The sequence below is a fragment of the Homarus americanus genome, unplaced genomic scaffold (assembly GCF_018991925.1).
Source record: "Homarus americanus isolate GMGI-L3 unplaced genomic scaffold, GMGI_Hamer_2.0 scaffold33468, whole genome shotgun sequence".
Taxonomy (NCBI): Eukaryota; Metazoa; Arthropoda; class Malacostraca; order Decapoda; family Nephropidae; genus Homarus; species Homarus americanus.
The window spans coordinates 1882943-2008250 of NW_024714177.1; the positions used below are offsets into that span (position 1 = coordinate 1882943).

At 37.2% G+C, this 125308-nt stretch overlaps 8 protein-coding genes across 21 annotated transcripts; 4 read left to right on the forward strand and 4 right to left on the reverse strand.

Annotated features, from left to right (window-relative positions):
* Window positions 1-5037: 5037 nt before the first annotated feature.
* LOC121876546 lies at window positions 5038-18223 on the forward strand. 6 transcript variants are annotated; one of them, XM_042381784.1, is made up of 4 exons: window positions 5038-5758; window positions 6790-6984; window positions 16056-16233; window positions 17061-18223. In XM_042381784.1, exons 2-4 carry the CDS (start codon window positions 6798-6800, stop codon window positions 17257-17259), a joined length of 564 nt encoding a protein of 187 aa, XP_042237718.1. In that variant the 5' UTR covers window positions 5038-5758; window positions 6790-6797; the 3' UTR covers window positions 17260-18223. The 6 variants fall into 6 exon arrangements, with proteins under 6 accessions (XP_042237718.1, XP_042237704.1, XP_042237681.1 ...); XM_042381770.1 differs by lacking the exons at window positions 5038-5758; window positions 6790-6984 and adding exons at window positions 9813-9901; window positions 12759-13407; XM_042381747.1 differs by lacking the exons at window positions 5038-5758; window positions 6790-6984 and adding exons at window positions 9835-9933; window positions 12759-13407.
* A 909-nt stretch (window positions 18224-19132) lies between these two features.
* On the reverse strand, window positions 19133-37871 carry LOC121876532 (progranulin-like). 3 transcript variants are annotated; one of them, XM_042381728.1, is made up of 11 exons: window positions 37721-37871; window positions 29699-29810; window positions 28268-28374; window positions 26841-27002; window positions 26005-26183; window positions 24212-24341; window positions 23585-23760; window positions 22437-22640; window positions 22038-22172; window positions 21596-21721; window positions 19133-20561 (listed from the first exon to the last, which is right to left on the reverse strand). In XM_042381728.1, the coding sequence occupies exons 2-11, from the start codon at window positions 29791-29793 to the stop codon at window positions 20382-20384; spliced, it is 1494 nt and encodes a 497-aa protein (XP_042237662.1). In that variant the 5' UTR covers window positions 29794-29810; window positions 37721-37871; the 3' UTR covers window positions 19133-20381. The 3 variants fall into 3 exon arrangements, with proteins under 3 accessions (XP_042237662.1, XP_042237652.1, XP_042237669.1); XM_042381718.1 differs by having other exon boundaries at window positions 37685-37861; XM_042381735.1 differs by lacking the exon at window positions 37721-37871 and adding an exon at window positions 31721-31866.
* Window positions 37872-39983: 2112 nt separating this feature from the next.
* Window positions 39984-55861, forward strand: LOC121876587 (probable serine--tRNA ligase, cytoplasmic). 3 transcript variants are annotated; one of them, XM_042381800.1, is made up of 13 exons: window positions 39984-40182; window positions 42357-42427; window positions 44067-44336; window positions 46154-46264; window positions 46486-46617; window positions 47709-47823; window positions 49025-49203; window positions 50249-50376; window positions 51350-51440; window positions 51616-51805; window positions 52281-52378; window positions 53035-53164; window positions 54210-55861. In XM_042381800.1, exons 2-13 carry the CDS (start codon window positions 42386-42388, stop codon window positions 54302-54304), a joined length of 1581 nt encoding a protein of 526 aa, XP_042237734.1. In that variant the 5' UTR covers window positions 39984-40182; window positions 42357-42385; the 3' UTR covers window positions 54305-55861. The 3 variants fall into 3 exon arrangements, with proteins under 3 accessions (XP_042237734.1, XP_042237728.1, XP_042237743.1); XM_042381794.1 differs by lacking the exon at window positions 39984-40182 and adding an exon at window positions 40773-40990; XM_042381809.1 differs by lacking the exons at window positions 39984-40182; window positions 44067-44336 and adding an exon at window positions 40774-40990.
* A 1755-nt stretch (window positions 55862-57616) lies between these two features.
* On the reverse strand, window positions 57617-80006 carry LOC121876602 (kinesin-associated protein 3-like). 5 transcript variants are annotated; one of them, XM_042381821.1, is made up of 17 exons: window positions 79912-80006; window positions 76906-77023; window positions 76094-76256; window positions 75688-75876; window positions 74734-74870; window positions 73324-73500; window positions 72926-73153; window positions 71443-71605; window positions 71217-71317; window positions 70494-70715; window positions 69842-70007; window positions 69126-69251; window positions 68663-68847; window positions 68000-68192; window positions 67304-67391; window positions 61283-61405; window positions 57617-59401 (listed from the first exon to the last, which is right to left on the reverse strand). In XM_042381821.1, the coding sequence occupies exons 1-17, from the start codon at window positions 79944-79946 to the stop codon at window positions 59344-59346; spliced, it is 2472 nt and encodes an 823-aa protein (XP_042237755.1). In that variant the 5' UTR covers window positions 79947-80006; the 3' UTR covers window positions 57617-59343. The 5 variants fall into 5 exon arrangements, with proteins under 5 accessions (XP_042237755.1, XP_042237787.1, XP_042237765.1 ...); XM_042381853.1 differs by lacking the exon at window positions 61283-61405 and adding an exon at window positions 65133-65199; XM_042381831.1 differs by having other exon boundaries at window positions 72926-73114; window positions 79912-80005.
* A 2286-nt stretch (window positions 80007-82292) lies between these two features.
* LOC121876610 lies at window positions 82293-89810 on the forward strand. Its single transcript, XM_042381881.1, has 9 exons — window positions 82293-82534; window positions 83786-83929; window positions 84458-84511; window positions 85884-85982; window positions 86395-86556; window positions 87028-87161; window positions 87842-87980; window positions 88635-88764; window positions 89005-89810. Exons 1-9 carry the CDS (start codon window positions 82346-82348, stop codon window positions 89094-89096), a joined length of 1143 nt encoding a protein of 380 aa, XP_042237815.1. The 5' UTR covers window positions 82293-82345; the 3' UTR covers window positions 89097-89810.
* A 3793-nt stretch (window positions 89811-93603) lies between these two features.
* Window positions 93604-105446, reverse strand: LOC121876615 (leucine-rich repeat-containing protein 45-like). The gene is made up of 14 exons (XM_042381893.1): window positions 105275-105446; window positions 103990-104083; window positions 102571-102737; window positions 101567-101745; window positions 100886-101014; window positions 99796-99967; window positions 99030-99243; window positions 98282-98359; window positions 97257-97368; window positions 96841-96947; window positions 96000-96149; window positions 95388-95561; window positions 94965-95101; window positions 93604-94345 (listed from the first exon to the last, which is right to left on the reverse strand). Exons 1-14 carry the CDS (start codon window positions 105358-105360, stop codon window positions 94171-94173), a joined length of 1974 nt encoding a protein of 657 aa, XP_042237827.1. The 5' UTR covers window positions 105361-105446; the 3' UTR covers window positions 93604-94170.
* An 842-nt stretch (window positions 105447-106288) lies between these two features.
* Window positions 106289-111948, forward strand: LOC121878319 (galactoside alpha-(1,2)-fucosyltransferase 2-like). The gene is made up of 9 exons (XM_042384441.1): window positions 106289-106693; window positions 106803-107371; window positions 107542-107724; window positions 108012-108090; window positions 109016-109135; window positions 109369-109454; window positions 109907-110005; window positions 110574-110733; window positions 111068-111948. The coding sequence occupies exons 1-9, from the start codon at window positions 106639-106641 to the stop codon at window positions 111271-111273; spliced, it is 1557 nt and encodes a 518-aa protein (XP_042240375.1). The 5' UTR covers window positions 106289-106638; the 3' UTR covers window positions 111274-111948.
* A 2378-nt stretch (window positions 111949-114326) lies between these two features.
* Window positions 114327-120618, reverse strand: LOC121876623 (clotting factor B-like). Its single transcript, XM_042381905.1, has 10 exons — window positions 120571-120618; window positions 119638-119855; window positions 119179-119237; window positions 118272-118373; window positions 117028-117456; window positions 116158-116315; window positions 115803-115966; window positions 115629-115727; window positions 115344-115504; window positions 114327-115232 (listed from the first exon to the last, which is right to left on the reverse strand). The coding sequence occupies exons 2-10, from the start codon at window positions 119789-119791 to the stop codon at window positions 115008-115010; spliced, it is 1551 nt and encodes a 516-aa protein (XP_042237839.1). The 5' UTR covers window positions 119792-119855; window positions 120571-120618; the 3' UTR covers window positions 114327-115007.
* Between the last annotated feature and the right edge of the window lie 4690 nt (window positions 120619-125308).

Consider the following 125308-nt stretch of genomic DNA (forward strand, 5'->3'; position numbering starts at 1 on the left):
ATGCAAAAAGAAAAAAAGACGTTATCACGATTGATGCCAAGGACGAATTTAAATCGCTCTAGCACATTCAACAGATCGAAAATTGCGTTGTGTTAGAATAACCTGTTAGTAGTGTCAGTTATTGTTCGACAGTAATGAGCGGCAGCAGGAGGTAGGGGGGTGGGTGCGCCTGAGGGGAGGGCAATGTGTGCATCACTGTTCTCGCTGTTGTGTTACTGTGTGGTGTTTTTTGTTATGCGTGTTTCCCCTTAGTGTCATAATGCATTTCTATCACCGACATAATTATTATTCTTTCAGCCATAACTGATTGTTTTAACTAACTACTGGAAATGAAGACAAGAAAACCGAACTGTATACAACAAATACAGTAATAAATCCAACCAAGAGTTATAGGTGCGTGTTGAGGAAGAATCAAGAGTTTACAAGCATGTCTGGAAAAGCAATTAGTGAAACGTATCATTGTGTCTCGTAAATCAATCTTATATATTCATTGTTGTTCCTAATCTAGTTGCACAGAACACCATCCAAATCTCTTAGACGAAAAACACGTATTGCCACGATCAACTCCTTATTCATATTCCTCTTCTGGTTATACTTTCGATTATATACTTATATGTTAAAGTAATGGGAATTTAATTTTCAACTTGACCTTTTGGACTTTCAATATGAACACCTACAAGGATAGCTATTTCTAAGATAACATTTTAGTATAGTGTTATTTTTCCTCTTGTAACCAATCGCGCCCCGAATAAACTAAGGTTGAGATTATTCTGACCTTGACCCTGAACCTTGACCTTTGTTGTTGTTTTGATGTATTTCTGGCCGCCGTTCCTCGATTATATTTTAAAAAATTTGGTAATAGCCCCTGCGTTTAGATAGTTTATTATTTCTATTTTAAGCAAATCCCTTCCGCGGGTTAATTCCCATCACATTACAGTACGCTCAGTTATTTCTTTAAGTTACCCTGAAGAGTAGTTTTCTTTTTCTTACCGAGTTTCAGAACATCTTCCCTGAAATGTTTCTAAAGATTATTATAAAAGTAAAATAGAACAATATATTTTTATTATAAATAATTAACACTGCGGTAAGTTTCTCTTAAACTATGGCAATAATTTTTCATAGCATTAAAAAAAATTAGGTTCAATAAATGTACATCGCAACTTGGAGCAAACTAACACGTTACAGAAAACGTTATATAATAAAAGGCAGACTAATAAAATGTTCTTCGATTACAGATAAATTGATACTCATAATTTCCGTTCCTTCCACTATAGTATAATAATGGGTAAAGGCACGCTCAGACTATTTCAACCGTCAGATTAACACTTTTACGCTTATGATTTTTTTTTAATTTACATTTTAGTGACGGTAGGAAATTGTGTAGAGTATCTGAACTTACCAAGTGACCTGACTTACAATTTTGTTTGACAGGTGTATGGATGAACAAGAGATTCCTAATGACTTGAGATCAGCATAAGTGATCCCCGGGTCCCGGAGGTGCCGGAGTGTAGGCACCAGTCTGGTGGCCCTCCTTTCGACATTTTCAATCAACTGATATCCTCTAGCATATCTTGGGGACCAGACGGGGTGACGGTACTCCAAACGGGAAGCACCTCACCTTTGAAGACCTTTATGAGAGATGGACCATCTAGGTAAATGAACGACCTTCTTATAAGAACTATTGCCTTATTTGCTTGAATTGCCTCTTCTCATAACGGCCCGAGAACTTCATATCGTTGTCAGCATACACATCCAGGTCCTTTTCACATGTCTCAGTTAATGTTTCTTCGTCCGCCGAAATATATGACACGACCTGAGTATATTGTAGGGGTATCGTGATATATTAATGTTGTCTAGCACTCAGGATGGAAGGAAACTCTAATGTGGTTTTCTTGTATAATATAAGTTATATGATAGACAGTCTGGTGCTGGAGGTGCTTGTGGTGAGGAGCTGCTCAGTAGAAGACGTTCGGTGAGTAGCGTGTTGAAGCGTGTTGAAGGAGGTAGATGTGCAGGAGCTTCGTTAGAGAAGATGTTGCCTGTTGCTGGCCTCCTGGTTGAATGAATGCTGGACAGCTAGGAGCTTGCTGGGAGGAGGTGTTGCGTGTTCAGGAAGATGGGCCAGAATGAGAGTTGGTTGGTGAGGAAGCTCAGAGAAGGACATGCTCGCTGGCGGGAGCGAGGACCGCCAGGCAGGCGGAGGAGAGGCGAGGGTCGCCAGGCAGCGGCAGAGGAGGAGGTGTTGCTTGTTCAAGAAGATTGGTCAGACTGAATCTCGATACGATACGAAGTCTTTAGTTAAGAGGTGAAAGAAGATTATTAGGGGTTGAAGGAAAAGTGGTGAAACTGAAATACAGTAGGAGTAGAAAGAATCTGGGCTCAACCAGATCGCTTCATCTTTCTTATTGGAATCTCAAGGGAGAGACAGAGCTTATATACACGCCGCAGCAGCCGCCAGTCCTCTATGAGTCATGTTGGGAAAACCCGAGAAGTAGCCGGTGACTAGTTTCGTTGCTAAGATACGGTAACATCTGGGGACAGCTCTCGCTTGGTTGCTAGGGGAGGCGGCACATTGGAATGCGATACGCAGTTTGTAGGGGAGACGTCCACTACAATATCCTTTTGCTTTTCGTAATGTTGAATCTTCACGGCAGATCTTAATACCAGATCCAGGCATCCAGACAAGCTCCCATGTTGCAGACAAAACAAGCAATTAAAATAAAATCACAAGAACAGAAAGTTCTCTCATTAATTAAGCATTCTCTCCAGTGTTCAGTGGACGAGACGGTCACGGCTGGGAACCTCCCCACTAAGGGTGCATCAGTCACGCCAGGTTCACGCTGTTGCTCTCGCTGTAAGTGGCTGGCTTCTTCCCTGACAGTGAATTATCTAGTCCACGGTACTTTTTGGCTGTGTTAAGTCAGCCCAATGATCACCTTTCCTGACCTGTCTGATAATGTTTTACGTGGGTGAGGGGAGTTTTTACAAGAGCGGATTAACGCAGTTTGTGACTAATCACCCCGTTGCCCTTGTTCCTTTAATGGAAGGATAATATTTGTATATAACACACGGTACATAAGGTCCACCTAGGGTATTCTCCTGTTTAGATGTTATACTTGGTGGTGATGATCACTATATCTACAATGGTGTTAAGTGGTGTCAATGGAGACAAAAATTAAAATATTACTCACACTGATCGCGACAAAATTAACAACAACAACATTATTAACAGCAGTACGAGCAACTGCAGAACCTGGATACAGTACAAACTTTGAACCAACATATAAATATATTATTTTTCACCTGAACAAAAACAAACTCACTTCTGACTTAACTGTGTAGCTAATAGTGAGTCAGACTGAGTTTAGGTTGAGCGGGTTTTATGCCAACTATAAACCAAACAGTGGAGATGAGAGTTTGTGGTACAGTGATTCGAATGTAATTTAACCTTATCACTGTTTCTTCCCCATAAACAAACGTAAATAACGAGAAAGAAGAAACATAAAATAATCCGCGCTTGAAGTAACTCCCTTAAATTGTAAAAGAAAATTTTGTCAGTTGGGAAAGTCGGACATTGAACTGACATAACGGTGAGCAGCTAAAAAAAAAATCCCTGAATTACTTTACCTCATGATTAAATAACTAAAACCGGTCAACACAGCAAATAAAACAAATCTGCATTTATCACAACTCTTCTGAGAAAGCCACAACAGAACACGTATCATATTTATCAATGTATAACCTTTAAAAATAATAACAATAATAATATCTACCCTAAGATTAACGAATAAACAACAACAAATTATAAAGAACACCAGACTAATAAATAGAATACAAAAGACAAGATATTATTGTATTATAACATTGATGCCAAGAGTAAAATTATTCAGATCTTATAATACCGACGAACAGTAATTAAGATCTGCATCCCAGTGGACATTTAGGAAGCAGGATACAGGGAGCTGATGGCCACGAACGGTAAGGTATCTCAAAGTAATTTTTCCACGTATATTTTAGGTAAAAAGAAAAAAGAAGAACAGAAGGTGGCAAGAATGGCGGGGTCCGGGAGAGAGAATAAAGAAGACAAAGAAAGACGGGAGAAAGTTTGTGACTCGGGAAGGTGTGTTGACTTAACCGCCTTCCTTTCTTGTTCTTGTTGCTGTTTACCCATTCCTTCCTCAGTTTACTTCCTTATATTTGTTATTTACACCCATTCCTTGTACTTGTTGACACTCTTTCCCCCTCAGTTTACCTCCTTCCTTCACTTTCGACACTACACCATCTTCAGCAAATTATGAGTAGCCTAGTCATCCTGAAAAGATACTTTACTTGAGCTAAGACAAACGTTTTATAATACGGAAAACTATAAAAAATAAATAAATAAATAAATAATAAGTAGATAATTATTTAAATAATTTGATAGCTAAATAAATAAAAAGTAAATACATAAAACAAAATATCCATGAAAAAATCTATGATATTGTAAAGTAGAAAACTGCGTCGCTTTCGTATTGTCAATTGAACAGCCCACAATGAGCCGCAAACACGAAGGTTAACTATAAAATTAACTTCGGTCAGTATGTACTACACAAAATGACCTACTTGTTGACTTGATGTTGTATTACTATTATTAATTACGATATAGTGAAGTTTCATGATTATCTGACCAACAGCGTCTGAGTCGAGGCAGTTTGTAAAAGACGTACGAACACACGGTTGATTTATTTGTCGTAGATGCGTGGCGAGGCAATAACATGATAGACGAAAAGGAATAGGATTTGGGTTATGTTTCGGTAACTAGATAGTTCACCGCTGTACAGTCCCCTCCCAGTGTTCCTGTTAGCGAAAGACAGCATAGTACAGTATTTTAAAATCAGTTTACTTTTTTATTGTGTGTGTGTGTGTGTGTGTGTGTGTGTGTGTGTGTGTGTGTGTGTGTGTAACCAATAAGAATGGGAGGGATCAGCCAACAGGGGGTGAGATGGGTGGGGGTGGTGTAGTCTACTCGAGTCCTTTTAGGTCACAGTGGCTAGCCGAGCGCTGAGGTGTCCGCACGCGTTCCTCACTCCTCCATCTCTATCACCGACACCCATACATTTAAGGTACACCCACATTTCACCAGATCCACCCATACATCACCAGGTCCACCCACATATCACCAGGTCCGCCCACATATCACCAAGTACACCCACATTTTACCAGATACACCCACATATCACCAGGTACACCCACATATCACCAAGTACACAAACACACACCGACAAATACACCCTTGGATCACTAGGTACACTCAGGTACACCCACACACTGACAGGCATATCAATACACCACCACATACATCAAGGAACACACACACACTAAAAAGTGATCGTCCACCCCCGTCATTAGCACTAAAGAGATCGTCGAAAGATAACCTATTTGGTTCTCTCTGACTTATTGTGTAGTGTTTCAGCGACGTCCCCTGTGCTCTTGTTGTCTCGTAGGGCGTGTCTTAGGGCCTCTTGGACGTCTGCTATGGACCTCAGACGATGGCTGTGTTCTAAGACTTCAATAGTGGTTAAGACGAGTGTATCTGGAGAAGTCTCTTGTATCGAAATATCTCCTTGATTGTGTGTAGCCCTCTTGATATCTCTCGTGCTGCGCTGGAGTTCGTCGTGTTTAAAGCCCCTCTGTGGTGTGAGTGACCCAGTGAAGTACCTGTGGCCTATGAGACAAACGCCTGTGTGAGGAGCCACTCTTCAGCTACCAAGACAGACAGGTGAGGAAACACACGAGTAGAATATATGCCGTTAATCAGGTGTGTGTGTGTGTGTGTGTGTGTGTGTGTGAGACTCCTAGAAGCACTTGGTAATAGACACAATCATAACGCGTCATTTCCGAGAAAGTTGGTAGAATTGTAAAATATCTTCTTGGTGGAAGATAAGGCACTTCTACCCGGCCGCTGAAAACTGCCCAAATTACAGTGGCCAATAATATTCTCAACAATTCCGAACCTGTCATAACACGCTCTTACCCCTAAACTGAAGTTAGTCCACCACTTCTACGAAACATTATCCATCGAAAGTACAATTAATAAAGGTAATAAAAACGTATTAACCAATTGATAATTCACTGGTAAAAATAGTCCACGATTCTTACTCCAGACATTAAGAAGTATTAAACATCTTAACCCAGAACACATTGTACTCAGAACCCTAACCCCCCTCCTCCTCCTCACCTTAATATTTTTACTTTATACAGGTAGTTACAAACTTAAATCTTCTCATTACTATATCCGCTTCAACATGCTCGGCTCGTGTGTCATGCAGTTTCTTTATTTAGACAATTAAGTTAAAGAAAACTCTATAGCCTAGGACTTTCCATGCCATACTATCATATATTTTGTTATTCTTGTGTCGTTGTCTGTAAGTTGGACAGTGGAATAGTTCAAAACTCTTATCATTTATCAATATACACGTTAATCAAAATTAGTAAACAACTTCATTATCCTCAGCACTAAAAAAATTAAATAAATAAATAAATAAAAAATAAATAATAAAATAAATAAATATTGAAGTGATAACCGTGGTAACATTATGAGATGTACTTATTACTACCATGCTATTGTACTATTCCAGATGATACCAGATGTTACATAATACTTCCTTGAGATAAATGTATAGTATACATCAGGTGCCTCAAAGAGAGCTCAGGTTCTCAACTGGCTCAGCCATGTTAATATTGTTATTATTACCCACTCTGTATCTGTATTTTTCTGGTTAAATAAACTGTTACAATTCAATTCAACAGGAAGAAGGATGAGGTGGGGTCCTTGGCCGAACTGTGTCCTGCTGCTGCTCCTCCTCCTCCATCTGGCGCCCTCCGCCACCACCTTAGGCCTAGGACTCTCAGCTAAGAGTGCCTTCTTCGGCTTCTCCTACATTATGTCCTTTCTGAGGACGGCAGAGAGGCTGTTTGCACTCCTAAGTCCCACTACAGGCGTCAGTAAGTGCCAGTGTCTCTTTACTTTGTATTTGCTTGTATTGTTTGCGCCATCACTATATTACAGAACTACATAGTATTGTTACCATGGTATTATGTACTCAGCTGGACCTATGGGTACTTGCATATCCATTTTCGTTTGAGTCGTTATTCCACTCCTACATGTCCGTTCCCCTGGAGGCGCAGCGCTGGATCAGAATTAACACAGTCTCCCCCATAATTCCCTAATATCCATTCTTTCTAACTGCCATTGTGGTTGACTTTGAAAACGGACACTATAATTCCCATCCAATATTCATGTATATAATCCATGACTATGTATACACCACAAATATAATTTGTGTATACAATTATAGCCGAAAATCTACTGAGGTATCATTGAGATAATTACAGTATTTATTTATGAACTGTAATTATATTTATAATATCATGATTAATTTCTACGTTAAGCCACGAGCATGTTATTTATGTGCATATTTTACCTGTTAAATAAATAAACTATTATCTGGTTGTTGACACTTGTAGTTATTGACTATAGCTGCGGGCGCTTCAGAACGAGTACATGCTGTCTACTCGTAGGACAATAAGTTTATTTCTTAACAAAGCTTTGACACCCTTCACTTGTTAACTAATGTTTTCTAAAAGTGGAGAGAGAGAGCTTGTCGAGTGCATCAGGGCGGCTCTCTAGCTTGTCGAGTGCATCAGGGAGGCTCTCTAGCTTGTCGAGTGCATCAGGGAGGCTCTCTAGCTTGTCGAGTGCATCAGGGAAGGTGTATGAAAATCAGAAGGATGGAAGGGATTAACAGCGTAGAGATAGACGGCAACCTACAACGTTCAGGAAAGGTAGGGACGGTGTAGGTTATGTATGGCAACACAACAATATCCTCATATGAAGAAACGTATGCTACATGTGGCATTCATATAAATGTAAAAGACTTATTATGACAAAGCAGACTTTAGTGCATCGGTGTGAAAGTAGGTCATATAAACCTGACAAACTGATTACTAGCTTCTGTACACATGGAGACAGTGTGGTCAGCACTGCAATCGTCCAACTTCGCTCCCCAACAAAACTCAGGTACAGTACCCATTCACTACGACAACTGGGTCGACTGTAGGTGCCCCCGGCGCGAACCCAGTCACCTTTCAGGCAGTCGACTGCATCCCTGCATTAGGTCTGGAAATTAACGGCGAGAGTTATTGTATGCGATAAAACCCAATGCGTATAAGTGGCTGGGAGACGATGTGAAAACTCTGAAACAGGAGGCTGAAATATGTAGATATGGGTCACGCACGTGAAGGAAAAGCCAAAGACCTGAGGTGTGGGTCAGGAGGATGAAGTGTTTAGTGAAGGACAGCGTAGAGGAGTCAGACTCCAGGATCCTGGAGGAGTACACTAAAGGGACAGGTCTTGGGAGGGTGTGAGGTGGGACAGTGGAACAGTTTAACCTGGGTAGCTTGAAGGTTTTTCTGTCATAATCACCTCCTCAAGTGGAACAGGGGTTTCAGATACACATAAACAAACAAATAAACTAATCAGTCACCTGTCAAGGATGTAAATAAGAAGTATACAAACAACAAACACAATAAACACAAGGGATACAAAAATCACCGAGACAAACAGATAATGAGCCGAGCACAAGCACACAAAGTCTCACCTTAAGACAGTCAGGCAAGGAAACAGAGAAGCTAGCATGGCCTGGAGCAGCGAGGAAGAGAGAGTAACAACAGCGGCGGTGGTCCGGGCGGTGACCCACATCCTCGCGGCCAACCCCCTCCCTCCTCTCACCTGCAGGTGTTGACTGGCGCCCTCCCACCAACCTTGACTCATTCCTACCCCGAGAAGGATGACTGTGTGAGTGATCTTCTCTTTAGTTATGAAACAGTGTGGAAGTGCGAGTGTGTCCGGCTCAGCACTCTAACGAAACGACCTCAATGCACTGGACAATACACAAGTAGCAACCTGGAAGATTAAGGACAAACCTCTATATTTGTAAGCACAAGCCTGTAAATTTAAGTATTATCTTATGAAATTAATTAAGTACAGGCCTGGAAATATACACACATAATTTGTGTTTTTTTTTTTAGGTATTGTCTCTAGTTAGCTGAATTTAACAGACACGAATCAGTAAACTATATCCTGAACGTTTGTCGCACGAAAAACTTGTCTGGTTAAGTAGGACGGAAATTGGATTTCAACGCAGCATAAAATCAGCCGGCAGTCGTTGATGGAGACATTGTATTAAACTCAAAAAGTCGTGCGTCTGAAGAACGAGAAACATTTTGTAAACGTTGATGACGGTGCTGTACCGAGGTTCACGGTCCAACAGATACTGAAAGCGGTACACCAGAGGCTTGCGGGACGACAGGTGTATTGAGGCGGTGGGGACGACAGGTGTATTGAGGCGGTGGGGACGACAGGTGTGATCTGGATGGACACAGATAATAAGTTCAAATTATCACACAGCTATATGTTTGTGTGGGGGAGTTTTTTAATTTGGTCCCGTATAGTGCAGCTTGAATACACCAACCATATTGTAGGCAAATCCATTTTTTATGCGCAAGGAGGAAGTGTGGGCCAACACTTCCCCAGCTGTTAAGTTAAGTACCCATTCATAGCTGGTTGGACTGGTGGTACCCTTCTAGGAGGCGAGTGTTGTAACAGTCAAGAATAACCCAGCCACTGTTGGTGAAACAGTAAATGTACGGAAGTGGTGGCGTCAAGCTACTATGGAATGGAACGGATACATCAGAAAATATGTCGCAGGGCAAAACAAAAATATGTAAAAAACTAGTTTACAAAAACTGTGGCCCACAAACTCAACTTTCACAATTACTTATCAGCTGGATGAGGAGATGGTTGTGCCCCGGTGCTGTGGGAGTAGTGACCAAGCGGCGCGGCTAGATTGTGGAGTTGTGGGTCAGTGTTGTGTTGCCTGGTGTTGCGAGAGGGTGAGCGGCAGCTCCGGCGTGAGCATACATTGCGTGATTATAACTACATCACCTCTCACTCCTACTGTTTCTGCAATTCATGATCTCCCCCATACAAGGATGTAGTGTATATCCTAAAGGACAACGTATCATATGGTTCTGAGTGTGTAGTGCGTGTGTGTGCAATACATTCCAATAATTTGCACTTCAGCAACATCAAACTGCTATGCAAACAGAATGAACTTGAAGTGAAAAAACGAAATGTGTCAAGTTTTGTGCAGTATCGGAGACGTCGAAACATGATAACTGAAACTATAGATGGAAGATATAACTATAAATTCCTGAACATTTTGTAATTACTAAACTTTCTTCTTGTAGATGCTTTATACGACAGAGATGTGTACAACGCCAAACAGTAGTGGTGTTGGAGATATTAACTATGGTTTATCGTTTATTCATACATTAGTCAAATATATGGGAGGAGTAATAATTAAAGCGCAAAGAATATGGAGGCTGTTTCTCACGATTCATACATCAAATGGACAACATAACATATGGGCGGATATTGTGGCTCTAGACGTCCTGTGGGGGGGATGACGTAAAATAAAATTTGAAAGATGCAGAACTTTTGTGAAAATAGGTTTAATTTCGTCCTAGTGTAAGAATAAGAGGCCGAAGCGTCCTACATATCAGAGTAGGATATGTTCTTGCCTGTAAGGATACAAGAACTATCACCCCAAGGGCGAGCACAGTTCCGACCAATGATACAGTACCTGACTTTACTCATCTACTGTGAAACCGGAAAAATGACCGAGATACGGTAAGAAGATCACCTGCCGGCAAACAGCGACATGATGCCTTTACCAAACAAACGTGGTGGTGTCTTCCAATGCCGGGCACTCCGCTCAGCCAACCTTTGCGTGTAAAAATACTATATATCTATTTTATTACCGCCAAACTAGACTCAACATCACCTTATTAAATGTAATTTTTAGTGTCAAATAGCATTTGTGTTTTCTGACCAAAATTATGCACAATAATGAAACATGTAAATAATTCTCTCGCTAACAGTAAGAGAGAGAAACCTGTGTCACCACCCAACTTTCTCTCTCCACTCTCCACCTACTCAGGGCCAGGGTCAGGTAGCTACAGACCGGTTTACGGGAGATAGTGGCTTTTTTAGGGTCGCTACAGGCTGCTTCTCGGCCGACGCTTTTCAGCTAAACACAAGTTTTTTTTTATCCCGGTCATAACCCTAAGCTCTAACCCCTTAACCCCGTTATTTAGACATCCATGAATGGTAAGAATAATTAGTCACAGAAAATAAGACTTTGACCACTGTATCACAGACTGTGCGCTAGTATTAATCTGCTTTTGTTAGAAAGTGGAGTATCAGTATTACGATACTGTCACTGCCACTGTATAACCTTCATCAGTTGGGAGGGGAGGGTTTTCATTTGCGGAGGCTGTCGACTAGAGGACATGAGATTCAACAGGTGTCTATAGACAGGAAGTTCAAGCTTTTCTTTATAACCAAAGGCTGGAAATGACAAGACTCAACCAACTCTTTAACCAATATTTTTTTTTTTCGTAAGAAGATCCGCCCTATACACTATACAGTAAAAACTTGCCTAACAGCCTGGCGACAACGGTAAAGATTACAGTTTAACGTGGCTTCTACGTGTGGAGAATACACAACACTTTTTTTTAATATATGGAAATGAAATCCTTCGTCAATAAATGGGTATGGCAGCCTCGGCTATAGTATAGAAATAATACAATGCAGACGAGCAGTTAACTAGTACGCATCTACTGACAAGCCAATCCTACTTTTCATGATCAATTTCCTCACTACGATTTCAGTAAAGGCTTCTTCAAAATAATGACTGCCACTGACTCATTAATCCCCCATGATCACCCGAGCCTTTCTCCTGAACCTGATCTTTATGAGGGGCATTCTAACCAGTTTTTGTCTCCTTCATGCCTCGAAACTTAATTTCTTTTCTCAAACTGAATCTTGAAAACATGCACCAAGAGCCATTCATGTGTTACCTCTAAACTAGGACACTTGGCTAGTGGGTGTTTTTACGTTTTGTAGACAACCCGTGCGTAAACAAGTGAATGAATAACTTAATAAAGTTCGGGAAGTAAAGGTGGTCTAGTGGGGCTCCGCGGTCTCCTTGTACTGTACTGTATTCAATGTTTTATACGAACTGCCCGGGTTTCCCACCTCCAAGGATTTTCGAGTCCGGAGATTTTACCTACATGGTCCGTATATTTGTTAACTCATGTTTACTATCGATCGATCGTTAACAAAACATGAACATGAAATAGTTAATCATTGTAAGCCATTACCTGATATTAAAAGAAAAAGAGCAAAATATCGGTAATAAAGACATTTAACTGTTGTAAGACAAATGGAAAATCAAAAGCTGTGAGTAAATGAGTAAGAGTAAATGAACTCGAAGACTTACCTTTATTTAGTGCCTTTAAATTGTATACTGTACTGTACTTTGGTTCTTTTCAGCCTTCACAAGAAGGTACACCATTTTTTTTTCCAGATGACTGTTTTAGTGAGTGGCGAAAATATTTACAGTAAGACAAGTCAGCTCATAGACGGTTGTTGTGATGACTGCTAGGTAGATCTCTGTGTGTTTCATCTCAATACAGGAGAACGAAGTACAGTACTTATACCAGTAAGATTTCGTTCACGGTATACCATTTATCACATTACAATACCGAATGTTACCAATTTTCGTAATAAATATGCAATCAGCAATGCAATACGTAACGATTTCAACACATGAATCAATATAGTGAGTGAATATCGTATCCTTTACTTGCAGAATGATCATGGAAAACGTCATGACAATTACATGAATCCCAAGAAGCCTCTAGTGAACAGAAAAACATGCACAATTTGGCGAAAAAAGTTGGTGTAGACATTCAGCTCATCCTCGCTTAATGCATCACTCCTCAACATGTTGACCAACTCCTTAGTGAAGATGGTGGTGGTTAGTGTGGTGCTACTGGCATTCGCTGCCCCATCACACTCATTCTTCTTAAACCACCTGTATGACAGCATCTCTAATAGCTTCTACGACCACTTCGTCGAGCCTATTGTGGAGGTTACAATTGGGGGCGGCACTGGCATAGTGTACAACGCCCTCACCCATAACTTTCTGGGTCTTCAGCCACATATAAGAAGGGTTTGGAGGACGGTAGTGGTGGATGGAGGAGGCTTCGTCATATCTGGAATCGCAAGCGGAATCTGGGACATCGCAGTCGGAATCGTAAGAGGAATCGGCAGGATAGTTAAGACGTTTGCTCAGAATTTATGGAATATGCAGTACAATTTAATTTACTACGGCTTCAGGCTCTTGAATCCGTTCTCCTTCGTCCCAGACGTGAATGTGTTGGTCCTAAGTGACGTTGATGTCGCCAAAAATATCAAAGTGGCGAACGGCAGCAACGCAAAGTCCAACCGAGAAGGAGGTAAGTGGCAGTGTGTACAATATGCGTGAACAAATTCATCAGCAGGACAGGTAGCTGGGCGAGAATTATGAACTGTCTTCCTACGCTAAAACTTGTTATGGTTTCTCTGCTAACTGCTAACACAATCAATTTCTTTTTGTACTATTTTATGGCAGTGAAGTGAGTAACAAAACTCTTGCTTGAGACGGCAACCTAGTCAGTCCATAGGTAGTGACAGTCGGCGAGCGTTACACTTTTACATTACGGTAATTTAGTCTGAATTAACAAAAAGAAACAAAAAAGCAAAAAAAAAAAAAGAAGATATTTAAGCGTCAAAGTTTTTCAAATTGAAAAACGCATAACAGCACCAGATATTAGAATTTATTGGAAATGTCTCATTTGGATAGTACACTCTCACCAAAAACTTCTCGAAAGCTATAAGCACTATGCAATCTGAAAAAAAGAACGAAGAATCTGCAACCCTTCCGAGATGACAAGCTCCATTTTGCTTATTCTCACATCCATCGTGCCCAGGTGTTCGAGAAGTTTTTGTTGAGAATGTAGTCTCGTCCAAGATTCTTCAAACACTGCTGGAGACAGTTGGCAACTCAAGGCCGTTTATTTACATAGTAAAAATTATGTGTGAATGAAAAAGTGATCGGTGATTGGTTACTTAGTTCTCCGTTGCTTAATTAATGGTTATGATTTGTTGTTTCGTATTATATTATACTACGTGTTCAAAGAATCTTGAACGACACTGCACGTACTATACTTTACCGTAGATTATGGGTGTGATAATGTATAGGAGAATTTTACCACAAATATAATAATAAACCAAACATAAATGGCACAGGCGAAAAGTGTAGCAATATTGCAATAAACAGCAACCACAGAATTCCGGAAATTTACTATATACCCAATCGATAGAACTATTTTTTCTATGGTCATTTCCATATATTACACTACCGTCGCAAATTGATAATGAGGAAGTTACTGAATTTTAAAAAGAATAAAATCAGGGCACCTGTTATTTTCTTGTGAAGGCTGACCATGCGACACTGTTATTACATAGTTGTTGGAGGTCCGTTCGGCTAGGGGGTTAGGTAAGGTTTAGTTTGGTTATACTGTATAAGTTAGCAAGCACAGAGTACCGGGAATTTAGAACATGCAATCGATAGAAACAACATAATGTCTGGTGTGTAATGTGTTCTTCTAATGTTTTCTTGTTGCGATTCGGACAATTTTGGGATTCGCCTTTACCACAAATCACTCATTTTGGTTCTCCCCCACCCAGAACCCCGAATTCCCCCATTATTGTTAGAGGGGGGGGGGGGGCTAAATCCAAAACGAGTGATTTCCAATAAAAACGAATGTCAGATCAAAATCCACCAGGAAAAAAAAATCTATTTATAATTCTTTGGTTGCTGTAATCTGCAATTTTACCAAAAGTGTATTATAATCATCACATTAATGTTACTAGTATTGTTACATAGGTATTTCTACTAACACTTACAGTGACTGCTGGTGCTCGCCCGGTTGTAAAGTGGTGGGGGGGGATGTTGGTGATGAAAATTAGTGCCTGTCCAGGATGCAGCTGCATTTCACACCATTTGAGCTCACAAGCTTAGAGACAAGCACTTTGGTGGTTGAAGTCCCCTACAGCACAAAACTTGTCGAAAATAACTTCAATTTTGTCCATATCTACATTATTGTTTTGTCACAAGCACACCCGTTCCATTTTCTTTGTTTTCATATCAAACCAGCCCTCCATATCATGCCACCTACATTACCATATATATCCCGACACCACTGGCTGATTATCACTACCTGGGGAACTTATTATTCACGAATATTAAGCACAATTTACATACAACAGAGAGCAGAATAGCTAACACACGATACGTAAACACCAACCACGTACCAGACACAACCAGAGGCTCACACTGGACGGTCATTGACTGTCTGCACATCGAGGCTGATTGGCTACTGGTGTATGAGAGGGACACTCCCACCCTCTCTTTACAGACTTACGAAGTTACTCCTTATACTATTGGCGTAACAAAGTTTAAGTGCATTACTTCCTGCTTCCATTTAAAATGGTTCAGAAAATTTATACACCAGTTCAACTCTTTAAATCCAGAGAACGAATTTACACCTCATTCTCAGGCTCTTCCTCTTGGTTGGGTTAGCAACAAAGTAAACGAACGGACAGCGATTCTTAAAGATTGAATACTTCACGGAAATAATTTGTGCTTCAGATTCATCTGATGAAGCATGTTATTAAAAATACTTTACCACAAATATATACAGCCACTGATTAAGTAAAATAGTATTGGTTACCTTACCTTACTGCTCTTCGCATATGGGTCGAGGTTTTGGAGCAAACCGTTTCTAAACGAGATTTTGATGCATAATCACCAGCTTCCACACGAAAAGCATATAGCTGCTTTACATTTCCTTTGTATCACAAAACATGTGGCCGCAGTTTTTGTACATCATTGTCGGCTCACCCAACATTTTTTTTTTAATATAAGGGGGGAGGGGGGCAAATGCCCCTCTTGCTTACTGGTGAGCTCTCCCAGTCAAGTGTTATGTACAATGTATTACTAACTTAATGTGTATTAAAAAGCATCATTTTTTCTAATGTTACATTTTCTTGGCGCCAACAGTAACAGTGCTGAGAGGTCGCCGTGCGGTGGGCATCGAGTACCAAAACCTCAGGTACGACTTCCTGAGTGCAACACTTCATGACCCGATGCAATGCCTCCCCCTCGTGCTCTGTGCCATACATGCTGACCCTGATGACCTTATCACTGCTAAAGAAGCAGCATTTAGAAAAACCTTTAGGTATAGTGACATGGCTGATTCTTGTCTGCTAGGCTGGATTAACGTAATTTATGAGGCTGTTTAGTTATGTATTGAGCAGCAACCCATTTTATTCAGCCCATTCATTCAGCATTCATAAATATGTTCCAAAAATATCTCAAGATGAGGGTTCCATGTCTTCACCCTCAAGCATCATTGGTGCCTATATTGTAACGCTTCTAAAAAAAGTTTTATATTTCAGGGAATAAGAATGGTATTTACAAGTACAGTATATTAGCAGATGAAATAACCGACACTGGTATGAGTGAATAACACTCCTCGATAGTTGCACTCAGTACATATCCACCACTCTCTAGTCTTTGCGAGATATATATATATATATATATATATATATATATATATATATATATATATATATATATATATATATATATATATATATATATATATATATAGAGTAGGGTCATTACCTAATACCTGACCATTGTGGACCTGGTCTCACCCTCCTCTGTATATGTACACCTTGGTTTGTATTTCTCTCTCTAGTCTGTACTCACCCCTTAAGATGTGATTACACGAAAGCGCTTGGGAACTTCGTGTTTTCTTCTTTCCTTGTGGTTATCATATATATATATATATATATATATATATATATATATATATATATATATATATATATATATATATATATATATATTATTTTTTTTTTTTTTTTACTTTACCTTTATTAACTGCAACCAATACAACAAAGGCCTTTATGGAAGAGTTAGGAATTATTATCTATCTTTTTTCGGGTGAAGATCTTTATTTTTTTTAATTAGTGGATCTTAATCAAGCTCTTCCAACAGACCATACTTCACACAGCAGCCAATCCCAGACTGGGCAGAACAGTATGTCCATGCAGCCGACATTGGAGCAACTACAAAATCTACGGACTCCTGCAGAGAGGCATACCCATTCTGTGGTTTCTCTCAATACTATCTAAGGAAACTCATTACTCAAGCCATGAATAGTGAGGGCAGAAGCTTACTGCAGACATATAAGTGATCCATGGAGAGATGAATGTTTTATATCCTTAATCCAATGGAGGAATGCTGTGAGCAATTCAGTACTGGGTATTTGCAAAGAGTATTAATCCCACAAGTGACATGGAGAAAAAATTTGGATGATATGTCCTATGTCTAGCACAAAGGACTTACCAGTAACTGGAGGGCTATACAGAAGTATTTGCAATCACGTTTTACCAAATAAATTAATGTTCTACAATTTGCTCAACGAACTTCATTTATTGATAACACAAATGTAAATATCAACGGCACTTCCAGTAGAAAATGCCCAATTTAATGTGCATCTTACCAGTTCCCTGAATACCGTACAGTCCACTTAAGAGATTTACATATCATGCTACAGTATATTTTAATTGTTCGTTACTAAATATTTTTTTTATTGTCTGGAATGAAGTTTGTATGAATTCAATATTTTGTTTATTGACAGGAGTAGTTCAGCTTAGTTTGGTTCAGTAAATCATCATATTACTTTACATTCCTTCAGCATGTATATACACAATACAGGTTCTACTGTATTCAATTCAGCATGGTATCAACACCTAATTGAGACAGGCTCCATCCTTTTGTCGGGCAGGGGTCCTCCCAGCTGAAATAACCTCCGACAATCACCAGAATAAAATACTAAAGTGCACCGCTGCCCAACAAAGGTTAGAGGCAAAATTTGGCAAGATTTTCTATTATAATTTTTGTCATGTTTCATTACTGTATAGGTTTCCAATACTTGTATCTAGTGTGAGGTAGCAACATTCTCAGCACTACGATTTCCAGCCCCTTATATTGTTTTCCGGTTTCAAAAATTCACTTTCAATGTCAGAAAATGTAAACTGAGGAGTCTTTGATTACCACTGGTTGTTGCCAATTCAGAATTCCAAAAATACATCTGAATTTGTTTGATATACTACTGTATTATAATTTATTTATTAATAATACTTTATATTTGTAAATTGCATTTCCATATCCTACCATAATTGACGTACCTTCTCAGTAGACTCATAATTTTAACAATTCTATTGATAATGAAGTGAATTAACAATGGTCATAGGTACTCCATATTTGAAATAATTACATCGTGGAAAAGTTTCTTCATAACCACAATAACAATATCCCAAACATCACTATCAGTTGGACGCTCGGAAGAGATTTACAAAAAACAACAATTTTACAATGCAAAATTTACACATTATTGAATATGACCACAACATCGAGACTTGCATGAAAAAAAAAACTCCAAATAACTATGGCAGTGACAGTGGAACAACACAGGTTGCCAGCATTAGGGCCCAAAGTCTCTCTAAATACCTGTAAATCTACCTCTTCCTAGCTGACATTTCGTAAGAGATACCCATAGTAAACTCCCTACACTTTATACTGTACTTCTATTTATCTCGGCCATTGATCCATTTTAGACTATGACATCATACTACAGTAGTCTGGATTACTCATTCAAGTATCTTTAGTGTCATGCTACTCTGAATTACTCATTTTTGCATCATAAATCTACCGATCTGCCATTCTCATTTGTATATCATTAACCTATCATACTTGTCTAGGTTAATCATTTGTGTATCATTAAACTGTCAGGCAGCAAGACACATTCTCACATGCAAAATTTTTTAAATATTTCTTTTCTTTTCTCAGCTAATCCTACATAAGTGTGGGATAGTACAGGTACAGAATATCTTTGAGATATTTGTTTTAATTAGATTCCATAGCAATTTTATCATTGAGTTTTTCCTTCTGTCCAACGTAAACAAAACACACGGCTGCCACACTGCACAAAACCTGATTAGCCCCTGTAAATGCACTAGTGAAGGGAACTACCTAATATTAAAAGATTACACTGAAATGACTAGTTACAGGATATCTTTATTTGCATATAAAACAGCACCTTCTTTCATCTTCTATGTTATCAATAATTTCAATATACTGTACCAATCTTTTACAAACTTAAAAGTACCGTACAGTATAGTTAATGATTATGGATACAAGCAAAAATCTCCATCATGCACACCTTACATTTAAGTGAAGAAATTATGGAAAGAATAAATGTGTACTAAAAAATTACAGCCAGTTTAAGAACATGATTGGTGTCAAACTGGTGGCAAGATAACTTAAGGTAGAGAAAATGTATGGCTCTTCCTGCAACTTCATGAGTGGCCGACACAATTAATGCTTCAAAATCTACAAATCCTTTTTTCAAACAATTCCCTAAACAGTATGCAAAAAGAGACTTGACATGCAATTATGGTTTATGAAAAACACAAATAAAAAATTCTAAGACTTGATATTCCTCTGTATATTTTTCGAGTGTAATAGTGGCATTAAACTGAATATACATACATACGGTGAAATACACGAGTGAACCGAGTTTCAAAACTCAATAAAAAAAATAAAAAATTCATACATTTATAACCAGCAACAACACCCATTGATTGTAATATAAAAGCCCCGAGTTTACATCCTTATCACTAGTCGGTACAGTACCTTATACTAGGGTATGGAACAAAACAAAACTTCTCAAAAATATAATGCCAAGGGGCAAACTTGTCTCACATAGGAGGTTTTAAAGTGTGCACATTGTTAAAAATTTAATTACATGTATAGTTAAAAATTTCTGATGTTGCTGACAGCTAAGATGAGCAACATCTACAAACATGATTGTAAGCAATGATCAGCAACCCCCTAAAACCTTGCTCACAAAATGAAATTATTTTTGTGTATTATATATTGTACTTGACACTTCAAACATTATACAGATGAGATTCATCATTAAATTCTATGAACATTACAGTAATCAATATTTTTTGTTCCATCTTCATTCACTGTTAATTTTGAGAAAATATATATTTACCGGTGCTAGTCAAAAGCTGTGACCCAAGATGCAAAGTGAAAAATAATTATTCGTCTACCATACATTAAGTCAATGTACATTATTAGTTACAGTATTCTTTAAAAATACATTCTAGTAATTTATGACAGCAGAATTCTTAAATCCAGCCAAATGTGGTAAATGGGCATTTATACCCTTTCTGTTTTGTGGCTATTGTAGGATAACAAGATGTATACAAAATCCTCAAGGAATAACAAAAACACTCAACTTTACTAAGCTCCATTCAAAATCACTCCTTTGGGATCTTCCTCATTATCTGCAACACGAGGAGAAATACGAGTCTTGCTCAGAAATGGCAAATAATTTGAAGTGGTTCTTGATGCTCTGTCACAGCTGTCTTCAGCACACCAGTACCCATGGGGACAGCAGGTGTCATTGTCACAGCATGTTGCCTATTGTAAGGACCACAACAGCATGTAAGTATAATTGTATATCATCTAAATTTCAGTACTGTATTCATTAAAAGATATAAAATATTATTAAAATACTGTAGTAATGTAAAAATTTCATAACCACTTGTTATGGTCAAAGGAATGATTTAGGTTGCCACTTCTTTTCCCAGGAAAGATTCCTTGGAGTTGAATGCTATAGATTCTAGAATATACCCAGGTAGTAAACTGTCAACTTTTGCATCCCTAAATTTTGTGGTTCTTCAAATTTTATTTTAAAAATAAACTTAGTTGGAAAGGATACAAGTTTAAAGAATGGCAAGAACTTCACTTGAAATCACTAATACCCACTGCTTTACATTTAATACTGTAGCATTTAGTTTGTAAAATACCGATATGCTATATCTGAAAACCTTAAGTTTTTTTTTATGAACATTTTTTTTTTTTTTTAAACAGGGATTAGCCCACCCAGGCATAGATCACTGACCCACATTGGGGCCTGGTGGGCAAAAATGTAATAGTAATACTAATTATAATAATAATTATTCTAAGTGAATAAAATTTTTAAAAAATACACCAAAATAAAATAATAATGATAACAATAATAATAATAAAATATAATAATAAAATTCTTAATAACAATAACAATAATACTGTACTGTATTAAAAAAATAATAATAAAGAAATACAAGAATGAAAAAAGATAAAATGAGAAACACGACCTAGACCTATAAATTATTATTATAATTATTAAAATATTTTCGCCTCCTAGGCCCCAACGGGGATCAGTGACTTGTGCCCGGGTGGGGAGAGGAGGAGGAGAAGAAAAAAAAAATTAATCATTCTGAAATCCGAAAAATTCTGAAATGCCTCTGGCCCCAAGGATTTCAGATAAGGGATTGTCACCTGTACTGCACAAACCTGATGAAAATATCCCTAAAATGAAACGTTAAACACAGCACGTACTTGTAGGTGAAAAACTCCCGATACAAACAGTATTTATATATATAAATTACATTAGAAAATTTAATGCTTACACGAGTCATGGGGCAACATCCATAACCACCACTACTAAGTGTGCAGCAAGTGTTTCCATCAGGGCAGACATTACCATCAGGGCATACCACAGTCCTGACTTCTGGGATTGTTAATTTAGAGCTGGCCTGTTGAAATATAAGTAGAGATTACATTCTATACATTCTTAAGCTATGTACTTAGTATTCAATATATAAAACTGCCACTAACTGTAACATGCATGTATTTTCCATAATGACAAAAGGCAACTGAGAGTTCTATTAAGGTGTTGGTAGCACGAGGCAATTTAATGGCATACATGATGCAATTTATTAAAGCTAAAATAGGTGCTCCATTAAAAAATAATGGTTTTTCTCATGTAAAGGTTATAACAGCCAATCACAAGAGGAGTTACTGTACTTATACACCACTATTATAAAGACATTTACATAACACTGCCTTCACCTCTTCATTTCTAATGGCAGATGAGAACTGAATAAAAGGTGGGAGATCGGGAGATCCTGCCCTCCTCTGGCACCCACTACCAATGCATTCATAACCATGGGGGCAACAATGTTCACGGTCACTGCAGCAAGTTGCCTGTAAATAAAATAGAAAACTGCGCTGAGTTTATTAAACACATCCCTTTGTGGCTGCAGATATAATATAAGCCAATCAATCCATGACTAATATGTTTAGTGGTGCACATAAACTACCTGTACTTAAGATCAGGGCAGTGAGGAGACCCCTAGAAAATTTCAAATCTAATGCTAAAACAGATCAATTATCTTTCAGCCAAAGTAGAATACCGATTGGTTTCAAAATATTCCTCACAGAGTAACAAGAATTAGGTAGAAGACTTACGAGAGGCATGGGGCAACATCCATAGCCACCACTCCTAATTGGACAGCATGTTTGACCATCTGGACAACGGGATTCTCTATCAGGGCACACAATGCCAACTTCATCCTTTTGCTCCGCTTCTAATCTTGCCTTTGGTCTTGACACTTGCGACAATCCAAGAGTTTCAATGGAGTGGGCAGGAACAGACAATTTCAAGTTCTTTTGCTGAAGAGATATGATAATTATGTTTCATCCAATTTCTTCCTCTTACAGCATGGTAGCCTAAGTACTGTACAGTAATGGCATTCACAGTGCAACACGTGCACATTAAACCATAACACATTATATCCTACTAATCCTTCCCAGTTCTTCCAACTCTCTCTTCTTGCATTCTTTCCACTTATATGAATTCATCTTCTCTACATTCATTCCCTGATGTTCACATCAATTTACTTTCATCATTTCCTTCACCAATACTTTCTGAAAATTTCTCCAAGTCTCCCATGTCTTGTAAGTCACTGTTTTCTCTTCTTTGCATAAGTTTCCTCAACACATAAGCATCCCTGTCCAACTAAATCATCCTTTCTCTCTTATAACTAAAGTATTTATATGCACTTTGCCACTGTAGTCTGTACTGTACACACATTGTCTTCAGCCTCACCCAAAGTTGTAAGCAGCATTAAGAGGAAAGTATCCCAAGTGAGTTATCAATTTATGATTACCAATTACATTTTCCTACAATCTGATAATAGTAACGGTGGCTGCTGCATCTGTACTGTATTTTGTAAGACTTGCTTGTACTCTGAGGAATGTGTTGTAGCCAAATGAATGAAAAGAGCCTAAGAAAAAAATAAATTCATGGATAAAAAATACAGATTTAATTAAGTTTAACACTTCCTCTTGAATTCAATTCACAACAAAATGTATCTTGATACAGGCATGTCTAAACACATATTAGTTATAATGTAGTCCTACTATTATTATTCCATTTATGTTGATCTTTGTAAAATAAGAAAATTGGGCTATTGTATACACCTTAATGAAATGTCAAGTCTTTCACCATCACCTTTTCTGTCTGAAGTCAAACCATTTCTTAAGCAGTATTTATATTTTAATTTGTATCTATGCTTTACAAAGTTCTCAGTAACATTGAAATATACTGTACTCACCACATCACAGGTTCCAAGGGTGGTGTTGCAGGTGGTTCCTTTAGGGCAACAGTGGATATAGTCTGTGCAACAAACAGCATCAGTATATGGGCAGCATCCATATCCTTGGTCCATGACCTTGCAGCAGGTATATTGCTCTTGGCAAGGGTGGCCGTCAGGACACTCGCCTCCTGGGTCTGTCAGAGATGGATCAAGCCCATTTACAATCATACTTGAGGTAAATATACAATATACACTAAAATCACAAAACATGTAAGGTAAAGACAAGTGTTCCTAATTTAAATGAATAAAGATGCAAAATGACCAATGTATTTGTTCATTAAAAAAATATATATGAACATCTGACTTCTTATTTTTAATTTGACAGTCAGTGGGGGTGGCCATAAGAAAAGAGCCTGCACAGACAGACGCCTACATGAAAACTTGTACATGTACCCATCATTCACTAGAATAAACCCGTACCACTCTAATTCAAGAATTACTGTCACACCATACCAGTACACTCTGGGGAAAAAATTATAGCACAAACCTTTGAGAAGTTGAGCCCTGACCCCTGTATACATTTAATGATGATGCTGCTGCTACTGCTACTACTACTACAAAATTTACATTCTATATAAAACATACCGGCAATGTTCTCTCGAGCTGGCTTAATTAGTGGCGTTGTCCTTGCAGTTTGAACTTTTGTCCTGGTTATCTTTGGAGGTTTCTTTGACTCCATAGGATAAGCATTAATAGAAAAATTCATGTTCTCATGCTGAAATTAACAAACATTTTTAATTATATATTTGGTGTGTATCACCACATGAACTAAGCCATAAAATAAATTGAAATCTGGTGCCAAGAAGTTATTTTTTTACCAAGATGCATATTCTCTAGCTGCTGATCTAATTTTGCAAGAAGGGTTAAATATCCAGTTTTTGTTAATTTTGTTACTAAAGAATGGATTCATCACCACCGTTTTACAGCCATTTACCACACTTACGTGGGTCAGCTGTACGAGTGGTAATACTTGATAGCAGCTCTCCAGGTTATATAGTTTCTTGCAGCTTCTCTCATTAACTTCTTAACTCTCTTGTTATTTCTACAACCTCTCCACATGAAATTCTTGGCTTATCCCTAGCTCCCCTCACCTCCACAAATACCCCTTGCACCTTTTGACCCAATTGGTCTCCTTCATTCTTCCCACATGCCTAAACCATCTAAGAAAGTGAAAGCAAAATTTATATCAAGGGTAGGTGCCTTCACTTCCTAGAGTAGTAATGTACAGTACAGTATATACTTTAGTATCTTTAATATATGATCCATTTGGTTTCTCTACACAGTAGTGTATAGCCCATATACTGTACAGTATTATCATTTAATGTTTAAGAATTTCTTAAGAACACTGTACTACAGTATTACTCAAGATATGTATGTATGTATGTATTGTTATGCATAGCGTAATGCATTGCGTTATGCATCGTGAAATATTTGATTCAAGTACAGTATTTAACAAGCAATTCCCTAAACTAGTTTGGGGAAGTGCTCGTTACCCTCCCCTTCCGTGTGGTGGTGGCATTGGTGTAGGGATGACTACGTGTCATGGTGGATTGTATGTAAAATATTTTATATAATTACGTATTTGTGAGCAAAACTGGTACTTGATACCTAAAATTGTCCTAAAATGTATGTATGTTTAACTATTTTTTCAGCTTAATGTAGAGTTGTTTTATATTAAGTGTTGTTTAGGCTTCGAGTTCACCGGTGCGTTTTGGGAAGTCGAGGCTGGGCATTGGTGCCGACAGGACGTCTGGGGTCAGCTAAGTATTGTATATTCAGTGCTGCTCTATTGTTATGTATTGTGTTTATTGTATAGTGTAATCAATTATTGTGTTGTAATGTGGTTTATGGTTTATATACTGTGCACATATTAATTGTTTATTAAGGATGGAAAACCAAGTGCAGTTTAACTTGGTAGGGAGTCATTACTTATGATGGTTTGTCCTATGCTAAATATTTCCAGTCAAATAATCATGCATATTATTTATTCTCATGAATTCAATTATCCATCAATTATTTAACCAGCACATTTATTATCGTAAACTTCTGTTATTAAATTATTTTAAATATTTCGTGTCGTGTATAATTCCAAACCTTCACTCCTGAATTGATGTGATAAAGCAAGAGGGGTGCGATTGAAACCAGGACGCACCATTTAGTCCTTATTTGTGTTTTTAACTTTTGCATTTTACCATTGTTTGTCGTGTATTGAAATAACGTTAATTTTAAGTTATAAATATTAAAGATTAAGCTGTGCCGAGTTGCCAATTAGTTTTTTGTTGTGCCGTATGTGCTCTCATTATTATATTCATCTTTAACTTAACTAAGTTGCTAAATTATGGCATAACAGTGTGTAAATAAATCTTGGTAGCACGTACATAGCATCCTCCAGTAGTCGCATCACACTGAGACCCTTTAGGGCAGCAGTGGAAGCCATCAGAGCAGCAGACCCCAGCATCATAAGGACAACAACCATAATCCCCACTGTACATCCTGCAGCAAGTATATACTCCTGGGCACCAATGCTCATCGGGACATTTCTTTCTTTCGGTCAAGCCTAAAAACATTAAAATACGGTTATTCCACTAGGCAGTCTAAAAACATGAAATATCATTTCTCCAACAATGTCATCTACCACAAAATACTAATATTCATCATCAATGAACTTTTCAACAACTTAGCTGCATACACTGTGCAAACTGTAAGGTGGAGTAATGCCAAAAGACTTTATTGGGATTTGTGTACTGAAAATAGTTTTGGCATCTTTTCTAAAGTTTTGTTGTTTTAAGTTAAATCCTAACCTTAGAAAATGCCTTTCACTATCAAGTTTTCATTTAAGATGCCAGTTTTAAGGATTGCATTAGACATTCTAATAAGGGATGCCTTTATTATCTAAGGTCAACAAAATAAACAATTATATCTCTTTTGCCAGAATATCAGCATGTATTATATTATGCTGCATGTATTTAGTTTGGCAAGTCTCCAAATTTTTTCCACAGCATAAATATGTTCGCTTGCTAAGCACATGCTCATGGGGCAGCAGCTGGTCTGATGCAGTGTTTTACCAGTTCTATGCTTGCCAATAAATTGAGTTTTGCACCACTAAAGGTGCCCACTGTTAGATATTTCAAGAATTATATTTGGAATATACAGACAAAAAAAAACGGATATCAACATATCAATTTAAAGTTTATATAACTATTATCTGTATTACCTTCAGACAGCTCCACTTCATTTGTCTCTATCTGCAGTTCTTCTACAACAGTTCTTGGTTCAATCTGCTCAGCGAGTTCTTGGTGCACAGGGACTTTCCAGAAGAATTTCACAGGAAATCCATTCTTTAAACAAGCCTGATAGACTACATCACATTGCATATCTGAAAAGGTACCGGTATTAATTTTCATAGTCTCCCACGCTGTGCACTTAAATCAGCATGATGTACAAATTGGAACGAGTCCCAAGATACAGTAATACAGTATTGTATACACCAAGACCCCTTTTGATAATGAACATTTATCTCCTAACACAACAACCATCTTCTCCAAAATTGTCACTTCTTTCTTGACCAATACCAAACACATCTGTTATGTGACATAAAAAATTATTCCTGCAGATTTGAGATATTTTGCTCACTTACACTTGAAACATTTAATTTACTAGTGAAAAATGGACAAATAAACAAATTCAAGGTCAACTCTTGAACAGACACCTAAACTCTTGTAATTACCTTAAAAGAAATGGTTACAACACCAGCATCAGGACATATTTTAGTATCCATAGATGCTTTAAGGAAATAAGTAAAGGACCAAGCAGATGTGCAGTAACCATACCAGTCATGAATACTGCAACACTCACTCGAACATCTATAGTATGTGCTTCATTACATATGCAGTACTGTACTCACATTACAACATTCTAAGACTAGGCTAAACTTTACACAAAGACCTCAACCCCAATTGATGCTATTTTACTACTTACACCCCTTCCCACCTCTAGCATTTTAGATATTTTTACATGTAAACATGACTTCACTTCAGTAATCTTTCATACTTTAGGTTTTAGTAATTTTTAGTTTGATTTACTGTCTTTGCACTGTAAATTTTGGGAAATAACATTTCCTCATCCACTAACACCACTGCTTCTTGACATATAATTGTTGCTCGTTGAGTTGTGTTTATATACTTTAGGATATTTTTGCAATAAGAATGACTTTGGTTATTTCAAATTTAGCCAAAATTGTAGCAGTGATTAGTGTGAAAACAGAAGTTTGTGTGTTACAGGTTAAGATGAGTGGAGACTGCAACAGACAGGGCAATTGACTGGCCCATCCAGTTGTCTGCAGATGAAATTGTAGTTGTCTCACATTCCTGGTCACCCCACAACCAGATCTTACATGTTGCTCTTATACTAACACAAAGTTTTTACCCAGAATTACGACGCCTGACAACTTAATTGTGAAGAACTCGTATATGAATTCGTACTCACATCAGTTCAAAAAACTTTTGAACCTTTGAAATTTTTGGACAAAATTTCCTCGACCTTTTGTAAATTGATAATTAAAACATAAGAGGTAAACCCAAGCTCCTTAAAATTCTTTCTTATGACTATGTTAATAAAACTGGTGGCGAGTAATGTACTTACCATGAGGACAACAGTGTACACGATCCGGGCAGCAGACAGCAGATACATATGGGCAGCATCCATACTCCTTATTGGCCAGTAAACAACATGTCATGGTATCTGGACATCTGCAATAACTGGTGTACTGTACCTCTAACTAATGTATTAAATTTCCTAATTAACAAAAGTTACCTGCACTACCTGTTATATTAGCAGGTACTGTACCCGACTCACACAACCTAATGACCCATTACTTTGGGTAATTTATAATCACAACTTTGAGAAACATAACACGGAAACAGAAACCAGTTAAAACACTGAACCGTTGTCAATTCAATATCGTCAGGGTTCTGGGCGATCAAATATTCCCCAAATATGAAGAAATTTTTTTTTCCAGTGCATTGGAGATATGTTCAGTGCAATGTTATATTAGTATCTCAGCCTACCTCATATATACTGTACTGTAAAGAACAGTATAATAAAACTAGCCTTTAAATGACCTACCTTCAATAAATGTCAAAATGAACATTGTAATAAGTGATAAACATAAAAAAAATGAATCTTACTGTATAAACATTAAAGATTCTAATAGTAGTACTGTACATTAAAAGCACAGTACTGTATAGTAATAAATACACTTTTAAGAGTAAATAAATTTATCTAAAATAACAATGATGATAAGTGGAGGATACAATAACAATGATTTAAACCCTGGAAGCCGTCTAAAACTTATTATATTGTATACTGTACTGAAAGTTCTCTAAATACAAATGGATTTCATACTTCAAAATATGTACTGTACCCATAATTGAAAAAATAAATATTTGTGTATAAAGGTTGTATTGTTATTTTATACAGTATGCAAATACAGTACAGTATTCTGTAAAAATCATCACAAATTGTGCTTAACGAGTAATTTATTGTACAAAAAATAGTAGGATCACAATTACCTAGTATATACTTATTACTTGACTATACTGTACATAAGTTAATCCATGCCTAAGGAATGTGAAATTATGGGCCAACTGTTAAATACTTTTGGGGGGTTGAAATGTGAGACCGTAGCTTTCAGAGACCAAAAACTACGCATATAAGACCGAAATCAAGACATAAAATAAAGTTCTTGATACCTACATCACCAAAAAATTGGGTGGGAGAGATGACTGAAACGGCAATGGAAGGAGGAAGAGGAGCATAGGGATGGAAGGAAGGGGGATGAGTGAACATTTATGTAGATTAAATTTTAGAGGAGGGTGGAGAGAGAGTGGGAATAGGAAGATGGATGAGCAAGATGAATTAGCTGGGGGAAATGATATACAGAAGGAGAGGGAAGGAGAGGGATAAGCCTTTGTAGTAAAACATGGCAACTGGAAGAAGGATGACAACCATAAAAGGGAAAATACAATAATGTGAGTACAGAGCAGTACACAGAAATAAGATAGATTAACTTACTTAATCAATCCACCAGGACAGAGGACTGCATTAACATACGACACTAGCACGGGTGTGATGATGATCACAATGTCCAAAAATCTTTGACCCATCATTTACTGTAGGTTCCAATCTGCAAATAATAACTTCATTAGTACAGTACTGTACAAATATTATACTTATGCCATTTCTAAAAATAAACGGTTTTAGGGGGGAGATAGGAAGGAACTGGTTTGCAAATAGGGTGGTGGACGGGTGGAACAAGCAGAGTTGCCAACTTAGCGACTTTGTAGCTAGATCTAGAGCTTTTTGTTTTTTTCTAGCGACATTTTAGAGCGATTTGCGACAAGTCTAGAGATATCCACAGAAATCTAGCGACTTTCTGGATACTTTTGGACTGTCCATGAAAACTCGGTTTTCCTAATTTCGAGCCATAATATATAGCAACGGGGTTACAGGGACAATGCATTTGAACGGGTTGAACTCATAAAACAACTTCGTCAACGCTTACCTGACAACATTCGTGTGCTGCAGTCGATTTCTTTTCTGAGTGCCGATGAATGCTTGAAGCCTATTAAATCAGATATACTTGGTTTGGCACACTTATTTACAGAAGATTCCAGCACCCTTACCAAGATTGATTTCCAGTGGAAAAAACTGCATCACACAATCTGGACAGAAACATCTAACACCCTAAAATTGTGGTCAGAAGTGGCAAATTACAGAGATGCGACAGGTGAAAACCCTTACCATGATCTGGTTGAAATTGCACTCGCTGCCTTATCTCTTCCGCATTCAAACGCAGATGTAGAGCGCACATTTAGTAATATGAACTTAGTGAAATCAAAATTGCGCAACAAAATGAAACTATCGACATTAAAGGCAATTCTTACAATAAAGTATGGGTTAAAAAGACAGAACACCTGTTGTGCAAGTTATGAACTTCCTAGTGATATTTTAAGAAAGATAGGGACTGTGGAGGCATACAGTTACAAGAGAACCTGAACCAAGCATGCCAAGCACTTCACATACTTCCAGCTCTACAGTTGTTCACACTACGAAGAGGACTGGGATGCAATTACTATTGAATAATAGGTAAGTGTGCACATTAAACTTTAAAAAAAAAAATATTTTTATTTTTACATAATGCATTTTATTTATACTCCGTCCATTATAGTCGGCATTATGAAAATATAATTTGCATCAAATTACTAAAGGGGGGGAATAATAGCTAGCGACTTTCCATGGAAGATTTAGCGACATTTAGCTACTTTTAGGTACCAGCCTAGCGACATTTGAAAATCCGAGTTGGCAACCCTGAGAACAAGCTTAGCAACCTTGTAGTAAGTGCTGGAAAGTTGGAAAGTTTCAAAGGGAGGCTGGATAGATTCATGGATGATAGGGTGGTAGTAACTCAACAGGAGCTGCCATGCACAGGCCAACCGGCCTATTGCAGACTCCTTATTTTCTTATGTTCTAATAAGCATTTTTCATGTAGGGTAATTATTGACGGCTGACCCACCTGTTAATGATGTAAACAAACCTGCACGAATGTACGTGTCCTGCACGGGTTGCATCTGGGGCTGCCAGACCAGCAGACGCCTGCCACTCCCTACTCGCACGTATAATACGAAATGTAACGATTTATTGCCCAAAACTGTTTGAATTATTACAATGCACAATCAAAATATGTGTCAAATGTAATACAAATATAGAATGAATTGTCAGAAAATACAAGTCAGTATGGACCTTGACTTGGTAACACTGCCTTAACGGCTTGATGATGCTTAACTTGTTGTGAGGGGGTTGGAGGGGGTCTTAAGTTGATCGTCTACACGTAAAAGTTCGAGAACAAATCTTCTATAATCGATATGATATAAATCGTCGAATTACAAAGGGGTTACAAAGATAGTTGAAAGTACAAACATTATTCTGACTTCTTACATTTTCTTACGCTTCACTTCATTTACAATACGTTAATTAAAATCCCTATGGTTTATGTATTATAGCTTATCAAACACCAGTGCACGTAATAATAAATACCTGCATGTGAATAACAGACAAATGATAACACATCAAGGTGATGACGGTACGACGTCAGCACGCAAAGGATGAACGCCAACTAACCAGAACACTAACGTCACGTTTATATAAAATTATCCACCCTCTCTCCCCCAGCTCACAGGGTTTCTTCCAGTACAGAACAGGTCCCAGACAGTCTGGGCTCCTGTTATATTGCACCATACGTATCACTCGTACAGGACAAGAGCGAAGTCGACGAAGGACAGGCAATTTGTCACCACTTGCCTTATTTACTTTGTCCACTTCGCCACTGATTACCTATTAACCACTACGGCGCGGTCATATATATATATATATATATATATATATTATGTGTGTGTGTGTGAATATACGCCAAAGTAAGTGTTGGTCAAGTCTGGTCTTAAATAATACAATTCTCACACCCTAAAATATTTGCCTAAGTTTGGCTGCGTCATAAATTCGGACAGGATACACTAACACGACTGGTAAATGTTTAACAAGAATTGAACGCGTCTAAAACTACAACCAACACACGACATGAAGACAAACTCGTTTAAACTATTTATAGCCCCACGGTATGATGTTCTTAAAATTTAGAATTTGTTTTTAATTTCGTTTATGCCGATTCTAAGTATGCAATTTTTTTTGGCTGAAATAAATTTTTAATATTTTATTGGCGTTTGTTTGCTGGAACAGTGTTTTTGACCTAACCTAATAAACAAGCCGGTACTCATCGCCAAATCTTGGATAGGTACCTGTGCGAGTTTACCGGTATGTGGCGCCAGCGTCACAAAGGGCAAAATTTATACGAGCTTATGATTGATTGATTGATTGATACGTTTATCGAGATACAAAAAACATTAATACATCTCAAAGGGATTGCATGTGTTCTGGGTATCAAGTTCTATCTACAGAAGCGAACACAAACACCTGTGGAGTTTTCGTAGGTTCTATTGGATAAACAGAGGTACACAAGAGGGGTGGCACTACTCACTCTGTCTGGGGGTCAACTAGCCTTTCGGGGACATGTGGTAAGTGATACATTAGCAGCTTCCATATGTCGCCAGGCACATTAATTAAGCGTGTGGGACATGGTAAATACATTGACACACGCTGCTAGCTAGGCTGAATAAATAGTGTATATAAATGGAGCACATACATAATATACATACAGCATACATAATATACATACAGGGATGAAGTGACATAAGTCATCCCCACCCCAGTCCAGGAATGTCCCTCTCAGGACTCGCATAAATCCCTAATATTTCATATAATCAGTTATATACATACATAGTTATATTCTAGATGCAAAATTTCTATATTTCATCTATTTTCCTATTTTTAAACATCCACTCTATTTGCTTGGAGACATTATTTATATGGGCATTTCTATATACATTAAGCAATGGGCATTCCAGTATATAATGTGGCAGGGTATGGTATCTGGGTGTTCTACAAACTCTACATTCTTTATCCTGTTCACTTCTCTCAGCTCCAAGTTCCCAATAATATTTATATTCTAATCTTAACCTCATATACACTGAATCTTTCCACCTACTCCTATCTTTCCCATTTGTAAATTTTGTGTTCATGAGAACATGATGGTAATGTTTCATTGTTTCACTTTTCTCGTATATTTCATTCCTTTTGAAATAATCTTCTATTGATTGTATTTTCCGTAATTTGCTCCTTAATTGTTTCAAGGTTTTAGTACATATTATGACGATCTCGGCCTTTTCCGTGGCTCTTTTTGCTATAATATCTACTGCTTCATTAAGACCAATGCCTACATGTGAAGGGACCCATACAAATTGAACATTATGGCCATTTTTCCTTATTGTATTTACTAATTTTCTACATGAACCAATAATGTGTTCAAAGACTGGACTCCCACTGTTCAAAGAATCCAAAGCTGCTATACGAGCTTATGTTAAGCACCATTGGCAAGCACTTCTGATTCATAGACCTGTAAGTCACAAATAAAACATTTCCACAAAACACGAGTTTCACATTTAAAATCAGCATGAAAACTGTATCTTTAATGCAAGTTTAAAAAATCTGGAACACAGTCCAATCTTTTAAGAAGACCCGTCCCACGTCAAGAGTCACCATCATGTAGCACACTAGAACAGTTTTAGTATTGCTCTGCTGTATTTACTATATTTACATTAATATTTGCCACCCATAATGGTATAAAATTATGTGTTCTCAAAGCCCTCTTCCCGATCTTTGCAAATTGTGTAAAATAGCCAGTTAATCTTAAAAACGAAAGTAAAAAGAAGCACTATTTAGGATTTTCTTTTTACTTGGTCTCCACCCATATGTCTGCTCCATGGGCGGGTAGGAATACAACAATCACCAGTCTCGCCATTATCTACCTTCACTTGCACTTCTAATTCCTTCTTTGTCACTTTCCCTATTACAGTACTGTTACTTAATTCATTGCCATCTCTTAAGAGTTCTTACAGATTAATCCAGTAACTATCAAAGTTACCAGAAAGTATCACACTTGTTGATGGAGAAGCCAAAGGCATAAAAAAAAAAAAAACACTGCACATTGGACAAAGAGCAATAAAATTTTGTTCTGACGATATATTACTAACTTACAAAAATTTTAATGCTAACCTAACCCATCCCAACCTAACTTAACCTATCTCAAACCATTCCAGCCTAACTTAACCTATCTCAATCTGACTTAACCTCTCCCAACCCATCCCAGCCTAATTTAAGCTAACCTACTGGTATGACTAAAAATCTCCTCCAGGAAGTGTCTAACTGAAGAATCTCCAAACCCCCCTCCCGCACTACCTCTCACCAAGACCTGGCCTGGGGCATGCATTAGAAGAAGTGTGATCAGTGTGAACCCCCACCTCCCAAAAAATGGTTTCCTCCTTTACTGCCAGTGGACAATAAAGCTCATAACTAAGTAGCAGAACAGACCGACCTCCCCAGGGCCAGTAAACTGATAAGCGATGAAAAGGTAAATTTAATGAAATTACAGAGATAATTAAACTATGTTCATTATACTGTATACTAAATTGTCGTCCACATTTCTCCACTCCTGAATAAACTTTGCTGATAACTATGAGAGCATTGCAAATTGTACATAATAACATAAAATATTTTAACCCGTTCTTTTTGGACACACTGCGTTCCACCACGGGCAGCCTTTGGGTAATAAACTGTACAGTACTGTACTTGATATCACAAACTGTCTCATTAAAAATTTTATACATTTACACCTGGATACTGTATTGTGAAAACAAAATTTACTGTATACAAAGTACTGCACTTCCATGATTTCACATGAAGAGGTAAATCCTAACCTTACAAGATATTGTGGATCACCTGAAGATTAGGCACCTAAGCTTATTTCACATGAAGATTAACCACCCTAATGCTAACCTAAACCTCCCCTAGGCAGACGTCAGGGGAATCGGTAATCTTCATGTAATCTGATACTGTAATCTTTGAGGTATCACTGAATTTTTCCACTGCTTGAGAATATTTCTCCTGAGAACACAGCTAACCAATACAAAGATGGGAAAAATGGAGAGAATCATTTAAATTTTACACTATAGTCTGTTAGGAGTATTTCATGATGTGTAGGTCTGTACTGTACTCCATATGGCAGGTACAGTATCTGCCATATAGTTTTTTTTTAATTAGAGTTTACTACATACTAATTAAGAAGATGTAATGACAGCTTTTACTAAGAAGAAAAATACTATAGGTCTTTCAGCACAAACCAAGGTTAGTAATTACTGTACAGTACCCTAGTCCATCACAATAAAATATTATAGAGAAATATTAAACACTGACAAAATTTTATCAAAGCACACCTTAATGAAGATGCAAAACCAGATAAAACATATGACTGTTAATGTCATTTAACCATGTAAACAATATTGGAAAATGCCCTGATATCAGCATCGATTTTGGTGTCCAAAATTCTTGATGTCAAGTCTCGCTCACTTTGGACTCACTGACCAGTACAGTAACTTAAAATCCCTCAATTCTGTGTCCTAAGATTGGTTGCTTTGTCCATGGAATTTTGCAACAGTCTGGGGAAAGTACGTTACAGTACACTTAACAGATTTTACTATAACTGGGGGTATGTTAAACTAAAATATTTTTCTTTAAATGTACTAAGTTGGAGCAAAAGTTGTAAATATTATGTAATGACCAGGTACAGAACTCTATATGTATTGATTTGTATACAAAACTGTCTAGGGAGAAAAATACTTTATATCTAGCCTTTCTGTCGAAAATTTTTTGTTTAAATTTTGTTTTACTTTAAGAAATGCAATTTTGATCACACTAAGTTGGCAGGGCTTTGAATGAAATGGAAGTTGTGGGATAAAAACATACAAAAACTTAATAAAACAAATTTAATGACAAATATCAGTAGACGTACAAGTCTAACCTAACTTAACATAACCAGAGAAACAAGAAGGACCTGAACTAACCACCTTTCCAGACCCGCTGGTGTGTAAATCTAACCTAACAAGAAAAAGGAACCTTAAGAAACCAAACTGAAATTGAAGTAAAAAAAAAATCATAAAATATAAATTTCCGACAAAAATGCAAGCAGGTGCACAAGTATTATATAACTAACACATCTGCCGATTGGCTGAGTAAAAATCAAGCAATGTATACGCTTACGAACTTGTACTCTCTTAAGTGAAATAATATTAACCAGAAAACTATAAATTTCAGGCAGAAATGCTATAAAGTACTGTATATTCTACTTTTTTTTTATCTCCCTATATGAATCAATATGAAGTTCCATGCATGGTCACTACAGAATATTAACCAAGTTGCTCAAAATGAAAATACTTTCTAAAATGTCAAAATTAAAGAATGTTACTGTACTTAAGGTTCTCAAGTATATTTACTTCACTACTTTACACTTCTGCCTATAATGAAACAATAGTTGAATAGGTTAGGTTTGGTTGGCTCATTGTCTACTCTTTATACAGTACAATATTTGGATTTAAAACGATTTTCCTAGCTCTATGATCAAATTTGCATTCTATACATTTAAATATTCATACTGGAGAAGATCCCTGAAAAAAAATAACTGGAACCAATCATGAATGTTCCACTTGAATAACAAATGTTTTATACCGGTAATAATTATTTTAGTTGTGCACTTTCATTAACAATTACCCAATAGTGACATACTTCGAACTTCACCTCGATATTAAAACCAAGACTTATTCAAAGATTCTGAGTTTTCAAGAAAATACTTTAAACTACAGTCATGTGCACTGCGGAAAAAGTTGTGTGTGTGGTAATAGGGGTTGTCAAGTACTGTACCAATCTCTTTAACTCTTATTTTGGACGTCTCCTTTTAAGCTTTCTTTCCACACATTTATTGTGGGGCTCCAGTGATATAATTGTGTAATGTCAGTGTTTAGGTAGGGGCTCCAAGAGGCATCATGTATCTGCTCAAAAGTTATCATTGTGTGTGTAATGATAACCTATCAACACATCTCCACAACTCCATAATGATCATGTTCATTCTCTTTTTATTATAAATATAGTTCAACCCAGCAATATCCTACGACACATATTCTTCACCTACCTACCAGGTGACAATTAAATTGTTATCTGTAGTCAACAAATCTAGCTTTACCTTGAATAAATAAATTTTGCTACGTACAAAATGAAAACAGTACAGAGACCCTGACTATATTCGGGAAGTGAGTCATGCAACAAGCTGGTCATGTGCCTTGTTGGGGGTGGGGAGTAATGGTGCCCGAATACACGTCCTGGACAGTCCCTCAAGCACCAAATTGTCACTGATTCCCCCTGCCATTTACTGATTCTAAACCCAAACCCCCGGAATTTTAAGCCAAGAGTGCCTATTTCAAGTGACAACCTTCATAACTGTCCGTATTAATAAATTGTCTGTACAGAATAATGTTTTAATATATCATACAGGTGAACACTTACAAACTAGGGTGCAGGATAAGTTCAGTAGTGAAGTACCTCTGTCAAGGCATTAGATGCAGTAGTCTTATAACACAGAAGCAATAGTAGAAGCCTGTCAAGCTGAGCACTCCACACCACACACTGACACAGCCGTCAGGTCGGGTGCACCTCTCAAGGATTGGTAAACAATCTCTAGCACTGCCTCGGCCCTTGACTGTAATAAATCTATAAATATAAACTTGTTGACTGTACTTATAAAGAAATTATCCTAAAATTCAGTTATTATGTACTATATAATATGTGATAAATACGAATCGTATTTATATGATAAATTGAACTTTACATAAAGAAAACAATGATGTACACACACGAATCGCTTAAGGACGAATAATAGGAAAAATGATCGTGTCTGGCAATGTTTGTTACCAAATTCTGATATTATATTTACTTTAATAATATAAAATCAGCATTCCATTTAACTTATTCTCTAATATATTATATTTTCAAATAATCAATTTAAGTAATGCCAGTTGAATTAAGAGCTAGAGAAAGAGACAACAACTGTTTAAAGTACAAAGGTACTTCAACTTGGTATTTTATTTTGGCACCGGTTACCTTCCAGTGTCATTTTTTGCTAGGAGAGACGTTATAAAACACAGACTTGATATCTTTGCCGAGTATTCACGAATTTAGAAAATACCCTGTACTGTAGTTCTTGGAAATGTAAGTAAGAAAGTGCATGCAACAACATAGTGGCTTTTGGGTAAACATGAACTCGTCAGGTCCACTCTTGGGTAAGGATGTGGTGGGCGGCAAAACCAGATAGCCTTGAGATATGGAGGTCCCGCCCCCTTCCCGCCGTGTCCAGGCTAGGTTACTGGGTGGCCGGTAATAAAGTCACAGGGAAAAAAGTCACAGAAAAAAAGTCACAATTTTGGCTAGGGAAAAAAGTCACAATTAATTTATGGTGGCCGGTAATAAAGGTTAGGTTAGGTTAGGTTAGGTTACCATCAGTTCTGCATATTCCTTTACTGAAACTGATTGACATTGTGGGGTATGAGATGTTTGGTTCACACTCAGGATGGGATGGAGAAAGGAAACTCACAATGTGCTCTCTATATACATGTTGTATTGGATGTACAATGCAGCTTGGTGCTGGGAAGGCAGCATGGTTACAAGCGTGATGTAGAGAGAGCTGGTTGGTGAGGACGCTCAGAGAAGGACAGCTTGTGGGTCGCCATGCTCGCCAGCGGGAGAGAGGACCGCCAGGCAGGCGGAGGAGCGAGGACCGCCAGGCAGGAGGAGGTGTTGCTGGCTGCGGCTGTAGGTAGAAAAAGAGAGATCACCACGAGGTCAGGTCTTAAATAGCGGGGGTAGGCGTGGCTTAGCAGTTGACCCCCGCTCCGTGGTGTATGGCGGCGCTGGTTGACCTAGACCACGAGGCATACACTGGGGAATTGGTGGGGTCGGCTAGGCAGCGACAAACAGCGTTTGTAGGGGAGAATTCCACTACAACATATTAACCTTAAAAAATGTGAGAATTCGATAGTTAACTTTTCTTTTTTTCCTGTGACTTTTTTCCTGTGACTTTTTTTCTGTGACTTTTTTACTTGGATTCAGGTGCTGCTACCTCCTCAAACCTACAACCCCACACCACGCAAGTTGTGTTAAGCAACGACATCTGTCCTCTCCCACTAAAATCCTCTCTTTAAACTTCACTGAAACTCCTCCTCCCCCCGATAGCCAGCGAGCCGATCAGTGGTGAAGAGGAGGCGAGCGCCTTGGAAACAATGACATTTCTAACCACATCCTGCAAAATACAGTGTACTTAGCAAATGCTGAAGCTCATGAGAATAGGGGGGGGCGGCGGGGTTACTACTAAGAGCAGAGACGTTACCGAGAACAAATTCGGGCGTACCATCGGTAAGGAGGCGTATCACATGTCCCAACGGGATGAAGAAGCTGCACTATTTGAGACAATTTGAGAAGGACCTACCTGTAGGTGTGTATGTTGATAATGAGCTGAAGTTCTCGGGCCATTGCGAGAAGAAGGTAAATCAGGCAAATAAATTATTAAGTCTTATAAAAAGGTCATCAGATATCTAGACGGTCCGTCCCTCATAACGATCTTCAAGAGTCCCCGAAATATGATAGGGACTGTCACTTGGTTGAAAATGTTCAAAGGAGGGCTAGCAGACTGGTGCCTCAACCTTCCTGAGAGATTGGAGTGCCTGAACTTGCCTAGCTTATACTAGACGGGCAAAGGGCGACCTAATTGAGGTGTTTAAGCATCTCAAGGGGCACTACTCAGTCGAGTGTCCTTACTTGGAGCTGGCGGACGCTCGCCCCACAAGGGGTCACAGCTCAAGATTAAGGAAGCTGCAAGTCCAAGAAACTGTGAGAGCAAACTTTTTCGGAGTGAGGGTTGTGAACTCTTGGAACAATCTACCAGAGAGTGTTGTGACGGCACCGAGTGTGAGCTCTTTCAAGACCACAGGACTTGACCAAAACTGGAGCAGGTTAGGATTGCTCGTGTAGCTTGATACAGTTAATTGGTTCTGTTCCTATTTTTTTAACTTTGGACTGTGTGCACTGTTAGTATACAGTAGGTTGTCGGTTTGCAAGTTATTTTGCACAATTACCAATTCCGCAAAAAAAGTATTATACACACATATATATATATATATATATATATATATATATATATATATATATATATATATATATATATATATATATATATATATATATATATATATATATATATATATATATATATATATATAACCAAGGCCTTGGACATGATGGTATGTGGTGGTTGTTATAGAGGCTGGTGAGAGTGTTCGCCAGCAAGGACTGTATCGCATTAACTCCTCACATCGTGTTGTCTTGCGTCAGCCGCGTGTATCTCCAAGTGAACAAGACAACTGATGTTATTTTAATACCACGAAAATTTACCCTAAACACTCTAAATTTGTCATATTTTTCAGTATGATATAAATAATACAATAAAAATCAATAAAAAAAATCTCAAAAGAACTTGATTAGTGTAGTTGTTTTTACTAATTTTTCGTGAAAATGTAAAGGGAGTTAGCGACTATCTTCGTGGTACTCTTTAAACATTAGCACCTCTGTTTGGTTACGGGTGTACGCGGCGCTGCATCAGCTGGGCCAGTGACAGTGAACCGGGGAATATGTTGGATATTGTTTTATTTCGCGTGGATCAAGGGGGCAACCCTGATATTGTCAGAGAATCACAGAAAAGACGATACAAGGATGTATCGACCGTGGACAAAGTAATTGAACTAGACACAAAATGGAGAGCAGGTAGAATACTTGTTGGTCTTATAATTTCCTCATGTTCCCAGTTATATTGTCTAGTTAAACCTGGCTTTGCTTTTTACAAATAATTGTGGGTGAGGCAAGTGAAATACTATTGGTTTGCATAGTTTAAGCTAGTCGTGAGAATATTTACTTCTCTTCCCAAAATTTTGAGCACTAGAATATAGTAACGTACAGTATCGTGGTGTTAATGTGAATTATGCATGGAAAAGGGGAACGCACTCTTAAGCTTTACTTTAATTTGTAATTATACCACAAGACGATGAAAGACTCCAGGGAACTGAGGCTGAAGCTTCATATTATAGAGGAGAGTTCTTATCACAGCTGCTGCTTGGGTTTTGGCTCTACCATTTAATTTTTTCAGTATATGTTGAAAGGGTTTGGTGTTGGCTATTTTCTCACTTGTGTATTATGTTTTACTTTATTATATATATATATATATATATATATATATATATATATATATATATATATATATATATATATATATATATATATATAACCAACAAACACACACAAGTACAGATGTACAACGATGTTTTCCGTGCCCTCATTGAAATGTTTTATACATTTAAGTGTTTCTAAATGTAAATTGAAAAAGTCAAAGTCATGGTATATACAGATATTTATTATGCAGGACTTTCAGACTTCATTGTAGTCGTGCTCGGTGGTTCATTCGTGTAAAATCACATAATTAGTGTATGACAGATTGTTTTTCTATTTACATTTAGAAAAAACTTACAATAACCCAAAATACAACAGTAATGCAAAAAACACCATTGCAGTGACACTGCCAAACATCACAGGTTACCTCTGGGTACTCCAATTTCTTCCTGTACCGACACAGGACAATAAAATTTGTTACAAGGAACAGACCACCCATTTGAACGGCTAGTAAGGTGATAAATGGTGAAATGATAAATTAATTTAAACATTCAAGTGTGTATTATTTATTTGGTGTCACATTTCTAGACTTGCAACATATATTTTCTGAGGACATAACACATTTTATTAATTAAAAAATGTCATAATACAGTGGATGGTTAAGCAGTGCAGCTTTTGTAAATACTGTACTGTAGTTACCAATAAAAGGTATAGTTCAGTACGTATTACTGTACTGTACCTATCGGGTAAGTATCACATTTCTTGTCCTGTGCCTGAAGTAAAAATTTGATTCTTTGATTTTTAGGTTAAGGAAAAGTTAGTCTAATTTAAAAGAAATTGTTGAACTGTACAATGATTGTGTTATTTTTTGTAAGAGATTTTTGTATAAATCTCATCGGTGCCGAGTGGGAGAAGACGTATTGATAGATATCATTGTTATAAAATGTTAATTAATTTATCTCCTCAGCACGTCACAGAGGCGACCTCCTCAACAGAATGGGGAATGTCATCTCCAAGACTGTTGGGGAAAAGAAGAAGGTGAGAACAATAACTGGTAACCTAACTCCTTTTTACAGTATCTTTATTACTTATTTACTACAGTACAGTATACTGTCACAAATGTGTACTACCTCTTAATAGTTGATCATCATACTGTATTTCATTCTAACAAAATACGTTCTTGTACTCTACTATTTGCTTCTTATCTACAGTATATGTTTTTGCAATCCAGTTATACTTTATTTTTACATGACTTCAAAATATAACACAATGTTTTCATCCAGTGAACGTGGAACATTTTTTATATCCTGGCTCAAGGAGTGAGCAATGTAGCAGTTATGGTACATTGCCTACGTGTCTCCAGGGACATTATTTTTGCTAGTCTTTTCTACTACAAAATGTTAGTTTCCAGAATTTATTCCTAATCAGACATGTAAGTGGTCCTGGGAAGCCTGGCTGTCAGACTGTAGACTTTTTGGTTGTACCAGAGATGTCTGATCTAGGCTCTTAAAAAATTAGATTTCAAGATCAATCCCACATTTATGCTGTAAACTTTTAAGATTTTTTACCTGTTTACCTTCCTATGAACAACAATGAACAACACCCTTTCCATCTACTGTATATTGTTACAATACTAGACTATTATTTGACCCACCCAACAAAATTTATTCTTCAATCTAGTTCCCAGATATCATCAAGTTCAGTTATCTGTTAAAGGTAATGAAAATTATATTGAAGTTAAAATATAAATGATATACTGAACTGTATTACAAAATTAAAATAGCTGATGATTTAATTTTTTATTCAAAATCTATAAAAACCCCATAACTCAAAAATTTTAATAAATAAATAGAGTGCTGTAGTTCAGTAAATCCTCACTTAACAATAAAACCTAAACACAACAATATACTGTACTACTTGATCACTCTGGAGCACTAATAATACAATCACAAAAGATACTTATGGTTTGGGAGGCAGGGGATAAGATGTTGACCTCACAGCTTTTACTCTTCAACTAACTATGAAACCCACCAGTCTCCCACCTCATTACTAGGACCAATCACAGAGATCCACATACTGTACATAATACTGTACTTCTATACTAGGAATGCCAAGTCCTATACACCAGATATTAAACTCTGATGGCCAGCGCCATCTATTGAACAGATTTTCCCCTTTACCAAATCTACCTTACAGAACTCATGTAGTTCATCATAGCAATAGTACAGTATTAGGGATTATACAGGAATGGTAAGTTTCATAAGGGGAAAAGTCAGTGTAGATGTAAACATCTTAAATATCAGTTAGCATATGAATACTGTAAATAAATCCATTACTGCATCTTGCCCTCAATTTGATTGTAAGAAATAATTACAGGTTCAGGTATTGGTATTTATTTTTTCCTTCTTCATACTTATACAGTACAGTACTGTACATGCATATACATACTTAAATTCTTGAGAAGGAGAAAAAATGCTTTAAAGAATTTTCTTGTGTTTTTCATGCACACAGTAGAAGCCAGATTTTCCCATTGTCACAATTTAAGGGGCCAAGAAGAGTATTCCTAGCCAAATATTTTATTCAGCGGGAATTACTGTGCTTAACAACTATCAAAGTAAATACCATGTACAGTACAATACTGTAGTTAGGACTGAGGACAGTTGTGGTCTCATGTCAGGCATCGAGGGGAAAGGGCGAACAAGAGGTTGAACCATTGTGTGTGGCACCGGACCTGGATGCTCTGGAGAGCCAGCTGACTCAATATAGCTACGTTCATGGTCATATGCCATGCCAAATTGATCCTCTGTTGGCAGGGCGGCTCTCAGTATCCCCAACCCCCGAAATACACCCGTCTGTGTATAGATGGTTCAGCCACATGGCCTCTTACACAGCTGGAGAAATTAAGGCCCTGCCAGAGCCTCAACAACTTCCCTTCAGGGCTCCACTGGTAAGCGAGTGGCCCAAGTGAGTACAATTTAGCAGTGCTAAAGATAAAATTTTGGATGTGCAGAATGCTGAACTTTAGATTTATGGATATTTTTTTTTATCAACACCACACAATAAAGAGTGACATTTGAAAGGATAGAGTGAGAGCAAATACTTTATTCTTGAATCTTGGTAATTGGGTTAAAAAGGATATTGAATTTAATCAGAATTACAGGAAACTTATGGCATTCATATTGTACATACCGGGTACGTACTGTACTGTATAACCTGCCATCATTCAATGTGCATCATCATCTGTCGCTCTCCAATTTTGATTTGGTTTGTTTTTTCTTTTTTCCAAATGTTCTGCAGTAAATTGAAGTATGTGTTGTCCTTCCTTTGCCATATTTAATTCTAACTTTCCTGCTTTGCTTTATTGCTCTTTCCATTTTCAAGAAAGGAGTTTGTTACTAACCATTTGAAATTTTGCATTACACTTCCTATTTTTACTGTCTTGTGCAAGTGTAACTTGTTATAATCCATATTCAGTAACTCTTTATTGTCCCTGTTCATAGATTATTTGGTATGACACATAGTAGTCACAGTAACCGTGTTTTGTCCCTTCAGTTACCTTCTTCGCTCTTTGACTTGTACTGTACAGTATTAGATCTCTCACTCATCATACTATATTGCTTAGTTTTCAGTACTCATTTACCAAATTTGCTGACACAATAAATTACTGTAGTTTTTCTATATTTTTTTCAGTACTGTACGTAGTATTTTTATTTCATTTGCACGACAAAGCCATTGAAGTTATTTATTTTTTAAATCTTGATTTTAGAATTTCACACTGCAGTACTGTACTCTACTGTGTTTGACTCTCTTATCAATCAATCTCATTTGTTTCTTAGCATGAGATATTCAGTCTTGCATTCCCGTTGCACTATTTTCATATTAAAGCTTCAAAGTCGATATCCTTGTTTTTGTCTCTTTGTTTATTCTATCTCATTGAAGGCAGAGTTACTGTACTGTATATACATACCACTGATTAGTTTGTAATACAGATTGTGTTTTGGATGCAATACCACTGTATGGAACCACCAATGCTATAAACTGAGGTTCCTCACTACTGTTTATAGTATCATTCTTGCGTGCCTCATCACTGCTTTCATAACTCACAATATAGTTTGAGTCAACCTAACAGTTGTTGTGCTCATACCAGATTAGTGACTGGCATACTGTACTTTACTTGGAGATCCCTGCCAAACCATTTACTGTACCAATGTTTTTTATAAGCTCCAATGTGTCTACAAACTTTTACAATAAGTTTCTACCGTCCTCCAGTCTGTTCTGTGTATTATTTGTTGCACAAGTTATTAAAGACAATTAATTTGACAAATACTTTTGCTACACCAGCTGTGTCCTAATCCACAATAAATTAATTTGAAAATGTACAGTGTAACCAATATACCAGTAACTAATGCTTATGTAAATTTGCATATGGACACTTCTCTTGATATGAAGAATTATTTTATTTTTTGCATGTATGTCCAGTACTACTGCAAAACAGTGTTGTAGCCAATAAGAAAAGATTGGAACATAAATTCTTGTTATGCATGACCTATGAGACACCCTATACTATGCATTAATACTGAGTATGTTTTGCTTCATAATAAATCTTAATTGAATGCCTGAGCTCATCATTTAAGACTTACTGGGTGACTATCATGTTAACTAAATGTTTTGTAATAAGTGTTTATCATTCATTTAGATGTATACTGTATTATACATACTACTGTAACTAAAACTCTTGATCATGGTTTCTTTTACAACTTTTAGGCAAAGGAAGCAGAGGGCACTGACACAAAAATTCCTGATGAAATAAAAGAAAAGTTAACAGAACTTACAATGGACCTACTCCGGCCACTCACAGTCTCACAGCTGAAGGAGGTAAGTCACTACTGTATTTCTAATTTAGTTAATTTAGTACAGTACAGTTAGTCCATTTAACAAAGCATTGTGTACTGCATTAAGATTATTGGATAAAATATTAGTTCTCAGATGTTTTAGATTAAGAGAATCTAAATACTGATATGAAAGTATTATGCTTTGGATTCATATATTTTATCATACTGTTGTGTTTCATATAATGAAATCTGTCTTGTTATTAGGTGAAAAAGCTTGTAGACGAGGCTATGAACCAGAACAATGAAGACTTAGTAAAGACGGAGAGTGAGAGGGATGCTGTCTTGAAGGAGATTGGAAATATTGTATATGAGGATGTTCCTGTCAGCCAAGATGAGGTTAGTTTTCATTTGGATTACTATAGAAGGTTTTGATTTAGATACAGTAAGGTCCTGTTGAACGAGAATTTGGCTAAGTGTTGTGTTGTATTGTATGAAAATTCATTGATTTGTCTTCTATTTGATTTAATGAGTAAAATTCTGAGTGAACCAGCTTGCATTATCATTCTTGGACTTGGGTTAGGTATCTTTTGTCTGACTGGCCAGCTGGGCTGGTGCAATTAGGGTGATTGAGGCTTGGCTAGCCAGGGAGTCTAAACAACATGTTATCATTTGTTTTCTGGGTGCAGTTCAGTATTACCTGTGCACTCTTGTTGTCCACAGCTCTCTTTCCTCACTCGGAAATCTTTGTGGATTCTGATGAGGTGTGCTGCTCTTAATGATTTTCAAAACAAACACAAAAGTAATATTACTGTACTGAATGCAGTAGTGCTAAATGAGGACATAAAGTGCTTAGAGTCAAAGATTGTTTTGCCTTCGACATGGTCGTAGCTTCGCATGCCTGCCAACTGACTTGACCCTCCACTTCTTTATATTTCTTTTTCTTTCAATTCTTCAGTTCTAAGTAAATTAGCATAAATCATAAATAAAGATTAAGAAAGTAGCATATTACTGTTGCATTTTGTTTTTTTGTGAAAACCTTAATATAAATTTGGAAAAATTGGGCTTTGTGTATCTGGGTGCTTATGTCCTGACTGGCAATGCATGGTAGAGTAGGTAACTGCATTGTCTATCACTCACAGGGCGATTGTAATTACAGCACTTGGTGAGTATTTAGAGAGAAAATGCTAGAATTTATTTAACTACCCTTAAACAGCGATAGTCTTCATATTATTAGATGACATAAATTGCTGATTCCGTAAATTAGTGGATATAAGTTATACTGTATCTCGTTTCAAGAATTATCTTTACAACTCTACTCGCTAAGTCCTGAGTATGGATGATCATAGTTATCCATGGACTCCAGATTAAACAACAGCTTTGTAATATTACGCTACAAAATAGTAATTTAAAATATTTTGTCTACCAGTGGCATAAAATTAATCAAATTTATTGTATATTGAATGTAATTATATTTCCTTTGATTTTAGGACAATAATGCAGTTGTGAGGACATTTGGAGAAGAAAGTAAAAAAAAATATTCTCACGTAGATCTGATTTCCATGATTGGAGGATCAGACTCGAAGCGTGGATCTGTCACATCAGGTTTGGACAAGTTTGTTTTTGAGTGTAATGTGTTGATATATAGTATGATAATGAGTGATGTTTGTCTTCACCAAAACTGGTAATCATGGTGAAATTAAACTTGAAATAAGAAACTTAAACCTTGGTGAAATTAAATTCCTCTAAAACACTACAAAACAGGTACAGGTACATTATGTCAATGCTGTTGAAACCTGAAGAAATTCAGTTTTATATTCAGAATAGGTTTATGGTTAATGCATGTTAACTCCATTGCTGATTGAACTTCCTAAAAATTTCACCTTCCCTTTTGTAAAAATACATTAAACCCTTGTAATATCAGACAAATTTGGGATAAGGTTGCTTCAAAACGAATAAATTTCAAATTTTGGACAGGGGTTCCTGTGAGAACATATTGCTTTTGATTAATGCAATGTTACTTGTCTTGTGCCTCTCCCCCATGCATGAGTATGGTAACCAGCCAATACCCTGTTAAATAATTATACTGTATACAGAAATTAGATTCCTGTGCACCATCTTCATATATCCAAAATTTTTGAAATTTCATTTTATTTTATGAACATTGTTTGAATGTCATGAAATACTGTAGTGGTTAAATATAGTTATGGGGCAGGTAGCAGAATTTAGAGTGGAACACATAGCAAATTTTTTATTTAAGAGCCTATCTATTAGAGACAATGTAAATACTGGACAGGCTTGAGCCAGTTGGGTTAGCATTTTAATACTTAATAGTTTCTGAAGAAAAAAAACCTCAGCAAAGTGCCTAAATTTAGTTGGTAAATTTGGACACTTTGGATAATTCTGATCCTTTGGGTAATTTAACAAGGGTAGTAGACCTCCAAAGCTGTCGAACAATAGAGGTTTGGGTGTACCTGCATTGGATTTATTCATTGTCCTTGAAGTGTTAGAATGAATCCAAAATAATGTCTGAAATTGCAAGGTTTTTCTGTAATTCATCATCCTGTCTTTGCTATCTATCCATATGGTGAATATTTTGTTATGCTATTGATTTTTTATACAATGAAAGTGAATAGTGTGCAAAGTGTTTTTTTTTTACAATCTTTCAAGCCTTTTCTAGTTATTAGTGATGATGGCAAGGATCAAGAGCAACACAGAGCATGCCTTACCTGGTATTGTGTGTTGGAAATAATTTATTGGGTGTAGTCTGTGAAGAAGAATAATATCCATTAATTTATCCTACTAGGGGGTCGTGGATACTACTTGATGGGTCCAGCAGTGTACTTGGAACGTGCTATTGTTGAGTTAGCCCTAAGTGTCTTGAACAAGAAGGGCTACAATCCCATCGTTACTCCATTCTTCATGCGTAAGGAGGTTATGCAGGAAGTGGCGCAGCTCTCTCAGTTTGATGAAGAACTCTACAAAGTAAGATAATGAAATTTATTCTTCATTGACTGATTCAACAGATTGTATGGGTGACACTTTTTATACACCTACATAATGTGAAGGGTATAATTGTATGCCTCTGTTTGTTCATATGTTAACATTTTAAATCTGATCCATAACTCAAGTTCCAGTGTTCCTTTGGTGACAAATTGTTTCATTTTAGGTTTAGGGGTAACTGCAGATAACCCTGTGGATAATATCACATTTGTAGTAAAGGGTATTTATTATACGCATACAGTAAACCTTCGATAACCCGGGCCTTGCCGAGTTATCCCAAATTTCGACTTATCGAAGCACTTCTCCCTTCTACAAAAATAAAACAATAAAAAATTATTGACCCATATATGTGTACATGTATTTACTAAATGTAAAAAAGTAACACTTACCAGCACTACAGGTGAAGAGTGAAGCATCATAGTAGGTGATACAGAGGCATAGTAGGTGACACAGAGGCATGGTAGGTGACACAGAGGTATGGTTGGTGATGCAGGCAGCCAGATATCTCAAGATTTGCCCATATAATTTTACATATCTCTGCATTTCCTGAGTTATAATAATACATTCCGAGACCATATCCATGCCAAGTTATATGAAATTCTGAGTTATCAAATGCCAAGGTATCGAGGGTTTACTGTATATTTTCTTTGGTGATTCAGACTGTGTAGTGGTTGTGTTGTCTATCGGTAAAGGTGATGGTTAATGTTGTGTGAGAACTGCTGGGGAGTCATTATGTCTGTCTTGGAGGATATATAGGCTGGTTGAGTATTGTATGTACTGTATGTCATTTTATTCTTAAAGGCCTTTTATTTTTCAGTCCTTCATCCTCAACAACATTGCTATTGCTCTCTCCCATATCAGTATTTTAAGAATAACTATAACATACAGTATGCACACACCCACTTCTCTCTCTCTCTCTTTCTGTTTTAAAGGAATCCTATTAGATTTTAATGTGATTACAGTATCTTGTTGGTTGTCCATATTCCTAAGTAATTTGCAATTTATTGTTAACTTCCATAATGAACAGGTACTGGGTAAAGGTGATGTACCAGGCTCAGACCAAGTAGATGAGAAGTATCTGATTGCAACATCAGAGCAGCCCATTGCTGCCTTCCACCGTGATGAGTGGATACCAACTGACCAGCTGCCCATAAGGTGAGTGCATTAATTATTTTTATTTTATCTCTATTACCTTATTCATTAAGTGCTTTAGTAGAGGATTATTATGTTTAGGCCAATGATATAGTAATCAGTTATTTAGTTGTTTGTTAACTTTTAAGTTGATTGGTGGCTTTCTTTCAGAATTATACATCAATGTATAGGATTAATGTTGCTACAAGTATTGAGATTTGTTTAAACTTGCGGGATGGAAAAGATATTTAATTTTCCAAAAAACAAAGGTGAGTTAGTATCCACAGCAGTAATTGCACCATGTTGCTTCACCTACTGCATGGCTCCTGCTAATGAATCACTGTATCTAAATTAAGTTTGATGTTTGTTTGTATTTCTGCAACTCTTAGCGGTTTGTTACTGATAAAATCATAATTCATGGATGGTTTGTTTTCATTCGTCAGAGCCTAGGCACACTACAGCTGTGTCACAAATCCTGAGTGAAATTAAGAATCCACACTTAAATACTTCACCCACTCACCAGTCTATCTGCAGTAGATTATTGTCGAATCTACCACACCTGGACATTCCAGAACATACACCCATTCATTCTGTCTCCAGCTAGAATGATTTAAAAACTCAGAGAGGTGTCCAACTGGCCTTACAACACATTACAGGCCACCATTCAAGGCATGCTGAGGGTGGTGTGGCACTAGATTTTGGGGGCATGGTGATATTGGCAGGAACCTCCACAAGACATATTTGGGCCAGTTAATACATTTGTTATGATTAAATAAACCTATATGTTGTATTTTCATCAATCAATCTTTTTAAAACTCAGTCTAACGGCTGTGGATGCATTAAAATCAGGAAATTTAATTTTAAAAACTTCCATACATCTGTCGTCATATTTTGCAAAATTACAGTATACTGTACAGTGTTGTAAAATACTTTATTGTGTTGGTGTAATGGTCAGTTGTAGTCAATCTTCAATTATTCTGTCTCTTTGGTATTTAAGATACGCTGGATTGTCGTATTGCTTCCGCCAAGAAGTTGGATCACATGGACGTGACACCAGAGGTATCTTCCGTGTACACCAGTTCCAGAAGGCGAGAAAATTTTTATACAGTATTTGAGATCTATGATATTTAGCAATTACCGTTAATAATTTTATTTATTTAGTAGTTACATTTATTTCATCTTCTGCCTCCCCTCCTTTGATTCCTACACACCAGTACATCCCCATAGCCATACTTTGACCTTATCGCTGGTATAATGTTTTAGGTGGAGCAGTTTTGCCTGACGTCCCCTCATGATGGTGCCTCTTGGACTATGATGGATGAAATGATCACAAATGCAGAGGAATTGTGTAAAATGTTGGGTTTACCGTATCGTCTGGTCAATATAGTGTCAGGAGAACTCAACAATGCTGCAGCTAAGAAACTTGATCTTGAAGCTTACTTCCCTGGTTCAGGTGAGTTTATAGTTCAGGTGGAATTCAATTAAAAATGGGGGGGGTGAAACTTAATGTGCTCACAGAAAAAGGCAATCTGTAATGTTTATAAATGTTCTTTGTAAGTAATTGATAAGGTGTAAGGGTCCCAGTTGATGTACTGTATATTAGTAAACTTTGCTTGCCTAGGCAAATAATACATATTCATTCCTTACTCTATTGTTTTTCAAATATCCTGTAATGATTTTCAAACTATCCATCTGTACTGCTTCCAGTCTTGACATACTGTACCAGTACTCTATAACACACGAGTTTCACATTATTATGCAGGTGTTAGAACAAGCACTACTTAATGCAGTCTACATGTACACTGTATTCTCTGATTCATGCATGTAAATAGAAATTCTTTTGGTTTCATTGTTTTAGAGAGTACAGTATACAACTGTCATACGAAATTTCATTTGATTCGACTTCATTCATCTGACAAATTCCTCAGGAGCGTACCGGGAACTGGTCTCATGTTCGAACTGTCTTGACTATCAGTCCAGGAGGCTCAAAGTTCGCTATGGAGCAACTAAGAAGATGAACACAGCTGTAAGTCTGCCATTTTGAACATTATATATTTGCAATATTTACTGTTATTCATCATTAATGATTAATAATTATTGTATAATGTACTGGTCTATACAAGTTAGTGTTAATGTAGAAAATGTATGCATGTATTTAGAGAAGCTTGTGTCTGTTACCTATATGCATGGTGCTCTTGGGAGATGATCAGTATCACACCTGAGGCTTTAAGAAATATTTGTACACTTTGCTCAAGCCTCATATAATTGATTGGCTTTACGTCTTCACTGGTTAATGCAATGCACTGGAGAGATTGGGTGAGAAGGTGAGGTGAGGTGAGGTGTTTGGGAGCTTGCATGTGTATGTTTGTGAAGGGTTGTTAATGCTTTTTTCAAAATTTTTGCCAGTTTATTATTTGTGTGAATATTTTATACATTTACCTAATGTGTGAAGTAAAAGTAATAGTTTTTTCAGGGATATAAAAGAATATTTTACTAATAATAGCCCCTTGTGTACGGGCACTCCTCTGAGTAGAATAAAATTGTCTGGCATTAGCCAAATAAAATATTAAAAGTGGCATCCCCATAGAGAAAGGGTTAGACATTATCATAATTTTAAGTTGTTGGTGTAGGTACTTTGAATGCTGCTAAGAAAATCCTTCTTATTATGTATTTGTTCCTTAGGTTGAGTATGTGCATATGCTTAATGCTACCATGTGTGCCACTACCCGAGTAATTTGTGCATTGTTGGAGAACTACCAGACAGAGGACGGCATCACTGTGCCAGAAGCTATCAGGCAATACATGCCCAATGGTAGGACTAATTTCTGATTATTATTTTTATCATATGAAATGGGATGTAATACAAAAGCCACTTACTTTATATGCTCACTTACACATATACTGCACATAAATTCTTAATAATTTGGCATGCTAGAGGCTTTATATATTTAGCCAGTTTCTCAATTTTTGCCTCAATTATGGCATGATGCTCATATATTGTACATACCTACAACCCAAAACTTCTGTTTACACTAATCACTGCTAGGTTTTTAGCTGGTCAATAATATAAAATTACCCAAGCAAAATCATGTTGAATCTAAAGATGTCTTTAACGATATATATAAGGTACACAGCTAACCAGCAACAACTGTGTGTGGAGAGACAGACAAACCTAAGCACTAAAGACCAAGACCTACATCACTGTTGTGCGAGAATTTCAGTAATGTCAGATGCTTGGGACTTAACCCTTGCTGGTTTTCCAAATGGATACTCTCATAATAATAGCAAAAGCATATCTTATATTGATATGATTACCAGATTTTTCAACTCAATATTTGTTGTAAAAGATGATACTGTACTGTACTTATTTAAATACTGTATAGAGTACAATGAAGAAATACATTTATGAAATGAATAATACAATATATGCACCTAGTGTAAAATAGTGCTAAGCTCCTTTATAGAGACTCCCTTGTCAAGTTCATGTACTAGTTTTGCTGTGTTAAGTGACAGGTATTTGCATTTTGCAGGCTGTGTCCTTTTTGAACCACTTGATGAACTTTTAAAAGGCACAATGATGATATTTGAGAAATAATGTTAAAAAATAGGCACAGTTAAGGTATACCAACAGGAAAATGAACAAACAAAAGTTGGGTACTGTACTTGGGTAAACAGAGATGACAGTTCCAGCTGATTTGGGGACCAAAACAAATGCAGCACCAATACAGTCAATTATTCCAGGATTCTGTTGATATGAGAAAAGGGATTCAAATTAAGAAATAACCAAAGCCTGTTAAGATTATTAAATTTTTTTATGTGTATTTTAGTTATTAATATTCAGTCTTAATCCTTTGCAGATTACAAGGAGTTCATCCCCTTCAAATTTCCAGCACCAATTGATGAAGAGGCAAATAAGAAAAAGAAAAAGGGGAAAAATAAGCAAGAAGAGTAAGATCTTAGTGGGGGAAAAGTACATTTGGAAACTGCTTGAGTAGATATTAAATCGGTCATTGGTTTTTCGTTTAGGGTTCAGTATATTAATATTTTCATTACACATAACTTTTCCATTCCATTTCCATCACTTGCAATTTTAGAATCTTCCTTGGGTCATTAGTTACAGTTTTGTAGTAATTTCGGATTTAGATTTTTTAATTAGCAACAACACTCAAAATACCTTAACCAATAAATAGGTACTCTGTTTTTCATCCAGATTTACTTCATACCTAAAAGAATGTTATATATGGTAAAGGTGACATCTTCTGCATTTACCTCATCAACTTGTTATTTCCATTTATTGCTTGGTGAAACATATCTTAATGTTTAAAATATTTTTATTAATCCCAGTTTGGGCATTGATTGGAGTGGTTCATCATGTACTATCTTGAACAAAAGTTCACCCTTTCCGTGGTCCTCCTAAACCCTAAATGAGATAGAACAGTACACTCGCTCCAGATGACAGTCAGGGTTAGTTCAAAGACTCGGTCTCACCATGGGGTGAACTTTGTTCACTGTTGTGCTATAGAAATTTTTAGCCTTTATAGTCCGAGACGTTAAAAAGTTTACACTTTATCATGGCTTCAGCATCTTGCAAGTTCAGTGCATAAGGTTAACCTTCAGACTTTTTCCTGTTATTCAATCATAATGAATTATGGCAGAAGAACTTGAGATAAAAAAGTACAATATAAACTTTTGACTGAGTGAGGAATCCTAAATGTCTGACGTATGTAAAGAAAGGACAAGTTATGGTTTGAGAATTAGAAATATACTCTGTATCTCATAATGGGTAATGCTTCGAAGGAAAAAATGCAGCATCTTACGTTATTTTCGGGATGTCGCATGAAACGTTCAAACACCTTTACTACCTCCAGTGCATAGTACATGACATTGAGATTAATGACCAAGTAATGTCTGTGAGAATATGACGTACCAGTTACTTAAAAGTATTATATTACATTTACAGAAATGAGATACAAAATAGAACAAGTAATGATAAGTTATAGTATTTACCATATGAGACTTTTGGGTGTTAAAGCGGATCAAGACCTCATAAGTAAATTAGAAAATTTTTATCAAGTGCTATACTGTACAGTATATACTTAATATATACATAATTGAACATCCTTCTTTGTATGAAAAATTACTCTCTAGTTACTGAAACATTAAATTTACTTATGTAAGTACACATTTCTTTAATTCAAAGTACTGTATGGGTACCCATGAAACAAATGAACTTTTTTCCATACTGTACCTACAACTTCACAGAAGTACCTATTTGTTTCATAGCTGCTCATTATGCCTTTCCTATTTCTCATACTCTCACAATCCTTTTTTCTCTAATTTGCTTCTGGTTTCTATCTCACTGTAGCTACTTATGATCCACAATTTGAATATAATAATTCTTATCAGCATATTGTTGATTTTAGTATTTGGTACATAGGCAAGTTTGGTACAACTATGACCCCTGTAATGTTTATACCATTTAAAAATAAAAAAAATGCTGTAATGGTAATTTGCATTTTTCTAACCTATAGTTACTCCCAGCAACAACGGACTGTATTGAAGAGTGGCTGGAATTAAGAGAAAACAGACCTGCTCTTCATTTTGTTATCCATTTACTCTCATCCCCATTAACCACTTAACCACTATACTGATACACCTCTGCTTCTGTGATGTACTTTCAGATCTCTCTTGGTCTTCCATTCTCTCCTCTATCATCCACCTGAGAATTATGTACTCGGCCAGTTTTTCACTTCATTTTACTCATCACATCATTTCTCCTACCCTATTGTAAAAAAAAAAAATTGAATGTGACCTTTGTCCGAGAGACTCAAACAGTTGTGGATGCTTTCCGAGTCAAAAAAGACACACATTATGTATGAGGCAATGTTAGCTGATTCACAGCACCAGTACCTGCCAAAGTAACATGAATTTTTAATTAATGAGGGTACAATGTGCTTGCTCCTGTAGTTTTTAAGCGGATTTTTGGGTATTTTATTTTTTGTTACTTTGGGTGTACAGCCAGTCCTCGCTTTATGTTGTGGTTATGTTCTTGTAAACCACAATGTTAACAGAATAAATTTTTCCCATAAGGAATACACAAAATACACTATAGTTATGTTCCCAGCCTCCTTTCGCACCATAAAATACATTACAAATACAGTATATAAATTCAATGGAATTTTTATAGGAAATACTGTACTGTGTATATTATACATCCAAAAAGATAAATACATTAGAAACTAAATTAATGTTTAATTAATAAGATAAAACAATTATTTTGTACTGTACAGTACTCACCGATGGGCCTTAATCTTGTCTGTGTTGGTCTGGATACTACACACTGTTGTGGGGGTTAGGCCCAACACTACTCCAATGTCCACAGCACGTTCACCTTTATTAAAACGGTTTAAAACATCCATTTTTGTAGCAAGGCTAATAGTCTTGCGTTTCTTCTTCACAACACAAGTATTACTACCACTTGATGGGGGCTTGGAAGCCATTTCGATGGGTTACAGTACTGTGTTTGCAGCTCAAACACTTAAAACATGTCCATACATTGCGGAAGCTCATGAAAGACTGGGAAGAAGATGCTTGGGGACACCAGGATGTTCCTCTTCCTAGTCCATGAGAGAAAGCGTAGTGTGGCGAGAGGCCATATTCTGCATACCATACAAAGCAGCCCGTGCTGGGTGAAGACATTATAATGAATCTGGCAGGTTGTAAAACAATGTTGTCGTAACCATGGGTATCTAATGAGTAGGAACGTTATAATGAAACAAAGTTGTTTGGGACAACATTAAGCAAGGATTTATTGTACTTTACTTTATCCTCATTGGCACTAGCCAGTCAGGTGGTCGCTGGTCGGACATTTCTCTATTATGTACTGTAACTATAGGCATGTGTTGGCTATAGAATTCAACTCTACCTGCACCAGTGTTGGTCAAATTTATCATTGAAACTGTGCCAAAGAGCCTTAGGACATAAAATCAAGTCAAATTGAATACTGTAGGCAAGAAAGAGTTCCATCCCAATAGTGACTAGAGGCATACTGGTACCATACCTTTCCATCACAAAGTTCCCGATTGTCATGACGAGCCTCAGGAAATGGTGCAATTATAGGTAAATTTTTTTGTGGAATTGGACAAGAAAAAATAAGTTCCTTTATGTATCATATGTAATCTGTAGGAGAGATACTTTACTATAATACTGTATAGTACAGTGCAGTACAGTAGAAGGTATATTTTTAGGTTAGTTAATAATTGAAAATAGCAATAAAATTTATTCCATGACTAGCTATAAGCACTTATATCATAGGACTTAAACATATTATTGTGAAATGTAAGCATATTCAGAGCATAAGTGAGATTACTGAAACAATATTTGAGGTAACAAACTAATATAAATTAATTCAAATGTCATGATTCACCTTAGTGAGACTGTTGAATGATACATTTAGGCTGACAAATACGGTGTTATGCAGCTTACAAGGTAAAACTTTGAAAACTTAACTTGACACTGATTTGGAGGGAAGCAGAAAAGGTGCAAAAACATTTCATAAATTACTGACAGTGTCCAATAAACTCTTTACAAAGGCTATCTCACAAATTAAATCTGAAGGTCCAACAGGTAACAGTGTTAAGTTATATTCTTTGTTAAAAATCCCAATAAATGACAAAATAAAGTGTGCCCTACCCAATAATGGAAGAAAATACAGTAAATGGAAATACATCTGAGAAATGAATCAATGAATAACCATCTGGAAAAAATACTGAACCTCCAACAAATGAGCAGATAATGTGTACAGTAGATCAGTAACTGTGACCACTATGTAAATTAGATCCGTAAAAATAAATGGAAAAGAAAAAAATGGTCCCAATCTTAGAAAAAATATTAAGGGAAATACTGAAGGCTCTCTAGAATGAGAAACATACTGCAGATACTGTCCATAAACACTTTGCATCCATGTTAACACTGGCTAATATCCCAATTCCAGGAGTGGAATATGAATCAAGAGGTACAGTACACCAATCACAGACAAAATCAAGAGGAAGACCACTGTTTTCATTTGGTGGAGAAAGAAATTAAAACTTTCAAATGGCTAAGGTTAACAATAGAGGCTGTTCTGAGGGTCCATTATTATATGTGATGTTTTAGGCCCTAAGGTACTGCTGTACATCTACCGATGAGTACAATGAACTAAAAAAGCCAACAGAGACAATTAAGTAACAGTGATGACTCGGTCAAACAACTGAAATAACAACCTTATTCTTTACCTGTTATGACATGTAATACAGCCCAATTAAATTTCCCTCCTGTTTCAGTGTCATATATATATATATATATATATATATATATATATATATATATATATATATATATATATATATATATATATATATATATATATATATATATATATATATATATATATATATATATATATATATATATATATATATAACAATAAAGCTGCCCTACTAAGATAAGCAACATAAAATTATGAAATTTACACAAATAAGATGTCTGGTGCTAGAGTTAAATTTCATTAACAAATTAAATAATCAAATTTAATGCACCCACCTGTAACATAATCCTAAACTTTGGTCCTTCAAATTGTGAATAGTTCACCTTATCACATGGAAAATAATATCCACACAGGAGAAAAGGGTCTTACTTTAAGGAAATAATTGATTTTGGATAATTTTCCATGGTTAAATGCTACAATAATATAATGGCACTTGAATTTTTATATGGATTCTTGCATGTAAACAAAATCCTCATTGTGCAAAGGAAATGTTATCATATATTGTACTAATGAAAAAATAAATAAACAGCATAATATCAACAAATGATCCTGTATACAAAGCTAATGAGAATTCATGCAAACCTGAAGGGATTCAAGCAGTTTCAGCCAACTCTGTATCACGCATGTCTGACTAGATTGCCACTGTTCTTCTCATGTACATTACAGGAAGAACAAGTCTCTGCCTCCTAAACACCAGCTTTCTTCAAGAGCTCATCAGCAAACTGCTCCAAGTCAGCGCTAAATCTGTTGACAGGGTAGAAAAAGAAAAAAATTTCAAAACATTTCTTAATGAAAATAAGTTGTGTGAAACCATTACATTATGGTTCTTATGCAAAAATGTCCATGAAAGGATTAAGATTTTTATATGTCCAAGATCAGTAAGGAAACATGTCCAATACTGCACAGAGATAATAGGAATGAAAAATAATAATGGAAATGACCCTCTTATAATGCTACAGGTATTAAAATACAGAAGATGTAAATGACATGTCACAGAAGAACAGAGTTTGGAAATGCTTTACATAAAACAGAAAATGGTTAAAACATCACAAAATGAAGAACTATATACAAGTGATTACAAGTTAAACTGTTAGTTCAAGATCCATTCTCTACTCACAAAAGTCGTCAAATGCTTAATCTATGTCTACAATACAGTACTGATAAAACAGGGATGGCGGGCAACTCTGTCATAAGAAAAACAAATTGTGTTAAATGGTAATCACCTAATGTATTCAAAGACGGGAAATAGAAATCTTTATCGTGCAACTTTAATCTTTATGAATCTATCTATTTTATAAAGAATCAATACACTACAGAATATTTAAAGTGAGATAAATATTTAGAGCCATCTGTCCATTCTAGGTCACAGTATTGAATGAGCAAGCATAATCTATTACCTTTTCTTATTTTCAACCATGAGAAGGCTACCTTAGAATGCTGAAAACATATGTAAAATGTGTGACTTTCCATCCTTAGAAAATCATGCTTAATTCAACTAACTAAACATGAAAAGGATGAGAAGCATAAGCAGAGAAGCATTTATTCAGTATAAGATATTAATCACAGATATTGATTTAATTTTCAATATAATAACACCACCGAATAAAATTGTTGCATCACTTGAGAGTCATGGTGCACTTTATTGAACTTGAACCGAGGGTCACTGGATTTATTTTAGTTTTGTGCACTAATCTGTTTTAGTGTACTTAAATTAATATAAAATATTAAGGATACATACAAGACCATGGACGTCTACAATATCAACCCAATATATAACTGATATATACAGGTAGTGTCGAAACATTCCCCCATTGATAGTAATTGTGGTATTCTGTATTCTCTCCTATCAATGATGAATGTCTCTCAAAACAGTGCATTTCCCAATAGAATTCGCTATGTCCTAAAAGCATAAAAAGAAATTCAATAAGTATAAAATACTGTTCATTAAAAAGAGGAATGACAGGTTCTTAAGGCTGTGCAGCATTATGAGGTAGAACAATGAGATAAGATGATGACGAAATGTATTAGAACAGGATAGCTTAAAGGACTGAATAGGGTGAAAGGAAATATCAGATGAGGTGCCACAATGAAGGATCAAAAGTGTATGGAACATTTGTAGTGAAAAGAGAAAGCTATGTAGAATGTATCCCTCCCCCTCCCCCCCCAAAAAAAGAGGTCAGATATGCCATGTATAAAATAAAGTAAAGCAAAAACCTAATACAGGTAATAAAGACAGACAATACAAAAATAAACGACTGTTATATAACTGCTCTTACATCAAAGTGAGGAGCATTTTACAACTGAAGAAAAGCAGATGTAATTCAGAATGAAAATGTGATGGAGTACACCTTATTCAATAAACTAAAGACAACAGACATCTTCAAGGTATGAGTGTAAGGGTAAAGCCACTTGATGCGGGCTGAAGAACAAGCGCTGGGTTCTTTATGGTGCTGTTTATATTTTTATACCAATATTTAATATGAAGTGGGCCTTTGAACACAAGTTGGTGAGTACATTAAGGCTGAGGAGAAAAATAAAACACTAGGTTATTTAGCATATGTGAGATGTAAAAGTAATGGGTTGTTGAAGCTGGAGGTCAAGCATGAGCGCACTAGAGTGTGTTACCTTGCAAGGTCTCGTATTTCTTGCTCAAAGTACTTAGCTCGTAAGTATCCTTGGCCATACCTAAATAGTGCAGAGGCTGTCATGTCACTTGTGTTCTCACTCAGCTTTTCATGCTGTGACCACCTGAACAAGATGCATTATATTCCATTAACATGTGTTTTTTTTCTTAATGCACAAAGAATGTAGACTGACTCAATTTGTTTGAGGCAACTACAGACAGTGGTGTTAGGTGATTCACTGTTACAAAGTAATTTTTGTAACTCATGCACAAATTTCAGGATACTGTACTTTTAACTACAACATGGACTAGATTATGGAGAACTTAAGGGACCAATACTTCAGATGTAAGAAGTGCCAACATCGAGGTGCAGTGCTATTTACTGTGAGGTGCCTTCTTCCTCCATTACTGTATAAGCACAAAATGTTAAACAAAACATTATATACAGTACTCATTGTTAATACCCAAGAAACAGATGAAATATATTTAATCTCCAATCTTATTAAAATGTAGAGAAAGTTTAATGTTTTTCAAAATTCATCTCAAACAAACTTTCTTCACATGATTAATACAGTTATACTATATATATATATATATATATATATATATATATATATATATATATATATATATATATATATATATATATATATATATATATATATATATATATATATATATATATATATATATATATATCAAGATATTAAGCCTTGGATGGTAATACAAATACTGTATGAAAGCAATCATTGACAGTTAAGTACTTGATGCAGTTATAAAATGCATTGCATGTCAAAATATGATTTTGCTTAAGCAGTAATTACCAGTATCAAAGACACTGCATATCGATACCTTAATTTTCATACTCAATAGACATTCCTCTAAAGTTAGTACTGTACTGTATACATATTTGTCTTTATCAACCTTCCCTTTGTACAGGGGAACTATACATGCTTTCTGCTACTGTATTCCTAAGGTACATTTCTCTCTGCCATACATTATACACCTGTCATCCATTCTATTAGTTTTTCACTTCTAATTCTTAACATTTCAATGATGATTCCACCCATTCTTTGTGTACCTTGAGCTGACTTACAGCTAGTCTTGCCTCCTCCTCACTTATTACTCCCTGCTAGCTAAGCTGGGGGGTTACTCTTCAAGGGGCTAATCTGACAGTCAATGATCAAGGAACTACCATATATATTTTATGCAATTCTCCCCAAAACCTTATAGAACTCAAAAATACTTCCAAATGCACACAAACTATAGCAAATGGATAATCACTATCGGTTAATGATATCATGCACTTATGTAAGATGCCTTTCAAAATAACAAATACAAGGGGCCCCCTAAATTCGTGGATTTTTATTTTGCGGTCCTCTATTATTCGCGGATGACACTCTGGATGTACCCAAGAATGTCTGTGGGTTGTTTTAAAGTTGCCGGCATTTTCGCGGCTGGGACAGGGAGCCATTCGTTCTAGAGACAGTAAATTTCCTTTATCTGTATTGTATATATGTGTGTGTGTGTGTGTGTGTGTGTGTGTGTGTGTGTGTGTAAAAACACACACACAAAACACACACAAATAAACAATAATGGGAAAATACTCTCACGAATAATCATAAAAATTTTATTAAAAATGTGAGTCTACCCTCAAGTCCGTGCTATATTTATTAATGCATGGACTTGAGGGTAGACTGTCTCATTTTTAATAAATTTGTTTCTGATTATTTGAGAGTATTTTCCCATTATTATTTATTTGTATGTGTTTTGTGTGTGTCTACACACACACATATATACAATACAGGTAAAAGAAATAATTATCCTAAGGGCAAACACATAAAGGGAATATACATTTCTTTGTACAATGAAAGACAAAAGTCATGTTGTGAAATTTGGTGAAAACATATGCCGAAGGGCTAAACTTTTTGTGTGCTCTGCCTTGTGGTAGTGGGCTCTCATAATGTTTCACGAGTTATATTTAATCTCCGGACAAAACCGCGACACGACTTTTGTCTTTGATTGTACACAAGTAAAAATGTTCCCCCTGGTTAGCAAATGTTATTCGCGGGTCTGACGATTTGCAGCCATTTTGAGAACCTAAGTCCCGCAAATTTTTTGGGACCCCTGTACTGTGTTTGTACAGTGATTTAATTAACACAGTACAATTTACATTCCTTACCAACACCTAAGAAACTTCTATCGATTAATTACCAGCATACACTGTACAGTGATAAACCAGGGGTATTATTCCAAAGATTGATATGAAGACAGTTGGCAAATTTCAACAAATCCCACTTAGTTACAACAAAATATAAGTTGCTTGTGACAAGAATGCTACCCAGTGGTAGGTATTTACTTTCAAATACGTACAGTCCACTGCTACTATTACAGTATGGCTATGTATATCTGCTCTGACATTACATCACAAAAACAAATACACCTGTACAGTACAGTCACCATTTGATGGCCATTTTCCTCGCTTGCTTGGATGATTACCTGATGGCATGGTGTCCCAGTTGTAATTTGGCAAATTTGATGTACAGTATATATTTTACAGTTGGATGCCAATTTACAGAGTGGGAATTGGGAATTATATGTTGACCTCCAAGTGCCCCCTTAGCTGGCAAGGCAGGGTAACAATTCCCTGAGATATGTAATCACAGATTACCTGCCTACACTTAGTATATTTTCTCTCATCTCTTCAACTTGGGATCAACTTGGGACCTGGTGACTATCAGGTCCCCAAAGACTGCTTAAACTGTTGACCAACATGGTCAGATCCCTAAAGGCTACTCCCAGAGCTTGACCAACATGGTCATAAGTTTTTTATTCTAACTCATCAATATATAATGAATCAGTTTTCATTCCATGATAGTATTTATGAATTATGGCAATGGAATATTATAAAAATTAAGTGAAGAGTTTAAAATCAAGTGAGCTGTCTAATTATCACAGACGAGTGAAGTGAGCAGAGCAGGCTGACATGCAAGGCTCCTGAGAGGGACGATACTTTAGTCTAAGGTAAGAATTGGTTAACAACGGTGTGAGCAAATTCCTATTCCTGTACAGACAATAAGACAAAAGATGTCTTCAGTTAATTGCATTAAATGATGGGACAAGTGACTTATGTGATTGTTCAGTTTAATCATCTGGCTTGGTAAGACATTCCACTTAAGTTGGATTTGATAGACTGCTACCAAATTGCCTCCTTCTTGTATCCACAATGTCTCTAATGGGCAGTCAGTCTGACAGAACTCACCATTTTTACTTTTGCTATAATGAGGCACTGCAGTTAAGTTATGTTAGAAAAGTTTAGTGGACTATGGAGTGCAAACTTTGGGCCTGGAATACATACATTTATTTCCTATAATATTATATTTTGTAGCATTTTCTGGGAACATAACATTACAGGTTTACCCTATTTATCTAACTATATAAAATGCTCTAAAATACCCTGATATCGTTTGTGGCATTTTCCACAATTTGTGAAATGCCATCCCCCTCCTAGCCACTAGCTTAGCCAACTCAATACAGACCACATCAGAACTTCTTTACTTCTAATTCACAAGTTCAGTATGTATCTTGGTAATGACTTTCCTCAAACAACTTTTGCCTAAGTTACCTTATTTTACATACTGGATAAAGAGGCCACTGCTGACTTATAATTTTTACCCATATGTAATTTTAGATATCTGTAACTATTAACACCAGACATTCATATGTTTGTCACCGAGGAGTTAAAAATAAAGTTCAACTCCAAGGAGAATGTATGAGTGTTTATATACACGGTGCTGTGAACAAACAGGTGATGTGTTGACTGTGCTGTGCTGGTCTACTCTCGCTACTCACGGATACGGAGTCAACACTTAGGGCGCTACTACGACTTCGCCTCTTTCTCTCACAAAACCTCATCTCACTATGTATGAAAGAAATAAAATACTACAACCTGTACTTAATACATAAAACAAAATATCAGGCTTCTTATATGTTACTACAGATATTCTAGCACAAAAAAAAAAAGTCAACATACATAAATGAACCTACTGAAAATACTACTAACAATCAATAAAAACTTGTGCCAGAGAAAGAAAAAGGGTGATCAAGAGTTGGTTAAAAGCTGCGACAATGGGGACTGGCCAGTGTGGTAGGTGCAGGCAGGGAAACTATATTTCCCAAAGTTCTCAGAGTCAGCCTGTCTGGTAGGAATGACATTCTCATAACTGGCTAACACAGCTAAGAATCTTATTACTGGGCTAACAAGACATAGTTCCAATATTGTACTGCAAATAATTCTGCCAGTAAAAATGTAAACAAACTTGAAAATTCTAGGAGAAATTAACCAAGCTGAAAAACCTAAAAAATAAAAATCATCTACATTTCACATTTAAAAATTAATGGTACAGTACTGATTTTAAGAGTGAGAAAAATTTACACATTATACCTATTAATGAGACATATTGCACAATAATAAATCAGAAATACACTGTATGGTCTCAAAAACATCTCTCAACATTGTATTTATAGATAAGACAGTAAACAAAAATATGTAAAAATCAGTAAATATTTTACAGTAGATTATGAAAATGTTGAATGCTTTAAATATTTATAAATATTTAAAATGATAATCAACAAACTCCCTTCTTATGGTGATGTTTTCATTACATTTACTATTTGGTATCTATAATATTATAGCTATCCTAAAATAAAAATCTGACCACTTACATAATGACTAACTGCACCTAGTTCACCAAGGAAGTGGAGGATCGGGGGGATCCTCCTCCCAGGTGCATGAGTGTTAAATAAATTTACCCTGATATATGGCCTAAAAGCTAAATCTAGTATATTAGTGATGATTGACTTGCACATGTGACAACTTGCACACAATGATGACTTTCACATCGTAAAAGGGTTGCATTTGCCGGCAGGCATTTTCATGTTAATAAGTTAACAGTTCCTTTTCAACCTCCCCAAATTCTCAGCCCTTCCCTTATATCTTCACAGTATGTGGTTGGCTATGGGGAGGTCTGGAAAGTATGGAGCATAGATCAACAGTTCTAAGGGAATGTCAAAGCTGGGTTTGTAACATCAGAAGCAAGTGCTCCATTGCACGGTTTTTTTAAATTTTACTAATACTGTACCTTTATTCTCAGTAAGTCTTCAAGATGACAGTATATATCAACAAGCAAAATTACAAAAATGCATTTAAGGAATTTGAACTTGAATTTGTATTTATTAAGTAGTACAGTACAGTACAAAAATACATGTTCACATACCTACAGCACACTTTCATCAAATTGTAAGATAATCATTAAACGTGTTAATTATGTATTCACTCTAAACCTCTCAACTGTGATCCACTGATATGGCTAAGTCAAAGGAGATGCATTACTGATGATAATAATGATGATGATGATGATGATGATGATGATGATGATGATGATGATGATGATGATGATAATAATATCAATACTGGTAATAATAATAGTAATATCAGTAGTAATAATAATGATAATAATAATACAAAGAAAAGTCATTAGAACTACAGAGAGAAGGGGGTTCCATGCAATGTACTGCACCTGTTTCCAAGCTCATGCATTAATTATTCCAACATTCTGGGTTTACAGGAGCTACTGCTAATGTAATACAGTAATACCAGATGAAGGAGCTCAAGCTGTCTGTGATGCTGACACACACACATACATACACACATATATCATTGAAGTCATGTCTGTCATATTAGACTGAATTCCATGAAACACTGAAAATATCATTCTTAAACTGAAATTAAACAATACGTACTTTAATTATCAAGGTCATTAATAAATAGCAACAAGTATACCAAATATTGTAGTGAAACACTGAAGTGATTCATTCACAACAAATCCAAAAACTGATAATCATCCCCAAAAAACTCAAGGGCTTTATGCAATTTCTATCACTGCCATTACAAAAGTCACAATAACAAAGGTACTGAAGGAACAATACACTAATTTCTGGAGAGTGTAAGAGGAAAGTCTCACCGATTAGTGTAGTTGGATGAGGGACGGGAACCTTCACTGTGACCATTCATGCCTGGATACTCCTCACTTTCAGGGGAAGATAATCCATCTGAAAAAAGGTAATTTATTAAGGTTAGGTCTTATAATAATAATAATAATAATAATAATAATAATAATAATAATTAACGGTTTATTGAAAGAGCTTGGCAGCCAGAAGGCTGAAAATATACAGTTACATATTTGGGGAATGGGTTTCGAATAACAAATAATATAAAAGTAACATTGCCTGACATCATTATCTGATAGAGGAATGCTGGGGCTATGTCCTGACATGAAAAGTGGGTAACTGAGAAACTCAGTGATATGCCCTTGCTGTTCTAAATGCCTCATATACAGTACACAAGAATTTTGAATTTCTGAAAATAAAAAGGATGCTTTGAGATTACAGTATACACCATACAGTACTGTACTACACAGAGTACATAAAATACTGCCAACAAGCTGTCAAATCCCCAACAAGTGAAATTACATTGCAGCCATTTAAAAAAATTGGAGCTAGATTTTTTTTAAAAGCACACAAGGAATGATGCACATACAAGCACCAACACATAAAATGAATCCAAAAATACTGTAATAATTTCAGGGAAAACTTGCCTGACACTTCATGAGGGAACAAATATTTTCAATTAAAATAGAATACATATTAAATATAAGAACCTGAATATAGTCCTTGGTGATCCAATACATCAGAATGGTGAAGGTAAGAATGTCCGAGGCCTTCCCCTCCAGCCATTTCTTCACCACCCATGGTATCAATGTTTTCTGCTTCCTCCACCATATCTAACCACTGACTGTTGTACCATCTGAACTTGTGGCACTGTATTCTTACTGCCCAGTCGTCATCATTTTCCTGTGTTGAAATATAAGAACAGTACTAATTATGTGGACATAATTTAATTTTTCCTTAACTTAACCAAACTCCCACAAACAACAATAGAGTACTAGATTCATTTACCTTTTTCCACCAACTCTCTCTCATTTGACTCCTCAGTTCTTCTCCACAGTATCTTGTCATTTTTCAGGCACACTAAGCTGACAGTTTTTTATCGCCATTCTCTAGTGAACTCAACTTGACTTATATTTTGAAAGGGCAGTTTCTGAATACACCTACCTACTATAGTCATCCCCCATATAATGGATATTCAGGTTGGGAAAATTTGAAAAATCTAAAATTGCAAATAAAGAAGGCAAGTTAACCTCATCTATATCTTTATTTGATTCTCAATAAATTCCTGCCCTTTCACACACATATTAACTTCCTTTCTTGCATTAGTATCTCTTAAAACAATAATATTAAATTAGTTCTAAAAATTTACTCACCCCAATAATATCAAGCGTTGTATCACAGACTCTGCGGATTTCTGTGTTCTTGTCGTGCATGAGATCAATGAGATAGGCTGGAACTTCAGTAGTGGATATGACCTGAGGTCGTGTTACCTCATGTCGAGTTAATTGGTAAAAGACATACACTATCTGCAGGACGACTTCATCATCCTCTTGTTTAGCTGGTATCGGAAGGTAAGTGTTATGTGGCTAACTCTACTTACTGAAAATGTTTACTTATAGTATTTCAAACTTAAAGCTATGTGGCATGATGGGTTCAACAACATCAGTACAGCTCAGATTTCAACTTTTATTTGTTATGTTTAAAAATGTTTCTAAGAATAATTAGCCCAGTGAACAAGTCCTGTATACAACAGGTATGTTGTCATGCACAGAAGAGACAAAGGAAAAGTGTTACTTTAAATATAAAAATGGTTAAGGTGTTTTGGAATTATCTTACCATTAAGAAGATTAACCAGAGAGTGGAGTATGCCAGAGTCAACAATAAGCTCTGCAGCAGCTTGGTCTCCTGCCACTGTTCCTAGTAGTACAACCACCTCAAGGGCCAGATCATCCTCAACTGCTTCTGTGTATTTACAAAGTATATTAGTTTATAGAGTTAATAAAACTGTGTTTAGCAGTTTCTCTAATTACTGTATATTACAGAATATGACACATTTTGTCTAAAAAATGGCTAAAAGAATCAGCCTGCACCCTAGATGTGAAGTTGTGATCTCCCATAGGCTAATGAATCCCCCAGTTGCTGCCCCCAGTCGGCTAAATTCTACCTAACACAACACCAGAATTAAAAATATGTTATTGTTTACTTGAACACAATATTATTACTTTTCACTATGTACTAGTACAGTAATTAGATAATGTGCAATTCAATAGTTAAATATTTCAATATGTTCAACAAATTTATTTGCATGACAAAAAACAAACATAATTTAGTTACTGATTATATTATCCAAACAGCTTAAAAAGTTATCTAATGATTGTAATAGCAAAAAAATAAAAACAAAAGTTTTTAATCTAAAACCAAGCTAAGAAAACATTTAGGATACAAAGCAAATAAACACTACAGTAGTTTATTTAAATAACACTCCATCATTTTTCTAATGGGGAAGTAATTAGAAGTACTGTGTCTTAGAAACATGAAAAAAAGTATGTTACCTGGTTGAAGACTCTCCTTGATCCAGTCAATAAGGTTATATTTGGTGAGCAGCTGGCAATAGTCCAAATCAGGCAAAGAAAGATTACCCAAGACACCAACGCACTCTAACACTAATTCATCACTTTTGCCACTGCTCACTACTTCACACAGCTCCCCAACAAACTCCTGAAAAATATGGTCTCTATTAAAATTTTATTATTCTAAATGACTGCTTTGATAATACATTACAGTATACATATCAGCACTTACAACATCCTCAAGCCTAGTTCAAAATGGATGTAGTAACTAGTATCCTATGTAAGCAAAAAACAATTACAGTATCAAGTAGTATCAGTATGCAGGAGTACAAACACATATAATGTTTTGAGCCAATGAGGTTGCTGCTACCTTTTATCGGGGTTAAAGTGGAGGCTGAGGTCAGAACTCATCTGTCAACAAATGCTGCAAGGATGGGTACAATATTTGGTAAAAATAAAGTTACTGTGAACTAAAATTTTTAAAATGGGATTACATGTGGAGGATAAACATAACTACAGGGTACATGGAAAATCATACAACCAGCAGCCTCAATCACAGGTCCTAGATGAAAGGCGACTTAAGTATTTGAAAAGGCAGAGTTATAATGTCAGTTAACAATGCAGAGTTACATACAGTAAATAGAGCTCTGGTTGGTCCTTCGTGCTGGGCAATGTTTCTAATCATCTTGGTGAGTAAGGGATCCCTGTATTTAAGTGCCCTTTTCAGTAACAACTTGAGTCCAGCTCCTTCACAGATGAGCTGGGCATTACGCTTATTAGCTGCCAGGTTTACTGCCAGAGACATCAGCTCCAGGGGGACTTGAGGCCCTGGTGAACTCAGCACCAATTTCATTACCTAAATTAAAACAGAAGTGAAAGACAAGCATTAATCATATTCATCAAATATCAGATTCCATGATTTTAAAGATTTTCGAATTCCACTACGTATTCCTTCTCCTACTCCTCTTCAAGGTGACCAGAATCAAAGAGCAAACACCGATTCATTCTCTCTGACTGCTGCAACAGATGTGTTCTACTTTGGTGCTCCCTTTCCACAAGACCCAAGATATATGTCGAGTTCAGCCTTATTGTTCCACCCTTGATGGCATTCTTTCTGATAATTGAAGTAAACATCTGCATTTCACCTCAGTTATTATAATTACCCTTCAGAAATTTATGCTTAATTAATCACAACAAACCAAACCACATCTGGCTAACACAAAGACACATACAAATGCTTTAATACAGTAGCTGCATTCCTAAACTATTTGAATTTTAGGAATGAAGCACGGGAAATAGTGCCAGATTTGGAATATGATAAAGAAATTATAAATGTTAATACTTGTGGGTTACTCACTGTTGGAATACAATCAGTGTAGGTAAACATGGACTTGCATTTGTCATCAACACTCAGGTGGTACAGGACTGCTAAAACTGCTTGTTGATGACGTTCTTCCGCTAAACAAAAAACACGTCAGCGTTAAATTTCATGAATGACAAGGAAAAAAGAATGTTTCAGAATACAAGAAGCAAAAGGTAAACTACAAATATATGAATAGAAAAAACCTTGATTGATAACTTACATATTAGGGCAACCAGTTTGGGAAGGAGGCCTACTTTGATCATCTTGGCACGCATACCAGCATCAAATGACAAGTTTAGGAGCAGCCGTACAGTGACATTCAGGAGGTCACTGTTATCTGTGGCCACTAGACGACTCACCTTCTCGACAATGTTCAGATCAGCCTAAAGAATAGGATACAGTAATTCAGTAATCTTTACTCCTGTGACCCGTCCCTGTGTGGTGTGGATAGAGTACAGTACGTACAGTAATCTCAAATATGGCGGATAATAATGGGAGAGGAATGGTGTATGAGGAAGGGGCCACAACATACATAATCATCCATATAGTTTTGTTCATATCTTCAACTTGTATATGCAGTATACAAAAGAAAAGTAATATGTGACCATTCTTGTACATACACCTATTTTAAACTTTTGAGCTAAAGAAAAAAATTTCTTACCTCAAGAATAGCAGAGAAATAATTTACATATTACAGTAACTATATTTTTTATCATAACCATTTGTGCAACCACTACTACACTTGCACTGTTGGTGTTCAAGGAGAGTTGTCATCTGTCTCAGAAGTTATTATTACTGTCTTTAAATATTCAATATTATTCAAGTTCAATACAAGCTTCTTTTGTCAGTTGGCAGACACTAAGCCATTACTAAAGATGACATGAACCAATTAAACCTAACAATCTAAGAATACTGGTACTTTTTAGATATGTTATAAAAACTTAGGTAGGTTAAGATGGGTTTGTTTGGTCTGTTTTTTTTAAAGAAGTTCACTTGGAAAATGTCTGGGAGAAAACCAATGAAAACCAAATTGCATTAATTATAATGTCTGGGCTGGACAGGAGCTATTCCTGAGTTAAATACCTTTTTTTTTTATCTATTTTTTTTTTTATTTTGTTCAAAGTCTCTAAAATATGCACTTTAGTTATGTAAGAATGACTAAGTATTAATCATGTGAATCTTTATCACTCTCTCATCCCATGTCAATATAGTGTACTGTACATTCAGTCGAGTCTTATGGGAAGTAAAATTAAGAAAGTTCAGCACAACACAAGAAATTAGGATAAACTGACATTGCTGAAAATTACCAAGTACAGGTACTGGTATACTGTACATAATTAGTTATGAAAGTCAGAACACTCTAGTATGAGGCCTCTATGATGAGTTCATACAAGAACCAAAAGTCACAGTCAAATGTTTATCATCATGTGCCACACGTCACAGTTTAAGGGCCAAGAAAAAACTTTTGATGTAAATTTAGTTGTGTTAGCTAATCACTGTGACCATTTTAATTTCTTGGGGACTCCGTGTAAACCACAATACAGAAAAACTTTCATAATTCAAAATAATTAGGAATCTAGCCCTTACAAATTATGAGTTTTTATGAAATACGAGGGACACCTTCGAATCTGAAGGGTACGATTTATGGTTTTTTTACTGTGCACTTTAAACATAAAACAAATACTGTACAGTAAAGAACTCACCATGTCATCCTTGTTCTCCATGTACACGGAAAGTTTTTTGAGGAAGGACACCACCAGAAGAAGCAGATCCGTTGATTCGCGCTCAAGCATACGAACCAGGAGACCCACAATGTTTTTCCTCCGCATTTTTTCCTCTACACGGACGTCTTCCGCAATATTCAACAGAAGGTATGTGCACACCCGTAATACCTGATCAACAAAGAATAAACAGGTGTAGGGAACCAAATTCTGAAATTAATATCAGGGGATAGTATTAATATTCTTAAGAAGCAAACAAAATACAATGTAAATCTAAATCCTATAATACTATAAGATAAATCAAACCAAAAGAAAAAGAATAAAAAGTCAAAAGATTAATGCTAAGTAAATTACAGTATTTACAATGTAAGCATAATCACCTGGTCTTGCTTCTCTACAACAGTCTGATATTTCTTTAGGTTGCGCTCATAGTCCTGCTGAAGCTTAGCTGGGTCAATGGCCATATCTCCACCTTTTTTCCTCTTGGTAAGTTGTTCTCGGTATTGGTCAGTTCGCTGCAGTTCTCCATCAACAATGTCCATACACAGCGACCCAATCTGTGAAATGCACATTCAGTACTGTAATTGCATATGATCATTTAATTCTCTATTTAATGAGCAGAAAAAGTAGGCTTAAAACAAATGATTCTGGAAGGAAACTAAAACATCTGCAATACATCACAAGTCCATTGTGATATTTGACCTTTGACATTTTCCTATAACCTGTGGCAAATATGTACACACATTCCAAAAAGCATCTATACGATTTTGTGTCAGACAATTTGTCACAACGGACAAAGGATTTTGACAACCCTACCGAGAAAACATGAGTTGCAGTGTTCATTTTGGAATTCATCGGACCCCTCTGAGAAGATACTTTTAAAGTGTGTGTACAATACTTATGTTTGGACCCAAAGACCATAAACATATCACATATATAAAAGGTATTACTGACCTTAAGATCCCATGTCAAATACAATTAAAATGTTAAAAAAGGAAATAAATATAAAAAACAGTATAATCTACACTCACCACTCAAGGAGCTGGTCCATTTAAGAGAGACAGTTGAAAACATGGATATACTGTACTGTACAAATATAGAACCTATTTAATCTAACTAAAAAAATTTTGAAAACATCCACAAAGGGCAATTTTTTATTAAATTCTGTAAAATTCAGTTTCTTTCTTCCACTTATTTGTCATATCATCCAATTGTGCTGGAATGCCAACAATGTTATAAAATTTTCACAAATCTAATTTTTAAATCTTCTGATGTGTAGTTCATCATGTGCTAAGAATGTTTATTATCTGATATGCCTTAAGTTTTTCCTTATTCTATTTGTTTACTTAGATGGGAAAAATATGTTTAAGTTATTAGGGACCAGACAAAAAAAATGAAAATCATGAGCTATTTGGTGAATTAGTGGTCTGTAAACAATGCCAAGTATGGAATACTACTGGCTGTACCAATGCTGTTTGGAGTGACCACTTCTGAGAGTACAACAGCACTTTTGGATGACAGGCAAAATATCAGGTACCCAGTAACAGAAGAAAAATATGAATCTGTGATCTTTTTGGATATTGAATGCTTTTGGGTATCAGAATTTTTTATTAATAAGGTCCTACTGTGCTATAACTATCATCAAGTCATACCATATATATTGGCATTAAGTCTGGAAAAGTACTTAACTACTCATACATTCTATGTTAGCTCTGAGGTTCAATATTCATGTCTAGTTTAAAATTTCATGCCAAAAAGTATAAAATTAAACAATTCTCTTATCCACTCACCTTGAAATGAGATATGACAGTGTGGAAGTTTGAGAAGACAGAGAAACAGAAGAATGTGTACACAATGTTGTAGCTGAGATCGAGACTCTTTTTCCAGTCTTCACGCAAAACCCGTGCTAGCGCTCCAAGAACTGTTTCTGTTGGTAGAAGATACACATTAATTCTTATGTTAAGAATAATTACACGTACAGTATGAGTATAATCTTACTAATCAAATAAGACATGCATTACCTGTATCATACCGCATTAAAACTAATTTCCAGTTAATAATACAGGCTTGAACCGTGTTGAAATAAAATAAATTCTGATTTATGATAAAATTTATACAATGCCACAACGAGGGTGGCCATCTGGGGTGTGGGCAGGTGCTTGAGTCAAGCTAAGAGGAGGCAGGTGACATAATTTTCCAAGTACAGTACAGTAAGTTTATAATCTTAATTTAACTTATTCAGGTGTTGAAAAAAAACCTGAATTTTTTAATTTGCTAGTGTATTAAGGTGTGCAAGAACACTTTTTTTTTCTTCAGTCGTGGAAGTGGTGGGAGCTGAACACTCAAGGTCAGGTGTACTGTCAAAGATTAAAAAAGATCTTGTGAAGTGGTAACAAACTCTCCAAAAAATCAGCTTTGTTTATGCAACTGTGCCTAGGAATTGAACCCATGACACAGTAGTGAGAGATATTCATGTTTGATGTTTGTTTTGTTTTAGAAGGTGTGTTGACATGGGCAAACTCACTCAATGACTATTAACTCATTATTCATCAACAACTTCCAAAACAGCAATTCAGAGTATCATTACCTTCCCCAGCCCATTAACCACATAATTGTAGTTTATGGCAAATACCTGTACATCATACTTTAATAGATACAAAGTAAACAGTTATTCTTGCTCAAATTCCCTTTTCCTGCAATAACATTCAGTAAGGTTGCACAACAATCTCATGACCTCAACCTACCATTTTGACATAGTTCTTCCAGATAATCAGGATTTCTTGCAAGCTGTAGGATGAGCGATGCCCCTCGTACTTTCTCAGGAATATCTTCATACAACATCTCCATATATGAGTCCAACTCATTTAAATTAGCTGGTTCAGACATGCCATTGGAGATTCCTGCAGCTGGGTGGTCTAGGGATACCTGCCCATCTGAAAACAAAGAATGTTTAAGATAAAGGAGTAACATATACAGTACCCATAATGATGAGATTATTAATGTGGAGTAAGAAGAAGGAAGGAGTAAACATTGGGTTACAAGTCACTCCAATACTGATAGGAAAGCAATCACACCTGTATGAATATAGCAGTTACATTCCTGGACTGTATTCAAGATATTCCTACAAGAGAAAATGTGCCAATGTCAAACCTTTTCCAGCATCTTTCCTTGAGAGAAGGTAACTGATGAGGTGTTGCACTTCATTTAGTTTGGAAGGATGAATAAGTTTACACTTATCTACCACTTCTCTTGCCAATGCTGAAACATCAGTGTTGTTGTCCAAGCTTTTTAACCGAATGATTTTTTGGCATTCCTGAAAATTTGAACACATACTGTACATGAATACAAAAACAAAGAAGGAACCATATTTTTCTATTCAACAAAGAAGTAAACTAATTATTCACCAACTCCTACTAAAAGCAGAGTCAAATTAAGGTTAAAAGTATAATACAGGTATCCCTCACTCTATGAATGGGTTAGGTTCCTTGTAAACCATTCACTATGGTAAGTGAATTTATCATATCTTGAATAACATAGCAAATGGGAAAAATAGGGTTCAGGTCCACAACGACAAGAAAACAAAGATATCATACTTAAAAGAATGAGGTTCAGGTCCACAATGACAAGAAAACAAAAATATCATACTTAAAAGAATGAAATAGGTTCACAAACAACAAAAAACTATTCTGGCTTATACTATACAGTATAAATATGGTCTCTTAACGTGATGTACCAAATTTATATTTTATTAATTATTTTATATGTTAAGTACTACTGTAATTTAATACCAAACACATCATGCACCTCCCCACTGTGCTCTTGTACAGTATTGTCACTAAAATGTGAGTAATTTTTGTCTTTCTTTTTCCCAGCAACTTCTTCATAAATACTTTTGGTGACTAGCGACACACTTACCATTGTGAACACATGAAAATACTGAGAGAGGTATAACGCTTAATTACCTTTTTGTCTCCAAGCATGGCATCCCCCAGCTGACCAAGTATGGTGGCTTCGAGTTCATAGTTAACCACTAGTGCCTTCTCTGTCGGGTGTACATCCAGTGAACCAACCTTCACCTTCCTTAAAATAAATAAAAATAAATATTACATCAAAGTAACTGAAGTACTGCACTATAATTTCAGTAACAATAAACTCATTCCATACAAGTAACTTCTTTAAATGTGTGGTCAAAGGTTAAAAAATATTCTTGGTAAAATTATAACCCATACTCTTTTATACACGCCTACAACAGACCCTACATTATGTATGATTTTTTTTAAATAATTCTATGGAAGATATTCTAATTTTTCTTTTTGTCATTCTAACCTTACCCAGTTAACAGGATTTCCTATCTAATGCCACATTACACATCTACTTTATCATTATTATTTCAACTCACTCAGCATATGTATGTCATTCTCTTTTAACTGCCCATATTATCCTGCTAACAACATCACAACTTCTCACAGAATTTGCATACAAATTTACCTCAAGTACAGAGAAAGATCCTCTCGTCATCTATAAAGACAACAATTCCCTAAATTTCTTTCAGCCACTTCTGACTCTTCCAACTGAGCTAGCTTTGGTAACCCCTAATGAGCTTAGATTAGTTGATAAAACTAACTTTTGTTCTGACTTTTTTTTTGCGGAGGTAAAACAGAAAAGTTTGAGAAAGAAATAAGTTTTCTTGTTAATAGTCAAGAACAATTGTGTGCCTTAACTACCTACTGTACAATATTACACCATAGAACATAAATGCTTTCTTACCTAATGATATTGAAAAAAATATATATAAATAAATATCCAAGAGCAATGCAGGACATTCTGCATTATATAAATTTTAAGATATTTTGGGCTTCAACTAACGAAGACAGGTGGCACCACCATCTAAAGTATCTTCTTAGTTATCATATGTAGGTACAGTGGTCCTAAAAAATTTATTTTCTTATAAATCATTTTGGTTTGGTGAGGTAGTATTTGAATGGTTAGCTTAAGTTAGGTTTGGTTGAGTAGTTTGGTGCATTTAATGAACCCTATATTAAAGTACAGTAGATACCCTTGTAACAGTATCGGGCATTTCTTGAATGTTAGCAGTTATCCAGAGGGTTTACCGATAATGAATCATTCATAAACTGAACCAAACTAAACTACATAACCTAACCTAACCTAAAAAATACTTATTACATTCTGAAAAAAAAAACCCACAGCTGAGATACATGAAGAACATGGCGGACATGACACGTGAACTTTGGAGTCCTCACAGCTGATGAGACGTAAAAAGTGTAAGCATGATTTACTTAAAATTTATTGCTCATATTTTGTCAATTTCATAATGGATAAATGCATTTATGTTCTATGGTGAAACGTCATACATAAATTTGTTAAGGCACACAATTGGTCTTAAATAAAACAGTTTTAAGTGGTTCATAATAACATTCACTCTTGTAAAGTATTACCTATCATTTTTGCAGCAAATAGGTCTCAGCCGCCAGTAGGGGAAAACTATCAGTGAACTTTTCTTTTATCAAGGTATAATTATCGCTTTGGTCATCCACCTACTTGGAAGCAGGTCAAAATCGTTAAAAACACATCCAAAACCATTACTAAAACATAATTTCAACCTAACCTAATCTCTCTCGGAAGGTAGTAACTTAAAATCAAAGAATTCGCTGGATGACTGAAACGATAATAATACCTTTATCCAATACAGACCACTAAGCCTTGCCAACACTTGATCCATCCCTAATAAAATCATAGTTCAGTGATGGTGTACAGTAGTTTCATTCATCAGAGCAATGAGTCTGAGTGATTATACACATACCTGCTACTTCCTCACTGAGGTATGTTCAGCCTTGTTTACTTTACTCCCCAACTGGATTACTATTCTGACCATTAAAACACATACTAAGATCTCGTTGAAACACAACCAATGTTACTAATAATGAGACATTTTAGACAGAGGGGAAAACCTGCTAAAAATGTGACAAATTGGTTGGTGAATTTTTCTTTATGCACCGGTCTTTCTCTCGCTGTTGTTAATATGTATTTTGTAATGTTTAGACAATTATAAGACCTTTTTCTTCTATGATATTTCAGCCGGAAATTAAGGATAACTGAGATATTAATTTTTTAATGTTATTAAATTCACTCAGTCACAAGTGTCACCATGTCTTCGTTTCTGTGAGATGTTATCAGTGCATCACGCATGCGCAATATTGACTGACATCATCCAGTTATGACCAATGATGTATCGATATCACGCAAATTCTTTTCGACCAATCACATTTATTTTTTTCAAAGGAAGCAGCCTGGGTAATTTAATTGACCAACCTCACAATGGCCGTGGTGGAGGTTGGTTGTTGTTTCTGCTCCTATGATTATTTTAAGTTTATTGCTGAGTTTTAGGAGAAAGACGATCATTCTATCCAATTCTTACATATCCCTGGTCCTTCCACTTCTAACTAAGGTATTGTGCTTTCGGACATGGCGCGCCCCAAAGCTTTTAACTACCGAGACATTTAGGTTAGTTTAAGCTAGGCCTACCAGGGATCCGAGGGCGGAGCCCCTGGCTTGGGTTGGGGTGGGGTTGGGCTAGGTTAGGTTAGATGATTCGTTTTCTCCCCCACCCAAAAACTTGATTTCCCAGGCTCTCCCCCCATTATTGTTGGGGGGGTACCTCAAAACTAGTGATTTCTGGCGGAAATGAATATCAAATTCGTTCAAAACTAATCAAATATCACCGGAAAAACATATTTTCAATATCCAAACAAAGACCGGTGCATAAGTAAAAATTTCCCAATTGGTTTGTTATACTAAAACACTAATGCGAGATGACATTAGGGGTTATACGATGGTGTTAGTGGCTGAAAAAATATAAATATATTTGATCTTCATAATTCCTTTTATCAAAACAATTAACTAACAATATTAGTTAATAATTTGAGGTAATTTGTGGTTATAATACTTACTTTTTCAGGTACCTGGCGTCCTCAGCCTGCATCATCCTCACTCTTGTCTGTCAAAACATCCCAGTGCAGTGTTCCCAGATCAAGTTCTCCACCCCGCTAAATACTAGCAGAGAACTAGCCAACAGTCGCTAAATCAGTTTTAAATATATCCAGTTGAATTTTATGTGTAGTGGGAGCCTTAATTTAGTAATTATAATAACTGCTTTGTGCAAAAATTATGTATCCAGTGCATTATTATCATCTGAAACATGTGATATGTATTGTCTAGCTATAAGCTTGTATTGTTTTGGGACTTTGACGGTAGGCTGTATGTAAACCTTGTGACGTCGCCGAGGTTGTGTGTGTTCACTCTTTTGGTTTGGTATGATAACGTCCTTGACCTTTATAAAATTTTAATCTCGCCGACTATTGAATTTAGGAGTCAGCTATGGTAATCAGCCAATGAAAAACACACTATGTGTTTCCTATTCTGTTAGCTTATCGGCATAGGTCCAGCATCGCCGCCTCACTGCCTCCTGTTTCCTCTTTCATTTTAGTGGTATGATCTCAGCCAATGACAAACTAGCTACATGCTACTTATTTTACTAGCCCCATTCTTATTAGCTCAGGTTCCGCAAAGCCAGACTGTCAGAAGCTTAAACACAGGTGTGTGTGTGGTCACCTGTCACCGCAATGTTCTCTCTCTTTCTATGAAGTAGGCTCATACTAATATTAGGTCTATTCATAAAATCCCTAAACCAGCCCAAAACCGCGTAATCTCGAAATTTCCCTTTAAACGCGAATAAAAATAATTCAATTTAGCAAAATATCACCATACCTGGAAACACTGTCCCAGTGACTCACTTGCTCGATCCTTCGAACCCCTGAAGCACTTTATTCGATCATACTGGGATGGTCGAACCTTTACTCAATGATAACAATTATTCTTCACACTCACCTTACAGTAGGTATCCTTTTGACATGGATTGTATTACTTAAAATCGAATGAATATCTGCAGTTCCAATACCTGCACTTACAACTAAAACAAAATATTTATTTACTGAATTATATCTAAAAATATGGATGTAAATTCAAGGAAATTTTTAAATAGTGTATATTTATAGAGGAGGAGGATGGATAGAACGAGAAGAGCAGACACACTCCTGTGGTTTTCTGGGTGTTTTGCATTACTAGAGGTTAACATTCATGTAAAATATCTAAGACTGCCTCAGAGTTGCTCAGAATATCCTGGGTTTACCAGCAATATCTTATTTACCAAATGGCCACGTGTTATTCTCAACTCGGAAGTTGAAAAAACACCCTTTTAGCGTTTCCACAAAAAACTATTTCCTTTGCATTAAGCATTAAATAATGTGCATAATGAGACCAAAATTGTCCGCCAAACTAGCATGTCAAGGTATATATATATATATATATATATATATATATATATATATATATATATATATATATATATATATATATATATATATATAACAAAGAGGAGAACCAGGGAAAACACAAACATCTTGACTAAGTTGGTTTCTTTAATCACTAACGTTTCGGAAAAATCATTTTCTATCATCAGAGCCTAGGCTCTGTTTTCTAGGCTCTGGTGATGGAAAATGATTTTTCCGAAACGTTAGTGATTAAAGAAACCCAACTTAGTTAAGATGTTTGTGTTTTCTCTGGTTCTCCTCTTCGTTATGAAACTACGCTTTCCACGTAACAAGTTCATTGCTGAAGTTAAATATATATATATATATATATATATATATATATATATATATATATATATATATATATATATATATATATATATATATATATATATATATATATATGTATATATATATAACAAAATTTATTGTATATATTCTATACTAAGGCAGCATTCACCTTTTAATTACTTTACTGTTTAAAATGAAAAGATACCCGATGGTATAAGTACCATACTGATTTTTGTGTAGTTTACAGCATCTCTATCGTACATGAGGCAACTGACTTACTGATCAATCCACAGTGCCTGCAACTGGTTTATCACACGGCCAGCCGTACGATAAACTAAAATGAATGCCTTTCCTCTCTAGACTTTCAATTAAGCGTTATTCATATAAAAGGTGAAATTGGTATACAAGAGAGAGTTTCAATACTCAAGTCCGTTTTAACAGAAAGCAGAGTCAACTTTTTTAATCACTCGATTTACAACATAATATTTTCGTTAGAAAACAAAACCCATTATTAGTCGCATAATTTTGATTTATATGAATCGGATCGTATTATTAAACAATATCAACATTTACATAAGTAGTAATGCTAATTTAAATAAATTACTGTATTACTACACCCCACTTGAGTGTTTGGCAACAGGCCGGCAGCGCTGGCACAGTTAGCGAGTGACGCGAAGCTTCCCGTCAAACTCGTTCTCCACACCACACAGGCACACAGCAGTGGATGTACGTCCTTCACACTGGGAGGGACAAGTCTATCTTGAGAGTAATCATAATGGGAGGTGATCCACAACCACCATCTTCAAGAGAATCTCGCTCTAAGCATAAAGAAACGGGCAAGACGGAGGAGCAAACCATGGACTTGCTAAATGAGGAGATAATGACGCTGTACGAGTTGCTGGAACGTCAAGGGGTGAGTTATAATAGCAACAATATCATACGTGCCCCATTCTCTTGCACAACCCGATGTCCTTTATGCTCTTCCGCGTTTACCGTTATTTGGTGTACACCCTGACTTTCATTTGTCATCAAGGATATATGTAGCTTCTTTTAATCTCAACTGCACGCCATTCACATATATAAACTCTAAATATTGCAATTATACAAACTCTGAACATTGCATTTAAAATTTTGGGTAAGGAATTTTGACGATTGGATAAGAACATCATTAATAAAACCTTTTAAGAGATGTCAAGTAACAGGTGGTTTTGAGGATATATCTTGGCAAAATATGTCTGTTTTTGGGCATAGATAAGAAGTGTATTCTTTAGTTTATCTTATTTTTTAAACCTACTCCACAGTACTGTGATTGAAATAGTAGGCTTGCGCCCAAGGCACACGTTAAGAATATAAGCACGACGCGTTTCTAATTACAATATGCTTAAAGTATGTCACACGATTGTTTCAAGGTTGTTAATATCCATACAATATTCCAAAGGTATTTTAAAACTCAGAACTTTAACGTGTATAAAACAAAGATTTATCATTCGTGTCAATACCATTCACTTTCGTGCCATCCACACCGAGATGAAAGTAATTTTGCTTCTCAGGGAAGTTTAGTTGTCTGCCGGCGTTATCTGAATATTTTCTAAACGTTAAGAAAAGTACTTCGTAATATCATCATCAACGTCACTCTGAAATAGGTCTTGTTAGCTTGAATTGTAAATTTAGGGTAATGCATTTTGTTTTATCAAGTAATGGCAAGAAAAACTGCTCATGGTCAAACTCATAAATGTGTTGTAGAGCACTGAAATATTTTATAAATAATAATAGTTTCATTAAAAAATCCAATAAATATTTTAACTATGTTTTTGTCCTACAAGTGTACAAGGAGAAAGTTAAGAAATTGTCATAAAAATATAATAAGTAATTTATTAAAGATGGGGAAAATAAAGAATAATTTTTGTCATAATCTTTAAAAGGCAAAACTAAAATAGGAAGTATCTCCACAAGTAAATAATAAAACATAATGCAGTGCTAATAGAAGATACTTACTTTGCTTTAATGATTTTACAAGTTCTAGAACAGTCTTGGTAACACTATAAAGTGAAATCGATGACTATCTGATGACTGGCCTTACCTACTATTACTGTACAGTGTACATGTCCTTTCAGTATATAACAAATGGTGCAATGTTACATTTAAATTGTGTTGTTTCTTTCAGTTGAACAAGAGTGAGTGGGAGGCAGTGACGCAGCCACTGGTGGAGGCTGTAAATCGGGCGCAACTCCGCAAGAAGGCAGCTAAACTGGCCAAGTGCGTCGGCTTCCTCCTGGTCTTCCTGCTGGTGCTTTACCTACTGCTTCAGGTATTTTTCCCACTTACTTACTTTTACATTCTTTCTTGACCACTTATCAACTTTCTTGGTCGGTCATATCCTTGCTGCGCACCGTATAGGTTGGTACTGCACTACTCTTGAATATACCAGCATGTGTTGGTTTAGTTTGAACTTTAAAGCAATATTAAGGCTTGTACTGTTAAGATTCCATAGTTTAAAATGCAGTGACCTCCATGAAACAGCTACCCCGGTAATCTTGATCTAATATTTGACATAGTTACCTGTATTAAGTCACCTCTGGCTTTTCCCTTCAACAAACTGAGCAGCCACTACAGTGTAAAGTTGCAAATATTCTAGTCGCTTTTGGATTTTGGGTATAACTTGGCATCTGCTGTAGTTGGTCTTGTACAGTAATTCTTTGATTTGTTTGCTCAGTTTTAACATTTTCAATGTGATCCACGTGTAACAATACTGTTTATGGTTTCTCAACACATAGTTATATATATTCCCTCGTGGTTCATTATCATAATTACTGATTGGGTAGTTTTGTGTGGACAGATACCGTGGGTGCAGAAGCTGGCGACGGTGTTGTTCCGGCACAGCCTCCTCTTGGTAAGTACTAAATAATGGTTGCACCTGGTGTTCGAAGCTGGCCTGCCCTAATGTAATCAAGGCGTGAATTTGTCAAGTGTAAAAACTGTTGGCGCGCGCACACAATATAAGAGAAAGAGTGAGTGAGTTAGGGTAAGAAAGAGTAAGTGAGGGATAAGAGAACGTGAGAGGGGAGATAAAGCGAAAGCATAATGAAGAGGAAGATAAGAGTGAGAGTGCTCAGTGATAAAATAAAACGGCAAGTTAAACTATTCCATAAACTTGTCCTTGTGTTTTGTAATATGTAACACACTAGAATATACGAGTCCCTCATACTTTGCGAATCCCCATACAATGAGCGAATCTCTGTACTATGCGAGCCTCTATGAATCTCGATTGTGAGTCCTCAGTTAGATTGTGCAGTATTGTGAATCGGGTGTGACCGTATGAGCACAGGACGTCAATACACAGACTCCCGTGAGCCTCCCTGGCCAGTATTGAGTTCACTTTTGTAAATGGGATTCGAATGGAAACTTGTCTTTATTTTCCACTTGGCTTGGTGGTTGTAACAGCTCGGCCCGTGTCTTGGGGCGAGATTGGTGGGGCGGGAGAGTGGAGTGTCACCCTTACTGGTGTGTTGGGTTAGGTCCCTCAACCAGGAGGTGCGGCATAATCTGGTGTGAGCAGACGGAGGGTGGGCGAGAGGGGAGAAAGTGATAACGAGAGCTTGAAGGAATCGGAAGAACCAAGAAGTGACAAAGGGCAAGAGAATGTATTGAGGATAAAGACGAATGAGAAAAAATGAACTTTAAAGAAGAAAAGTTTTTCATATTCTGTATATACAATTTCTGTACCTTTATACTGATTGTTATTTTGCATTAAATCTTTTATATTTATTATTATTATTATATAAACTTCAATGCGTCCCGCAAGACAACACTTTTATTAAGAAAGGGACATCAGGAAACTTGTTAAATATAGTGTACTGTACATCTACTTACCTGCAGGATAGCGAGAAATTCTGACGTTTTAATGACGAACGTATGACTCTCCCTGCAACAGATCCAACACTCACCATCTGCTGAAAAAAGTGCTTGATACTCGCAATAAATGTAATTTTTTACATGTCAGGGAAGTGTTTATAAACTGAAAATAATAAAGAATAAAAATAATTCTTTAAAAATTCATACTTCCGGGTATTTGTCCTAGTTTGCTTTTGTTTTATGGGCTTTTGTCCTGCACTCATCAACACACACCTGTCTCTCAACATACCTTTCTTTCAACACACACTCTCGTTATCAGCACACTCATGGCTCAGTACCAACATTCATCACCAGTCTCATTTGTCCCAAATGTAATCTCGGCTAAGTCAAGTTCTCGACCTACATTGCAGCTGTTGCCTAAATGGGACTGGTCACGCATCTACTACTCTGACTGTTTCATCACCAACCCCTACTATGTAAGCCGTGCCCTCACAGAAGATGACTGCAACGTAAGTTTTTTTTTTATTATTTGTAGTGACTCCAATTTTTTACAAGGTATGTATGTATCTCCCCCTTTTAATTATTTATAAGATACCGTTATTTTTTTATCTAGTTTGAGTAATATATGCCATAGTTTATGTGCTAATTAGTTGAGAGGCACGTGTATTTATATAAAGTAACAGTTTGCATTCAGGAAGATTTAAATAAACTTTGTTGTTTATGAATAGTAAAAATCCAAAGTATGACACTTGGTATGAAGTACAGTGCAGTACAGTATTATTTATACGTAAGTGAATGAAATATGATTATACGTACCATCAATAAACTTTTATAATTTCATATAGTTAATTCATTGACGAATATAAAAGTATGGAACTTATATTATAGTATATTTATTATTTTTAATTATCCCCATTCTAGGTATGTGAATCACTGGACAAGGTGGATCGGCTGACTAATGTTTCATCACATGTGGTGTCTGAAGATTACCTGAAGAATGATATTCCTTTTATTGTCACGGATGCCATGGACGATTGGCCAGTCATGAACACTGAACAGTTCTGGTTTGATAATATTACAGAGGTGAGTACCCTTTAAAAAGTATGAACTCTACAAAGCCCTGTACAGTACAGTATATAGAATATGGTGTATGTGTAATGTGTTCAGTGTTTTGAAGAGAGATTTGTCTATCACATTCCTAAGTACAGTAATAAATTTGAGAAATCTAGGTCATTAGTGAGCAGAGTAGAAAGATACTAGTACTGTAGCTTGCATTAGGGGAAACAGTTTAGAATATCTTTAAAAAATAAATTATACCTACCAAAACTGTAAACTGTTTTGCTTCAATGAGATCATACTCATGAATATGAAAGGCAAGAGAGTGTTGTTAGTACATCATAACTGTATTTATCATGTTCAGTACAAAAATAGCCCAGTTTTTCTACAGTCCATTATGGGGAATGTCTTTAGAATACCTAAACCAGTTTATTTCATCTGAAATGTAATTTGATGTATGAATTACATCAATAGCTTATTTTTATACACACTTAACAGATGTACTTGAGTGAGGAGCTGCGCACCATCTACCCTTGTGAGCTGACCTCAAACCTTCGGCTTCGTCCTGACGACTTACGAACCTTCCTCAAGAAAATCCATAATCCAGATATACATCGTTGGTATGGCCATTGGTAAGTTTTATAACCTATGGGTTATCTGAAGTGACGTGAGAGACCGTAACCACTAAACATACTCTGTGTTCTTTGGAGACAGTGTATAATTTCATACCATGTTACAGTATCCAGAGACAAGTTTTCCATATAAACCCAGAGCCAGGGGAATATTCAGGAATATTGAGTTAAACTGATCGAATCTTGGGTCATTATACTGTACGGTATATCTGTCGGAACTCTCTTTAGCTATTAAAGAAAGGTCACACTCCTGCCTCTTCAGTTACCTGAATACAGCGCTTGCCTGTTTCAGGGGTCGGTACTTGAGACACAGAAGAAAAACAGATTCATATCAAAGGAATGATTTTACTATAATTGGCAAGTATTTGAAATCCTCATTATGTGGAAATTTTGACTTTAGTCGCCTTATCTCCTGTTGAGAAAAAACATCAGAACTGGCAAAGCACAAGTGCCTTGTACACCAGTGTTAATTTATTCCAACAGGTTCATAAACTTTTGTATATGAGGGAATAAATTCTCTTAACGAACAGAGCTCCAAATTCTATAATCGCCAAAGACTACGGTAAAAAACAAGTGTAACAGGAAAATTAGAAGCTTAGGATTTCAAACTTAAAATGTTTCCACTTTATAGCATTTTTTTTATATTGGTAAATGATTAAGATGAGTTTTTATATCAACAGGGAGAACTGCAATAAGAAGGCTGCAAAAGCCCTGAGACAAATTTACCGCCGCCCTTACTTCATCCCACACATGGTCGACTTATCAGACTCCAATTGGGTTATCATATCATCTGATTTTAAGGGCAAGGTATATAAAGAGGTAAGCAATTTATCTACCAGTACGTATTTTTTATGTACGTAGATGTAAGAATAATTTTTTTTAAATGAATATATTTACATAAAAAACCAGTACAGTACTGTATAATAGTAGGTATATATGCACAACTGTGTAGATAGGCTGTGGTCTTTAGCTTGTCACTAAAAAGTGACAATCTAGATTTAAAGATTATGATGGCAATGCAGTATATGATTTACACAAGAAGTTATCATGTGGACCTGGAGTTATTTTGGATACATACACACACACACACAGTATATACACGCAGACAAACAGAACTAAAACAATATCCTACCCCCACAGTTGCATGCTAACAAAGTGTCCTGGTTTGGAGAATTACATCCGAGGAGTGAAAATGTTATTTCTGAAAAGTTTGGAGAAAGTTTCAACTCTAAAACCCTTGAAACTAGATTCATGATCTCTATGTATTACAGTGTACTCACTTATTCTACACTGGCAAGGCCTTTCCTGCTATATTTCAGGTTGGTCAGAAGCAAGTGCAAACATGTCATGCTTTTCAGTTATGCACATTCATCACTGCTTTTATGACATCTATCCTCCTTTTTGTAGTGTGCCTTTCACCTGTTCCTTCTATTACAAGATTCCTATTATACAGTACTGTACTTTCTCCTGCAGATTGATTTCCAGACAGAGTTGCTCTGGGTTGGTCAGGTCCGAGGCTGGAGTCGCATAAGGCTGGTGCCTCGGGAACCTTGTGATCACTTTTGTCCTGAGCTCCTTGAGACCATCACTGAGGGACAGATGAGTAAGTTCAGCATTATTGTTTTGGTCATCATTTCATGGTAGGGATAATGTGAATTGATAATGTCGAGTACTGTACTGTACTCTCTTTATTATTGTGAAATCAAAAAGTAAAAAGTGATCAATTTTACAAAAAAAAAAAAAAAATAGTTATGTGGATATCATCTGACTTCTAATGCTTTTTATCTTCTGTTGTTCTGCCAAGCCTTTTTTTTAATATAATGTTTATGCTTTGTATTTTCAGTGTTGGTAACAAATCTATTATGGAAGTTTGAATACATCCCAGGAGAACACACGGACAACCTGGCAGTAGCTGTTGGTGGTTTTTGGACCTAATTTAATAGTCAGTCGGGCAACAAGGGATTCACAAGTCAATCTGTGAAGGCTCCACCGACTTTCTTTAGTGCGCTACTGTAAGGTAAAGATATCTTATTATTAGGTACAGTCAGTATACAGGAAATGCCATTTTTTATAAAGAAAATGGTCCAATATATGTTTTCATTTATAATTTAAACCCAGAAATGTAAAGAATACAAAGTTTGTTAAATATTATCTTTTTCAACCTCACTCATCAGAAAACAAAAAGCATAGTATCTTGTTAATATTTGAAGCTAGTCATGTGTTTTAAACAAATTTTACTAAGATAGGCTAAGTAATTTGAGTAGTTCATGTTGTTGATAGTCTTAATTGAATTGGTATCTTAGAAATATAAAGATATGGTCAGTAAAATAATTCTCAAGCAGTTTTTTAAAGAAAGGTATGCATATGGTATTTGTTTAGTACCAAATTGAAAGTGAGCAACATCATAGAGAATTGTTACCGATATGGAATGTTGCCGTAAGATAATTTGTGGAAGTACGAAGTTCTCAATTATTAAATTTAAGTACCAGTCTTGTGCAAAATTAATCTTCTATCACAAAATGGCTACATTACTGTATTAGAAAAAACTTAAGACATGAAGATTTATTATGCATTTGAAATTTGTATAATTGTAATGGTTTTGTCTCAAGAGGTATTATATAAATTTATAAATGGAATTGCAAATTTAAAGCTGTTTCATTTATCAAGCACCTGTCATAACATTTGCATTTGACACTATTTTCAGAGTCCATATTTTGGGAAGGACTATGGTCAGTTCGTAACAAGCCAGCGTTAGCTTTCCCGGACTGTCATAAAAAAATAAGACACTGTACTGTGTCTTGGGAATAACTATTGTACAACACAGTCTTCAGAAAACAATAAAATTAGGAAAACTGTTATTTGGACACAATACGGAAAGAAATAGTGAAGAAAATATACAGAAAATTATGAAAAGAAAGACAAAAAAGGAAAAAAGTCAGTCAACAATAAATAAGAATACAGTGTAACAAAAAAAATCGGGCCCGTTGTAAAGGTTGGTGGTCCAGACTCCATGATGGGAGCTTTAAACCACACACTCGTCTCGCTGCTACATTGTTTACAGCTGTGAGCATACATAAACACGCAATATGACGAATTTCAGATTCGTTATGTCTTAATTTTTGCACTTACAGAACTATAAAAAACTTTCACCCTTATTTAAAGTATCTTATGAGTAATGATATTAAAGTTTTAATCATATTTGAGTAATTATCAATACTGTACTGTTACACCAAAGTCACCAATGGCTAGTGAAATCGGACAGCACCCATGTAAAAAGGGCGGAGCCTAACAGGTTTCAACTAGGCACAATCCGTTTCAATTCTTTCATGCCTTACACTTTGTTTTAGGTCCTATCCAATATACTACCGTAGTATATAGAATTATTTTTATTATATCGCAGTTTTTTGTTGCCTTAAATGCCTCCAACTCTTCAATATTAATCAAAATATTCTCCATAAGCAACCATGATCCGTGTTATTTTCACCAGGAGAAATCGTTGATTGGTTGTTAGCTATTTGTGCCACTTGGGCCATGCGAAAGGTTAACGCCTTCTGGAGGTGTTAGCTCAAGTGTCATGTGCACAAATCAAAAGCAGCGTCTGCGCATACAGAATAGCTAACGCGTTAGCTATTCCGTGTATTGAAAACGCCTTACAATAACCGCCTTTACATAAAACACGGCCTCCTCCTGAGGTAGAAACCATTTCAATTTGTTGACTTTGCCAGAATGTCCTACCAAAGAAAACCTCTGGAAACATGGAGGTTCCTCAGACAAAAGTCTTCAGCTCCCTGCTGTTCATAACGCTGTAATAATTTTTCAAAAAGACAAACTTAGTGTCAGCATAGATAAATATGATTCATGCCTCTAGGGACAAAGATATCACCATGCTTGACAAGACTAGGGAAAGTAAACAAGCTGCCAATCACGGGTGATTTTGGAGCCACTAAAGTGACAATTTGGCACTATCCTTTAAGTTGCCTTAGTAAATTCCAGGAATTTCCTACAACAATGAAAATCCAAGAAAATTGAGGAGGTGGCAATTGTTGGCCAGTTGGAAGGATAAGCATAAGCCAAATAGCAAAGTATGGAGGCCAGTTAAGCTACGTAACTAAACTTTACTTTATCGTGACACTACAGTAAACTCACTTGTGGCAGCAATAAGTAATAAGTTCTCAAACCATCAACCAATTCACACATCGTTCCATTGACAAATTCCTACAATTATTTCCAGAAATACGGTCTTCATTTTAAAATGATGCAATCCACAAATATATAATATAATGTAGTAATACATTTACAGACGTATAATTTAACCACCTAAATGAACCTAAAATAAAACATACCATAAATATGAAGAGTGTATATATATATATATATACTTCATTTTAGTCTATATAACACGCAGACTTGAACATATAATCAACAACCTCACCAGCCAGGATTCGAATTCTAGACCTTATGCGTGTGACCAGGGAACGCTACCGACTGTGCCACATAAGTGGCAAGGGCAATCCCGAATGGGAGGTTCACAGCGCCATCAGCTCGATGAACAGGCTTTGTGTGAAATATAACATAGTCTAGGATTGCTTTTAGTGTCCTTGTGGCATGGTCGGTAGCATTCCCTGGACACATGCATAAGGTCTAGGGTTCGAGTCCTGGCTGGTGAGGTCGTTGATTATATATATATATATATATATATATATATATATATATATATATATATATATATATATATATATATATATATATATATATATATATATATATATATATATATATATATATATATATATATATATATATATAATATATAATGTAATTGATCTTCAGGGTAATTCACATCTTCAGGGATGAGTACAGCCTGTACTCACCCCTGAAGATGTGAATTACACGAAAGCGCTTGGGAACTTCGTCTTTTCTTCTTTCCTTGTGGTTATCAGCATATATATATTAACAATGCAAATGGTCTCTTAAACAAGAGTAGATGTAAGTCCTGCCCACACACCATTACCATGACAGGGTAAAAATATTGCACTCGTGTAGTTACCACTGGAGACTATAATTATCCTATCTTTTTCTTTAACCCCCCTAAAAAAAAAAATTGTGTTCTTTAACTCTTGAAATAACTTATGTGTTATTAGTATATGAATAATTACCATGACAACACATGATCAATTTTGAGGCAATTTGCACCAATGTTGACTTTGTGGATGTTGTCACATGTTGATCTAGGATAATGTTGAGTCTCTAATCAAGGTATGGTCCCAAATTCTGACTCCTGCAACTGAGCTACATTTGGCACCACTTTTGGTATTAATCACATCATACATGTAGCAGAATTCACTGCCAATGGTGAGCTATAAAAAGTACAAAGATTTTTTTCATATTTATCCTAAAAAAATTCTACATAACTGTACATTACAAAATCGTGACTTTTATATGTAAATGTGGACAATCTACCTTTATATAAACATTGTAAATTTAAATAGTATACCTTATCATAGATATTGGTCATGGCAGTGAAATACTGTACAGTGATCCCTCGGTTAACGAGTTACCTCCCATAAGATTCTTAACTTCGGTTAACGAGCAATCCCTCGGTTAACGAGTTTCTTACGAGCCGACCTCAACAAGTTTTGGCTTGCACTTGGCGGTCAACCAGCTTTAGTATCAGTCTGCCAATACATTAATCGGTTCTAGGGCTTAAATTCCTTACTATTTTAGTAAATATCAAGAAGTCCATGATTTTGAGGGATTTGAGGAAGAAACAGAGTTGGACCAGGAGATTGTGTCCATTGGTCAGTCATTGGGCCTTGAAGTGGAGGAGGAGGATGTGGAAGAGCTTGTGATGTCTCATGAGGAGGAACTTACTCCTGATGACTTGAAGAAACTGGATGAGATGTTACAGGTAAAGGTTGACAGTGGTGAGGAGGAAATTGAAAGTGATGACCATATGTCAGCTAAAGAGTTGAAAGATGTGATTTACTACTGGGAGAAGTTCAGGGAACTGGCTTCAAAGCACCCAGATGTGGAAAAAACTGAACTAACTTTGTGTCATGTTGAGGACTCAGTGGTCTTCTTTAAACATAAGTTAATGGTGAGGAGGAGAGATGCCCCACAGACCACAATTAACACTTTCTTCAGTAAAAGGCAGAGGGAACAAGATGCTATCCCTCAGCCTTCCACTTCAAGAAGGAGAGAGGATGTTCATGGTGGAGAATCTGTCAGTCCAGAGGTTCCTGACATATTCATTGAAGGTGACTCACCTTCCAAGCAGTAAAATGCTTCTCCTCCACCTCCCACTTCAAATTCACATCATCATCCAGGAGCCTTCTACATACACACCTCAAAGTAAATAAACTTTTCTACCTTTTTTGTTGAATTTAGGCAATTTTCAGTGAGCTGGAACCAATTACCCAAAAACCCATTGAAACAATGGTTTCGGTTAACGAGATTTTCGGTTAACGAGCAACCTGCTGGAACGGATTGTGCTCGTTAACCGAGGGACCACTGTATTTAATTACCTTACATTACTGTATTTAATTACCTTACAACAAAACTAGTTATTTATAGATGGCAGACAAACAGCAGATCTGATAACAGGCAACTGATCAAATCAATAAAATATGTAACCTGTATCTAACAAAAACATATGTGGACATTCTTCTCCTCCATTTTTTTTGTGTGGGGAGGGGGGGAGAGAGGAGTATAACCCTTTATTATCACTAACAACACTCCCTTATCTACATAATCATCTCTCCACCACACTGATGAGATTGAGATAAACAAATGATTTAAGGCAATACCCCTGTACTGTATAATAATGGACGGGGGTATTTACTAGATTACAGTATACAGCACGTACTGTAAAGTTATTTATGTGGTCAATTGTACTGTAAAGTCTTGTAGATTAAAGGTACTCTAACTGAACATTCATTCATGGCATTATTTGGTTTTGGACACACTGCATACTTTATGCTTCGCGATGAGAAATATTACATCTTTGGTATCACTGTGGGTTGGTAGTTGGAAAACCCAAAGATGTGTTGAAGCATGACAAAAAAGCTGAGTGAAGCATTCTAGCTCTACGGTTTTCATCTTCCTGCAGAATCTTTAGTTCTTCCTCTTTCATTCTGACTTCTTTCTTATGGATACTAGACTCATGCTCCAGTTCTGAGATGGCTCTGAAATGAAACAACGATCACCCATAACAACAATACATGTAATTTGGTTATGAAATATGGCATAAATTTAGCAAATGAAATAAATTTACTCACTATTAGTCTCTTAATTTAAATAAGCTCCTTATTTTGTAAAATGTCACTTGTAGATCATTTTCTAATACTGTACTGTACTGTATGCTAGTTACCTACCATTTTACCCCCTGTACCACTCCTCAATATTTATGCAAAAAATATTTGCCAAATAATTCTTCTAATTGATTCACATCAGAATATGAAGAATGTTTGTTAGGTGCTTAAACCTAAATTAAAATTTCTTAACACTACGTAAGTTCTTTATAACCGAAAAAATCATTGTTGATACTCCAGTGAATGGGATGCAGTGGCCAATTGGTTATAATGTTTGCCTCCCATCCTAAGGGTCACTTGGAAAGTGATTGTGATTATGTGCACTGATGGCCACACGGTCTTCTTGTGCATATTGAAAATCTTAGTATAGAATGCACTGTATTTGCACTGCCCTTAACAGTCCACCAAGCCTAAGGGATCCATTTTTAACCCAATGAAAGTCAGTGTACAGGCTTAACACTACATGTAATCAAGCCATGCATACAGTTATTACCTTTTGAGTTCACTGATGGTACTGTTGAGTTTTGTAGTATTTTCACATTCATGTTGAAGATCATTAAGCTGCACTGTAAATTCATCTCTCACACGCTTTGCTGCTGCCTTCACCTCTGCATCCTTGTCCTCCAGTTGCTGTTGTTACCAAAATTCAACTTAATAGAATGTAATACAGAATACTCAGAGCAGGGGATGAAGAAATCCAAAATTTCAAGTTAACATGTCATTATTCCTGAACAAACATTAAAAAAAAGTAAATCCTTGAGAAAGACAATGTCAATGATCCTCAATCTCTCCATTTTTAAGTTACATTAATTATCCTTTTTGTGTAGCAAGAAACAGTATGGTGGACATTCATAGGAAGGTATATATAACCGAATATATCTCTGAAGTCAATAAATATTAAAATAATAAAACTTACAATATTTATCTCAGCTAGATCATTTTTGAGAGCATGAATGTGAGAATTGAGCTTAGCATTAGTGGCAGTGAGAGTTGAGTTAGTAGCAATTTGTACTCTCAGCCTCTCCTCCGCATCATTACGGCTGTCTTCCATGGTGTGTAGACGTTTCTCCAGCCCTTGGACTACTGAGACCTAGAATTCATAAAGGTAAGTGAAGTGCACTCCATTCAATATCACTTTCAATCCACATTATGTGCTAAGACGAAGTTTGTTAAATGTAGAGATTTTATTAGATACAAGGAATTTGCTTGAGACAGGGACACGAATCTCTGATATAAAGAAAGTTCATGTTAGGAGTGAGGTTCATATCAAAATCATTATGGATAACTATACGTGTTAACTGTTTTTATTGACCAAATGAAAAAGGAGCTATTGACAGGCAAACCAACATGAAAATATCCTTCAGAATTTAATAGAGCTGGAGACTGAAGAAATTGCATTAAAACATTCATACTGTACTGTACAAGGTATTGTCTAATTAGAATTTATTACCTCTGAATAAGTTAAAAAGACCATCCACATCATATCACAGAAAAAGGTTAATATAAATCACACAAGACAACATCATACCTGCTCAGCTTTTAAATGGTGTTTGAGAGAAAGTAAATGAGCCTCAGTTGAGCTCCTTTCAGTTGAAATCTGTACCTTCAAGCCAGCAATTTCTGCTTGTGCCTCACACCTTGAAGCCTCGGAATTAGAAAGCTTCTCCCTCAACTCTGCCTGTTGAGAGAATCCATCACTGTATGGTAGATTCTCACACAACAGTAATATAATATTTAAAATAAAATTGTATACACTGCATCAACTCCTTTCTGAACATATTTGTCTGTTCATATTCAACCATATTATATATATATACAGTAGCTAAAACAACTATCTGTGCATACTTTGTGGGAAACAATATGAGACCATGGACGATAAATTTTGGTACTGTATATGAGGGCTGTCACTAGTCACACGTGAAATTTTGAAGCATATCGACCCCCACCTGCACAGATAGTTGTTTTAGCTACTGTACATCTCCCAGAATATACTGTACAATTATGCTCTCATTTCAGAGCCTTTTCTTTTATTTCATATTGAGCTGAAGAAGTATAAAATTAAAAGAGTCGTGTGATGTAAAGAATACTGGGGCATAAATCATTCTTGTCACACTCAATACTTAGTTAACTTCTAACATAGATTGTGCTTGTATTACAAAATTAGTTCATGATGTGAAGTTGCCAATCTTTGCAATACATATTCCTTAACATGTCTTCCAAAGCATCCCACTACACCATCTCTATTCGCTTTGTCATTTGTTTTCAGATATATGAACAAGTTTATTTATTGTTCTGAAAAAAAAAAAAAAAAAATGCTGAATATCTATAGTCAAGAAATGAAACTAATTTGTTAATAAACTTAAACTTACCTCTATTTGCTGATGATCATATTTCATTTGTTGTACCTCAGTAGTGTGTTGTTGTTCAAGGTTCTTCAGAGTCTCTTTAGTTTTCCTAGTTTCTGTGGCCATCATCTCTAGTAGTAACATAAAATACATTATACTGTAGTTGTATACAATATATACCAAATTACATATCCAGACTGTATTGTGTTTATGGGGCAACATAGTTCAATGATTATTCATGACAGTATGATTTGGCTGGAAGCTGTCAACTCTGTCAAGCCATAGCTGCCATCTACTACACTTGTTGGACCCAAATCATCAATTCCCAGTCAAGTTCGAGTTGACAGCTCAAGTTTCACCAGGAGTTGACAGCACTAAAAAAAGTCAGATTCATTTGTTTTATATTTTGTACCCAACTTACATAAAATCCTCATACTAACCTTCACATTCTATTCTGACCCCTTTTGCTTCTAACTGTAGTGAGCGCAACGTCTCGTTCAGATCATAAATTTGTGTGTTTTGATTCGTACATTTATACTCCAGCTCCCTAACCTGCAAAGATAAGCCATATCAATCAATATTTACTTTTATAATATCAAATACCTGTACATTGTTTTGTGGATCTTTTATTAAATAACTTTCCATATTTTAGTTAAAAAAAAAAGAGACCTGTTTACTGCTTTGAGCAAGTGTTTTATATAATGTATTCCTCAAATAATTTAACAATAGACTGTAACTATATACAGCACAGTATATAGACAATGCAGGTCTATGGTGTACACAGCCTATGCAGGTAAACAAATTCCAATATACCCAAACGGTGCACGTAATGTACAACAATAATACTCATCAAGGCAATTCAACCAAGGGAATATGTGAATTCAGTTCATTAGGTGTAAGTTTAATGGTCAAAACTGAAGCCACTTAAGGACAAGACCTCCTCCATGTTGACTAAGGGGGCTGGCAAAACCACAATGACGTACAACCAAAACCATGTACAGTAGTATTAAAAGAAAATGTTGTAGAGACTTGACTGTATACTCTTCAGTACAAGTCAGTACAGTACATTAATAACTTCAAAACACTTCAGTAATGTGCAAATTGAAGCTATGACTTTGATCTCTGACCTTTTGATCTCCCAAAATAGCATTAACAGATCACTTATGCCTGGCAATTTTCATTCATACACTCTACTACTATTTTCATCATGTTGCTTCAGTGTATTGCTGTCTTTCACTGTTAATGTTTACTGTTTCCAAAAGTATTAAGATTTTATGCTTTGAATGTACATTATACTGTATAGCACAAAACACACTAAAATAGATCATCTAGTTTGACCCTTTCACTATGGGGATGCCGGTTTTAATACTGTATTTTAATTGGTTAATGCCAGGCGATTTTATTCAGCTCAGAGGGCACCCCATACATAAAAGGTTAAACACAAAAACATAAGTACAGTCCACACCTGAGTCTCCAGTTGGTTGATGGTTTTCTGTAGTGATCGCACCTCTTGGTCACTTGTTGATCTCGCTCTCTCAAGTTCCTGAAGCAAAAGTACACATCATTATATAGGTATGATGGCCAGTATCAAGAGCATGACTAGACTCCCCTTCCACTCTACTGTATTAGTTAACTTATCCTTTTATAAATATCCACACTCCTTACCATGTACTGTATATGCATAAATACAAGATCTGAAACAATGTACAGTGCACATCAACTTTCCCATGACATATTGCCACACCTACGAAGACAATATTGTACAGGCATTCTCTGATTTCCTGTGGGGCAAACTCTTTTTTCTTGAAGCTTCAAATTTTCATAAAACAAACCTTCGTAAATTAAGGACTTCCTGTATCAAATTTTACATGTTGCCGGAGTTTGTGTGATCAGAACAGTTTGTTCATAATGAAGCTTGTACAGGCTGGTCCTTCAAGAATGGTGGAAACCTTTATATGAGATTACTGTACGCTAATGGAGATAGAGAAAGAACAACATATTCCTTAGTACGGTGTCACTTGAAGATTACGTAGTCTGCAGAGTTAACAGAGAAGAAAGGAAGGCAGTGTGATGAGCTGCAACATTAAGTCGTGTAAAGAATGTGGTAGTTAAAAAGAAAATTCTAATGGTGACTACTCTTTATTTTCTTAGGACCAAGTTTTTAAATACTGTGCAGTAAATAAAGAAATGTACTTCAGAATATAATTATTTACCTCTTTCTTATTTTTATTTTCTAATTGGGCTGCTTCTTGACTTTCATGTAGATCCTCCTCCAAAGCCTTATTCCTTGCTTCTAACTGGGACACTTGCTCCTGGCTCAGGCGAAGTGCAGAGTTAACCAATTCATATTTTGCCCCCAAGGCTTCTAACTCCAGGGATTTGGATCGGAGCTGTTCTTCCAGTCTTCCAGTTTGAAACATACCTTCTCTGTGTTAAGAATCAATAACTTTGTACAAATAAAACAATCAAATAATATGAAAATACAATACATCAGACACAAAGAAATGTCATACAATACAGTGAATTATTATTGGTATAATATTGTGGGCAACAGATAAGAAACAGCTTTGTGGGCAACAGATAAAAAACAGATGTGTGCAACAGATAAGAAACAGCTTTGTGGGCAACAGATAAAAAACAGATGTGTGCAACAGATAAGAAACATATTTGTGTGCAACAGATGAAAAACAGCCTCACTTTCTAGAACAATAAAACAATAATCATTCAAAATTGTTGATACCAAATTATGTCTAGTTCTCTATTTCAAAGTAGGATGGGATAGACAAAATCTTTAAAAAAAGAGAAAAATAAACACACACACACACTTCACTCATCCATTACATCAACAACTCCAACTTCTGTGCTCAGGGCCAAACAAAATAGTACTTGAAAAAAAAAAAATATATATATATACTGTATATATATATTTTGCAATGTCTGTTTGTGTACCACGAGCGGGGCTATACAACAGTCCCTTACCTGATAGTTTTACTCAGTGTTAAGTCAGTTTGGGCTAAAGTTTGCTCCAGATGTTCAATTTGCTGAGCTGAATGCTGCTCCCGGTATTCCAGTTGTTGTTTTAATATATCAGTCCGACTTGTATATTCTTTTATCATCACAGCTGAACGGCTATTCTGACCTAGTTGCATTTCTGTCCAAGATGTTTCTTTATTAATTGTGTATCAGTAAATGTTTACAATATAAGAAAGGTAAGAAAGTGTAAGAGAAATTTAAGTCTGAAGATACACCATCACACCACGAGATAAATACAGTACTGTTTACTTTTATCTACGAGTTGATAATTTAATGATTATTTTTTAACACCTTCACTATGGGGAAGCCACTATTATCTTTGGCTAACAAGAGACAATTTTATTCAGCTCAGAAGAGACCCAGTACACAAGGGGTTAAGGAAATACAGTAAATACCTTACAAATCATCAACCGAGATAAAAAGTAAAAATTATTCTAAAAAAAAAAGACATTTCATCATGAGTCAGTGTAAGTGTGGTAACTAACCTGTCAAGATGTATTATACCCATTTCCACAAGACAAAAGGAGATATAAAAGATCAGACATTACTGTATATTATAAGAAAGTACAGTACAGTACAGTACATTTTTTTCTCACTCCTCAGCTAATATTTTAAATGATACCATAACTTTACCTGGCTCATAGACTTTAGCTCTTTTCTGAAATATATGAGTGAAGCAAGTGTATACTGTACTGTTATAACATGTATCATCTCCTATGCCATATCTTTAATATCAGCTTATATCCCAATTTATCACCTTTCCAGATTGTTTAGTATGCATATAAAGTAATTTGTCTATCTATTCATCTATTTGTATACAATACCTACTTATCTAATACAGTAACTGTATTCCAAGCTCAGTATAACATGGTGGGAAGGTACTTACTGAGAATGTCACTAATTATGACTTCATAAGAGGCCATTTTGGTTCCAACAGGCCCCCACAGGATGAATTATATATACAATAGACCACAAAGGAGAATAAAAGTAATTACCATACATAAATACCTGTACTTAAGACATAATTAATACATACCTATAGCTGAAATGTCTTCACTGGGTATGTCATTTCCTATCAAGTCCAGTTTGGTGAGAGTCCTATTATGGCATAAGCTTTCAAGTAAGGCCTTTCCTCCAACTCTTCCTATGTTGTTCCACCTTAAGTCTGAAATTTATTGAACATATATTTCAACTTATTGCTACCACAATCTTGTTTTAATTTACTAATACTGTACTCTGTACTGTATAGTGCACTTGTACCTTGCATGATCTTTCAAATTAAACCTTTGTTTGACTATAAAACAGTATGAAAGTGTGTCCAATATGTCTGTTTGCCCATTAAGGACAGTGTGGATACAGCACACTTTATGTTTAAAGAAGGCAGCATAGTTGGCACTGCACTCAACTGTCTTCACTTCTCAAACTAGATAGTACACAGGGTGGACAGGGTGCTTCAGTGACCTCACAGACAGGAAGAAAGAGCTGTATCCACTTGGTAATCACTACCCACAACAGTGCAGTCTACAACAACAGTGAAAAAAGGAGATGACTACGTGAATATCAATCAGGCCTTCTTGGACACTTGCTATATATTTAATTGGAAAATACTGGTATATAAAGGTACAGTACATAATAAATTGTCTGATAAATGTATTTTACCTTTGAAAAATGACCCGATTCCAATATTGGAGCAACCTACACTCTTAACACCACTCACCTAGGGTTGACAAATTGCAGTTTCTTGTCAGTGCTCGAGCCAGATGTGTTCCACAGTCCATTCCTAGCTGGTTACTTCGCAGATCCAGATACTGCAGAGAAGAATTACTCCCAAAGGCCTCACAAAAAGATGAAAAGCTTCCAGAGCACAGACCCAAGTTGTTCCACTCCAGGGACAGCCTAAAATGTTCCCAGTTTTCTTTACAAAGCTTCTTCACAAAGCCAGAGAATGTGGCTAGAAATTCCTTGTCTAGATTATTATCCTATTTAACTTCAACATCAACTCAAGTAAGTGATAAGAAAGAAATGCGCTGTATGTTCCATTCTTAGTGACACTGTCTAAACTTCTTGATTGGCTGAAGGGGAAAAGAATCTTATTAAGTTTCAATAGTTCTAGTGGCAAAAATAAATAAATAAATAAATATAGATCTGGAAACAAAAAGAATAGGAGTCTATTTGCTCTTTACTATTAAGTTGTATTGGAAAAGCCAAGGATCCTTTTTGTTCAGCCTGGAGTCAATGACCAGGGGGTTACAGAAAACAAAACAATTGGCTAAAAATGTAAGAGTATTAATAGTTTTCACTGTTTAATATATTTACCTTAAAGAGATTAACAAATTGATGAAATGCATTAAACAAGGCATTTCAACATGATTTTATACTGTGTACACCATAAAATAAAAATGACTGATATGCAATACAGGTAACACAATCCAGTTCTGTGACAATTGGTCTTGAACACAAAAACTAAGTAAAGAGCTAAATGTACTCAAAGTAAAAAATAGTATCAGTAACCCTCAAATTCTAAAAACTTTACGAACAGGTATCTAATGGTGCTCTATTTGTGTGAAACATTTGCAAAACTCCCATACCTCTTCAAAGGATTACCTTTAACAGGCCATACTAAACAATAGTATATCAGAGACTAATCAATGAAGTCTTGAAAATTAGTAAATAGTGTATCAGAAGATGGAACATACAGTACAAGCTGGGAGACAAAGAGACCTGATAATGGTGTTGTTATGCCTCAACATCTTGGCTAAAGCATGGGCACTGCTCCCCTGGATGCTGTTCCCCTTCAGTGACAGTGTCTTCACAGATGAATTGCCACAAAGTCCCAGCAGAATTGACTTGATGCCATCTTCTTTCAATAAACAATCTTCAAAGCTCACCTGAAACAGTAGACATGTCTTTACCATTTAGTTAGATCTTCATGTACACGTGATACGAAATGCTATATGCAGGGGGATGGTAGTGCATGTGTGTTAGGTAGGGGGTCTGGGGCAAGGTTCCTCAAATTTTTTGCATCACAGTGCTCATTAATTTTATGTGCACCAATATGAAGGTAGTGGGCAAATGTGTGCTGCCAGGACAAGTGTTTTTGGAGTGAGAGCTGTAAACTCTTGGAACAATCTGCCAGAGAGTGTTGCGACGGAACCGAGTGTGAACTCATTCAAGACCAGACTTGACCAACACTGGTGCAGGTACAGATACATTTTGGAACCAGGACAGTACTTGCCAACTTTACATAACAAAGACATGACCAACCACCCAAGCTAACAAGCTGGTCAGTGGCAAAAAGGATAAAGTAAAGTACCCTGTATCAGTGAAAAAAACAAAAAGTGATACATAATACTGTATATCTGTTTTAAAGTTACTACTGTACAGATACGCAAGAAGTAGAAAGACTATAAAAAGATAACTAACAGGTGCTCACAGCTTAAGATATTTACTGAATATGAAACAGATATGTCAATGTCACTTATATGGGCAGCAAGAAAAATTAAGTGTGCAGCACTTGATTAACTGTTGCATGGCTGCACATCTTAGAGGGAACATTGGTCTGGGAGTATCCCCCTCCCATAATTATTATGAAAAAAAGAAATACAGTACAGTAATATGTAAACAAGTTCAGGTGATGTCTGAGGGAAAGGTATGTATAAACTCCAAATCATTAGTTTGGTAAAATACTTTATTTTTCTATGATTTCCAAATTTTTTCATGAAGGCAGATTATGACAACTTACGTACAGGAGGTGTTTGTATAATTCTTGAAATTTTTATCTAGTTTTAAGTTGATGTTTAAGGGTACAGTATTTTAATTAGTTAGAAAGGGGGCAGTTAGTCGAGTTTGAATTAAGAAAGGGGATGCCATCCCATTATCTAGAAAAAAAGGGAGATGATAATTTGATTTTGAATTAAAACAGGGATGCCACCCACCCTCAGTTTGAGTCCTGCTTATATAAAGAGATAAGATCAGATACTGTACTGAACAGATGTATGTGTTTTGACTGTTGGAGTCAGTCCTGCTATTCCTGAGCTAATATGAATTGGGTTATGACCCAGCACCTACAGCAGCCTCCCATGGATAGTGATAAAGGCATAGTTGCAGCATAAATCCTCAAAGATATTCCTTGATACCAACCTTAGTGATTAAACCTGATATCTGCATAATCTTGCCGAGTACAGCACAAGTGCCAACATCCAGTGTCTGGTTGGAGAGATCTAAGATGGCACCCCTGTAAGTTAAACAAGACAAAAGAGAACTTAAAAAATATATTCATGTATGCATGGAACACAATCACACCTAAAACTATCAAAATTTAAAAAATCTGAATTTTTTTTTAAGAAGCTGTAATGCAGTTTTATAAAATATGGTAACTAAATTATTTATGTTTTTAAAAGTACTGTTACCATATTACAGTAATTAATGTTCTTAGTGCGAGGAGCACATCTAGCAACATGACTTGAAATAGATTAAAATTTATAATTCCAAGTCATGCCTTCAGGGGTGGCTTCAGGAATTTTCAAGAGAAAAAATAGCATTCCCCCAATAGGGGAATATGTTATGTTAGATTAAATAAGGATAAGTTAAATACTAACATTATATAATCACTTAGGGGGGTTGGGGGCGAAGGCACCCCCCTAGGGGGTAACAGATTAAACAAGGAAAACTTTTTTTTTCCAAAAAAAAAAAAACAACAAAATTCATGCAGGAAAAAATGTTTTTGCTGCCAAAATTCCTCGCAACACTGAAGTAAATGTTTACCAAAATCAGTTTCTGTGCTAACCTAACCTGCTCTAACTGCCATTGTTCAGAATATATATATTACCTAACCAAGGGGGGCTAACCTAACCAATGAACATCCAAAGAACAGGTATGCATTTGGGACGGAACGTTACGAAGAAAAGTTGTTAGAAATGAAGATATACCTAGAAATGGGCCTAAAAATATTGGGAGACATTATGGGCAACTTGTAAAAAAAAATACCCTTCCATTGTCTAGTCTACCCATCAGGCTGCTGTACCAATAGATATTGTTGTTTCGCATACGGCTGCCGTACCCATATCTTTGGCGAAAGTATTAAAAATAAATAAAAATAAATAAATAAAGGTTCCTCCCAAACTTTCTGGACTTTTCGTGAGGTAAAATGCATTTATCCTCTATAAAGAAAATCCCCAATTTGCAGGTCAATGTGTGCTACTGTTTTCCACTATTACCAACACTAAACCTTCACCAACCCGAGGCTATAACACTACCCCACTGCATTAATTTTCAGTAACCAATATACCTGTAATTGATACAGGATTTATATAACATTTCCAACTAATGAGAAATGAAATAAACCCTTTTTTCTGAGCATGTGACAATCTGCCAAGTATAGCACTGAGCCAACCATCACACTAAAGTTTAATCTCTGTTCACTTACTGAGCTAAAGCCTCTTGAACACATTCTAATTGTTCTATGTTGTATTTCTTACATAACTGCTTATACAAGTCATTTAATTCTGCCATGACTGCAACAAACAGAAACTCCAGTGAGCAACATGATAGTAACAACTGAAATGACTCGAGTATTTGTTGCCGTTCACTGTAGAGTAACACTACTAGGTGAAGCTAAGCTGATACATACACTACAGGATAACACTATGTGGCCCATACGTCGACTCATAGTGGCGGCTAGTTCGCATTGGATACATGGTTGAATGGATATATATAGATGGATGGATGGACATCTATAGATGGATGGATATTTATATATGGATGGATGTCTATATATGGATGGATGTCTATATATGGATGGATGTCTATATACGGATGGATGGATGTAGATAAATATAGATGGAGGGATGGATGGGTGTAAGAATGGATATATATGAATGGATGGAGACAGATAGATGGATGTATATACATCGATGGATGGATGGATGACTATGTGTGGATGGATGGATATATGGATGGATGGATATAGATGAATGCGTGAGTTTAGATAGCTGAATGAATGGATGGATATAGATGAATGGGTGGATTTAGATAGCTGAGTGGATGGGTGGATAGATTATACGGTACAGGTATATATAGTAGTTGAATGGATCAATGTAAACTTTTATTACGATTTTACTGAATATCTAAGGAAGCTTCAATAACCCACCAGCTGCAAGTGCTATAATAGAAGCACGTACTGGGTGACTACAGTAAGCGGGTTCATCGTCTCCTTACGGTACTGGGAGGTTTATTTGGATAATTGGATATTGTTTTATCCACGCTCTCTGTACTGATCTTTTCTTATTTATATCAAACGCATTACGGCTAAGAACAGTATCGTTCAATAACTACATTCTAAAAAGGCATTGAGAATCTATGCAAAAAGAAAATAATAATTTACGAAATATTGACGACAGGAGAGAATTGGCAACTCTACCTAGTTGCAAGGATCTTCAATTCTTCATGCTCGGTTCTCTCATTCAATCTCCATCCTCCCTCCAGTCACACACTTTACCGTCTTTCTCACACGCCACACCTCGCCGTCATCCCAAGAGATCGTCTACACCTCCTCCAGCCACGTTCCCGGATCATGTTTCTTGAAAAGCAAAGCATTTGAAATTTAAGATTTATAATCAAAGCTCTAAAACCTCTCGTGAGCATGTGAAACAAGTTGCGGCAACCGTTGTATTAATACTTTTTAAATATTGATAATTGGATTCAGAAATAATTAACATATTCGTTTCATCATCGTTTATAATGTGTAATGTTCAGTCTTAAGTGTTAGTTCACGGTTCAGAAATATTAAAAATGTCGATTAAGAACGGCAGATTATTATTTATCTTATTTTCGCTGGTCTTATTTGGTAAGTATTTTATTTTTTGTCTTTCACTCTTATACAGTATTATTACAATCTGTTTGCTAACGGTATTAACGGTTTTATAAGAGGAAATTAATTTTCTTTTACCTTTCAGTGATAATTAACAACGGACTATTATTAAAATCGCGAGACAGAGTTACAGAACGAAACGCTGCAAATTCAATAAGTGATAACAAAACACAACTAATTTCGACACAGAAAACAACGCAAGAGTTAGAGAAAACGAAATTAGAAGATACATCAATGGTTGGCACATCTACTGTGAAGGCGGATGAAAACTTTATTAAAAGCCAAGTAAGGGAAACTGACGATGTTGAAGAAAAATACAATAAACCCGTCCGGTATGTGATGAACGTACTGGAGAATAAAACATTTGAAGGCGCGAAAGATTTGATTAATAACTGGATAAACTCGGTCCGGGAATATAATACTATAAAAGATCTTCAAACCCAAGAAACTAAAGCAAAAAACAACACACAAGATTATGAAATAAAAACATCTATCAGCGTTATTCAAGAAGTCAAAACAATCAGTGAACCAGACGAGGGTGAGAACCAGGCCCAGGCGTCGGCGGCTCCACCTGACCGTGCCGGAAAGAATGTCGTGGTTTCTTCCCATCATGACAACAAACCAAGGGAGACGACCCCGTGGCTGTTGACCCAGGTGAGGACACTTGTACTTTTAAGAGCTTCGGGATATGTAGTAAACTGAATTATGACATCCACCTTAAAGTGAGAGAGTTGATGTAGTGTACAGTATATGATAATGTAACTTAGACAATAGTGTACAATGTACATGATGGTGTAGTGTACTTGATGAGTGTCTGGGCTCAGGAGTTGCCTGGCGTGGGTCACCTGGCGCAGCCGGTGCTGGAGATTACTGTGGACGCGAAGGTGCACTACAATACCACCTGGCACAGCCACCCCACCCCCATCCTTACCTTCAAGCCACTAGGCCAGCTGGGCAACACCATGGGTGTGTACGCCAGCGTCTGGTCCGCCGGTAGGGTCTATGACGTAAGTCTTCACTTCTCTTCCCGTTTTAATCTTTGCTCAAGCCATGAATATCTATTTCGGGATATGTACAGCTTGTTTTGTAAAGAAAATTCGTTGTAAACTACTCAAGCTTAATTTGATCTTTTCACTTTATTAGTGTCCGTATATAGACTGTTTTAACTTAGAAAAAAAGCCTAGTTTGTTAACTCCATGGTGTTTCCAAAGTTCTTTATCTAAAGAAAAGGACCTGTTTACTAAACAAAAATGACAGACAAAAGTGCAGCAGTATGTAAAATGTATACTTCCAGACGCCAGTGTTCATGGAGGAGGAAGTTGCAGAGATGTTACGGCCAATGTTCCCTCACCTCACCATGTCCCCGCTGCCTGGTGAGTCCTCCCTCCTTCACCATGTCCCCGCTGCCTGGTGAGTCCTCCCTCTTCACCATGTCCCCGCTGCCTGGAGAGTCCTCCCTCCTTCACCATGTCCTCGCTGCCTGGTGAGTCCTCCCTCACCTCACCATGTCCCCGCTGCCTGGTGAGTCCTCCCTCCTTCACCATGTCCCCGCTGCCTGGTGAGTCCTCCCTCCCTCACCATGTCCCCCGCTGCCTGGTGAGTCCTCCCTCCTTCACCATGTCCTCGCTGCCCGGAGAGTCCTCCCTCCTTCACCATGTCCCCGCTGCCTGGTGAGCTCTGGTGAGTCCTCCTCCTCACCATGTCCCCGCTGCCTGGTGAGTCCTCCCTCCTTCACCATGTCCCCGCTGCCTGGTGAGTCCTGCCTCCTTCACCATGTCCTCGCTGCCTGGTGAGTCCTCCCTCCTTCACCATGTCCCCGCTGCCTGGTGAGTCCTCCCTCCTTCACCATGTCCTCGCTGCCTGGTGAGTCCTCCCTCCTTCACCATGTCCTCGCTGCCCGGAGAGTCCTTCGTATTGTCTATGTAGAGCAGCGCCATTGTTAGGTATTTTTTTCTGGTTAATGCTGGGCGATTTTATTCAGCTGATATAAATCTCTACCCTGTAAAGGCTTTAGAAGATCTATCATAAGACGTTCATTGTATAATCATGCATCTATATTAGCGCGCGCGCGCGCACACACACACAGATGCTTGTGCGTAAGTGACATTTCTCGACCGATTAAAGCAACTTTTACAGTTTCAGCTTAGACACTACACGTGCCAATATATTTTAGTGGTGATTCAGATATACAGTATAAATAACACTGATGTTTCATGTTTGTCGTGAGGTAAATGTGTCTTATGTTAACAATCTAAGTTCAGTAAATATGGAATGGCCAGATTATTCCCCTCTCTCCAGTGCGGATGGTGGGGGGGTCGTGGTTGTATGTGGGGCGAGGGTCCCCGACGCTCACAAACTACAAGTCCTTACAAGAGGCCGCCGCTGGGTTGAGGGGGGCCAGAGCCATAGTGGTGGATGGTAAGTTGACCAGAGTGAGGAAAAGACTACAGACAGTCTCAAGCATGAGATTAATGCAATAAATAGTAAAGTAGACTGATTCTGGAAAACCTTTAGCCTCTTTAATGGGATTACTGAAGTTTTGTGTTCAAATATATCGGCATAAATATTTAGACAAATACTATTATGAACCGATAAAGTTATCGCTAAACCATCGACTTTCTACATATATTTATTATATTGTTATGTTACAGGTTACCCCTTCGAGATGCAGATCTTCAACGCCTTCAGGGATGATCTGCTCGAGGAATTCACTTTCAGCCACAAACTGCGGCAGCAGGTGAGTCACGGAAAACACCACGTGAGTAATAACGTATTCTGCCAGCTGCATATAACACGGAATTTTAGAATTTTTGCCATGGTTAAATGATATAAATGTGTTGTCATCATATGGATATGCTTGATTAACGTACAGTAGACGTGACGAAACGGTTGTACAGATCAAGTTCGTACACCAACTAATATAAACAGTGCTTCGTAAATGTTCTGTTTGGGTCTTTACATTCTGTCATATTACTTTAGATTTTGTTAAAGTTATTAAAATCATTAGACAATAAAAAAAATAATAATTTCGATCAAACTGATAACAGCATAGAAACTCGGAGCCCCTCAACTGTCGGGCGTGTTGGTGTGTGTGTGTGTGAGGGTGATCAAGCAGAGATTTGTGTGGTTATACACGAATAATCGTCTGATATCCCAAGAGAGTATATTAAAAGACGGTCGCACCCGCAGGCCCAAGAGCACCTACACGTCGTTGCCGCCGCCAGAGACAAACCCACTAGCTTCGTGGGTGTTCACATACGACGCACCGATTTCGCTGCTGCCTTCCAGGTGAGACACCCCCCTACCCCCTCCCAGTGTCAGCCTTGTTGATAACGCATTTATTTCATAGATTTAGTTTATTGCATTTTTCTGGGCGTCTTTTTGTCAATTCAACTTCCGACTTTACCGAAAAGATTTTCATTATCTGATATCACTTCGTCTAAACATAACTTCCTCTAGTTTTTAAGAGGTGGCCGATAGGAGGCGGGGCAATGTATAGATGCTGAACATTGCTGAAGTTTTAGTTAGGTACAGTATACGTCCACACCAGCCCCCCACCCCCTGCTTGCGTCTGACAGATCTTGTATTCGTGTTCTAACTTTCAGGTTTGATAACATAAGTTTATTTAAGGTGAATTAAGAAGATGCTGATGACATCTGAACCTGTGTTATTCTCAGCTGATTAGTAAAAAAAAAAAAATAAACACTCCTCCCAAATACCTGTTCCTAGTATCTATATTTGTTAACACCGTAATTCATTGAAACCAACCCACCGCCACCTCCACTGAGACAACACCCAATCACCCTTTCCTCTCACACACTAAAGCAATACGTATCCTCTCCCTTTACTCCTACAGCGTATGTTCATGATCGCCGGGCCTGGCCAGGACTACCTGAGGCGCGCCCTTGATTTCTACCGTCAGCGCCTCCCACGGGTGACGTTTGTGGTGGCGTCAGATGATGTGGACTACGCGGTGGTGGTGTTGGGTGACGAGCAGGACGTGGTCTTTGCTCCAGGTACTTCCCCTTCTACATTCTCACCTGTTCGCCTTCGATGGCAAAAATTTGTCTTGGTTATCACTAATGTGCTCAATATCGAGTATGAATGTATTCTCTCTTAAGTTATACATAGAGGGTGTGGCTGCCAGGTCACAGGTTTGCACCCCTAACACTCAGGCTACCAAACTGCGAATGCGTGCCTAATTGGAAAGTGACGACGATCGAGTGTACTGCCAGGGACCTTTGTGGCCCAGGCATCAAAGGGAGGTGGTGACTGCTGATGTTTGAAGTGACGAAGGTAATGTTATCCGTGAAGAGGCGAGTGAGTGACTAAGGTTCTTGACTCCTTCAGGTATGCCGCGGGAGCTGGACTTGGCGGTACTGGCAGCCTGCAACCACACCATCATAACGTTGGGCAGTTACGGATTCTGGGCGGGCTACCTCTCAGGCGGCACCGTCGTCTACCCGGACCTCAAGCCCAGAATGAACGAATACTCCTTCTCCCAGGCCTACTTAGAAAGAGCCAACCTCACCCAGTTCATTCCCCTCCCACCCTGAGTGCCTCTCCAGATTAGGTCAACCTTTGATGGAGGCTCAGGTTGCTGGGTTCTCTGGAACTGAGAGACGTGGAAATAAAAATATATAAGGTCAATAAAACTGACTTGGTTGTGGATATACAGTACTGTTAAATATGTGGTGGAGGAGGTTGCGGGAGTCTACCAACAAGCTCCCGGGGCTCGGTAACAGTTGCCTCACACAGATGGTGACTGTTTACGTCGAGTGTGAGCAAGATCGTGAGAGTAATATCAGTAACTCAAGAGATTTAATGTTAATGTCTCGACAGTCAGAGGGCGACTGTTAGAAGTAGTCTGTATTGACCGTTGAGTATACTGACTTGGAAGTGTACTGACTGTTGGTAGTATAAGTAAAGTGCATTGACTGCTGGAAAAGTAACTAAGCCATGTTGACTGGTGGAAATAAATCACTGTCTATTGTAATGAACAGCAAGTCTCAAAAATCACATGCCAGCATCACAGTGAAACGTGCCGACTAACGCCACCAAGGTGTAAGACTTGAGCGGTACGCCTTATTGTGACCATTTTCCATACTGTGTCGTTCTTCTAAAGTTTATACAAAGAACCATATTTAATAAGAGAACTGGAGGCAATATTTATGTACAAAAATTTTACACACACACACACACACAAATATATATATATATATATCTTGATAAATCACGGGAAAATGGAAACAACGGAGTACCTTAGCTTTCGTCTTTATTCAAGACATCTTCAATAAAGACGAAAGCTAAAAGATATCGTGCTCCTCCCGTGTATTTATCAAGATTATCTATCCACGTTTTCATTGTGGTTACATGAAATATATATATATATATATATATATATATATATATATATATATATATATATATATATATATATATATATATATATATAATAATAATAATAAAAATAATAATAATAATAAACGGTATTTAAATGGACATTTGCTAGTATTTATCAGTCAATTGATCCACAGCAATTTGGTAATGTGAGGAGTCTGAGGACCTCCTCTACATCACACTAAGTTAGTTTCCTGGACTTTCTGCACAAAAACCTGGAGAAACGTAAGACATCACTGGCCGTTGCCCTTGTTGACTTCAGGAAGGCTTTTGACCTTGTTGATCACTGCACTGTTATCAACAAGGCCAATGCACTAGGTCAATGGCCCTTGCTATGCACTTTTAAGGCCTGTTAGTTGTTGAAGCGCAGTAACATAACGTCAATATATAATTTACAATAAAAATGGAACTTATTAGTATTTTTTTTGCAGAATTGTGAATTTACCCCATTACTTTAAGTCACTGGTGGTCTTACCTATGTGGACACGAGTAGGAGCAGGGAGGTATAGTAGTTGTGTTAGGCAGCACTGGAGACAACTCATCTCCTCAGAGCGTCACCAAACCGTTAGTGCCGACAAGTGGTGATGGCCTAAAGTTCACTGTCGTCCGTGTTACTCCCGTTGTATTCGAACACTTTTGCATTCACCCCTCATGTATGTACGCTCGCACATGCATATACACTCACACACCCACACTTTAGTTTGCGGTACTGCTACACTAACCTTTGTCAACATAATACTGTACTTACTTAAAGCAACAGACTGGTGGTGACTCATCGACCCTGGTGATACAAGAACTGACGGCTGTTGATCGGAAAGGAATATTAATAATTTAGTTATAACAGGACTGTAGAATTATTATTGTTACGTCAGATAAATTATTTTTTTGATTGAGAAATAAATGTCTGAGAAAGAGAAAATATTTACTGAAATTATGACAACAAACAAGTGAATATTTCAGAAGAATTGTGGTGGTTATTGTGAATAATTTGACGAGAAAGATTAGAATGCTATTTTAATGAAACTACTGTATATTATTTTGTGAGTAAAAATAAATGCGTATGACTTGTCTGAATATTATAATCATCTTGATGTTGCTCTTTCTCTTTTATTCCTGCCTGTGTGAAGAAATGGGAATACTTTAATAGATAATGAAAGCAATCACTCACTTTTTTCTTTCAGGTTCATTAAGATCTTGATGACCAAACGATCTTCCCTTGCTCCAGCTAATGCACTGCTCATCAGGCATCTCACAACCTCTACAGTACAACAACGCTGCCACAAACACAAAAATGGACAAAACAAAAACAAAACAATTTATTATTTGAAGGTCTAATACTTTTCATATTAAGGGAATGTGATGAAACAAATACTCTTTAATTTATATACATTTTATTTAATGAAATTTTCTCTCGACTATCTACCAGTCTATAAAGGTAAAAATCAAATCTAGTGAACAGTGCACGGTGTGAGTTACTACAGGAGTGAATGTGAAAATAAATCAGCTGCTCAATATACCATGTGTTTAGTGTGGCAGCCAATAGACTACAGTGTTGTATACAAAGGGAACCGAGGTAAGACATGTCAAAAGAATACACGAGGTGGTACAGCACTTAAGGACATTTAACATCTCAAATCTTGGAGAGAATTAACCCCGAAGAATTCCACATAACGAGGGTATCTGATATAGTTCTCCAATTACAGTACAAACTATCAGGGCGATTAGATCTCTAGTTTTTGTTATCTATCTTAAACTGGTAAATAACGAAATAACTTCAGTACCAACTACCATCGAATATTTAGTACATTGTAATTATTTCAGAAACATTTAAACTTCCTGGTGTTGCTGATGTGTGAAACTCAACAAAACTACATTGCCATTATGAAAGCGATTCCAGGTGTGACATTAATTCTACCCATTATAACTACGCCAGTGTGGACCATATTGCAATTATCTTACAGATCTGTATGTCTGTTGGTGTGGATGATATGTTCTTCAGGTTCGCTTATCAGTGTTTCTTTTTTGACAGAAAAGAAGCAAGTGGTGTGAAGTCCTCTTGCGTTCATCATTAGGCCGGGAATAGGTCGCTCGGTCTCTGGTTTACTTATTCTCGCCCCCTAGTCCTCACACCACACTATACCTTCTCTTTTCACACCACACACTACACCAACCCTCCTCACACCACACTCCACCTTCCCTTTTCACGCCACACTACACCTTCCCTTTTCACGCCACACTACACCTTCCCTTTCCACACTACGCCACCTGCCCTCCTTACACCACACTACACCTTCTCTTTTCACGTCACCTTCCCTTTCACACTACACTACACCTTCCCTTTCACACCACCTGAGTCTTGTGTTACATGAATCTAGGCGTTCGTGGTTCAGCTGGAGAGGCGACAAGATTTTTGAGGGTGACTTTAAAGTTATGGGCATGAAAGTGACTGTACGTGAACAATTAGCGACTCTACGTGGTTCCTGATGTTATAATACTAAACAAAACTGTCTAAGAGTTAAAAAGTTTATAGCGGTTAAATACATGTTAATGACAATGATAGCATATTAACCTATGTGTACGTCATCCTCTTCTGTTTCGAAATTTTGACGAAGGTTTATCACAGTAGACAGTTAAAGATAAATAGTGATGTATAATGGAAGATGGGGAGGAATGTGACGGGTGATGGTACAGAGTGAACAGTGACAGATGATAACTGACGGGTGACGGATAACGAATGACATGATAAACGACGATCCTCCGTACATAACACAACATTTCGAAGAGTTGAGAATCCCTGCTGTTTTCATTGTGTTATTTCTATAGCTCCTGCGTTACAAAGATTGCAAGATACTGTTCTATAAGCTCCAGAACACTTAATGCAGTCAGTTATTTATGAAAAAGACCTCCCGTTGTCGCTCCTACCAGCCTCTACATCTTTGGGAGGCGCCATGTTGTTGAGGAACTTCTTGAGGACGAGCTCCACCCAGAAACGATAAGGCTGGACGAGGGTGTAGGCAACGGGGATGGTGGAGCGAGCATTGGCAAACCCACCCACACCTACCACCCTCACCCGCCCGCTCTTCTCGTCCTCCACCAGTACCACCGACTTCCCCACCTGAAACATCACCACCAAACAGTCATCTAAGTACAGATATTCTGGAAACTTTTATCATTACTCGTTTAAATTCACAGTATAACTCACAAAATATCATCAATGGGTAATTACCGTCTCAAACCTGATGTAGACACAGAGGTGGTTTTTGGTGAGGAGAGTATACAACATGGAGGAGAGGTCTGTGTTCGTGCGTACAGTGAAGAAGCAAGAGGCAGCCCCTTCAGCCGTCACGTTAGGCTTGGCGTACCTACTGGCTACACGACCCTGAGGACCTAAAGTAATAAATTAAGGTTTTTCATCTACCACATTATCACTTGTAGGGTATACAGACGATGGTGTACCTGCGATGAAGATTAATTAACTCTGTAGGTAAGGTAAAGAGAGGTGAAGACTTACCATCCATGATATTCTCGAAGCCAGCAATAGTGACGGCGAAACTTGCCTCCGTGTCCTGCTCCTCAAACACTCCCGGGAGGCACACAGGTTGGAGGTAGTCTGAGGGAGAGATACTAGTTATTACATATTCAAGTCTCGCACACATACATACACACACCACACACACACACTCACCACTAAAAATAAAAGGGTTGGCCAGTTCGAGGATGCCAATGTTGATGCCTGTGAAGAGGTCGTCCCTGGCCTCGATGTCCGGGTGTATCCTGCGACCCACCACGAAGTTCTCCTCCGCCCTCTGGTCAGGCAGCTCCCCCGACCTGCTCGCCTGCACCACGTTACTGTATACCCCAACAACCACGCTCATATTAGACGTGATGGAAGTGATTGATGTTCTTCATACTTGTAACATGATATAAATGACTGGTGTTCACGTGATATAAGTGAGGGATTTTGTTTATACTTGACATGATGTAGGTAACTGATGCCAGCTTCATGATACAAATAAGGTAACATAACTAACGTCACTTACATATGTGGGGAGGCAACACAGTCGGCATCTGTGAGGACGTGGAAGTTAGTGATGATGACACCTGTACAGCGGTAATGGAACCTGCCGTCCTCTCTAGACCCCAGCGCCACCACCCATGGCAGCGGTTCCCCCAGCACCTGTGTACTGTTCAGCGGGTTCTGGGGATAGAGGAGATAAGAATTAGATATCTAGTTACCTGACAATTTACCTGATGTTCAGTTGCTGTATATTAGAACACAAGAGTAAATAAATCCAAGTAAAATAATGGTAATAATAATAATACAAATATAATAATATTAAAATTCGTTTAAGATCTTATATCAATTAATTCTCTAATACCTCATACTACGTCATCCCAGCCAGCCTCACTATAAGCTGGTATGTGAGGCCTCATGTGTACAGTGATCTAGTTCGTTCATAATCAATAATCAGGAATTTATTTGACATTTTTTCTGAACTTGTAGCTCTGTTATTAGTCACCATTAATATTTTCTTTACGTTGACTGCCAAGTTTCGACAGGAAGGTACAATTAAGATTGATATGTTATGTTATAGATCCCACTGGTGATACTCATGGTGCGTGTGCTGACCTTTATGGTGCAAGAATACTTTAATGTAAACTTTTATAATGTACATTGGTGGACTGGTTAATGTTCTGGGTTTGTTTGGTAGTGTATACATTTACTGAAGATATACCCAACTTGTAACCGTCCGGAATACAGCTGAAGAACATTTATTGTTTGGTATCATAATTTATCGCCCGTGTCACAGAATTTTGAGGAACGTGTTTGACTCGCTGTGCCGTCCTCACCTGTACACTACGTCCAGGCTGACCATGGGACGCTGCCCCCAGAGGTAACTGCCACCTACCCGTCCACAGTCCAGTGGTAGGATGAGCTCGATGCCGGAGGCCACCAGCAGAGCCTTGACACGACTTAAGAACTTCTTAGCCGTGTGGTTGGAGCTGGAGTAAGACAATTCGGGAGATTCCATCACTGCCTCAGCCATGACAGGTGAAGCTGCGACGGGAGCCTTGGGCGTGATGGTGGTGGTGAGCGTCATGGTGGCTTCAACACGTCTGGTGGTGGGCCTAATGGTAAGGTCATCTATTCTGGTGACGGGGATCATGTCAACTTCACCCAAGGTGGTAGGTATGATGACACGATCAGCCGTTCTGGAGGTGGAGGGCATCATGGAGGTGGTGATCTCGTCTGCCAGTTGAAGCAACTCCTGCATGAGGAGGTCCTCGTTGGCCTGGGCGCCCTCCTTCGTCATCACCCTCACCATGTCATCGATGGTCTGCGACACAGTAGTGGAAGACAAAGAAGTCATTATTACCCAAGTTTTCTTATGACTGATAATACAGAGTAATATTTCTATCCTTAGTAACTTACAACGACACTACAGATTACATTTCTCAAAAACAGGTTATTATATACAGTATACACCTGCTAAATATATGGCCAGTTATTAAGTAATGAACTGTACATCTAATATATAAACCTTCTAATATAAAAGTAGTCGTCCCCGAAAATAGTATGGAAATGAATATAACACGTACAGTCCCCTTCACTGGTGCGTTTACAGGGGGTCGTCAGGTTTTGTGCAGTGTGGCAGGGCTGTGTTTGTTTACATTCGAAAGAAGGAAACTCCCAAGAGTAAACATATTATGGAATCAAAGTAAAACAATATTAAAATAAATATCTCAATGAAAGGGACTACTTTCGTCACAAAGGAATTTATCATGAATGACATTTTCCAAGAGATATCCACATCCCCTGACCCATAATCATCCGCTCTACAGAACATCACTGCACTTCCTCGTTGTATCATCAAGTAGCTCACTGGGCTGTTTCATTCTACATCGGCTGTGACTTGAATCAACAGTTAAGGATTTCTTTGCGCGTAACAGCTGACGTAAACACGGCGAAACATATTACTCTAAACAACTGTCTCTTGTGAGGGAAACATTTATATTATCCTGTAATGTATAGTTCACCAATAAAAAGGTAGAGAACATAGACAAGCAATTTAAATACTCTGGGTAAATTTCCTCCATAATTGATGATGTTTAAGATGACTAAACCTGACGACCACAGTCTCCCCCCCCCTACCTCCATCGTCTCGACCATGGGCGCGGGTTTCAGTAGCGTAAAGGGAAGTTGTTGTCTTCGTAGCGCCATGGACTCGTGCGCCAACCCCGTCAGCATCATATCCTGCAGAAGGAGAAGGAGGTTGGGTGAGCATCAACACGGCTAATGTGAGAGGGGGGATGCTGCCCTGACCAACGTGCTCTGCCTGACCGATGGTGACGCCTGGTAGAGAGAGAGAGAGAGAGAGAGAGAGAGAGAGAGAGAGAGAGAGTAAATGTGAACGTGTACAATGACAGCATTTGGTGCCACGAGTCTTATCTGTGTTCAAACAAGAGAAAGATCGTAGTGTTAATGGTGAATACGACAAAAGCCTACAACATAGTGACAGTTATAGTGAGAGATAACACAGTGATAATGGTAATAACAATAACGCCATGTAGATTAAAGACAGAATGGTGACCGTCATAGCAATCATAGTAACAAAGTGAAAGATTTTCTTTTTTAATTCAAGTCATTTTTCATTAGAGGAAATAGATCATAATGTGCTTTAGAAATAGCTAGTAGAAAATTATCTAATTACGAAAGTGATAAAAATATGAGGAGTAAGGTGTGTGGAATGTGTGTGGAGGGTTGTAGTGTGTGGTGGGGTGGAATGAGTGAAGGGGATGAAATGTGTGGAAGAGGGATGGCGTGTGGAGGAGGGATGGCGTGTGTGGAAAGGTAGAGCTTAGGAAGGGTGGAGTGTAGTGTGGTGGAGTGTAGTGTGGTGGAGTGTAGTGTGGTGGAGTGTGTGTGGTGGGGTGGCGCTTGTTAAGGAGGGGTGGTGTATGTCTGTGTGGTGGGGTGGCGTGTGTGGTGGGGTAGCATTTGTGGTAGAGGGGTGACGTGTGTGGTGGAAGTGTGTGGAAGGCCATAATGGGAGGCTTACCATGGGTGCAAGATGAGGACCATGTCTGGCACTGTTCATATGAACTTGGTGGCGCCGACCTGGAAGTCAATACTTGTCTTAAAACTACACAACATTAACACATATCTGGGCTCTGAACCTCCTACACTGTGAGACTCCTGCACTGTGAGACTCCTACACAGTAAATTGTATCATGACGAACTAAGAGTATAATATATAGTAAATTGCGTCCATTTAACATTGTAACATTTAATCCAGGTAAAATATGATTATCAATAAGGTTAATTGGAGGTATAATGTACTCATGTTTTCGAGGTAAGTACAGGTCCTTGAGGTACGCCAGGTCTCAAGGTTCCGCTAATAAGTCAACACAACTCGCACTGTTATGGCGGGTCACATCATGACAGCGTTACACAAGTGGACTAGTGTGTGTTAAGACATACTGTACTGTGGTTGATGAAATGTGTGGCGAGGACGTACCTTGGTTGCTGAAGTGTGTGGCCGCCAGCTGAAGATTCACCAGCACCATCACCACCGTCACCATCAACATCTCCACATACGAGACACAGAGTCTTGGCAACTTAGTGTGAGTCTTGTTCCTCTCTGGGTGGTGATCCTGGGTCTGGGTCGTCATAGATCTCTTACGAGTCTTATGGTTCTTTTAATTCTGAGGTGGTACTTGTGTCCGTTCCTACTCGCTTTGTAAATTGGGAAAAAATATTATCCACGTTAAAGAGTTAAATTTTGTTAGTGGAATATTATATAGTATTAGAGATATTTTTCCCTCAATAAAATACTTCACATGGTGTTAAAGATCGTTCACAAACAACGATCCCATCTTAGAAATTACTAAAAATAAACCAAGTTCTCGAGAGGACGACACGACACTATACCAAAACAACACAGCTCACCTCACGAAACCAGAACACTAGTCACAGTCCTTTGATGACCAACACCAAACACTGTATCTAGGTTCACACACACACACACACACACACACACACACACACACACACACACACACACACACACACACATATATATATACACACACACACACACATACACACACATATACACACACACATATACACACAGGTGCTATCTACTATATATTTTTTCTACACACTACGCTGTTCGTGTCACTTCTCTTCGTCGTGGTGAAGTGCAAGATGTTCCTGGGTAATTTTAGCGATGTTCTTAGTCGATATTAATAAATAACATATTCCCAATACACCGTCTAATGAATAATAATAGAAGCGATACATCTACCGTAATAAGATTCCCTGACCCGTTCCTTACACCAGATCAACATTAAGTCATTACCAAGTGTAAATTATACTGTACGTTGTTATAAAACTATCAGGAAAGGTCAGAGTGAGAAGATATCACCGAGATGAAGACACGACCTACCTCTCTGCTGACACACTGCTGACTGCCTGCCTCCTGTCACAGTCAGCCTCGCCCAGTCAACTCTCTCTCCAGTTGCCAGGTCCTTCCTCTACAACCAAAATATTCCTGCTGGCAAATTCCTGTTATCTCAGCCGCTGAAGAACATCACTGAAGTGTAGCCAAGCACGCCAGCCGCACTGAACTCCTGCATTATCTTACACTACAGGGATTCATTTTGGATGATACAGTCATGCTACGTGCCCTTCTGTCAACATGGACCTAGGTACATCACAGTTACTCAATAATAAAGAGATCGCTGGACTCGTTCCGCTTGTCACACTGCATAAAGACTATTGCAGTCATCGTTGGCAATGATAATATATCCCCGAACCTATATATATGTATGCTAATGTTGACCAACACCTTCACGCCATACCTGCAGGTGTTGGGCGGTGAGGGGAGGACTACTGGTGATCTGCTACACTGACGTAAAACTGTCCGTCTTAAGACACTTTCAGGGGAGAGCTCTTCCTGCAATGGTGACGAAACAAACACCATACTTATGTTCTAAGATCTGCCCAGCTTCACGAGAATCACTGAGAATTCCATACATTCAATAAAATTCTTTAAATTCTCAGAAACTCCACCCCTCCCCTCTCTCTCTCTCTCTGGCTAAAATACAGTATGGTGACATAGCAGTTCACACCTTGGCTACCCAAGAACGGACACACCTCAACTGTGACATTTATTATACCTGTACTTTCAGTTTCGTGTGTGTGTGTGTGTGTGTGTGTGTGTGTGTGTGTGTGTGTGTGTACAGGGAGCCCCTGTATATATTCATGTATTTCTAAGATAGTGTAAATTTATGTGCATACGTAAGTGTTTTTATATTAGTGTAGGTGGCCCTAGGTTCACCTTGGGCTAGGAATGTGCAATGTCCCCAAAAAGCATGGAGACTTACCAAAAGGGTGACAGGAGAACAATGTCAAGTAATAACAGGGGACGATGGTTAACAGTGTTACGTAGGAGATGATGTGGAACAGTAACAGAATAAGCAGATGTGTAGAACAATAACATATTGCGGAACAGTAGCATATATTAAGGACGAGTATCATATGTTGTGGGACAGAAGGGTATAAATATAGTGAATAATAAGGTAAATTCTGGTAGATGTGGTAGAGCGGTGGCTAATGTGGTAGAACAGTGTGGGTGGAGGATGTATCCCTGACCGAAAAATCCTGCGTAAGGCCTCCACATTCTCAAGGGTGGATGGGCCGCTCACCATCCCAATAAACAGGCGATGTTCAAATATTCGGTATAGTTCCCCCTAAAGCTATACCAGCAACCTTAACCATAGAAAACAGATCATTATATACAATTGAGGGGCTAACTTAACTATTATTATGGGATTGCGTTATAGGTATCTTGAGATTATGAGGTGCTATGAATCATGTAATAAAACACTGAATATATATATAACTAAACTACATCTTCCCAATATTTTGTGTTTACTGTAAATTAATAAGCATAAGTTGAGAATACAGCCGTTACGTGTTTACCCCTCATAATGCGGTTTGGGTTCGATCCCCGTGTTAGATGTGACAAGTGTATTTTCCAGTGTGGTCCACGGTTAGGAAGCTGAGTAGTGGTGAAAATGATATGTTGTACAATTAGACTTAAATAATGGATAGTTTCTTGAACCACGGAAATAAAAGATCCTTAATAAATAGACTAAACTACATACTTTTATCCTCTTCGCCACTGATCGGCTTGTTAGCCGCTTGGGCGATCGGTCACGACTCTTTTCCTTTATATTCTTCACCAAAAGGTCGGCTCGCTAGCCGCCCGGGCGATCGGTCACGTCTCTGTCACGCACTGTTGGCAAATACTGGGCATGCACCGGCTCCTGAATGTACCTGAACCCGCTCCAGTGTTGGTCAAGTCTTCTTGAAAGAGCTCACACTCGGTGCCGTCACAACACTTTCTGGTAGATTGTTCCAAGAGTTTACAACCCTCACCCGAAAAAGTTTGCCCTCACGGTTTTCCGGACTTGCGGCTTCTTCAATCTTGAGCTGTGACCCCTTGTGGGGCGAGCGTCCGCCAGCTCCAAGTAAGGACACTCAACTGAGTAGTGCCCCTGAGATGCTTATAAACCTCAACTAGGTCCCCTGCCCGTCTGTAGTATAAGCTAGGCAAGTTCAGGCGCCCAATCTCGCAGGGTAGCTGAGATGCCAGTGCAGGCACCAGCTTGGTGGCCCTCTGAACATTTTCAACCAACTGACAGTCCCTAGCATATCTCGGGACCAGATGTGACAGTACTCCAGATGGGGAAGCACTTCACTCCTGAAGATCGTCACGAGGACGGACCGTCTAGATATCTGAACGACCTTCTTATAAGACCCAATAATTTATTTGCCTGATTTACCTTCTTCTCACAATGGCCTGAGAACTTCAGCTCATTGTCAACATACACACCTAGGTCCTTCTCACACAGTCTCAACTAGTACATTTTCTTCATCCTGTTGGGACATATGGTACGCCCTTACCGTTGCGCCCCAGGTGCATCCTCTTACACTTCGTGACATTGAATCAGCAGCCATTCCTTCGACCATTCCTGAGCCCACAGAGGTCCTTCTGCAGCTCTTCACAGTCCGCTTGGTTCTTAATTTCCCGAAATAACTTGGCAAACATTTGTATGGAAGAGTGTACAACGTCAGGCATATCATTTATGAAACAAACAAACAACAGCGGGCCCAATACACTACCCTGCGGTACCCCACTTGTTACAGGTACAGATGACGATTTCGTCCATTAATCACCACACATTGCTTGCGGTCATGTAGAAAGTCTTCTATCCACGCTAGGACATTTCCCCGAATTCCGTACCCTTCCAGTTTGATTTTCAGCCTTTCGTGGGGTACACTGTCGAAAGCCTTGGCAAAATCTAGGTAAATATTGTCGATATTACCACCCTCGTTCTATTATGACGCTCCACATTATAACCCTGCAACCACTTTTATAGACACTGAGAATTTGTTCTATTCCAACAAGTTAAACAACCAAGTCACGAAAACGTAGTCAGGAACACACAGATACACAGTCTTACCCAAGGAGGTTTAGTATACGAGTTCTTTCTCTTCATAATCAATGTAATCACTAATCCCATTACGTGGTTGAAGAATTTACTTGTTGAAACACAGTCATAACATAATAACACCAACGACAGATAATCCTGAAAAGAAAACCTCGTCTGGGAACTAAATATGGCCATTATTACTCATAAACTTGTCATTCACTTCAAAAGACGAACACTACCATCTGCCAAGTCAAGGTCAAGTCTAGTTAAGTCCCTCAGTGGGGGGCGGTAAGAGGAGGGGCTGGCTGGGGTGAGTGGTAGCAAGTAAGTCTAGTTAAGTCCCTCTGTGGGGGCGGTAAGAGGAGGGCTGGCTGGGGTGAGTGGGGTAGCAAGTAAGTCTAGTTAAGTCCTCAGTGGGGGGTGGTAAGAGGAGAGGCTGGGTGGGTGAGTGGGCAGCAAGTAAGTCTAGTTAAGTCCCCAGGGGTGGTAGAGGAGGGGCCTGCCTGGGGTGAGGGCAGGTAAGTCTAGTTAAGTCCCCAGTGGGGGTGGAAGAGGAGGCTGGCTGGGGAGTGGGGTAGCAAGTAAGTCTAGTTAAGTCCCTCAGTGGGGGGTGGTAAGAGGGAGGGGCGGCGAGAGGGGTAGCAAGGTCTAGTTAAGTCCCCAGTGGGGTGGTAAGAGGGAGGCTGGCTGGGGTGAGTGGGTAGCAAGTAAGTCTAGTTAAGTCCCTCAGTGGGGGGTAGAAGAAGGAGGGCGGCTGGGGGTGAGTGTAGCAAGTAAGTCTAGTTAAGTCCCTCAGTGGGGTGGAAGAGGGAGGGGCTGGCTGGGGGAGTGGGGTAGCAAGTAAGTCTAGTTAAGTTCCTCAGTGGGGGTAAGAGGAGGCCATGGGGTGAGGTAGCAAGTAAGTCTAGTTAAGTCCCTCAGTGTGGTAAGAAGGAGGGGGCTGGCTGGGGTGAGGCAGCAAGTAAGTCTAGTTAAGTCCTCAGTGGGGTGGTAAGAGGAGGGGCTGCAGGGAGTAGCAAGTAAGTCTAGTTAAGTCCTCAGTGGATTGATTTTGATTTTGCTGCTTGCAGGTTGCTTTATTGTGCACCCCACACTCATCCTGTGAGCGGTAGCGCAAAGGATTACAGAGTAGAGTTTACAAGGGTCATAATAATTAACCCTGGTTGTCAGGATATTATGGCACCGAAAGTTACACAGTATTTCATTTACATTATTTGTTTAGTTCTATACATAAAGGGTAACTTATTCACAAATGCGTGAGAACAGGCGTGTGAGGCAGGTCTGGCCTCACACTTTGTTATTCACATTTACGTGGGAGGTATTCAGGCACATTGCGTATTTGGTTCTGGCATGAGAACTGATATAGTTACTGAGTGCAAAAAAGTGGATACAATCTTAATATGTCGGCTATCTTGCCATTAGAGATGAAGTGTTGTGCCATTTCACACACAGTGTGCTTGGACCTGTCCCAAGGTTCTATCTTCACACAGTCGAGGACGATAAATTCAAGTGTGTGGCTATATATGGCCACACACTTTACATTTAGTTTTGTTTACATCTGCTTGAGGAACATACTGCCAGAGGTACTTATATCCTAACCTTAATCTAGCGGTTACAACATCTTGTAATCTAGTGATCACTTGCTCCATATACATGTTTCACTTGATACATCCTACAACAATA

Excerpts from the sequence above, each read along its gene's own strand:
- LOC121876546 (XM_042381770.1), top strand. The coding sequence starts at position 12,894 with ATGTTGACCAACTCCTTAGTGAAGATGGTGGTGGTTAGTGTGGTGCTA. Across the intron at positions 13,408-16,055 it reads AAAGTCCAACCGAGAAGGAG|TAACAGTGCTGAGAGGTCGC; the intron begins GTAAGTGGCAGT and ends TGGCGCCAACAG. Across the intron at positions 16,234-17,060 it reads GCATTTAGAAAAACCTTTAG|ACCATACTTCACACAGCAGC; the intron begins GTATAGTGACAT and ends CTCTTCCAACAG.
- LOC121876532 (XM_042381728.1), bottom strand. The coding sequence starts at position 29,793 with ATGATGGGTCAAAGATTTTTGGACATTGTGATCATCATCACACCCGTG. Across the intron at positions 26,184-26,840 it reads TGAAGTGGAGCTGTCTGAAG|GCTTGACCGAAAGAAAGAAA; the intron begins GTAATACAGATA and ends TAATGTTTTTAG. Across the intron at positions 22,173-22,436 it reads GATGTTGCCCCATGCCTCTC|GCAACTTGCTGCAGTGACCG; the intron begins GTAAGTCTTCTA and ends TTTTATTTACAG.
- LOC121876587 (XM_042381794.1), top strand. The coding sequence starts at position 40,858 with ATGTTGGATATTGTTTTATTTCGCGTGGATCAAGGGGGCAACCCTGAT. Across the intron at positions 46,265-46,485 it reads CAGTCTCACAGCTGAAGGAG|GTGAAAAAGCTTGTAGACGA; the intron begins GTAAGTCACTAC and ends TCTTGTTATTAG. Across the intron at positions 50,377-51,349 it reads ACTGACCAGCTGCCCATAAG|ATACGCTGGATTGTCGTATT; the intron begins GTGAGTGCATTA and ends TTGGTATTTAAG.
- LOC121876602 (XM_042381821.1), bottom strand. The coding sequence starts at position 79,946 with ATGATGCAGGCTGAGGACGCCAGGTACCTGAAAAA. Across the intron at positions 73,154-73,323 it reads TTGTAGAGAAGCAAGACCAG|AATTTGGTTCCCTACACCTG; the intron begins GTGATTATGCTT and ends TATTAATTTCAG. Across the intron at positions 71,318-71,442 it reads CAAACTGGTTGCCCTAATAT|CGGAAGAACGTCATCAACAA; the intron begins GTAAGTTATCAA and ends TTTTTTGTTTAG.
- LOC121876610 (XM_042381881.1), top strand. The coding sequence starts at position 82,346 with ATGTACGTCCTTCACACTGGGAGGGACAAGTCTATCTTGAGAGTAATC. Across the intron at positions 84,512-85,883 it reads TCCGGCACAGCCTCCTCTTG|CTGTTGCCTAAATGGGACTG; the intron begins GTAAGTACTAAA and ends CCTACATTGCAG. Across the intron at positions 86,557-87,027 it reads GGTTTGATAATATTACAGAG|ATGTACTTGAGTGAGGAGCT; the intron begins GTGAGTACCCTT and ends CACACTTAACAG.
- LOC121876615 (XM_042381893.1), bottom strand. The coding sequence starts at position 105,360 with ATGGCAGAATTAAATGACTTGTATAAGCAGTTATGTAAGAAATACAAC. Across the intron at positions 102,738-103,989 it reads TATCAGGTTTAATCACTAAG|GTGAGCTTTGAAGATTGTTT; the intron begins GTTGGTATCAAG and ends CTACTGTTTCAG. Across the intron at positions 99,968-100,885 it reads TGAAGACATTTCAGCTATAG|AAATGCAACTAGGTCAGAAT; the intron begins GTATGTATTAAT and ends CATCTTGGACAG.
- LOC121878319 (XM_042384441.1), top strand. The coding sequence starts at position 106,639 with ATGTCGATTAAGAACGGCAGATTATTATTTATCTTATTTTCGCTGGTC. Across the intron at positions 106,694-106,802 it reads ATTTTCGCTGGTCTTATTTG|TGATAATTAACAACGGACTA; the intron begins GTAAGTATTTTA and ends TTTACCTTTCAG. Across the intron at positions 109,455-109,906 it reads GCCACAAACTGCGGCAGCAG|GCCCAAGAGCACCTACACGT; the intron begins GTGAGTCACGGA and ends TCGCACCCGCAG.
- LOC121876623 (XM_042381905.1), bottom strand. The coding sequence starts at position 119,791 with ATGACGACCCAGACCCAGGATCACCACCCAGAGAGGAACAAGACTCAC. Across the intron at positions 117,457-118,271 it reads CCATGGTCGAGACGATGGAG|ACCATCGATGACATGGTGAG; the intron begins GTAGGGGGGGGG and ends ACTGTGTCGCAG. Across the intron at positions 115,505-115,628 it reads CTTCGAGAATATCATGGATG|GTCCTCAGGGTCGTGTAGCC; the intron begins GTAAGTCTTCAC and ends TTATTACTTTAG.